At 46.5% G+C, this 121,896-nt stretch overlaps 1 protein-coding gene and 1 long non-coding RNA gene across 2 annotated transcripts; one reads left to right on the top strand and one right to left on the bottom strand.

Moving 5' to 3' along the window:
• Window positions 1-10,193: 10,193 nt before the first annotated feature.
• On the bottom strand, window positions 10,194-15,462 carry LOC147114678 (uncharacterized). The gene is made up of 3 exons (XR_015078915.1): window positions 14,000-15,462; window positions 13,153-13,214; window positions 10,194-11,329 (listed from the first exon to the last, which is right to left on the bottom strand). It is a non-coding gene; the product is annotated as an uncharacterized LOC147114678 (long non-coding RNA).
• A 4,736-nt stretch (window positions 15,463-20,198) lies between these two features.
• Window positions 20,199-96,187, top strand: wnt9a (wingless-type MMTV integration site family, member 9A). The gene is made up of 4 exons (XM_085992100.1): window positions 20,199-20,441; window positions 54,781-55,040; window positions 73,483-73,748; window positions 94,520-96,187. The coding sequence occupies exons 1-4, from the start codon at window positions 20,356-20,358 to the stop codon at window positions 95,000-95,002; spliced, it is 1,095 nt and encodes a 364-aa protein (XP_085848226.1). The 5' UTR covers window positions 20,199-20,355; the 3' UTR covers window positions 95,003-96,187.
• The last annotated feature ends 25,709 nt before the right edge of the window (window positions 96,188-121,896 follow it).

Here is a 121,896-nt window from a genome sequence, read left to right as displayed (position 1 = left end):
GTTCAGTCCTCCGGCTCCTTCTCTTTGTTCTGCTTCTGCTTGCTGACGCAGCTGCACAGCCAGCAATGCTGAGAATGAGGTGCTGCAGCATCAATGAACCTCCCCTTTAAGTAGTGAACAAAGCCTGGAGCAATGATGAGTTGCGATTAGACTCACCCGATATTGGTCCACCCTTTAAGTCTAACGCCAATGAGCTTGGGTTTTAAGACTTAGTTTAGGACTCCAATCATTTCGTTGAGCAGTGAACACAAATTTTTCGTGCAGTCTAAAGCAATTGCGCCTGGCGTTAATTCTCCAACTTTTCTACTGACACCGCCCATTCCTTGGCTATAACGCATTTCTAGCCCATTAAGTTTAGTTTGAAATAGTGTTCCAGATTTACCTTTTCTATATCAATTACAATCTTATATGCCTCTCTACAGGGCCCTCTCTCAGTTACCTCCTTTAAAGGCTAAAAAGTCCAAGTTCCTCCAGTCTTTCCCCATAATTCAGTGCTCTAACCTAGAGATCAGGCATGTGGTCCTTCTCTGAACTGCCTCCAGAACTTGAAAGCCTCCCTTGTAACTCAGTAACCTAAACTGAACAGTACTCAAGGTCTGGTCTGACGAGAGCACTCAACAGTTTGAGCATGACATCTGACCTGTATTCTGCTGTTTTTGTTATTAAGTTCAACATTTGATTTGCCTTAATAAAAACAGAAAATGCTGGAAATACTCAGCAGGTCAGGCAGCGTCTGTCGAGAGAGAAACAGAGTTAACATTTCAGGTTGATGACCTATCGTCAGATTTGCCTTTTTGATTGCGCCTCTACAATGTTGAGTGTCGAATCTACTAAGATCCCTAGATCTCTGAACTTCAACCTTTGTTATTGTGCCACTGTTTTTTCTTGTCATGTTCAGTACTTTACATCTGTTCATACTAAATTTCATCTTCAAATAGTGCGATGGGATCTTTAAAGAGACAAATGGGGCCTCAGTTTCCACTTCAGATGAAGTGTTATATCAAGAACCTTTCCTAATGAGATTAAATGGATACGGTACAGTTCAAAACAGAAGGGATCGTACATGGTCTATGGAAGGCATGGCCTTGATAACCTTTAAGGCTCTTTACATAAGCACATGCATGCCCTACCACCTCAAGGTGTAGTGTGTTGAGTTGGCAACTACGTCCTGGCGCGGCGGTCATGTGGAGAGCGCAGGCCACCACTGGGGCGTTGACGCCATCTACCAACCATCACATCTTTGAACTTGAAGCGGTTGCACCACAAATGGATAAGTTTCTTCATGTCTTCTAGAAACAACTTTGAAGAATTAATCCATACATAGTATTAACAAAAGAAAAACGGATGAGCAATGGGTTCACAGGAATGAGTCCTTGGCCTAGAAATTCAGTATAGCCACTTTTGGGGCAGTAAAGTCGGGCGGCCGCTAAAGTTTGCGTCCGGCGCAAAGTCGTGCCCCCTTCGCCGATATTCAGTCGCATCGCCCCAAGAGGTTGCTGCTGCGCTAAAACAGGCGATACACGACTATCTTTAGGCGCTAAGCCGGCGGTGCTGAGCGATACCCCCGAGGCCGGGCGCAGCGCAGGTGCGGCGAGTTCTTGATTGACGGCAGACACTCTGGCGCCGGTCATCTCTTAAAGGGGGAGGGTGGATTTGTTTGCCTGCCACGCCCTGCACACTGCAGCCCTTAACCTAGGCCTGACCACTTCAGCTTCACCTGTACAACATAGAGATAGGAACAGGAGTAGGCCATTCGGCCCTTCGAGCCTGCTCCGCCATTCAATGAGATCATGGCTGATCTTCGTCTGAGATCTTAGCTGATCTTACCAGTTCAGTACCCCGTCCCCGCCTTTTCTCCGTAACCCTTAATCCCCTTAGCCTTCAGAAATATATCCAATTCTCTCTTGAAAATATTTATTGAATTAGCCTTCACAGCCCTCTGTGGCAGGGAATTCCACAGGCTCACCACTCTTTGAGTGAAGAAATTCTTCCTCATCTCTGTTTTAAATGATTTGCCCGCTATTTTTAGACTGTGGCCCCTGGTTCTGTGCTCCCCTGCCATTGGAAACATTCTCTCTGAATTCAGCCTGTCCAGGCCTGCCATAATTTTATATGTTTCGATGAGATCCCCTCTCAATCTTCTAAACTCCAGTGAGTACAAGCCCAAACTATTCAATCTCTCCTCGTAGGTCATTCCCGCCATTCCAGGTATCAGCCTGGTGAATCGCCGCTGCACTCTTTCCATGGCAAGAACATCCTTCCGCAGATGGGGCGACCAAAACTGTACACAATACTCCAGATGCGGTCTCACCAGCACCTTGTACAGCTGTAGTAAGGTATCCCTATTCCTATACTCGAACCCCCTTGATATGAAGGCCAACATACCATTTGCCTTCTTAATCGCCTGTTGCACCTGCATGCTCTCCTTCAGTGACTGGTGCACAAGAACACCCAGGTCCCTCTGCACTTCCCCATCTCCCAATCTATTGCCATTTAGATAATAATCTACCTTCCTGTTTTTACCCCCAAAGTGGATAACCTCGCATTTATCCACATTATAGTGCATCTGCCACGTATCCGCCCATTCCCCCAACCTGTCCAAATCGCACTGTAGCCTCCTGACATCCTCATCAGAGCCCACCCCTCCTCCTAGTTTAGTGTCGTCAGCGAATTTGGAAATATTGCATCCAATTCCCTGATCCAGATCATTTATATATATTGTGAACAGCTGGGGTCCCAGGACAGATCCTTGCGGCACCCCGCTGGTCACTGCCTGCCACTCCGAAAACGAGCCGTTTATTCCAACTCTCTGTTTTCTATCCGCCAGCCAGTTCTCTATCCACGTTAATACTTTGCCCCCAATCCCATGAGCCTTAATTTTGCATGATAATCTTTTGTGTGGAACCTTATCGAAGGCTTTCTGGAAGTCAAGGTACACCACATCCACTGGCTCTCCCCCATCTATTTTACCAGTTACTTCCTCAAAAAATTCCAGCAGATTAGTCAAACACGATTTACCCTTTGTAAATCCATGTTGACTCTGTCCGATCCTTTCCCCATTTGTCAAGTGCTCCGCTATTTTATCCTTAATAATGGACTCTAGCATTTTGCCCACAACCGATGTAAGGCTTACTGGTCTATAATTCCCTGCTTTCTCTCTACCCCCCTTTTTAAATATTGGGGTAACATTAGCTACCCTCCAATCCACGGGTACTGTTCCCGAGTCAATGGAGTTCCGGAAGATGATCCTTAGAGCATCTGCTATCTCCAGGGCCACCTCCTTAAGTACCCTAGGATGTAGTTTATCAGGCCCCGGGGATTTGTCGGCCTTCAGTCCCCTCAACTTACCCAACACCATATCCCTAGAGATACTAATTTCTGTCAGCTCCTCCCTCTCATTAGTCCCTATGTTTGCCGATATTCCTGGGAGGTTATTTGTGTCCTCCTTTGTGAATACAGAACCAAAGTATGAGTTTAATTGGTCTGCCATTTCCTTATTCTCCATTATATATTCTCCCGAATCGGACTGCAAGGGACCGACTTGGGATTTTACCAGTCTTTTCCTCCTGATATACCGATAAAAGCTTTTGCAGTCTGTCTTTATGTTTGCTGCAAGTTTACTTTCGTATTCTATTTTCCCCTTCCTGATTAATCCCTTTGTCCTCTTTTGCTGTATCCTGTACTGCCCCCAATCTTCCGGTCTGGTGCTTTTTTTTGCCAGTTGATATGCCCTTTTTTTTGATTTTATGCTGTCCCTAATTTCCCTCGTTATCCACGGTTGAGCCACCTTTTTAGGTTTATTTTTATGCCAAACCGGTATAAACATGTTCTGGAATTCTTCCATTCTATCTTTGAATGCTTGCCATTGTCTATCCACTGTCAATCCCCCCAGAAACACCACCCAATCAATCTTACCCAATTCCCGTCTCATACCCTCGTAATTCCCTTTATTTAAGTTCTGGACCTTAGTCTCTGATTCAATTTCCTCACTCTCCATCTCGACTGAGAGCTCGATCATATTATGATCGCTCTGACCCAAGGGGCCTCGTACAAGAAGATTGCTGATAAGTCCCTTCTCATTGCACAATACCCAGTCCAAAATGGCCTGATCTCGAGTCGGCTCCTCGACATATTGGTCCAGATAACCGTCCCGAAAACATTCCAGGAATTCCTCCTCCTCAGAATTTTTACTAATTTGGGTAGTCCAATCAATATGTAAATTAAAGTCACCCATGATGACAGCTGTGCTCTTATCGCACGCTTCTCTAATTTCCCTTTTTATGCCTTCCCTCACCTCCATATTACTATTTGGAGGCCTATATATCACACCCACTAACGTTTTCCTCCCCTTGCTATTTCTCATTTCTACCCATACAGATTCCGTTTCATCCGAGTTAATATCCTTCCTTTCCATTGCATTAATCCCCTCCTTTACCAGCAATGCTACCCCACCTCCCCTACCTTTTTGCCGATCCTTCCTAAATATTGTATATCCCTGGATGTTAAGTTCCCAGCCTTGCCCACCCTGCAGCCACGTTTCTGTAATCCCAATCAAATCATACTTGTTTACCTCTATTTCCACAACTAATTCATCCACCTTGTTCCTAATGCTTCTAGCATTAAGATACAAAGCCTTCAGGCTTGCTTTTTTCACACTCTCATTATGAATTAGTTTGGCCCTTTGTGTTTCTCTCCTTTGCTTATTGCTTCTCACCTTTCTACCATCTATTTCTAACTTCATATGACTTCCCTCTTTTCCACTACCTAGGTTCCCATCCCCCTGCCAAATTAGTTTAAATCCTCCCGAACCGCCCTAGAAAATATTACCCCGAGGACATCGGCTCCCTCACAGTTCAGGTGTAGACCGTCCCCTTGGTACAGGTCACTCCTCCCCAAGAACTGGTTCCAATGCCTCAAGAATTTAAATCCCTCTCCCTTGCACCACTGCTCAAGCCACGTATTTAGCTTATCTATCTTACTCTCTCTAAACTTATTAGCTCGTGGCACTGGTAGCAATCCAGAGATTACTACCTTTGAGGTCCTACTTTTCAATTTAGCTCCTAACTCCCTAAATTCAGCTTGTAGGACCTCCTCCCTCTTTTTACCTACATCGTTGGTACCTACATGTACCACGACAACTGGCTGATCCCCCTCCCCCTTCAGAATGCTCTGCACCCGCCTAGGACTATGGAGAAGGCCAGGGAGAGAGCGCAGCACTTCAGCGACGGAGACCTGAGGGTGCTGGTTGGCGGAGTGGAGTGCAGGCGCCATGTTTTGTTCCCAGAAGGTGGCAAGAGGCCGCTGCCCAGCGCCTACCGGAAAGCCTGGAGGGAGGTGTCCAACAGGGTGTCTTCCAACAGCGTGGTTGCCAGGACTCCTGTGCAATGCCGGAAGAAGTTCAACGACCTCATTCAGGTTGTCAGGGTGAGTACCCTTTCCAGTGTCCTCCTCATCCTTGCATGTGCACCTCAGTTTATGGGCAAAGGGACCTGAAAGCCCTAATGGCCAGCCCTCATCCAGCAGCTATGGGACTGGCATGAAAATCAATTGCACATTCAGCACTTTACACACTGTCCAAGCTATTCAACCATGGGAGGCATTGCAGACAAGATCAGGGCTACACACTGCCCAAGCTATTCGACCATGGGAGGCATTGCAGACAAGATCAGGGCTACACACTGTGCAAGCTATTCGACCATGGGAGGCAGTGCAGACAAGATCAGGGCTACACACTGTCCAAGCTATTCAACCATGGGAGGCAGTGCAGACAAGATCAGGGCTACACACTGTACTTAGAGGCCGTCCTTTCTCTTGCAGACCAAGGTTGCGCACAACCGGCACAACCGAACTGACACCGGCGGAGGCCGTCCTGACCTCAAAGAGCTCTCCGACCTCGACCAGCACGTGGAGCGCATTATGGGAGGCCTGCTGATTGGCCCCGTCGCCAGTGGAGATGCCGACCCTGTTCTGGGCACCAATGGTAAGGGCATCACCTTTTGGACCTCTCTCGTTCCACTTGCGCATCAGATCAGCATCCTTTGCCACTGTCCGACCAATGCGGTGAATGGCACCACTCATGCCTCCCTCGCTACCGCCCTGTCCTCACTCTAAAGCTACTCTTGTGCCTTCCTGCTTTCAGATGGTGAATCGCCAGGTGAGGAGGCGGGCCCTCAAGCTGCCACTGTCAGCCCTTCGGAAGACGAGGAGGAGGAAGAGGAAGCCGGCCCATCAGTGCCACCCTCAGCCGCGCCAGCCCATGGCGATGTAGGGGACACGTCTTCCCTGGAGGGGAGCCGGGGGGAAGGGTCGGAGGAGAGTGAAGCTCCGGGGCCCAGCGGCCTGCAGCAACGCGGGAGGGGTGGGGAAGCTCGGCGGACTTCTCCCCAGAGGGTGAGTGCGGCCTCCAGTCCTGCGACGGTGAGCGCAGAGGAGGTGCGCCTCCTAGAGGAAATGGCCATCCAGGCTGAGCACAGGCACACTGAGCTCATGGCTGCAGTGGCAAGGATGCCTGACTCCATAGAGTCACTGGCAAGCAGTGTGCAGGAATTCGGGGCAGCACAGGCCAGGAGTCTGCAACAATTCAGTGCAGCACAGGCCAGGAGGCTGGAACTATTCAGTGCAGCACAGGCCAGGAGTCTGCAGGACATCGCGGCAGCACAGGCCAGGAGTCTGCAGGACTTCGCAGCAGCACAGTCGGCTTCTAGCCAAGTGCTCAGTCGTGCCGTCCATTCACTGGCTGGTGTCATGCGGACACAGACCAGGGCCACACGGGCACTAACTGCTGCCACCCTCGCTGGATCAGCCAGGCATCGCCAGGGCACTCGCCGTGCAGCAGCAGCCCAGCAGTCTGTCCTTCAGCTGTTTGCTGCGCATGCTGCAGTGCTGGCCCGTGCGAGTGCCAATGTGTCAGGCGACCAGCGAGCACCTGCGATCTGCCAGGTTGCCACCATTCCTGCAGCCGACACTGCCACTCCGCCATTGCAGCTGCCACGAGCTGCTGGACAGACTGCTGCCGCCCAGCCAGAGTTGGAGCAGTCAGCAGCCGGCCACTCCAAGGCCAGAGCTGGTGCAGGCCGGCCCCCAAGGGCATCTGCCGTCTCACCATCTGCCCCTCAGCAGCCTTCCCCCAGCCTTGCTGCAGCCACTGGGCTCCCATTGAGGAGGAGCAGCAGGGCGGGCAGGGGCCAGGCAAGGATGCGCAAGGCATCGCCCTCGCAGGGCAAAAAGTAGAGGCATGCACAAATGCCTGGTGCTTGTTGTAAGGCCGACACTGGTGCAGTTGTTTTTGTGTAAGGCCGAGACTGGTGTCTTTATTTCTTTATGTAAGGCTGAGACTGGTGTCTTTCTTTCTTTTTGTAAGGCCGAGACTGGTAGTTTTGTGTTTTTGGAGGGGACTTCTCCACATGAGCATGTAATGTGGGAAGGGCAGAGGTTTTCAATAAATTATTGTTGTTAAATTGCAGTGTGCATGGTTTTTTGGTTAAGTCCTGGTTGCCCTGCTCGGCTGAGGGCTTGTGGAGCGGCTACATTCATCTGCTGACATTGGCACAAGCCAGTCCCTGAGAGGGGGCCTAGAACCGATGTTCAATAAGCCGGCGACGGGCGGCCCTTGCACTTTGTACCTCCCTCCTGTGCTGGTCCTCCTCCTCCTCCTCCTCCTCCTCAGGTGGTCCTCCAATCTGTGGTGGCAGTGGCTGAGTCCTGCGGATAGCCAGGTTGTGCAGCATGCAGCAAACGACCACGAAATGGGAGACTCGCTCCGGCGAATACTGTAGGGCTCCACCGGAACGATCCAGACAGTGGAACCGTTGCTTCAGGACGCCGATTGTTTGTTCAATGATGTTCCTGGTCGCTTGATGGCTCTCGTTGTATCTCTCTTCAGCAGGGGTGCTGGGCGCATGGAGCGGGGTCATCAGCCAGGTACACAAAGGATAGCCTTTGTCCCCGATAAGCCATCCGCGTGGGTGAGGCTGGGCCTGGAACATGTCTGCCACAGAAGTCTGTCGCAGGATGAAGGCATCGTGGCTGCTGCCTGGAAAGCGGGCATTGACAGCTAGGATGAGCTGCCTGTGGTCACACACCAGCTGGACGTTGAGCGAATGGTAGCCCTTCCGGTTGCGGTAATCCTCGGCATTCTCCAGAGGTGCCCGCAAAGCCACATGCGTGCAGTCAATGGCGCCCTGCACCATGGGGAAGCCCGCGAATGCTGCAAAGCCCATTGCACGCTGTTGCTGCTTGGCAAGGGCCATGGAGAAGGAGATGAACTGACGTCTCCTTTTGAAAAGGGCATTGGTGACCTGGCGGATGCAGCAATGCACGGCGAACTGGGAGATGTTGGCAATGTCCCCAGTAGCAGATTGGAAGGAGCCGGTGGCATAGAAGTTGAGAGCCACCGTCACCTTCACTGCCACCGACAGAGACATCCTGCTCCTCAGCTGTGGCTGCAGATCACCGCCAAGCAGCTGGCAGATCTCTGTGACCACGTCCCTTCTGAATCGCAACCTCCGAACACACTGCTCCTCAGACATGTTGAGATAGGAGAACTGCTGGTGGTATAGCCTGGGTGGGTAAGGCCTCCTTTGCCGACGCCTGTTGCCCCCTCTCCGTCTAGCCAGGGCTGCCACTCTCTCACGGCGTCTGTGAGCCCTTTGGATGTAATTGAGAAAGCCTGCGTTGACACCCATTGCAGCCCCCATAATATGCTGGCAAACAATGAGATGTCAATGAAGGCAAAGACTACTGGAAATCTGTGGCCTGAAGCCAGAAGTACCTGTCCGAGTGTTGGGCCAAAGCAGAAAGCTATCTACCTTGGTCTCTCTCCAAAGATCCGTTTCGCAAGAGGGAGTGCTGCGAAATGGCAGCCTTTTATATTGCAGGAGGAGTGCCCTTTAATTTGCGCCCCCCGCGCCCTGCATCGGCTGAGCACCGTTCCACTTAACAGTCGCTAGGGCCGCCAGGCGCACAATGGGGCATTGCCACTGAAGTTCCGGTTGGGGGCGCACAAAGGGCGTTGCACGAGGAAATGACGTCATGATCTGCGTGCGCAAAGACTTTGCGCCGCCGCTAAATCTCTAGTGAAGTTGGGGCGAGGCGCAGTTCTCGCTGCGCCCGGGCGCTACCCGCCTAGCGCCCGACATCTACTCCTCCTAAGGCGCTAACGGCTGGCGCAACCAACTGAATTTCTAGGCCCTTGTGTCAAGTGACCTCGAGGTAACTCAATAATTTTTTTACATTTTTTTCATAATCTGATGATTTTCACTGCGGACCCTATAATTTTTAAAAATTCATTCTTAGGATGTGGGCATCACTGGCAAAGTTGGCATGTGTTGCCAATCCGAGTTACCCTCGAGAAGGTAATGATTGACCTTCTTAAACTGCTGGTAGTGGTTTGATACATTTAAATGCCTTGCTAGGCCACTTCAGAGGGCAGTTAAGAACCAGCCATGTTGGTGTGGGACCAGAATCTCACATATGAGCCAGACTGGCTAAGGACGGCAGGTTTACAACAATCCGCCAGATTCATGGTCACTTTTACTGATACCAGCTTTTTACTTTCAGATTTTTCAAAACTGAATTCAAATTCTCAAACTGCCACGGTTCTCTGGATTAGCCCAGGCTTCTGGGTTACTAGTCCAGTAACATAACCACTCTACTATTGTACCCTTAATAATTGGTGGTGTATATACTTGCACTTATCAAAGTGAGAGATGTTAAACTCAGGCCTGGAGCATTTCCTACTTTTGGCATCCAATATCAGCATCCAGAACTTCCAGGTAAATGTAGCACTGGTCAGGGAAAGAAAGAACTCGCATTTATAAACGGCTGTTCTTGACCCCAGGACATCCCAAAACACTTTACAGCCAATGAAACGTGGTCACTATTGTAATGTAGGAAACACAGCAGCCAATTTGCACATAGGTTGAGGGATAAATGTTAGTGAGGATACCTCCTCATCTCTGCTTTAAAATAGTGGCATGGGATCTTTTATGTCCCTTTGAGAGAGCAGACTAGGCTTCAGTTTATCGTCTCACCAAAAAGGCAGCACATTTGACAGCGGAGTACTGTACTGCAGTACCAGCTTGGGGTTTTATGCTCAAGTCTCACTTGAACCCACAACCTTCTGACTCAGAGGCGAGAGGGCTACCCCTGAACCACGGGTGACACCTTGGTAGGCTAAATCTCCTTCTACTCGATCCTCAACATCAGAAAGTCACCCTTTACTGTACCAATACAAGATTTCAGTTGCCCAGACTACCCAACCTTATGGGCTGTCACAGTGAGACTGGCAGAGTGAAATGGGGGCAGTTTTGTGATTTAGATTCCAGACTATATGGAATTGGGTTGAAGTATGGTTAAACTCATTCCACATTTTACAAGTGTTAGAGAGAGAGAGAGAGAGAGAGAGTGATTTATTCAATTCCACCCTAGCAGTGAATGGATATGACTCATGACATCACCCAGGCCTGCTGCATGTTTTCCATTTTACGCTAAGTTTGGTTGAGAATACTACTTTTTTAGACGAATGTTGTGTTATTATATAAAATTATAAATAATATTATATGATGACAGGTGCACTCACATAATCGCTGAATAAACGCCACCATCGAGCTAGGGGCTGGCACACAGTGCTGTGTACACAAAAGATGTTGTTCAGGGCATTTGTTGCTTGGCAACCCCATAAAACTATGGATGCGTAAAATGCACATATATATGAAAGACTTGCATTTATATGGCATTTATATGGCATCTAGCATGACCTCAGGGCATTCCAAAGTGCTTTATAGCTAATGAAGTATTTTTGAAGCATAGTCTCTGTTGAAATGTAGGAAACACAGCAATCAAATTGCACACAGCAAGAACCCACAAACAGCAATGAGATAAATGACCAGATAATCTGTTTTAGGTGTTGGTTGAGAGATAAATTTTGGCCAGGACACCAAGAGAACTCCCCTGTGAACAGTGCTATGGGATCTTCTGCATCTACCAGAGGGCAGACGGAGGCTCAGTTCAATGTCTTATCCATAAGATGACACCTCCGACGTACCAACCTGTGCTATATGCCTTGGTATGGGACAATGGAGCAAAGGGTTATGAGTACAATCTGGTGGGGCACAAGAAAGCATTACTTTTAGCTAGCTCCTTTTATCTCTCAGCTTCCTTTATTTTCAGTTTTTGCAATTTCTCATTTCCTTTCCAAGCTTTATTTCCCCTGGGATTTTGGTTCTGCAGTTCCTCTTTTAAGACTTCCTTCCTCGCACTTTAATCCTCTTCAGTCCTCGGGTCATACTTTCCTCCTGGTAGTTTTTTTTTGTTCTTCATCACTCATGACCTGCAAGCAAAATCACATTTTGAGACATGTGATCCAGGAGAATTCAGCATCTAATCGTGATACAGCTTGTGCAATGAAAAGAATACCAATGTCTTGTGCCTCGCTTTCATTGCGAGGCCGCAGGCTGGGATCCGAGTGAAAAAAGTGCAGAAAAGGAGCAGACAGCTAATGAGACACCAAACTATGCAAAGATGTCAAAATGTTAATTAATCCAGCAGCACCGTGCGCAGTTCGGAAGAACGATTCAACAAACTTTGAGGTGAACCTGTTTCATCATCTGGACATACAGGTTGACTATCCCTTATCCGAAAACCTTGGGACCAGCTGTGTTTCGGTAATTTTCAGATTTCAGAAGGTATTATTTCAGGCTGGGAAACTCTGAACATTAAATTAATTTGGTAATTAGTATTTGTATTTAATATACATTTTAAAAGTTCAGGCTACCTCTTGCGACTGTTCCGTGTCTCATTCCCCTTCCTGCTTCTCTGTGCTGCCGCTCCCAGTCTGTTTACAGTTCCCCCTGCTCCGTATCTGAATTCCTTGACCTAGCGGGGGTCTGGGGCTCGACTGCCGCCGCCAGTTGTGGGAAAGCCGGATATCGGCTGACTCCTACACTAAGCTGGCCTGCAAATCAGGTCAGAAAAGCATCGGCCGCGTCGGGTCATGTTTGGTGCCACTCGGGTTATGTCGTGCGCACGACTTACGCTCCACAAAAAAACTTTCGGTTTTCAGAAGTGCGGATAAAGGATAGTCTACCTGTACTAATACTAATGTTATATTGAAATATGGGCAGATGTTTGATCAGGAAGGACAACTCTTGAGTATTAAACAGAGGTAGCGATCATGGCTGTATGCCACGGAAGGAATTTCAATGACTCCGAAGACAATGAAGGCAAACAAACCATGAGTGTTACTCTGCAGTCGCAGCACTGGACATGCGTGGATGAGGGAAAGTGTAATTGTGCCTGTAATGACAACAGTTCTACATATGGATAAATGTGCTTGTTTACTCGTATCGTGCTATCTGTTCTCTTCACAGAGGAAGTAAAACCCAGTCGTACTGTACATGAATCGGAAGAGGAGCACCTAACCATCACTGCCCACACTGGACTCCTCAGCTATGCTATTTACCATCTTGGACACCCCAGCCCTTTAAGTCTGCCTCCTATCTTCATTTTTTTTGTGCTACTAGTGCTGCTCAGATGCCAGCCTGCAAGGCAATCCTACAGTAAGCAAGGAAGTTATGCCAAACCTTTATAAAATCACTCAGCTGGAATAGTGTGTCCAAATCTAGGCACCACATTTTAGGAAGATGTCAAGGCCTTGGAGAGGGTGTAGAGGAGATTTACCAAAAAGATACCAGGTATCAGAGACTTCAGTTATGTGGAAAGAATGGAGAAGCTGAGATTGCTTTCCTTAGAGCAGAGAAGGTTAAGGGGAGATTTAATAGTGGCGTTTAAAATTATGAAGGGTTTTGATAGAGTGAATAAAGAGAAACTGTTTCCACTGACAGGAGGGTCTGTACCCAGAGGACACAGAATTAAGATAGTTGGCAAAAGAACCAGGTGGGGGGAGATCAGGAGAAATTATTTTATGCAGCAAGTTGCTATGGTCTGGAGTGCACTGGTGGTGGAAGCAGATTCAATAGTAACTTTAAAAAGGGAACTGGATATATACTGTACCTGAAAAGGAACATTTTGCAGGGTTATGGGGAAGAGCAGGGGAGTGGGACTAATTGATAGCTCTTTCAGAGAGCCGGCACAGGCAGGATGGGCCAAATGGCCTCTTTCTGTGCTGTAAAATTCTATAATTCTAGTACTTACATCCAAGTTAATTTAGTGCCTTCCTCCCCAGGCTGGGAATCTGGATTTATTCGATGAATCTCCTTTACAGACAAAGAAAGAGACATAAATAGACACACAACGACCCACTCCACAAACACTGAGGCACCATGGGACTCATACACACACACACTGGCTGTGTGGGGAGGTTTTTGCTCTACGGAGCATTCTACTCTTCTGCAGCACATTGCAGGGGCCAACAAAGTCTCCAATCCCTCCATCTCTGTCCCAGCCAGGCAAGGGTGAGTAGTGGGAGAGGAATGCTAACGTACAAGAACATCTGGAGAGATGGGGAAACAGAACAAGATTTTTGAAAATTGAGAAGGGCTCCCATGACAGTTGAGTTTGCTGCTGTACTGAGGCACAGAGCAGACCAATCCCAGGTTTGATTCCCAGTCTACGTTGATCACAGGCAGGATGTTACTGGGACATTATAATTGGCCAAGAGCTTTTGGGAAAGGGAGGAGGAACTAATAGTTGGTGATCCTGACTGCCATCTAGTAAGCCATGCAGGAAGGTGCATGTGCATGGGTATCCAGTGATACGAACATACGAAAGTGACGGGCAGGGAAAGACCAGCTGGTCCATCAAGCCTGCCCCACACTCATGCTGCCTGGGGCATCACGATTAGATACTTCCCCCCTACCATCCTCCCCCATCCGCCCCATGGCCACGTAATCTCCTGGGAGAGGCAAAAAAATTGAAAAGAAAATTCAGTGCCAAAAGAGGAAAAAAAAGTCAGGAAATTCCTCTCCGACTCCCACAGGCAATAGAAACCAGACCAGGAACTCACATTGACCATGCTTATGCTAACTATTAATCCACTTACCTTCTATATGATGCAATCTCTGCCCCAGCCAAGAACAGGTATCGCTTGCTTTAGAAGGCGTGCGGAGAGTCAGAAGAAGCTGCACAAGCTGACAACGCATCCCAGAGGCTCTGGAAAAAGAGCCACCTAACAGCTAGCCAATTCCTACTGTTACGTAGTTTAAATGCATGTCCCCTGGTCCTCCCCAATCCATCAAACTGAAATAATGGTGACAAGATCAGACCTGGTTACCATATCCACCCCCTTGTGGCTCAATATCCTGCCATCACTTAAGGGTACATTATTGATCCTGCATACCAAAGGGTGAAGCCCCTACTCAAAGGGCACATGGATTAGGGATGGGCCTACAACATCTTGACCCACAGTTCCTCTGGCTAAGCACTGAGCTTACCACATACCGACTAGGCTCACACACAATAACCACTTGAACAAGGTACCAAAGTGTGGCTTGTGCCTGTGGAGGTTCACCCAAAAACAAGTCAACACCATATGTGGGGGGGGGGGGGGAGGAAGAGTAACAGTTAATGAGATGAAGTCCAATTGGAAGAGGTCGCTGTGAAAAGTTTAGGAGCAAATCAGTTCATGCTTTTACTCTGGAAATTTTCCTCCCGCCCCCTCGGCAATCTCATTTTCATTCGAAACATAAACTTCAAACAACCTGGCAAAAGTAAAAGCAGGTGTCGATCCAAGTGGCATCCCATGGGAATTCAGCTTTTTACATGTAAAATCAAACGTGTTCCTCACACTTGGAATTTTACTACTCTAGCTTTAAACACATTGGGCTGAATTTCCAGGCCTCCCGTCTGGCGGACACAGGACGGCAGCGCCCCGAAACTGGTGGGCAATGACTGACCTGCCGCCCCGTCCCCACTGCTGTTGTGCGGCAATGTTCAAACCCGAGTCTGCTGCTGGGCGGCCGGGGAGCCACATCCCTCCCCGGAGTCAGGCGCTAGAGGGGCTGAATGTTTTACTCCTGTCCCTAGATTAGGCGGAAATTGGTGTTCGGTGTACAAAGGCCTCTGATTGCCATATTTTGGGCTGAACCAGGCGGAGCGCGCGCCGTTCCCACTCCGACCGCTGCCATAGAATCAATCTGGCTCCTTCCCTCCCCAGAGATTGCGGCCAGCCACCATCCCACAGATCTACTGGCTCGGGGGCCGACTGGGCTGCCCAATATTACCGACCCATCTGCGGCCGCAGTCCGTCGGCCCAATGCGAATAATCGGCCAGCCGCACAAACTCAGCTCGGGGGAACCCACCCCCAGTGAGTGGTAGAAGAGGCCTCTCTAGTATGAGACACCTTAAATACGCACTAACTGATCTCCCATCGAGCCCAGTGGTGACGATTAGCTGCTAAGTATTGAACTCAATGTGTTCTCATTGCTGATCAGGTGTGGGGAGGTGTCTATTTTGGGGAGGTGGTCTAAATAGACACCTCCCCAGATCAATTAGAGGTCAACTGTTGAGGGTAAGTTTCTATAGATTGGCAGCTCCTTGTAAATCTCGGGCTCCTGCAACTGGGGAGAGGCCAGGTTCAGAAGATCAGCAGGAAGATGACTGGCTGTCTTTTTTTTTCTGTTTTGACCTCTGGCGTCCGTCTGAAATGCAAAGGATGCATACTAGATACAATAATAAATAAATATATATTGGTTGCTATCCAGTGTATGCAGACATTTGGTAGAGGAAGCTCACAGGAATAGCAGCAGTGCAGAGCAATTAGCCTGGGGGAGTGGGGCTCACCTTTTACATGGTGGGGTGTAGAGTAAAGCCAGCCAGGATCCAGGGTTGGGTGGGGACAGTGATGCAAGCATTGGACCAGCATAACTTTGAGGTAGAGCCAAGAGACCATGGCTGGGAGCCTTGGAGAACGGGATCAGCATTTTAAATGGAGCCAGTGGTCAGGTGAGACTTTTTATTGAATACTAGTGATACCATCCTGGGTCTGTGGCTGACAGAGCAGCAGATATTGGCCCAGGGCAGCCTCATTGTGGGCCGAAGCTGGGCGCAGGCTACGGGGTCGTGGTCTGGGGTCATAGACAGCGAGGCGCTAATTTTTACACTTTTTAAAAATTACATTAGAGTTTTAAGATTTACATTACAATAATACTCACAACTGTAGTAGGGGGTGGTCTTACAGAGACAACTAAATCAAATTAGCATCGAAAGACCTATTGGAGCGCCATCTACTGGTGTTACGGGTAAATGTAACCGGTAAGTGTAACAGGCAAGTGTGGACATTTTAACATTGGAATTCCTATTGGAAATGTTTATATAGTAGGTTTCAATGGAGTGTGTGATATATGTAAGAATTTTATATATTTTATATAAGCAAATATATATAGAAGGAATACTCAGAAGTTACAACGCAGAATCATAGATAAATACATATATACAGACAGACAGATCTAAATCGATCCATCTGTAACCTTGTGCTATATTGCAAAAGTAGGCTTGCATAAAAAAAGGGTTGAAATGCCAGAGGAAAGCCTTAACTGATGATTAATTAAAGGCCAGGTGTGAAAGGTTTGTGCAGAGTTACACAGGGAGAGCGATAATCGGTAAGAGTGAAGCTGGAGTCAGTGGGGGCGAAATTGGGTGCCTTTGCGCCTCCCATTAGTGCACCCCCAGGGGGTGCACACTGGGTGCAAATGGCTTTGTAACTGGGCGTGGAGCTGACATTGACTCCTGCCATATTCGGCGGGAGTTTTGCAGCGGCGCTACGGCGTTGTGCCCCGATCTCCTTCGCCAGGAGATCGTGACGTCATCGGTGTACGTAGCGCCCTGAATCTGAAATTGACTTCTGCCCCCCTGCAGCAGCACTGGTCGGAAACACCGACAGAGCAGGAGGCGTGCATCGGGCGGGCGGCTGCTTCAGGGACGATGATTAAAGGCCAGGTGGCCAAGGAAAGTAAAAAAATAACTTACCTTCCAGTTTTTTTCGCAGGTTCCTGCCTGTGATCGATCAGCCCGTGCACTCTGCTTGAGTGCCGGGCTGATCGCGTGGGATCGCGGCTGCCTTGGTGGTCCAGGTAGGTACATTTCAAATGGCAGAGCCTGCAGCGATGGCCCTTTAAGGGAGGGAAGGAGCCTTTGAATGCGGCAGCGCTGCATGTCCCAGTGTGCAGTGCTGCTGAAGTCTCTGCCCCGCCTGCTGCCTGTTGCGCTCCAAGAAGGAAGCGGAGCATTTGATTTAGTGCTCCACTTCCTTCCTGGAACGCAAAACCAAATTTTTTAAAAGTTTAGAAACGTTAGCGCCTGGTGCTAATTTTCTCAATTTTTAAAAGTTAGCGCCACAAACGGGGCTATAACGAATTTCTCCCCCAGTGACTTTAAGGCAAGCTAAAATGTCAAAAGTATCAGCAGCCCTGCCTGCCCTCTCAGGTGGATGTAAAAGATCCCTTGGCATTATTTGAAGAAGATTCCTGGTCAACATTGATCCCTCAACCTACATCACAAAAAGCAGATTATCTGGTCATTTACTTCTTGCTGTTTGTGGGACCTTGCTGTTTGCAAATTGGCTGTCATGTTTCCTACATTACAACACTTCAAAAGGACTTCATTGGCTGTAAAGTGCTTTGGGACGTCCTGAAGTTGTGAAAGGGGCTATACAAAGTTCGTTCATTCTTTTATTCACTCTAACAGTAGCTCTCTCCTTCATTCTGTCCAGCGCTCTTTTATTCACTTACAACAACAATAACTTGAATTTATATAGCGCTTTTAATGTAGTAAAACTTCCCAAGGTGCTTCACAGGAGAGTTATCAGACAAAATTTGACACTGAGTCACATAAGAAGATAGGTGACCAAAAGGTAGGTCAACAAGGTAGGTTTTATGGAGCGTCAGAGAGACGGAGAGGTTTGGGGAGGAAATTCCAGAGCTTGGGGCCTAGACAGCTGAAGGCATGGCAGCCATTAGAGGGGCGTAGGAAATTAGGGATGCACAAGAGGCCAGAATTGGAGGAATGCAGAGTTCTCAGAGGATTGTAGGGCTGGAGGAGGTTACAGAGATGGGATGGGAGGAGGTTTCAGATGGGATGGGGCGAGGTCATGGAGGGATTTGAACATAAAGATGAGAATTTTTAAATCGAGGCGTTGCTGGACCAGAAGCCAATGTAGGTCAATGAGCACAGAGGTGATGGGTGAATGGGACTTGGTGCGAGTCAGGATACGGGCAGGTGCGAGTCCGGATACGGGCAGGTGCCAGTCAGGATACGGGCAGGTGCCAGTCAGGATACGGGCCGGTGCCAGTCCGGATACGGGCAGGTGCCAGTCCGGATACGGGCAGGTGCCAGTCCGGATACGGGCAGGTGCCAGTCCGGATACGGGCAGGTGCCAGTCCGGATACGGGCAGGTGCCAGTCAGGATACGGGCAGCAGAGTTTTGGAAGAGCTCAAGTTTCCGGATGGTGGGAGATGGGAGGCCAGCCAGGAGAGTGTTGGAATAGTCGACTCTGGAAGTAACAAAAGTATGGATGGGGATTTCAGCAGCAGATGAGCTGAGATGGGGGCAGAGTCAAGCAATATCACGGAGCTGGAAGTAGGTGGTCCTGGTGATGGCGAGGATATAGGGTTCAGGTCAAATAGGACTCCAACGTTGTGAACAGTCAGGTTCAGCCTGAAACAGTGGCTAGGGAGGAGGATGGAATTGTTGGTTAGGGAACAGAGTTTGTGGCACTCTACCTCATTCCCTATATTCTACACTTTCTCATTCACTTTTTCCCCATGGCCTCACAGTCACTCTATCCTGTGCTCTCTCAATCACTCTGTACCATGCTTTCTCATTCTCTCGACTGACTCTATCCGAAAATGTAATTCATTCTATCGCATGCTTTGACTTATTGTTGTCATTCGCTATATCAAATCACTCTCATTCACTCTATCTCATTCTTTCATTCACACAATGCCATACTCCCTCATTCACTGTCCATTCTCTTTCATTCAGCATATCCCATGATCTTTCATCACTCTATCCAATGTTTTGTAATTCATTCTATTCCATTCTCTCCTTCACTCTATTCCATGCTATCTCATTCACTTTCTCTCACGTTGCCATCAACCTTTGTCTGATTCCAGTGATCGATCTTTGTCTGATTCCAGTGATCGACCTTTGTCTGATTCCAGTGATCGACCTTTGTCTGATTCCAGCAATCAGCGTCTGTCTCTCTGTCTGATTCCATCTAGCTGTCTCTGTCTGTCTTTCTGATTCCTGCTATCTACCTCTGCTTCTCAAATTCTAGCTCTGTCTGATTCCAGCAAGCGTTGTGCATCTCTCATTCCAGCTCCCTCTCTGATTCCAGCTCCCTCTCTGATTCCAGCTCCCTCTCTTATTCCAGCTCCCTCTCTTATTCCAGCTCCCTCTCTGATTCCAGCTCCCTCTCTTATTCCAGCTCCCTCTTATTCCAGCTCCCTCTCTGATTCCAGCTCCCTCTCTTATTCCAGCTCCCTCTCTTATTCCAGCTCCCTCTCTGATTCCAGCTCCCTCTCTGATTCCAGCTCCCTCTCTGATTCCAGCTCTCTCCATTTGATCCAAGGTTCCCCTCCCTGCTCTCCGACTCCAGCTCTCTCCCTCGCAGTCCAACTCCAGCTTGCTCACTCTCTCTGTCTGATACCAGCTCTACCTAATTCCACACTCTGAGTCCAGCTCTCCACCTCCAGTTCTATCTCCCTCTCTGTCTCAATCTAGATCGCTCCCCCTCTGTCTAATTCCAGCACTGTTTAATTCAAGTGCTCTCTCTCTTGTCTGATTCCAGCTTACACTCCCTCTGTGTAACTCCATCTCTTTATATATGCCTAATTCTAATTCTCTCCCTCTATCTGATTCTGTCTCTCTCCCTCTGTTTGTTTCTAGCTATCCCCCTCTGTCTAATTCTAGCTCTCCCTTTCTGTAATTCCTGCTCTCTCTCCTAATTCTAGCTCTCCCTCTCTATGTCTAATCCAGCTCTCCCTCTCCCTAATTCCAGCTCTCCGTCTCTGTCTCTAATTCCAGCTCTCCCACTGTCTCCCCAGCCCCCTTCTCTGTCCCATTCTGATTCCAGCTCACTGCATCTCTCTGTCCAATTTAATCTCTCTCTCTGTGTCGGGTCCCAGCCTGATTGCAGCTCTCTCTCTCTCTCTCTCTGTCAGACGCTATACAACCCCCCACTCCCCCTCCCTCTCTCTGACTCCAGCTCCACCCTGCCCCTGCTCCGCTTGTTGTGGTGCTTGCTAGCTAAGCGGGGAGGCGGACCGGCCAACGCGCCTGCGCCGGGCTCTGGGGCTCAATTCGGCTGCTCTATAAGAAGGCGCCGCGATCGCGAAACTCACCAGAAACTAACCTCAATACGAAACGAGATGGTCAGCTTTCGAGCCGGTACAGCAAAATGCTGGATGGACACTGCTCTCTGGGATGGCAACTCTTCGCTGTTATAGTCCTTCTGACCATCGGCAACACCACTGCCTATTTCGGGTACGTCCTGAAAACTCTCAACTTTGTTTTCAAACTTTCAAAAACATTTTTCTAAACTTTTTTTCAAACTTTCAAAACGTCTTTTCAAACTTTCGCCGAGTATTTTTTTTGAAACTTTCTCAGGAAAAGTTTTTTTTTTCAAAACTTTCCCATAATTTTTAATTTCATTTTTTTGTGTGTTTTTGTTTTCTTGTAACAGAAAAGAGAATGCATATTAGCGAGTTTTTAAATGAGTTGGGTGCGCCTCTCTGTTCTCAAGTCTCTGGGAAATTGAAACAGCCCTGCACAGGTTGCTGTGTGTAACTCCGATTTTAATATTTCTCTTATCCCGAGTGCGGTCTGATCGCTCTTGTACGGATCACTTACAGAATTTGACTTGATTCATTAAAAAGAAAGATTGTCTCATGATCCTATCTGAACGTGTCTCTCCCTGTTTCTCTCTCAGGATTTATTGTGTTATGTCGCGTGTCATCGCTTAATGCAATGATCTACATTCTGTCCTTTTGTAAAGTGCAATGCTGTACTAGTGTAGGGGGAGGAGAGGGATTCCACTTTCCTGTGAATTATACCCCGACCTCTTATTTATGTGTGTATATATACATATATATTATCCAGTGAGCTACCACTTAACACTTGCTGACTTTTATATTTTTTTATTTTCCCCCGCCCACCAAGATTTAAACGCCTGCTCAACCTGCTAAACATGAGAATAGTAAAGCAACAGTTGGGAGGGCAGAATTGTGTATGTGTAAATGAAATATTAGATCGCGGTTTATGTCAAACTGGGTTAGACTCTGAGTCTGGAACTCATCTTTTTACAGCTTCAACTTATGCAGACAGTCTTTTCCCTGAGACCTCCCTCCCCTTTTCGTGGGACCATTTGTATTTTGGAAGCAGCTTTACAGTTACCAGCTATAACAACACCAGCCAGCACATGCTGTTTTACAGAAAAAACTGTGTGGAATCATATTTTTCTTAAAAAGAAAAGATCGTGGATTTAATCTCGGGGAACCCTCCAACTTTCACTGGCCTCATGATTATCAGGGTGTGAAGTGAGACTGGGATCAGTTTATCGGATGAGGGGAAACATAAAAATAAAATGGAAAAGGTGCGGTCCATACTATTCTCAGGAAATAATGAAGATAATGAAATTAAAATAATTAGCGATTTAAAAACACAACACTTTTTAAAAAGGGCAAGGAATGGGTGAAGTTTGTTGAAGTTGGAAATTGACCTTGTTATGACCCAGGGAGTTCTCTCATGTTTTTATTTGTTAGGTAAAATTATCTATGCAATAAATAAATAAAATTGGACAGATCTGATTTTTTTCCCCCCAGACCCCTCGTCCCTGACCCCTCGTCCCTTAATCCAAGTTTAATCCAGGTGCCCTGCCTGTCTGAACTGGGTGCAAAATGAAACGATTTTATAATTAGGAAACGTCTCCAAACTACCGTGAAATATAAAGGCAAAAAAAAATTCCCAATATAATGTTGAACAATTTAAAAAGCAAAATCAAAGGTGCTCATCTATAAAACTGTGCTTCGGAAATAGTGCAGTCAGATAGTTGGTTAACACAGAAACACAGAAACACCACAGTGCAGATAGAGGCCATTTCGGCCCATCGAGCCTGCACCGACACATATCCCACCCGATCCCTGTAACCCCTACACCAACACATATCCCACCCTGTCCCCGTAACCCCACGTATTTTAAGGTGCACCTGTCTTAAAGGGACACTGGCCCCGTTTTGCCGAGCTGACTTTCTGGCTGCGATGTGAAGACACCAGTTAGTTGCCTTACAAAAAGGAGCGGCTGCTTTGCAGAAAGGTCATTGTATTGCCTGTCTTGTGAGGTTAAGATCGAAATTGCCGTGAGGCTCGGAATTTACTGTTGGTGTCGTTAGTGGACGGACACTTTTTCTAATGGCAGTTTAGGGACATTCCCTAATCGTAATGTCTTTTTATTTTTGCACCCCGCCCCTCCCTGACTAAAGGGTCAGGGGCTCAAAGGAAGTTTGTGTTGAAATTCTGCTCTCTGCTATTTTAGCGCAGGTGGGAATCTATAATGGGTTAACACCTTCGTTAAAATGGAAAATATCCCAGGACCATTAACCTTCATCCACTAATATCGCCAACTAAATTAAATTGGAGATAAATAGGCTGTCATCAAACCATCACCATCATCATTATTCATCACCAATCATTGCCTTCATCAATGTCACCAACTCTCATTTCTAGGTGTGTGTTGGTGCCATTGTAACCCCAGTCGAAGCTCAATGACTGTTATTCCTAGTAAAACCACAAAGGCTTTTACAATTTCTCTGGAAATAGGAAACTGAGATCTTCCTGCTGTGGCTACAAATTGACCAGACACACATTCATTCCATTGTTCTTCACTGAGATTTCTGTTCAATTAGAAAAGGACAGTTTCCCTTTAAATCTTCAAGGTTTGCCCCCTTAATGATTAATTAAAGAAATCTTCAGTGTTCTGAATCTTCATCGCAGGCGATGGGTGATTGTTGCCCCTTCCTCCCAGGATGGCCCACGCAACATGAGTATTCACTTTGATGCGAGATGAATCCTTCACTCCCTCTGTAGCTGAGTGTTTGTTTCTTTGGCCCACCAGCAAGCCAAATCCTGAAGCTCAGTTCTAAGGATTGAAAAAAGTCTTTGCCATGTTCTGCAGACCCCACCCCTGAGCCTGCCTACCCCCGCCCCTCAGCAAGACCCTTGAGATCTAACACCATGCTCTGCCAGGAGCTCTTTGTGAATCTGCTCCACACGTGGCAAAAGACCTCCACTCTCTCCCTCGTATCCTAGGGATACTGCAGAATCTTTGCTCTTTCTCTCTCTCTCTCGCTGCAGGCTACAGATCCGTTCAGTTCCTGTGAAAGATGTTGACCTTTCTCCCCATACCATAATCCACTCTCTCACTCTTCCCCTCTGGTTTCTGTAGTGCATGTTGTCAATTTCTCGGTCACCCAAGCCTTCATTTTTCGGGGCGGAGTGAGGCCACTGCTTCTCAGCCTCTGTTGGCTATTCCAGGTTCCGAAGAAGTAAATGGATATTAGTAGCATTAGATTTTGTAGATTGCGAGTTCCAAGCCCTAGAACTGAATACAGTCTTACTCATTTTTGGAGATGTAGTTCTCATCATGTAAATAAATTAGTGCCTTTCATGACCTCAGGTCATCCCAAAGCATTTTACAGCCAATGAAGTACTTTCGAAGTGTAGTCACTGTTGTAATATAGGAAACACGGCAACCAAATTATGCACAACAAGGTCTCTCAAACAGCAATGTGATAATGACCAAATAATCTGTTTTAGTGATGTTGGTTGAAGGATAAATATTGGCCAGGACACCTGGGGAGAACTCCCCTGCTCCTCTTCCAGTAGTGCCATGGGATTGTTTTACATCCACCTGAGGGGGCATCACTCTTGCCTCTGAGTAAGAAGGCTGTGGATTCAAGTCCTAACAGAGACTTGAGCTCAAAATCCAGGCTGACACTCCAGTGCAGTACTGAGGGACTGCTGCACTGTCGGGAGGTGCCATCTTTCAGTTAAACCGAGACCCTGTCTGCCCTCAGGTAGATGTAAAAGATCTCAGACCACTATTTTGAAGAAGAGCAGGGGAGTTCTCCCTGATGTTCTGGCTAATATTTATCCTTCAACCAGCATCTAAAACAGATTATCAGATCATTATCTCTCTCTTGTGGGACCTTGCTGTGTGTAAATTGGCTGCTGTGTTTGCTACATTATAATAGTGACTACAATTCAAAAGTACTTAATTGGCTGTAAAGTGCATTGGGATGTCTCGGGTCATGAAAGGTGCTATATAAATGCAAGTCTTTCTTTTCTTTCACTTTTCTTTGTCATAGTGAAAGAGGAGGTAGTGGAGATACTGGATGAGATAAGAATTGATAAAGAGGAGGTACTGGAAAGGCTGTCTGAACTTAAAGTTAATAAGTCACCAGGACCAGATGGGATGCATCCTAGGCTGCTGAGGGAGGTTAAGGAGGAAATCGCGGAGGTACTCACCATAATCTTCCAATCCTCCTGGGATACAGGGGTGGTGACAGAGGACTGGAGAATTGCACATGTTACACCCTTGTCCAAAAAGGGGTGAAAGCAACTACAGGCCAGTCAGTTTAATCTCGGTAGCGGGGAAGCTTTTAGAAATGAAAATAAAGGACAAAAGTTAACAGTCACTTGGACAAGTGTGAATTAATTAAGGCAAGCCAGCATGGATTTGTTAAAGGCAGATTGTGTTTAACTAACTTCATTGAGTTTTTTGATGAGGTAACAGAGAGGGTTGATGAGGGCAATGCGGTTGATGTGGTGTATATGGACTTCCAAAAGGCATTTGATAAAGTGCCACATAATTAGGCTTGCCAACAAAGTTGAAGCCCATGGAATAAAAGGGACAGTGGCAGCATGGATACGAAATTGGCTAAGTGACAGGAAACAGAGTAGTGGTGAACGGTTGTTTTTCAGACTAGAGGAAGGTCTACAGTGGTGTTCCCCAGGGGTCGGTACTAGGACCACTGATTTTCTTGATATATATTAATGACTTGGACTTGGGAGTACAGAGCACAGTTTCAAAATTTGCAGATGATACAAAATTTGGAAGTATAGTGAGGAGGATAGTAATAGACTCAAGAGGACATAGACAGGCTGGTGAAATGGGCGGACACGTGGCAGATGAAATTTAACGCAGAAAAGTGTGAAGTGATACATTTTGGTAGGAAGAATGAGGAGAGGCAGTATAAACTAAAGGGTACAATTCTAAAGGGGGTGCAAGGACAGAGACACCTGGGGGTATATGTGCACAAATTGTTGATGGTGGCAGGGCAGGTTGAGAAAGCGCTTAAAAAAACATATGGAATACTGGGCTTCATAAATAGAGGTATTGAGTACAAAAGCATGGAAATTATGATGAACCTGTATAAAACACTGGTTCGGCCTCAACTGGAGTATTGTGTCCATTTCTGGGCACCGCACATTAGGAAGGATGTGAAGGCCTTGGAGAGGGTGCAGAAAAGATTTACGAGAATGATTCCATGAATGAGGGACTTCAGTTATGTGGATAGACTGGAGAAGCTGGGATGGTTCTCCTTAGAGCAGAGAAGATTGAGAGGAGATTTGATAGAGGTTTTCAAAATCATGAGGGGGTCTAGACAGAATAGATGGAGAGAAACTCTTCTCATTGGCGGAAGGGTCGAGAACCAGAGGACACAGATTCAAGGTGATTGGCAAAAGAACCAAAGGTGACGTAAGAAAAAACTTTTTTATGCAGCGAGTGGTTAGGATCTGGAATGCACTGCCTGAAAGGGTGGTGGAAGCAGACTCAATCACAGCTTTCAAAAGGGAGTTGGAGGGCTACGGGGAAAGGGTGGGGGAGTGGGACTAGCTGAAGTGCTCTTGCAGAGAGCTGGGACATGCCAAATGGCCTCTTTCTGTGCTGTAACCATTCTATAATTCTATGATTCTAAGGCCAATTGCACCTCCACCCTAGGTGAGATCAGCTACCTCAGCACAGACCATCAGACTGTAAGCTCACTGCCACACCAGACAGTGGGTTTACAGCTGCATGGCTGAGTTCGCCCTTCCTCTCTCAGTAAGCTCGCTGTGTAACGATATTTAACAGAAAGTCTTGCTGTTACGTCTCTCTCCATGTTTTTATCTCAATCTGAGATTGCAACTTGTGTCGGGGCATGACTCCAAAAAACAGTGCTCAGGTACATCTTATCCAACTGGCCATTCTTCACATAGAACCCTTGACAATGGGTCTATTCAACCATGGGGGTCATCACAACTTGCGCTACTCTTATCTTTGCCCTACATTTCAACTTGCTCACGTTTCAACAGGTCTCATTGGGTCAGGAGCAGCTGATTTTATTTTTTCTCTAAGCCCCGTCCCTCAGGGTCTCTTGACACAACTTCGAATCTCCTGCTATCTGTGTTTAAAAAAAAAAATCATTTTTGTTTGAAGAATCGGGCCGTCGTTTTAGGCGCAGTAATGCCTTTAATTGCTGACGTGAGTCTCGGGCCATTTTAACTTCTGGGGCTGTATTTTTCAATATGCCAGGCCCAACTGCCTACCAAATCCAGCGTCAGGAGGCGGCGAGTGTGGCGGGAGGCCGCTGCTGGGGATCCATGGTAGGTGAAAGAGGGGAAGTGGGTGCACTGCCATGCGATCGCGCGTATGCCTGTGCAGGGAAGGCCCAAGGATTCCTTGTGTGGCCTGGAGGAGCACTCCTGCTCCCTCCCCAAGGTAATCTTTTTAACACAAATAAATAAAGGAGGTACCCGCACAGAGAGAGGCAAACAGACACACGCTACAGAGCGACACACATGGACACACATAGGCACATTTACATGCACAGAGACACACATAGACACACTCGCACACTCAAAGCAACACACACAGCCACACTCTCTCAAAGCGACACGCTAGCAGAGAGAGACACGCTAGCAGAGAAACACGCTAACAGAACGACACGCAGAGAGACACAGACACGCTGACACACACACCGGCACGCAGAGAGAGACAGACACGCTCACACACACACCGGCACGCAGAGAGAGACAGACACGCTCACACACACACACCGGCACGCAGAGAGAGACAGACACGCTCACACACACACCGGCACGCAGAGAGAGGCAGACACGCTCACACACACACCGGCACGCAGAGAGAGACAGACACGCTCACACACAGAGCGACACGCAGAGAGAGGCAGACACGCTCACACACACACCGGCACGCAGAGAGAGGCAGACACGCTCACACACACACCGGCACGCAGAGAGAGGCAGACACGCTCACACACACACCGGCACACAGAGAGAGACAGACACGCTCACACACACACACCGGCACGCAGAGAGACCCAGACACGCTCACACACAGAGCGACACGCAGAGAGACCCAGACGCTCACGCAGAGAGACCCAGACACGCTCACAGACACGCTCACACACAGTGGCACGCAGAGCAACACAGACACGCAGAGAGACACAGACATGCTCACACACACACAGTGACACAGACACACACATACAGAGCGGCATGCAGAGAGAGACACAATAGACACAGTCACATACATAGACACGGTCACACATACAGAGCGACACATGCAGACACACATAAACACTCTCACACACAGCAACACGCACAGAGACACACGCAGACACGCGCACACACACTACTTAGGGTGGTGGCTTTGGTTGCCAGCTACAGCAACGTTGATTCTGTGTGAAGGTTCAGGTCAACACTCCCCGCCTACAACAGAATACAAAAATCATTTCCTGCAGGATATTTGAAGTATTGCTTTGCATCCCTCCGTGACTGATTACAGGTCTTTGAGGAGCTGGCATATATTCAGTGCTGCCTCTCACCACTCTCTTTCCACCACCGCCCCCCCACCCCCAACCTTCCCCACTCCCTGTACAACTGTATGGGAAGTGGCTCAGGATTCATATATTATCCTAGGATTCCACAGGAGGATACACCACAGGAAATTGTGAGAAAGGAAGGTTGTAACTATAGTAGTGCAGCAGGGGAGCCGGCAGTAATCTGAAGCGTGTATCCATACCAAGCCCCCCCTCACCTGCTCCTCCTCAGCCTAACATTCCCTGGGACTAGAGTGTGGATGCCAACTTCAGGGACATTGTCATTGTTACCCAGTCCGATGTTTGTTTTTTAAAAAATAAAGCTGGGTGAGGGAGAAGGACAGTGTTTCCAAACGACTGCTGCCAAGATGGGGTGGTGGGTGGGGGGAGGGGGAGCTGGAATAAACTGCATTCGCCGCGAAGGCTCATGAGATACAGTCGCTTGCAGGGAGCATTTACCAAAGTTTGGGGTGGGGCCAGTGAGTAATTGGGGAGGAAATTGGTTTTAACTGCCCTGTATTAGAGTGACATGACGTGATGTGTTGGCGCACTGATGCTGTGACATGGGGTCCTGGGTTGATGAATTTTTTTTGCAGCTCTCTTTCCCTCCCGCCGCCCCCGCCCCCGCCCCCGTCCCCAGCCCCAGCCCCTTGTTAACTCATGTTGGACTACAGGCCCACCAGTGCTCCTGCTCCCACGGTACCTCATCCGAGTGGCCATTCTACGTGTGTGAACCATGGCGGTGAGTAGCGACAGACTAACGGCATTGCCAGCCATGCCCGATCCCGTGCTGGCCCCAACATCCGCACTCGTACACGTGGGTGCACTTTCCAGGAGGGTAGCGACCTGAAGCAGGAATTCCTCCCCTCACCCCTGGCTGTTTCCTTTCCTTAACTCAGTGGTGCTGAGGCCAATTGTAGGGCACATTAATTCGGGGACAACAACAACTTGTATTTATATAGCGCCTTTACTGTAGTAAGAAATCCCAAGGTGCTTCACAGGAGCGTAGTCAGACAAAATTTGACACCAAGCCACATAAGGAGATAATAGGACTGGTAACCTAAAGCTTGGCTAAAGAGGTATGGTTTATGGAATGCCCTAAAGGAGGAGCGAGGCGGAGAGGTTTAGGGAGGAAATTCCATAGCTTAATGCCTAGACAGCTGAAAGCATGGCTGCCAATGGTGGGGTGAAGGAAGTGGGGGATGCATGAGAGGCCAGTCTTGGAGGAATGGAAAGTTCCCAGAGCTGTAGAACTGGAGGAGGTTACAGAGGTAGGGAGGGGAGAGGCCATATAGGTATTTAAACAGGAAACAGACCTGGAATTGAAACTGGGACCTTCATGAGACACAGAGATGGAAAATTTAACTGTGAGGCATTAAGACAATTTCAAAATGTTTCTTTTTCTTTTGCTTTCCGCTTCTTAGCTTGTTGATCTGAGAATACAGGGAGATAATCGCCTACCTGCTCTTCCCGAGGAATGGCACATTCGGCCCAGCTCGCAGAAGTGTGTAAGGCCGATCCATCGAGGAAGGAGAGGTGGGGCGTTTGCAAGTCTCCTTTTCTTCCCCCACCCTATTGGAGAGCACCTGGTGCTCACTTGGCAGGTTCCCTCGCTACTCAGTCATCTCCTTGTTAAGAGTGTGCCCACTTGGGTACACGTCTCCCACACTCCTTTCTCTGTTGCCCCATGTCATCAAACTGCAGCTTGCCATTGTTTTGTCGGGAACGCGTGCCTTTGATAAACGGAACGTTGTACTGAAGCGAGCGACCTGTCAGTCTGGCAATGATCACGAGGGAGAGAATTTTGAACATCTGTCGTCATAGAAAAAAAAGTGACCTTTTCCACAAAACAAATAAGTGCGTTCTTTCTGTCAGGTGGACTCCATTTATTTTGTCCCACTTTTATTCCTGATCAGTAGATAATTATGGATGAGCAAAAGTGTCTGTCCAGCTTGGCTCGTGGTAATGTCATTAATCATATTCCTAGGTCTCTTCCATTATCTTTCTGAAGCGGTTGGCTATCCTACAGGTACACAATACCAATTAAGCCAAGCTGACAAATGCCCTAGCCTGTCCCCACCCAATTCCACACGCGTTTGCTATCCAACAGCCCCTACTAGAAAGTAATCAGGAGCAGGACTCCAAGGCGATTTTCATATACCTAGCTGAGGTGCACTGATGCCAATCCTGAGGCTTAGTTGGTAGTACCCTCTCCTTGGGTCAGAAAACTTGAGTTCAAGGCCCAGTCCAGATGTTGAACACATAATCTAGACCAACTCTTCAGTGCAGTACTGAAGGAGTGCTGCACTGTCGGAGGTGCCATTTCTCAGATGAGAGGTTAAACTGAGGTCCCATCTGCCAATTCAGGTGGATGTTCGAGAAGAGCAGGGAGTTTTCCTGATGTCCCAGGCCAACATGCCTACCTTAACCAACACCACCAAAAACAGATAAACTAGCTATTTAACTCATTGCAGTTTGTGGGATCTTGCCGTGTACAATATGATCACCCTGTTTGCCTCAAAAATAAAACGACGGTATGTGAAGTGTTTTGGGTGGTTTCTGAGAGCTGACCACCCCTGCAGTTGGACCTGGATGGGATATGACACATTTAACACCTGTATTCAATGACTGTGAAGGGTCTGTTCCAGTGGGGTCTTGTAGGGGGCGGGGGGATGGTTTTAATATGGTATTTTTCAAAACAGTACTTGGATAGATAGCTGCACTGTGCGCAGTGCTGGGGCTCAGCAATCACCTGTTAGCGTGCTGTTGGCTCGACCCTGTGCTCTACTAGGATCCCGAGCCAATAAGTTTCTGGCTGCGAGCCTGGCCTGCCTGGGACTGATGTTAGTTCTATCAGCACAGTGCAGATCATTCCAATGTGTTTGACTTGATTCTCAAACCCAGGCCTTGCTGCTTTTGGCTGGTAGCTTCAGTTACTGCAAATTGGATGCATGTGGAAGAAGATTGGGGTGGGGGAGAGAGAATAATGTCTTGACTTTTTTTTCTGTGACTTTAGGAGACCGTTTTTCTTGGCACTAACTCCCAGTGGCTCAATGGGCAAATGCACTGTCTAGGCAATTTAAAGAAATGACTTTGCATTTATATAGTGCCATTTCAAGTCACGCAGAAATTTCTCAAAACACTTCACAATGAATGACTCCTGAGATGCAGCCAACTGTTGTAATGTAGTAAAATACGGCAGCCATTTACCACACCACACCCCTCCCCACCCCCCCGCCAAACAGTATTGAGATGATTGATTAATTAATTTTTGTGTGTGTTGTGTTGACTGAGAGGAATATTGATCAGGACACTGAAACCTTTTTTGCTTTCCTTCATGTGTTGTCCTGTGATTTTTAACAACCATCGGAAAGGGGAAAATGTAGCCGACAATGCAGCATTCCTCTGGAATGTCAGCTCCAATCCTGGAGTGAGGCTTGAACCTCCCAACCTTATGAATAGAAGGAAAGACTGGCATTTATATAGCATCATTCTTAACCTCAGGACATCCCAAAGCGCTTTACAGCCAATGAAGCACTTTTGAAGTGCAGACACTTGTTGTAATGTCGGAAACGCGGCAGCCAATTTGCACACGGAAAATCGCAATGCGATAAATGACTAGATAATCTGTTTTTTTAGTGATGTTGGTTGAGGGATAAATATTGGCCAGAACACCAGGGAGAACTCCCCTGTTCTTCAATTAGTGCAGTGGGATCTTTTACGTCCACCTGAGAGGACAGGCGGGGCCGCGGTTTAATTGGTGAATCAGCAGCCCACCCAATTTTCATTTTATTGCCTGTTTTGCGCTACCCCCCCCCCCCCCAAGGCCTATTTCACCCCCACCATTTTGAGGCCCTGGTAAAGAATTGGCTGCATAGGAAACTGTATGTGGAGCCTGTAGGGAGGATGGCGAGTACGCAGGATGGAGTATTTAAAAGTCTAGATCAATCCCACTAGCATTGAGCTACACATTGGATGTACATCTAATTTGGTTTGTTACATGTAGATTCTGATTGTACTGGGAGTCTTCATTTGCTAATTAAAAAAAAAAATTGCTGATGATGTGGGCGATGCTGGCAAGGCCACATTTAATGCCCATCCCTAGTTGCTCTGAGGGTTTTAAGAGTCAACCATAGGACTGGAGTCCCACGTAGGCCAGACCAGGGAGTGGTGGCACATCCACTTTCCTGAAGGATATTAGTGAACCAGTGAATTTTTAAGGAAATCTAGCATGGTTTATTTTATCTGGTGCCAGCCCATAAACCCCAAATTTATTGAATTGAATTTCCCAACTTGCTATGCTGGGAGTTGAACCCACAACCTCTGAACTGCTAGTCCAATACCAGAACCACTAAGCTACCATATCATAGTTACCGCATAGGATTAATTTTGAGCACGCACTGCCAATGGGTCTCCACCAGTATGTGCTCTGAAAATTGTCCCCCTCATCTCTTTAACCTACGCGATGCAACTGGACGTCTCTTGCCTCCCATGTGGTGAAACACCACAGGAGTTGAGCTGGAGCCTGACAGACAGAGATTAACCCAGAATGCACTGCAGTCTGGCCACATGCAGGATCTTCCAACTCTACTGACCTCAGTCAACAAGATTGGCATCTGTGTGTATTCAGCCCACTTGCCTGTACTGGAAGCTTAGCCGGTGGTGCCAAACCTCAATGTTGACATACAACGGTCGATTCACCAAAAACTACAAGCCTGGTGAGCAGCCCCCCTTGAGAGGAAGTGTAGATTGGAGAATCCAGCAGGAAGGTCAGTGTCTCCCTCTACAAATCGTGGGGAGGGGGGTCTCAATTTTCCAGTAAGGTAAATGGGAAGTGGCACAAACCAAACGAGATGATGTCTTTCCTTGATTTTCCATTCTTCATTTCCCTTCGCACTGGTAAATTAATCTTATAATTTGGAAGTTTTCCTGACTTTCTGTGGCACTTGGAGTACTGAAGACCACACCTAGGGGTAATATTACTGACTTTGCCCTTCCATTAAGGAACCTCATTCATTGGAAGCTCATATCAGAAATTCAGGTGTGCACTGTGTATAATTTTCTGACACAGCACATGCACGGATTTCCAATATTCACTCCCAGTGACTGAGGCTCCTTTCTGGGAGCACAAAATTGGAAAATTTTCCCCTCTGGAATACTGTGTTCTGTTCTGCAAAAAAAAAGAGGTCTAGGTATTGGAATGGATCTAGAGAAGATTGATTGCAGAGGATGGGCTATGAGGGAAGATTGAAAAAACTCAAAGCTCTACAGACTACAGTGAAGGATGTTGCAAAAGAAGACAGCACTGAGGTATATAGAGTAGATAAACCCAGAAGATTACTTCAGAGTGAGCCAGGATAGTAGGAACGAGAAAAGTAAAGCAGATTTGTTTTTTATTCTTGGGATGTGTGGCAAGGCCACATTTATTGCCCATCCCTAGTTGGCCTCCAAAGGTGGTGATGGGCTTTCTTGACATGTTAGCAATGATACTGAATTCAGTTTTACAACCGACCGTGGTGGGATTTGAACTCACGGATGTCAGTCCAGGACCATATTCACTACTCTACTATATTTAAAAGCTGCTTTGCTCAAACAGCAATAGATGTTTAGAATAATCTGGCAGGCAGGACCATGTAGACAATACCATTAGGGACCTTCAGAGGGAGGCTGGATGCAATAATGAAAGACTTGGTGCACCAGAGGCTTCATTAGGCTCTTGTAGACTTTTCTTACTGCTGATTTCTCTTATTTGATGTGAAAGGACTCTGGTTCACCAGGTAGAGGTGCCAGGTGTGGGGAGTTGTGTGATAAAGAAGGTTTTGTGTTTAATCTCAGTTGTGCTGAGTTAGTGGATAGTTAGTTAGTTTGTCCCCTGTGCCTAGTGGCACATGAGGAAATCCACTTCTTCCACTGCAGTCTGTCCAAAGCAAGATATTTGACTCCCTTGGAGTATCACCTTGCCTTACATTCAGCAGATTGCAGTTCGCTATAGTCGATGTTTATATTTGCCAGTCTGTAACAGACTTGTCCTATCTCTGGGTTGTTTCTGTAAAGAAAGGCATTTTTACGTAGATCGGTCATTAGCCTGACTCTCAAGCCCCTACCAGGAGAGCCGGTGGACTGCCTTTAGTCTGGCTCCTAACTTTCGACCTGTCTGGCTTGGGTGGTCCTACCAGGAGTTATACTCCCACCAGCATGGCTCCCATGGTCATGGGAGCATGCAAGCCTTCCCACCATGTCAAGGGGCAGTCTCGAGGGAAGGTGGGTTAGTTGGGGCAGGTATGGATTGGTTGCAAATACTCTTAACACTCCTTGACGAGGGATAGGATTATAACACCGGTTTCCCTCTTCTGATTGTTGACATTGACCTCAGCTAGAAGAAGACATCTCAAAGGATTTATTTTCCTAATGACTCCGTATGGAAGCTGGAGTTTATTCCTGACTGTTACGTAGTGCACTTGAATCAGCTCAACATACAATTCTCAGAACTTTCACTTCAGATTTACATTTGGTTTCACATAATAAATTACAGCCATTTAAATGTCTTGGTGTCTGAGCAATCGTAACGCGTTTATCTCAAGATGAGGCTGTAATATAAATAGCTGCAGTATTGCAAATGAGGGGATCGCAAGGGAACTTTATACTCGCAGTGGTAAGAGTTACAGCTGGGGACAGGAAGAATCATTTGCTATTCCTACTGTCTGCAAGGTGTACTTAATGGTCAGTGTGGAGGGAGCTTTACGGCATCTAACCCATGCTGTACCTGACCTGGGAGTGTTTGAAGGGACATTGTAGAGGGCGACATTCTGTATCTAACCCGTGCTGTAACTGATCTGGGACTTTGATGGGACAGTGTAGGAACTTTACTTTGTATCTGACTCATGCTGTATTTGACTGGCAGTGTTTAATGAGACAGTGTAATGGGAGTTTCATTCTGTACCTAACCTAGGCTGTACCTGCCCAGGGAATGTTTGATGGGACAGTGTAGAGGGAGTGTTATTCTGTATGTAACTGCGGTACCTGCCCTGGGAGTGTTTGATGCGACAGTGTAGAGGGAACTTTACTCTGTATCTTAGCCATATTGGGGTTGGTAAACTGCTTGACACTAAAAATAGAATCAGGTTTCTCTTCACTCTTTTTCCATGATGCTTTTTTCTCATTTGATTTATCTTCTAGTATTGTGAAGGTGATGACTGTTGCTGGGGTGCGGGTTGAACGGGCACTGTCAGCCCCATGATACCTCACCTACGAGGTCCCAGGCTAACTATGTACTTCTGCAGCTCAGTGACACTGAGGAAAATTGTAGCATTCCAACCGGTGTGCCTGTCTGAGATCAGGTAGCCCAGCAATCTAACCTTCCTGGTCTGTATAGCTCCGTACCACAAAATGTAGATCATTCACCGAATGAGCCACTAGGCAGTCTGTATTTTTTTTAAACTGTTCATAAGAAATTTTTTATCATTGAATACTGAGCAAAGGGCGTGACAAAAATGTGCAGGAAAACCATAAGAAGCACAGCCTGAGACAGACTAGTACATACTTATAAAAAATAGTAAACTACACAAGGTGAAGCTGGAGGAAGACATTTAGTTGCTTTTTGACCTATTGACCCAGGAACCAGTAGGGGGAGCAAGAGAGTTTATATAATGTCAGCTGTCACCTACACCAGCAAAAACTTATTTCTCCTTTCCTTGAATGTACTGATTCAGTTCCATGGGAATCGGGTATCCCAAACACTGGGGGGCACAGTCGATTCCGATCCGGTCTTCACCAGACGCCCACACACTTGCGCTACCTGGGGGTGGGGGGGTCACTGGATAGAGATCGGGAGTGGGAACGGCTGGAGCCCACTGCTAGGCCCCACCTCTGCCCATACTGAGACTAGCTCAGTCAACACCTGCCAGGGGCCATCTCTGGTCTGTATGGATAAGGTAGTTTCAAAGACGTCCCTTATCATGCCATCATCTCTTTACACCGTGCACCTTTGCTGGCAGCAAGTGTGGGCAGAAAACCCGCTGGTAGGCCTCGGCCAATACCACGAGGTACCCAGCTGCCAGAAGGAGCATGGGAGTGGCTGTGTTTTCTCTTTACTAGTACATCTCCTATGGCATTGCTCACTAAGTCGGGGTAGAGAGAATCTCCCGCAGATTGCATTAGTGATGCTGTAGGTATAGGTATGGGGATATGACACTACACTTAAGAGGTGTGCAGTTACAGGTGTGACTGTGTGTCAAAGAATGGTGATCTTGAAATAAAGGGTGTTTAATATAAATAGTAAATCTAATTTATTTTTTCGCCAGTTTGCTCCACTTTCTCACCTCCTCTTGCGATGGCTGTGGCAGGCATGCAATTCACATTCCCTTTGATACCTCAGCCAAGTGGCCAAGCTTCATCCTGTGGCCTAGTTAGTGTTGGCAGGGCATTCAAATGTGGGGGCGTGGAGATTAGAGCTGAGCCCAATCCTGTCCACAAACATACTCCTCTCCAGCAGGGCTCACTAGTTAGTGATTAGAAGTGAAAACCCTGACTTATTTTCCTTGTTGTAGTCCAAGGGAAGCTGGCACTAACTAACTACACCCAATTGTCAACCCAGGCAAGACCTTCTGTATGGCTTGACATCAGCCCAGGCTGTGCATTTACCCATGAAGCTATCAGGAGGACTCTGTTGCCTCCATTTAGATCTACTTCTGGAGAGAAGGGACTGAGCACTCAGATGAGAAGGTGGCTAGGTGGCCTTGAGTTCAAAGGGATAGGCTTGTTGGGTCTAAAGGCCTTTTCCTGTTCTTACCTGTAGTGGGAGCATTTGTCGCCCGTCCATTGCTTCCTCACGATGGCATAGTTTGAGTGGGCGGAACAATTGGCACAAAGCCCTATCCTTGCTGTTCTAAGAGTAGTAAAGACATTTTCAGCTTTTTGATAAACTAGCAACATTGAGTCTTTCAAAATGTCAGCAATTAGCTCAGTGGTAGCACTCTGCGTCAGAAGGATGTGGTTTCAAGCACCACTCCAGCGACTTGAGCAAATAATCCAGGCTGACACGTCAGTGCAGTACTGAGGGAGTGCTGCACTGTCGGAGATGCCATCTTTCGAATGAAATATTAAACCTGCTCACTCAGGTGGACGTAAAGCATCCCATGTATTCGAAGACGAGCAGGGGAGTTATCCCCGGTGCCCTGGCCAATATTTATCCCTCAACCAACATCACTAAAACAGATTTATCAGGTCATCATCTCACTGCTGTTTGTGAGAGCTTGCTGTGTGCAAATTGGCTGCCACGTTTCCTACATTACATCAGTGACTACACTTCAAAAGTACTTCATTGGTTATAAAGTGCTTTGGGGCGTCCTGTGGCCATGAAAGGCACTAAATAAATGCAAGTTCTTTCTGTTTCAGGCTCGCCCCAGGCAGAGGTGCCAGCCTTTACTCTCCACCCTGCCCCTTGCCCCATTACTGTTGTATATTCAAGATGTGTTAGTACTTGTGCACTCCCACTTTGTTTGGTGAGATATGTACAAACCCTTTTCGAGGTGTGTTTGCTCATAGCTGTGGAGAGTTCTCCCCTCCAGTTCAGCCTAAAGCCGCAGCAATGTATATTTTTATGTGGGGGACAGTCTAGTGTAGTGGTTGTTACTGGACTAGTAATCTAGAGCACTGAACTAATAATACAGGGAACACAACTTCAATTCCAACCAAATTAAGAATTTGAATTCGGTGTTAAAAAAAAAAATAAAGCTGGTATCAGTAAAAGTGACTAAAGATGTTGGATTGTCATAAAAAGAAAAACAACTGGTTCACTAATGTCCTTTTTAGGGAAAGAAACCTGCCATCATTATCCAGTCTGGCCTGTATGTAACTCCAGACCCACAACAATGTGGTTCAAGAAGGCCCACCACCATCTCTCCGGACAAGTAGGGATGGGCAATAAACGCAGGCTTTTAGAATTAATTAAAGGAAGTTTAGGATCCAAAATAATGATCCTGGAGGAATCAGCCTGAGGAAGTTTAGGATGCTGCCTTTATCTGGAAATAAAGACATTTTAGAATGTATTTTGTTTTTATTCTTCCCTTCGCTAGTGATTGTTGTGTTTGGACCCTCAGTGTCAGCTCCTTTACATGTACAAAGCACCTGTGATATTATCTGTTGAGAAGGTGTATATTGGCCAGATGGCCAAGCCCATTTTTTTTTAAAATATGTATGTTTGTGTGTGTGTAGTTTACAGCGTTGCTTTTTAAACTGTGTGATGCAGTACTCGGGCTGATCACAAGAGGGTGCTGTACTGCTCGTGCCGTTCAAAGTAAACTTGACGCTTGGCCAGGATGGTGCCAGTTACTTATCACATTTCCTGACCGTGTACAAACTGCTCCAGTTTTCTCAATAATTGTTGTGTAAAGCGTGTTTTTGTAAGACACAATTATTGTAATTAGGAATGCAGTCCAGGTGACTGCAGGATGTTTTATTCCTCCTAGACAGGAGGGAGTGGAGCTTCGTCTGTCTCTCTGTCACTCTCTCTGTCCCAATGTCCATCTGTCTCCCTCCCTCAATGTGTCTTTTTATCTGTGTCTGTGTGTTACTCTCAGTATGTTTGTCTCATTCTGGCTCTATATATGTTTACTATTCTTTCTACGTCAGCGTCTCTCGGTCTCAACATATTTCTCTCTGTCTCAATGTGTCTCTGTCTGTAGGTTTGTCTGTCATTCCTTTTGTGTCTCAGTGGTTGGGAATTTCCTTGGATCTGCTCCCACTCCGCTAACATAATGTCACTGGAAGTGCGGCAGAAATCCCGGCTTAACCTCTCACTACCAGCAAAGTTACAGCGGCAACAAAGCAGCAGCCTGGAGGGAATTGCCGGCCAATGTCTCTCTCTTTCTTTCTATGTGTGTGTGTGTGTCTTTCTCTCTCTGTCTGACTCTGTGTGTCTGTGAGGGCTAGGGTTACGGGGGGGTCACCACTCTGGGCACAAGCAGCCAGTTACAGGTTACTAGTTGAGCATCTGCATTGTTTTCCAGTGGAAGCATGGGAGGGACTGGAGGAAGGGTCCAGCAGGGAGAAGTATAATTATTTATAACAGGATCTCCCCTCCAGCTCCTTTAAGAAAAAGGGCAGGGTGACTGGATTGTTGCTCAGGTGCCCCACTTGTATTATTACAAGCTGGCCCCCTCCAATTTAAACGCTTTTCATAGAATCATAGAAATTTACAGCACAGAAGGAGGCCATTCAACCCATCTTGCCCGTGCCGGCCAACAAAGAGCTATCCACCCTAATCCCACTTTCCAGCACTTGGTCCGTAGCCTTGTAGGTTACGGCACTTCAAGTGCATATCCAGGTACTTTTTAAATGTGATGAGGGTCTCTGCCTCTACCACCCTTTCAGGCAGTGAGATCCAGACACCCATCACCCTCTGGGTGAAAATATTTCTCCTCAAATCTCCTCTAAACCTCCGACCAATTACTTTAAATCTATGTCCCCTAGTTATTGACCCTTCTGCTAAGAGAAATAGGACCTTCCTATCCACTCTATCTAGGCCCCTCATAACTTTATATACATCAATTAGTTCTCCCCTCAGCCTCCTCTGTTCCAAAGAAAACAACCCCAGCCTATCCAATCTTTCCTCATAGCTAAAATTCCCCAGCCCAGGCAACATCCTCGTAAATCTCCTCTGCACCCTCTCGAGTGCAATCACATCCTTCCTGTAATGTGGTGACCAGAACTGCACGCAGTATTCTAGCTGCGGCCTAACTAGTGTTTTATACAGTTCAAGCATAACCTCCCTGCTCTTATATTCGATGCCTCGGCTAATAAAGGCATGTATCCCATATGCCTTCTTAACCACCTTACCTACCTGTCCTGCTACCTTCAGGGGTCTGTGGACATGTACTCCAAAGTCCCTCTATCTTCTGCACTTTTCAGTGTCCTACCATTTATAGTGTATTCCCTTGCCTTGTTAGCTCTCCCCAAATGCATTACCTCACACTTCTCCAGATTGAATTCCATTTGCCACTGTTCTGCCCACCTGACCAGTCCATTGATATCTTCCTGCAGTTTGCAGCTTTCTTCTTCATTATCAACCACACAGCCAATTTTTGTATCATCTGCAAACTTCTTAATCATACTTCCTACATTCAAGTCCAAATCATTGATATATACCACAAAAAGCAAAGGACCCAGTACTGAGCCCTGCGGAACCCCACTGGAAACAGCCTTCCAGTCACAAAAACACCCTTCGACCATTACACTTTGTTTCCTACCTCTGAGCCAATTTTGGATCCAACTTGCCACTTTGCCTTGGATCCCATGGGCTTTTACATTCGTGACCAGTCTGCCATATGGGACCTTATCAAAAGCCTTGTTAAAATCCATATAGACTGCATCAAACGCGCTACCCTCATCGACCCTCCTTGTTACCTCCTCACAAAATTCAATCAAGATAGTCAGACACGACCTTCCCTTAACAAATCTATGCTGGCTGTCCCTGATTAATCCGTGTCTTTCTGCTTTTAGGACAGAGGAACCAAAGGCAACATGAGGAAAAACTTTTTTATGCAGCGAGTGGTTAGGATCTGGACTGCACTGCCTGAGAGGGTGGTGGAGGCAGATTCAATCAGGGCTTTCCAAAGAGAATTGGATAAGTCCCTGAAGAAAAAAAAACACAGGGCTATGGGGAAAGGGCGGAGGAGTGGGACTAGCTGAAATGCTCTTGCAGAGAGCCAGCATGGGCTTGTTGGGCCGAATGGCCTCCTTCTGTGCTGTAACCATTCACCTTGATTCTCCCATTAATGAGCCTGGAGCAGGATTTGTACCCAGGCTCTCGGTGCCCTTTGTGCATCAGGCACCCACCATCACACAGTCAACCCCTCAGTCTGTCTCTTTCTCCTCATGTCTCAATATGTTTCTATTTTCTCTCTTTCTCTGCCTGTCCCCCTCTGTTGCTATGTCTTGGTGTGTGTCTCTGTCAGTCTTTGTCTATCTTTGCTGTCTCTGTGTGTGCCTCGCGCCGACTCCATCCCAAATTCCCCACTCTGACTCAACCCTATCTCCCCACCTTCTCACCATATCCCTCAACCCCATCTCCGCACCTTCTCACTATATCCCTCAACCCCACCTACCCGTCTTCACAGCGTATCGTGCAGTCTTTTCCCTCTCCAGACCCACAACTAATTGTCTCTTGAACCCATTTGTACTCTCGCTGCTTCAGTGGTCTTCCATGTAACATATTCCACAACTCCATTTTCCTTTTGCTCACCCTAACTTTACTTCTTACTCCTCGCTTCCTCATTTTTAACTCGTGCCCTATGGGATTTGAAAACTTCACACAATTTACTTGGGCCAATTTTGTCAGTTTCCTTAATAATAAAAAAAATCAATTCAGTCACCTCAAAGTCAAGCAAAGCCAATTTCCTCAACATTCCCTCACAACTGATACCTGGAATCATCTGGTTGCTCCCTTCAAGGTCAATAGTATTCCTGCCCATGATCGGGTAACTGCGACTGCTGGAGTGCTCCAAATGAAGTCTGCCTAACGCCTTCTACAGCAACAATATAGCCTCTTTTAATTTCTTGGCCCTGGCTGGATGGGTTCTGGGCATTGACCGGGTCAAGTGCCTGAATGTGCCTTTATTGGGCGTATGATGCCATGGAGTACTCTAGATCATGCCATGCGTGGGATAATTTCTCCATCGAGAGAGCATCAATAGTTAAGTGAAACCAGGGACTGGAAAAATGCTTCAGCAAAGCAGCTGTAGCTATAATGCTTCCTTATAAAAATAAAATGAGATGGGCCGGTGCCAACCTGCAACGAGGAGGGCTGTCAAAAATGGTCTATTGCCTGCGACTAAGCCAATAATGTCATAAGGTAATGATGTCATCAAGGCTCATTCTGAAGGGAAATGGGCTAGGTTAGAGTATCTCTGGGACTCCTCTCTGATGAAGACTGGAAGGCAATATAGGTTAGAATGCTGCCCTTTCACCTCCTTGATCTGTGTCCAAATCCAGCCCAGACTGATGGGATGGAAAATCAACGTGGGTTAAAACAGTGTTCAATCCTCTCCTTGACCTGGGTTCAAATTAATATGATACAGATGGGATGAAGGGATCTCTCTCTCTCTCTGCCTCTGTCCCTCTCACTCCTTTCTCTCACTCCCTCTTGCTCTGTATTTATCTCTGTGTGTCTCTCCATCTCCCTGTGTTTTTGGAACTTTATCTTCCTTGCCCTGTATGTCTATTGCTATGTTTCTCTTTTTCTCTTCTCTTTCTCTCTTTCTATCTCTGTCTTTCCATCTCCCTGTGTCTCTTGAACTATATATCGCCCTTGCTCTGTGTGTCTCTTGTTGTGTTTCTTTCCCTCTTTTGGCTTTCTCTCTCTCGCTCTCTCCACTTTTTCTCTCTCCACTTTCCTTCTCTTTTTTTGCTCTCTTTCTCTGTATCTATAGCAGTCTAACTCTAAGAAAGGCTGTAAGAATAGCTAGTGCAGGAAGTGGAGATACATGTTCGTGTATAGGGTTGGCACACAGGGCTCCCATGGTTGGTGGGGTCAAGGTGCATTGTTGGGGCAGAGTAGACAAAACTAAACTGATTTGATGTGTTTATGATATATAATTTTCCCCAGAGCTCATCATTTAATGTTTTAAGGAGTACTCTTGAAACAATAAATAAAACTCAAAAGGTCACACATCCTTAAATTAAATACATATTTTAAAAAAATGAGAGAATACCACAATTTGGAAATGCAGGTTTTACCAGAGATATTCAGTTATTCATTTTTATAGGAGGATCAAGTGTCCCAAAAAGTGGGCTGTTTCTATCAACTGAGTATGTGAGATTTATGCCATTGTTACGGCTGCCAAACCTACGAGAGATTTGGAGTACACTTGTGCTGATGCTTTTGTGTTGATGCAAAGTAGTTTTGGGCGTAAACTGACCCAAAAGTGGCAGCATTAATACGGGGGCTGATTCCCATTTGACTTCCAGGTGTGTGTGATTGATCGAGTCTCCGCCCGAGAGGCTGTCTCGTGGCGATTCAAATTTGCATCCACTGCGGTATAGCTTCAGGCCCAGTACAAAGCCACACGCAATCTGTCCCAGCCCCTGTCTGAGTTCCTGATGTTAGCCACCCATGGGTGCAATTCTGTGTATAACCTTGAGAAGAAAAGAGAGTGACTAGAATTTTCATGGTGGTGGATGGGAGGTGTAATGATCAGTAACCTGTCATTCTGGAATGGTACACTAGGTGGTGCTGTATGTATATAAGAGTGGGCTACCCACGATGCACTAGGCTACCCACAAGGCAGCAGTCAAGATGGAGGCCTCTACAGATACTGTACCTAGTCCACGTGCTCAATAAAGTGTCTAGCAAAAGCTAGCTGTTCTTAATAAAAATAACTAGTTATTAATGAACATAACATGGTACCAGGGTTGGTAAGATCTGCTGAATATTGTGCAATGCGACATGGAGAATTTGAAGCCACCAGAGCGTTTGAAACTCACAGGAAATGTCGACTACAATTGGCAGACTTTTAAACAACAATTCGAACTCTACATTGCTGCCATCGGGTACGGTACGAAGCCAGGCGCAAGGAAAGTAGCGTTGCTGCTCATGGTTGCAGGCCCACAGGCGATAGAGGTATTTAATACATTTGTATTTAATCCAGAAGAGAACAGAGAAAAATTAGACGATGTGCTAAAGAAGTTTGATACACATTGTTCTCCCAAAAAGAATGAAACCTATGAGAGGTACATCTTCTGTTCTCGGACACAGCAGCAAAATGAGACTTTTGATAGCTTTTTGACTGATCTGAAACTGAAAGCACAGACATGTAATTTCTCTGAGCTGAGAGCATCCATGATTCGTGACCAGATTGTGTTTGGTATTCATGATAAAAAAGTCAGGGAATGTCTGTTGAGAGAAACCGAACTAACATTGGAAATTGCTGTGAAAATATGCCAAGCTAGCGAGCTAGCTCAAAAGCATGCCAAGACTTTCAGTGAAATCAATGATGATGCGATTGCAGTAAGTACTGCTATCGGTGCTGTGTCCTACAAGGGGAAGAAACATGGGCAGAACAGAAGTGAAAAGCAATCGGAGGAAGGAATTTTTAATTGTAAGTGCTGTGGCTACAAACACCAGTTAAAACAATGTCCAGCGTTTGGAAAAATGTGCACAAAATGTCATGGAAAGAATCACTTTGCCAAACAATGCTTTTCAAAAGTAAAAACTAAGAAAGGGCAACGAGTTAATGTAATTGAGGACACTGATTTAAGTGAGACATGTTTTGTAGGAATGGTGTCATGTGACAATATCAAAAAGGATACAGAAAATGTGCAGCCCTCCGGAATTAACGATGCTGAACATAAAGTTAATGCAGTAAAAGAGGACAAATGGATGATGCCACTGCAGGTAAATGGAGCATTAGTTACATTGAAACTAGACACTGGGGCAAAAGCAAACTTAATCAGTATGAGTGACATTAACAATATGAAAGAAAAGCCCAAAATACAGAAAAAGTCAGTACTACTGAAGGACTATAATGGACAGAAAATAGATAGCTTAGGTGTATGCAGACTTAAAGTGACAGTCAAAGACAAAGTGCATCATCTCCTGTTTTCTGTTGTGGCTGAAGGACTTGATTCACTACTGGGTGACAAAGCTTGTGAGGACTTAGAACTGGTCAAGAGAGTCTACCGTATAAACTGCCATAAGCAGACCAGATGACTCGGTGGATTCTGTAGTGAATAATTTCCAGGATGTGTTCAAAGGATTTGGAGTTCTACCATTCACTTACAAGATCCAGCTAAAGGAGGATGCTCAGCCAGTGGTACATGCTCCACGAAGAGTTCCAGCACCCTTGCGTGACCGGCTCAAGAATGAACTGGACAGAATGACCACACTAGGAGTCATCAGGAAAGTCGAAGAGCCAACAGACTGGGTTAACTCCATGGTATGTGTAAAGAAAAAGAACAATGATCTAAGAATATGCATGGATCCAAAGGACTTAAATGCAAACATAAAACGTGAACACTACCAGATTACCAAGCGAGAAGAAATCACCAGTGAATTGTCAGGTGCCAGATACTTTACAAAGCTCGATGCCTCACAAGGATTTTGGCAACTAAAACTGGATGAAGAGAGCACCAAATACTGTACCTTCAACACACCATTTGGCAGGTATTGTTTCCTCAGAATGCCTTTCGGGATAATATCTGCATCTGAAATCTTTCATAGAGCGATGGAATACATAATTGAAGGTCTGGAAGGAGTTCGGGTCTATGTTGATGACCTCATCATCTGGGGCTCCACACTGAAAGAACACAATGAGAGACTGACTAAAGTGCTACAGAGCATACGCCGGAATGGACTGAAGCTCAACAAAGCCAAGTGTCAGTTTGGCGTCCAGGAAGTCACTTTCCTAGGAGATAATCTATCTGGTAAAGGAATAGAGCCAGATATGGAAAAAGTAAACGCCATACTCAAAATGCCCCGACCCACTGACAAAAAAGGAGTGCTACGCATCATGGGGATGATAAACTTCATTGGAAAGTTCATTCCTAACTTGTCAGCCAAGACAGCCTGTCTGCGAGACCTGCTACGTAAAACAAATGAGTTCGCATGGACAGAAAGACATGAACAAGAGTGGATAAACCTCAAAACAGTGCTGACAGCCACACCTGTACTCACCTTCTTTGACCCAACAAAGAGAATCAAAGTGTCAACAGATGCATCAAAAGATGGCCTAGGCGCGGTCTTGCTACAAGCAGAGGGTGAAGATTGGAAGCCTGTTGCCTATGCCTCCAGTTCTATGACTGACTCTGAGTGTCGATACGCCCAGATTGAAAAGGAATGTCTAGGCTTGGTAGTTGGACTAGAAAAGTTTCATGGCTTCATATATGGACTTCCCACCTTCACAGTTGAGACAGACCACAGCCCACTGGTTGCCATCGTAAAAAAGAACCTGAATGAGATGTCTCCAAAGATTCAACGACTCATGATGAAGCTGCAAAGATATGACTTTGAACTGATCTACACACCAGGCAAACACATAGTGTTAGCAGATGCACTATCCCGAGCACCCACAATGAGTCATGTGAGCTCTACTGAAGAAGACGTGGATGTTCATGTGAGTATGGTCACTGCTGTGCTGCCCGTGTCAGACACAAAATCAAAGCAAATAGCAGAAGAAACAGTAAAAGATACAGTATTACAAACCGTAATAGAGAACATTCATCATGGTTGGCCAAAAGGTTCCTGTCCAAAATATTTTCACATAAGGTCAGAATTGAGTGTCACAAGTAGACTATTACTAAAACAGAACAGAATAGTCATTCCACAGGCTCTACATCAAGACATGCTCAAAAGGATTCATGAGGGACACCTCGGAATTGAAAAATGCAAAAGGAGAGCAAGAGACACTGTTTATTGGCCTGGCATAAATAAGGACATTGAGAACATGATAGGCAAATGTGAGACATGTCAGAAACACCAAAACAAGCAAGCAAAGGAACCAATGATAGTAGCTGACATACCAACAGCACCATGGCAAAAGGTTGGTATGGACCTTTTTCATTTAAATGCTAAAGACTATCTAATAGTGATTGACTGACTACTATTCTAACTATCCTGAGATGGCGCTGCTCTCAAGCACCACAGCAAGCAGTGTCATAATGCATGTGAAATCCATCTTCGCCAGACATGGAATTCCCAGGATTGCCGTTAGCGACAATGGTCTGTGCTTCAACTGTAAGGAGTGGCAACAGTTTGCAGCACATTATGACTTTCAACACATCACATCCAGTCCATTGTATGCTCAGTCGAATGGTAAGGCAGAGAAAGGTGTTCAAGTTCTCAAGCAACTACTGAAGAAAGCGACAGAAAGCAAGTCTGATCCTTATCTCGCCCTGCTGAGCTACCGAGCCTCACCTTTAGACTCTGGTTCTTCACCTGCTGAACTCCTAATGGGTCGCAAGTTGCGTACCACGCTACCCTGCTGTGCAAAAGAAAAGCAGAGTAAGGAACTGAGACAGAGACTTCAACTGTTAAAGCTGAAACAGTAATCATACTATGACAAGTCATCCAAAACTCTGAAACCATTGAGAAGGGATGATGTAGTGGATGTAGTGTATTTAGACTTCCAAAAGGCATTTGACAAGGTGCCACACAAAAGATTATTGCTTAAGATAAAAAATCACAGGATTGGGGATAATATTCTGGCATGGATAGAGGATTGGCTATCTAACAGAAGGCAGAGAGTTGGGATAAATGGTTCATTCTCAGGCTGGCAATCAGTAACTAGTGGTGTTCCGCAGGGGTCAGTGCTGGGTCCCCAACTCTGTACAATCTATATTAACGATTTGGAGGAGGGGACCGAGTGTAACATATCAAAGTTTGCAGATGATACTAAGATGGGAGGGAAAGTAGTGAGTGAGGAGGACATAAAAAACCTGCAAGGGGACATCGACAGGCTAAGTAAGTGGGCAGAGATTTGGCAGATGGAATACAATACTGGAAAGTGTGAGGTTATGCACTTTGGCAGGAAAAATCGTAGAGCAAGTTATTATCTTAATGGCAAGAAACTTGAAAGTACTGAAGTACAAAGGGATCTGGGGATCCTGGTGCACGAAACTCAAAAGGTTAGTATGCTGGTGCAGCAAGTGATTAAGAAGGCCAATGGAATGTTGGCTTTCATTGCTAGGGGGATAGAATATAAAAATAGGGAGGTATTGCTTCAGTTGTCCAAGGTATTGGTGAGACCGCACCTGGAATACTGCGTACAGTTTTGGTGTCCATACTTAAGAAAGGACATACTTGCTCTCGAGTCAGTACAAAGAAGGTTCACTCGGTTAATCCTGGGGAGGAGGGGATGGACATATGAGGAGAGGTTGAGTAGATTGGGACTCTACTCATTGGAGTTCAGAAGAATGAGAGGCGATCTTATTGAAACATATAAGATTGTGAAGGGGTTGGATCGGGTGGATGCGGGGAAGATGTTCCCGATGATGGGCGAAACTAGAACTAGGGGGCATAGTCTTAGAATAAGGGGCTGCTCTTTCAAAACTGAGATGAGGAGGAACTACTTCACTCAGAAGGTGTTAGGTCCATGGAATATGCTGCCCCAAAAAGCTGTAGAAGCTACATCATTACATAAATTTAAAACAGAAATAGACAGTTTCCCAGAAGTGAAGGGAATTAAGGGTTACGGGGAGCGGGCAGGAATTTGGACATGAGTCTAGGTTCGGATCGGTCATGGCCCTGTGAGTAGCGGAGCGGGCCCAGGGGCTGTGTAGCCTGATCCTGCTCCTATTTCGTGTGTCTAATTCTGTTAGATTCAGGAGATGGTTCTGTGATAGTGGATTGGCGGTTAGGATCAGATCAGCCATGATCTTATTGAATGGCGGAGCAGGCTCGAGGGGCCGATTGGCCTACTCCTGCTCCTAATTCTTATGTTCTTATGTTGTCAGGATTGCGGATCCAGATGCATGGAACAGGAAAGCTACAGTTCTTTAGGAAGTAGGACCAAGATCATACACTGTTAGAACTGAGGAAGGACAGATTCTCAGGAGGAACCGCCGTTCCCTCCTAAAAACACACGAGATTATCGAAGAGCAAATCGATGACAATGCCGCAACTGAATCTTGTCACTCACCACCAGAACAATCTAACACAAATACACATACAGGCTCTCATGAAAACACATCAGACTTACCTGTGCTGAGAAGATCCACACGTGAATTAAAAGAGCCTGATAGACTTAATCTTTGAGTACAAAGAAAACTACATTGAAAATGTATTGACTGTTGAAGATGTTTATGTTGTTATTGATTGATATTGATTGATACTGATTTTGTTTAACCTCAAAGAAAGGGGGATGTAATGATCAGTAACCTGTCATTCTGGAATGGTACACTAGGTGGTGCTGCATGTATATAAGAGTGGGCTACCCACGATGCACTAGGTTACCCACAAGGCAGCAGTCAAGATGGAGGCCTCTACAGATACTGTACCTAGTGCACATGTGCTCAATAAAGTGTCTAGCAAAAGCTAGCTGTTCTTAATAAAAACGACTAGTTATTAATGAACATAACAGGAGGGGGTGGGATTCTCACGATCGTCCATCGTAACTTTTCCCTCTGGGGTTTCTGCCAATCTTTCACTGAAGTTATGAGGGATAATTGGAATTCTCACAGAAATTCCAGATGGATATGTTGCTTATTGCGCCTTGTCACGCCCCTTGGAGAGCATCTCAAAGGGAAGAATTGCCTTTGAAGGGCACTGACTGTCGTTGCATAGAAAAACCTGGCAGCCATTTTGTGCACAGTAAGATCCTTCAAACAGTAATGAGATGACCAGTTAGTTAATCTGTTTTTAGTGCTGTTAGTTGATGGAGGAATGTTGGCCAGGACACCAGGGAGAACTCCCTTGCTCTTCTTCAAATAGTGTCATGGGATCTTTAACATCTACCTGAACAGGCAGTTTAACAACTCATCAAAGGATGACCCCACTGATAGTGCAGCACTCCCTCAGTACTGCACTCAAGAGCCAGCCTGGATTATGTGATCAAGTCTCTCAAAGGACAAGCTTCTGGCTCCGAGATCAGAGTGCTACCGATGATGATTCGCAGTGGGCAATATGATTTTGGTTTGAGTGCATCACACTCCACACCTGTCTGAGATTACATAGTGTGACAGCAGTGAATGGGTGATTGAGAGGACAAAGGCTTGCTGTGGTAATCACTCAGAGAAAGGAAAGGATAAAAAGGGAAAAAGAAAATCTGTGAAACGGGTGATGACACATCGGCAACACATTTTGCACCCTGCCCGATTTTCTTTTTCATGACTTCAGTGAGCTGCCCACGTGCTATCGCCAGTTCTGTACTAGTGCCCAAGGTGAGTTTCACCCAGTATGAGGAGGAAGGGCTATCCCAGCTTCCATGCAGCAAGTGTAAAAGCTCTATTAAAACTGAATTGCTTCACTGAAGATTTTTTTCAGTTCATGGCTGCCAGTGCCTGGTCTTCCCATTAATGACCATTCTTGTAGCCACTAAGCAAAAGCCCTCTTCAACTCCCTCCTAAATCTTTCTGTCTTGCACCTCCCTCCTGCCTTTGGAAAAGCTATATAAAAACCCTTTTCTGATAGGAACAGGAAAAGGCTATTCAGCCTCTTGAGCCTGTTCCGCCATTCAATGAGATCATGGCTAATCTGTATATTAGCTCCATCTACCTGCCTTGGCTCCATATCCCTTGATACCCTTGCCTAATAAAAATCTGTCAATCGCAGTTTTGAAATTTTCAATTGACTTAGTCTCAACAACTTTTGGGGGAACAGTGTTCCAAATTTTCACTACCTTTTGTGTGAAGAAGTGCTTAAACTGGCTCTGCCCCTTTAAATCATTTCTTGGTCTTCTTTTCTGTCCGTGCTTGGTGTCCACTTTTAGTCCTCCGCTCTGTAGACTTTGAGACATCCTTCGGCAAGTGAGGCCATGCTGTAGGAACCTAAGCTGTTGTTGTGGATTCCACTTGGCAACTGCTCACAGCAGCATGTTTCAAATCAGGGGCTCATCATGTTCAAAATCAGAGGCACAGACCAGCGTCCTGTCCCTCTGTGATGCAGCAACCCTCAGTTATCCTCAAGCAAGATATTTGTTAGGATATTTGATTAAAGAGTTTGTAATTTAAACCTTTGTTTTAACCACAGTCTTTTCCAAAAGCAACAAGGGAGGCAACAGGAAGTGTAACATTAAGTCTGTCTAGGACTAGAGGAACTGGGTGATGAGATTGGTTAGATAATCATCTTCTCCTTTTGGAACTTGGGTTCTAATCCAGCCCACACTAATTGGACAAAAGTCTCCTGCTGCTGCCCGTACAGATGCTAGTTGAACTGGACATAGGACCACTGCACTTTATTACCTGTAACTGGTAATCTCACTCAGGGAAGTTGCAGAATGGCTGGGAAATGGGGCTGAAAAATGTTACATTGTTGTATTAGAGTGCTTTTCTGAAGTTGGGTATGGGGCATGCTGTTGGGGTAGAATAGATGAGGGCGTTATTTGCATTTAATCGTGCAATACCTGACCTGAGAGAGCTTTGTGCCAGCACTTGGTATCCGAAATGAAAAGTGATCCATTCCCTAACACTAACCTCTCTCACCTTTTAATGAGGAAAACCTTTGCGTAGCCTACCTCATTGGTTGCACTGTTGATATTTACATATGAGCAATGAATGAGATTCCAATCTCGCCCTGATTGTTTCATTCAAGGATTCTCATGACCTTTTGGAAAGGTTGAACCTCGGGACATCCCAAAGAGCTTTATAGCCAATTAAGTACTTTTAAAGTATAGTTACTGTTGTTATGTATGAAACACAGCAGCCAATTTGTGCACAGCAAGATCCCACAAACAGCAATGAGATAATGACCAGGTAACCTGTTTCTCAGTGATGTTGGTTGAGGGATAAATATTGGCCAGGACACGAGGGAGAACTCCCCTGCTCTTCTTTGGAATAGTGCCACGGGCTCTTTTATGCCCACCTGCGCGGGCAGACGGGACTTAAGTTTAACATCTCATCCTAAACATGGCAGCTCTGACAGCACAGGACTCCCTCAGTACTGCACCGGAGTATCAGCCTGGATTATGTGCTCCAGTCTCTGGAGTGGGACTCGGTCTTGGGAATTTTGACCCTGTTGCTTATTGAAAGGCTTAATTTGGTGCTGATTTTGTTTGTAGGCTGCACACTGACTCCGCAAAGCACTTCTCGGCAAAGTACTGTACTGAGTAGACCAGCTGTTCCTCCATTACTCTTGTCAGCCTGTTTCAATTGTTTTCAGTGGGGACTTCAGTCCAATTTTTCTAATCTCACAAAGGCATTGTTTCCATTACTGAGGTACAGTTTGCATGCTGGTAACTCACCCATTATTCATGTGTGCTTGACAGTCAATGTCAGCTGACTATTCAGCTATGAAGGAAGCCACAGCCAAGACCGATCATGCCCACACCTGGCATCTACACACATAGCAGTGGTCATTGGATAGTGATCAGCAGCAGAAACTCTGGGCAATTCTCCTCTCCCCACCGCCCCCCCCCCCCCCATCCCATCCAATAGACACAGAGGACAATGCTCCAGCTGAGACCAGCAAATGAAGCACGAACTGGGGATACAGCCTGGGTCTTTCCTGGTCTGTTTGTCTCAAATGGAGACATGGCTCTGAACCCTTGGGGCAGGTAATGATTTGAGGTTTACCACCTTCTGTTTTCTTTATCCCGCTTTTCAAATCATTCAACCCAAGACTTGTATTTCTGCTATAATAAGCTTAACCATGCGCCATTAATTTCTATGGGGACACTCCCAGTCGACCAACATAACTTAATTGAAAGTTTAATGGAAACCTTAGAGAAATGGTGTTTATGCCGCTTCTCTGGGATTTCTGCAGATTATCCACTGAAATGCCCTGTGGAAGTTCAACCCTCGGCGTGGACAGAAAGGTCGCAACACCAATTGTTTGAGTTTTAGGGACTGCTCCAACTTTAGTCCGCTCCCATTCTGCAGCCCACAAGGTAGTATTGTATGAATGTTTTAGTCAACATGATGACCCCTCTCCCGTGTAAAATGGTTAGCCTACACTGCCTCCTCTCCCTTTCCAACCAGCGCAACATTGGCACTCAACTGGATCACAGTGATCTGTTTTCCATGTGATGAGCTATGGCCCATAATATTCAAAAAAGGAGGACTGGCATTCATATAGGCCTAGAAATTCGGTGGGCTGCGCCACCAGTTAGCGCCTAAAGAGGGCACTCAGTGGCTTTAGCGCCTCTGGCCACGCCTCCCGCGATATTTAGCGGGGCGCTAATGGCGGCGTTAGCCTGTTGCACTGCCCCGCCACTGATGACGTCATCGGTGCGCGCAGCGCCCCGCTACCGCCCCGATCGCGATATTTGGTAGCGCCCGCCTCTGTAGCGCCGTTCGCAAATCGCGCCCGGTTCATGGGGCCTACCTGTGGCGGCAGTGGCGCAAATTAAGGTGGAGGCGCGGGGCGGCCATTTTTTCCGGTGGCCGCCTGCCAGCACCTCCGTCCCCGGCCTCCTGATTTCCCCCCACCCCCCACCCCAGGCAGTGCCGGCTGTGTCCCGAGAGCCCGGCACTTCTCTTCGGTGCCGGGCTCTTTTGCCGGCACTCGCGATCGCTCATCGCGCTGCTGCAGGCCCCTCCCCCTTAAGCGGAGGAAGGCCTGCAGTACCGCAGCGCGCTGCGGCACTTTGCGCTGTGATATTCAGTTTCAGCGCCCCAAGAGGGACGCGGGGTGCCTTGAGCAGCGCCCCGAGTCCCTCTTGGGGCGTTCAAGATGAATTTCCGGTGGTCGCAACTGCTCCGATCGCAGTGGTAATTCCGGCGCCCAGGCGAGCTGGGCGCCCCGTTTGCGGCTCCCCCGAATTTCTCCCCCATAGTGTCTTATTACACCTTTCACAAACATCTCCAAAGCACTTCACAGATTACTTTTTTGAAGTGCAGTCACTGTTAACATATAGGCAAAATTGGCATCTATTTTGGTACAGCAAAGTCCCACTAACAATCGTCAAGGGAGTTGGTTTTCAGGATAACTAACTGCAAATTATTTCTCAATGTGCTGGCCACAGAACTCTTGTGCTTTGATCTTATAATTCTGTTCAGATCGGGTTCATTTTTCACTTGTAGAAAGTTGATGTTACTGCCAGCTTCTTGGTACCAAGCTCACAAGAGTTGGCTGGAGCCAACTGGTTCTGCTGCTGAATCTTTTGGCTAATATTGAGGAACTGTAGAGAGTCGATAGATAACAAAACAGTAAGAAAGAGCTTGCAATTTCCATGGTACCTTATTGGATATCCCAGAGCACTTCACAACCAATGAAATGCATTTGAAGTGCAGTCACTGTTGTGTAGGCAAAAGCAGCAACCATTTAACACATGGCAAGATCCCAGAAACTGCAATGAGATGAATGACCATTTCTGTCTGGTGGCATCAGTTGAGAGGTTGGCCAGGGCAACTCTCTGTTCTTTTTCAGATAGCGTGGCATCTGTAATGTTAACATAAATCAGCAGGCAGATGGATAGGGCCTCACTTTAATGTTTTACCCAAAAGACAGCATTTCCGACAATGTAACACTCCACCAGTACTACACCAGAGTGCCAGCATAGATTGTGGTACTAGAGTGCAGCTCGAACCTCCTACCAATTGTCTGTGAGGCAAGAGCACTACCTACTGAGCCAAACTATCACTACCAAAGATGGGTAAATAGAGTTGAGGTACAGATCAGCCATGATCTAATTGAATGACGGAGCAGGCTCGTGGGGCTGAATGGCCTGCACCTGTTACTTATGATCCTACTTGCCCTGGGAATGTTTGATACAATGTAGACGGAGCTTTACTCTGTATCTTACCTGTGCTGTACCTGCCCTGGGGGTGTTAATGGGACAGTGTAGAGGGAGCTTTACTCTGTATCTAACCCGTGCTGTACCTGCCCTGGGAGTGTTTGATGGGACAGTGTAGAGGGAGCTTTATTCTGTATCTAACCCGTGCTGTACCTGCCCTGGGAGTGTTTGATGGGACAGTGTAGAGGGAGCTTTACTCTGTATCTAACCCGTGCTGTACCTGCCCTGGGAGTGTTTGATGGGACAGTGTAGAGGGAGCTTTACTCTGTATCTAACCCGTGCTGTACCTGCCCTGAGGGTGTTTGATGGGACAGTGTAGAGGGAGCTTTACTCTGTATCTAGCCCATGTTGTACCTGCCCTGGGAGTGTTTGATGGGACAGTGTAGAGGGAGCTTTACTCTGTATCTAACCCGTGCTGTGCCTGCCCTGCAGTACTCTCTAAGTTGTGTGTGGTGGGGGGAGGACTAGAATATGCACAAATTCTTTTCTCAAAGGGAAACTTTTCTTTCCTCCAAAGCTTCAACACTCACGTTTTTTTTTCTCTCTCTCCTCTCCTTCACAGTTTAACTGGTAATGAACCACTCACCATTTTGCCTCTGACCCAAGAAACAGAACAGACTCACGGGAAGGCCCACTTCAAGGTCTGCGATCGTCTGAAGCTGGAACGGAAACAGCGGCGGATGTGCCGGCGGGACCCCGGAGTGGCAGAGACCCTAATGGAAGCGATCAGTATGAGCGCCCTCGAGTGTCAGTACCAGTTCAGATTTGAGAGGTGGAACTGCACCCTGGAGGGGCGGTACAGGACGAGCCTTTTGAGGAGAGGTCAGTTGTGGCTCTTTCTGCATTGTGAGTTTATCTATGTCCTGTGCCTCTTCTGTGTAATTGCTGTACATTGGGTATGTGTTTGAGGGGGGAGTGTGGGAGAAAGGATGGTGTGAAAGGTCACCTTAATGTCAGCTCAAGCTACCACCTACTCTCCAATGGACAGTTGGCTTTCTGGTTGAACAGTACAGAATAAAAATGGCAAAATGTTGGAAAATATATAATGGGTTAGTCTGAAAGAGAAAGGCAGGTTCATGTTTTGGGTAAGACATTTCAAATGGAATGGCAGATGCAATTTAATGAGGATAAGTGTAAGATAATATATTTTCAGTATTTTCTGCTTTTATTTAACATTTATATTCGCCGCCTTCTCTCTGATCTCTTTCCCCTTTACACACTCCTTTCAGTTTTCCCCCTTTGTCTTTACACAGGCCGGCTGGCTGGGATTTCTGAATATTTCCTCCTATCTTCTCTTGCTAAAAATGAAAAAAAAGCGAGAGTACACAATGGGGGTCAGGCTACCCTGCACCTATAGTATTACTTGAATGCCCTTTATTAAGATGACAGGCTGTATAGTTCTAATATATATGAATGTAGTTTAGGTGTCAGCCTTGGCTCAGTGGTAGCACTCTCACCATCTAAAAAGAAAATTTTTTTTGGATAGAGAGCCTTTGGCAGAAAGTCAGGGTTCTGATGAACATAGAAATTGTTAGACGAAAAAGACTATCTAGTTCCCCTTCTACCATCCTGGTAGTTGCATTAGTTGTAACAGTAATGGAGTTGTTGACTAATCATGGCAATCGATCTCTAGCAATTAGTCTGCAACAGACCCAGACATGAGGCGAGGAAAACCTCAGCGGTGGAGAGCTTTGGGAATCATAGGTCCAAAGTCATCTGCTCCTCCCAAGCTCACTACACTTGCCACATGTCATGTCTGAAATGATTCATATACTGTATCCCAAAATGTTATTTTCTGAAAGAAACCTATCTAATTTTCATTTGAATGAAACAATACTAACTGTGTTGACTGTCTTCCTAGGGAGCCTGCTCCATAGATTGGTCACTCGCTCACATTTTTTCCACAGATTAGAAGGGTCTCTATACAAAAAGTTAACATTTCTTTGTCACTTAGCCCCCGCCGCCCCTTCAGCCCATGTGACTGATGCAACCCATCATTCGTTTCAGCAAGGTTTTCGTCAAGGGCAACACCTGAACTACACGGCTTGCCCCTGGAAACAAAATCTCCCTCTTGGGAGATTGATGGCCCTGGTCAGTGTTGTGGGCGAGCTGGAGAGCTGATCTCCGTTCATGGTTCTTGTTAAGTCTGTGTGTTCCAGTTGTATTAAGATTAATTACTGATACAGACTACAAGAATAAAGTTCAACAGGTCTTTACTAGTTGGAGGTCAGGACTATACTAAATACAATATCACTACACAGTACTTATATACCGGTGGTCACCACCGGTATTACGTATACAGCAGCCAGAGAAAGTAGTACATCTCTTAAGGTGGAACAGGCTTAAGTTCTCTTAAGGTGGAACAGATTACATACACCACAATCCTCCCTTTTTAGCTTAACAGTCATATCCCCATTTAACATAACATCATAACATATATACATATATAACTTCAGGTATAACAGTTCAAAGGCCTTCTGATTCAGTTTGGATAACGCCTTTCAGTGGTCTCTGATTCTTGTTGCTGAGGTGACTCTTCTTGTTGGTTTCCTATGTATTGGACGTCATCATCAGGTACAGTCCCTGCCGAGGTAGATGCTTCAGGTTCATTAACGTCTTCCACAGTTGTCTCTGTCGCAACCATGGGTTCGACCCTTGCTCTTGATTCTACCAGTTGATCCGCATGACGCCTTATCACATTGTTACCAATATCTACTGTGTACATCAGAGGTCCTTGTCTGGCCCGAATTGTTCCGGACTGCCATTTTTCGTTTCCATAGCCCTTTGCCAACACTGGTTGTCCTACGTCGAAACTTCGAGTGGACTTGTTATTAATATGCCGGAACTGTTTGTTTTCCACTTCTCTCCGCACATTTGGTTTTAACAAGTCCAACCTGGACCGCAACCTCCTGTTATAAAACATCATGGCAGGACTTTGGTTAGTCACTGCATGAGCGGCGTTTCGATATGCCATTAGGAAATTGTCCACCTTGTGTTGTAACGGAATCTGATCATCGTTCATGGCCTTTATTGCCTTTTTGAATGTTTGGACAAATCTCTCGGCCAACCCGTTTGTCGCCGGATGATATGGGGCAGAGGTATAATGTTTCACCCCATTCTTCTTTAAGAATTTTTGGAATTCTTCCGACACGAACTGTGGCCCGTTGTCCGAACATATCTGTTCTGGCAATCCGTTCCTTGCGAATATTGTTCTTAACACCGCAATTGTCTTTTCTGAAGTAGTGGTATTCATCTTGATCACTTCTGGCCATTTGGAATGTGCGTCCACCTCAATTAGGAACATGGAGTCCATGAATGGACCAGCAAAGTCAATATGTACGCGTTGCCATGGGGCTGAAGGCCATTCCCATGGGTGTAGCGGTGCGATCGGAGGTGCATTTTGCACTTTTTGGCACCCAGCGCAGCTTTTTGTCAACTCCTCTATCTGTTGGTCAATGCCCGGCCACCATACATAAGCCCTAGCAAGACTTTTCATCTTAACTGCCCCCAGATGACCTTCATGCAGTTCCTTTAGAACTCTTTCCCGTAACTTGGGAGGAATAATCACTCTTGTCCCGTACATCAAAGTACCATGGCAGACGGACAGCTGGTCTCGCCTTGCCGAGAATGCCGGTAACAGAGGATCACCATGTGTTGGCCATCCCTTCACTGTCACCTTGTAAACTCGGGACAGTGTCGGGTCGTTCCTGGTTTCTCTTTCAATACTTGCATTGGTGACTGGTAAACACTCGATGATGGTCAAATTACATAACTCAACAGGGTCAACTTTCGTCGTCTCTTCTGCTTCAGGTAGTGGCAGGCGCGACAGCCCATCAGCATTGCCATGCTGCTTTGTACCTTTGAATTCTATTTGATATTGATGTGCCCCTAGGAAAAGGGACCATCTCTGGAGTCGCTGTGCTGTCATCACCAAAACACCCTTCTTAGTGTTAAAAATGGATACCAACGGCTGATGGTCTGTCAGAAGTGTGAATTTTTGGCCCTGCAGGTAATGATTAAACTTCTTCACTCCCCATACAAGGCTGAGAGCCTCCCTATCGATCTGCGCATAGTTGCGCTCAGCGGAGGTCAATGATCTGGATGCAAACGCGACTGGCCTTTCCGTGCCATTTGGCAACTTGTGTGAGAGTACTGCCCCAATACCATATGGAGAAGCATCACAAGCCAACCGAATAGGCAGTGTCGGGTTGAAGTGAGCCAACACTTCCTCTGAGGTGATCAATTCTTTGCTTTTGTGAAATGCCTTCTTACAGTTTTCGCTCCATTCCCATGGTACCCCCTTCTGTAAAAGAGCGTTCAGCGGGTGCAGTACCGTGGATAGATTCGGTAGAAACTTATGGTAATAGTTAATCAATCCCAGAAACGACCTCAACTGAGAGACATTATCCGGAGCGGGAGCCTTTACAACTGCCTCTATCTTGTCAGGAGACTTATGAAGCCCCTCCCGGTCAATTACATGACCACAGTACGAGATCCGCTTCTGAAAGAACTCACATTTCTGCCAATTAACTCTAAGTCCATACTCTTTCAGTCTGTTGAGCACCAGTTCCAAGTTTGCGAGGTGTTCTTCATCACCATCACCTGTAATCAGAATATCGTCCAGGTAACATTGTGTGCCTGGAATTTCCTGTAATACCTGCTCCATGGCCCTCTGCCAAATTGCCGGAGCCGATGCCACTCCAAAAACCAGCCTATTATACCGGTACAAACCTCTATGCGTGTTGATCGTGAGGTACTGGCGTGACTCTTCATCAACCTCCATCTGCAAGTACGCCTGCGCCAGGTCTATCTTGGTGAAGTGTTTCCCGCCAGACAACGAAGCAAAAATATCCTCAATCCGCGGAAGCGGATACTGCACCGTGTGAAGCACCGGATTAACGGTGATCTTGAAATCTCCACAGATGCGAACCTTCCCTGGTTCTCCTGGCTTGTTGCTCGAAGGACGTTTCATAACGGGAACAATGGGCGTAGCCCACTCACTCCAATCTACCTTAGACAGTACACCTGAACGTTCTAGCGCTTCCAGTTCCGCTTCTACTGTAGGTCGTATTGCGTAGGGTACCGGTCTGGCTTTGAAAAATTTTGGTTGTGTATGTTCATCAATCTTGATGTTTGCCGTAATTCCTTTCAGTGTTCCCAGTCCTTGCTGGAACACCTCTTTAGCATCATCCAATATTTTGGACAATCGTTTAGGTTTGACATCTGTTTCCCCGGAATCTACCGTTAGTGCTTTTAAGGAGTGCCAGTCCATATTCATTTTCCTAATCCACTCCCGTCCCAGTAGTGGTGGACCTCCTTCAGGTAGCACATATAAGTCCATTACTTGGCTTTCTTCGCCCTTGTGGACCACTTTTACCTCTATCTTTCCGATGGGGTACACTCTTTGCCCCGTGTATATTTTCAATATAATCTCCGTATCCCATAGGGGAATATGTTGGAATAACCTTTTGTAATCTTTCTTATTCATGACCGTCAATGCCGATCCAGTGTCCAATTCCATCTTTACTTGGACTCCTGCTATCTGAAGAGTGACCCAAATTGTCTGGAGATCTGCATCCTTACCAACGTTGTGTACTCTTAAGCTACCCAGTTCATTACTGCTAGCGTCTGAATCTGACTTCTGTTCGTTCGAACTGGTCTTTGTCACCTTGTGCACCTTTATGTATTTTCCTTGCGGTGACTTTTTGTTGCTGGTCTTCTTTCCTGACCGGCATACTTTAGCTATGTGGCCAAGCCTGCCACACGTTCTGCATTCTTGGTTTTTAAACCAACACTGGTTCTGATCGTGTGTTGTCTTTCCACAACGATAACATTTTACAGTACTCAAACCCAATTTATTTGTACTGTGTTCCGGTGACCGTAGCTGCATTACTGCCGTGCCTCTCGCTGCGGCTTCGTGTGCTGCTGCCATAGTGACCGCTTTCTCAAGCGTCAGCTCATTCTCCTCGAGCAGTCGCTTTTGTGTATCTTCTTTTAATAATCCACACACAAATTTATCTCTTAGCGCGTCTGATCGTCCCGTTCCAAACTGACAGTACTTTGCTAGCTTACGCAATTCCATTAAATATTCAGCATTGCTTTCATCTTTCAGCTGCTTTCTGCTGTAAAATTTAAATCGTTCCGCTAGCATCAGCGGCGTGGGGTTTAGATGATTTTTCAGGACAGTAACAATCTCCTCGAACGTCTTATCCGCCGGTTCATCTGGTGATAAACGGTGTTTCAATTGCCCGTATGTCTTCGCACCCATTAAGTTCAATAACGTTAGTGCTTTCTCTGCATCTGGGATTTTATTTGCTTTACAATCATTTTGTATGCGTTCTACATACATGGCCCAACCTTCGATGTCGCCATCAAAGGTATCAATGTTCCCATGTTTAGGCATCGTTGCAATTTTTTTTATCCCAAGATGGCGGCTTCCCGCTCTTGTCTTCGTCCTCCGCCTACAAAATGGTGGTTTTCCCGCGCTTGGCGGTCTTCACCCACTGGCTGCAATGGCGTTTGGCGTGCCGCTGCTGCTCCCCTTTCCCAGCGGTTAGTAACTCCCCCGACGCTGTCTCCGCTTCACCGCGGCTCCCTCGGGCATTCGCGCTTCCCCGATGTCGCACCTCGCAGCCCGGTTATTAGCACCGGCTGCGTTCGCCTTCACCGCGGCTCTCGCGCCTTCAGTCGCCCCAGACGCTGCGCCTTTTTGGCCCGAAAGCGGCCCGGCCCTTATCACCAGCCGCGATCGATGTCCCCGCGCTGCGCCTTTCGGCCCGAATGCGGCCCGGCCCTTATCTCCGGTCGCGATCGATCTCACCGCCCTTATTCTTCCGTCTTCCTCCCCCCGTCTGTACAGCCAACGCGGCCGACTTTCTGCTCGCGTCGCTGACTGGCTTACCCACCACCGAGGTAGAAAGAAGATAGCTGACTGCCGCTGATGGAGGCTTCGAGTTCAGGATGTCTTCTGCACTCCGGGTTCTCGATGCCTGCCACGCGACGTGTCTTCCAGCAGGGTGATGAGGGTGGATGCCTCTCTTTGACGCCCGTTCTGTGGACGAAGCCGCCGTGGATATAAACTGCCGCAGGGTAAGAATCGGACTCGTCGCCACTGTTAAGTCTGTGTGTTCCAGTTGTATTAAGATTAATTACTGACACAGACTACAAGAATAAAGTTCAACAGGTCTTTACTAGTTGGAGGTCAGGACTATACTAAATACAATATCGCTACACAGTACTTATATACTGGTGGTCACCACCGGTATTACGTATACAGCAGCCAGAGAAAGTAGTACATCTCTTAAGGTGGAACAGGCTTAAGTTCTCTTAAGGTGGAACAGGTTACATACACCACAGTTCTAAATGTAGTGACTTCAATCCAGTGTACAGTAGACATGAGTCTGTGGCACCAAGCTGCATTCTAATCCAGTCAAAATTGGGCAGTCTTACTCAGGAAAAACTCCAGGGTAGATGATGTAGGAAATTAAATCTCACACTGGTGGAGTAATGGATATTTTTCTTGGAGTTGTTGTTAAGTCACATTTCTGGAACCGGGGAAGATTTTTGTGGCATTTCAAGTAAGTTGTGCTGTATATGAGCTGGTATAGGGGTAGGGAGCTGCCTGTTTAATGCACTGTGTTATCAGCTGACAGAAGGAGGAAAAGTTGTCATTATCCAGAGACGCACACCTCAAATTTAGAAGAGCAGAGGAATTGAATGGGAAAGACATGTACAGAGAAAGAAAAGGATGTGCAGAGAGGAAAGATCATCTTGAGGAAGAGAAAAGGACAGACATTGAGCGAAAGAAAAGGACGAAGGGAGAGGGAAACAACTGGCAAAAAGAGAAAGGGAGAGAGAGGCAAATGGACGTACAGAGAAAAGATCATCTGGACAGAAAGGGGCAGACGGAGCTAGAGGGAGATGAGGATAGATGGAGAAAGAGAGGGAAAAGGACAGACAGAAGGGTGTAAAAAGAGAGAGAAAAGGAGAGGCAGAGAAAGAGGCATGATGACCGTCAAAACAGACTGCAAGGAAAACGTTCCACAGACATAAGAGATAAGAGTGTGTGTTCCTCACTGGAACTAGAGTTTGGAAGTGCATCTCATTGAGTCATAACGGCACAGAAGGAGGCCATTCAGCCCATCGAGTCCATGCCGGCTCTCTGCGGAGCTATTTAGTCAGTCCCATTCCCCCACTCTATCCCCGTAGCCCTGCAAATTTATTTCCCTCAAGTGCCTATCCAGTCCCCCCTTGAAAACATTGAGTGTCTCTGCTTCCACCACTTCCGTCGGCAGCGAGCTCCAGGTCATCACCTCTCGCTGCGTAAAAAGGTTTTTCCTCACATCCCCCCTGTGTCTCTTGCCCAAAACCTTAAATCTGTGTCCCCTAGTTCTTGTACCATCAACCAGTGGGAACAGCCTTTCCCCGTCTAACCTATCAAAACCCGTGATAATCTTGTACACCTCTATCAAATCACCCCTCAACCACCTTTACTCTAAAGAAAACAAATCCAACTTCTCCAACCTGTTCTTGTAGCTAAGATCCCCCATCCCCGGAACCATTCTGGTAAATCTCCTCTGCACCCTCTCAAGGGCCTTCACATCCTTCCTAAAGTGTGATGACCAGAACTGGACGCAATACTCCAGTTGTGGCCTAACCAGCGCTTTATAAAGGTTCAGCATAACTTCTCTACTTTTGTACTCACTAGTGCCCAACCGAGCTGACCTCACACGATAACGTGAGATCAGCTCATTCAAATATCCATCGGGATTTGAGGCCAGAACGTCAGCCAGTGACGGCAGCCTGTAAGGTGCCGCCTTTGTTATATCTGTGTATCTTAATGTTGTGTCCTTCAATAATCAGACAACAGACTGCAGGGAACGATCAACAGGTGTTCACTGAATAAGGGTTACTCTAGAACTAACTATGCAGATCACTACTCAGGGTTTATATACAGGTGTGGTCACTGCCGGTACTACAGTATACAGGAGCTGTAAAACGTAGTTCTCTCCCTTAAGGTATATATACATTACATACATTACAATTCCTCCCCTTTTAGATTAACAGTACCATAATACTCATTTAACAATTAACATTTTTAATATACAATGTTATATGAAAATAGTCCATTCATATATTCAGTCTCTGGGGAGGCTTCCTGATTCTTTATGGATAACGCCTTTCCCGAGTGTCTCGCTCTGGGTGCGGGGGCGATTCTAGCACCCTGTCGTCAGTTGATTCATCAGCTTCCAATGCTATTGTTTCTGAGGTAGATGCGACCTGTACATCGGGTTCCTCACCAGGTATGTATGGCCGAGACATGGGGTTGACTCGTTCCTGTGACTCTAGGATCTGGTCAGCATGGCATCTCACAATGTTCTCCCCAACATCCACTGTGTACATTAGTGGCCCCTGCCGTGTGCATATCGTTCCTGGTTGCCATTTCTCTGTTCGGTAGTCGCGGGCCAAGTCTGGTTGCCCTACATTGAAGCTCCCTGTCGGCTTCTCATTGATGTGCTGGACTTGCTTACTCTCAACATCTCTTCGTACATTTGGTCTGAGCAAATCCAGACGAGATCTCAACCTTCGGTTAAAGAACATCATGGCCGGGGCCTGGTTGGTGACTGCATGTGTCGCATTTCTGTAGGCTAACAGAAAATTGTCCACCTTATGCTGCAGTGGAATGTCGTCATCGCACATGCTTTTTTAAAGGTTTGTATGAACCTCTCAGCCAATCCACTTGTGGCTGGATGATACGGGGCGGATGTTTAATGCTTTACCCCATTCCTTTTCATAAATCTTCGAAACTCTTCGGACACAAACTGTGGTCCGTTATCAGAGCAAATCTGCTCTGGCAAGCCGTTCCTGGCAAAAATGGTCCGTAGGACTGCAATAGTTTTCTCCGTGGTGGTGGAGGACATTTTGATCACCTCAGGCCATTTCGAGTGCGCAGCCACGGCTATTAAAAACATTGGGTCCATGAATGGACCAGCAAAATCAATATGCACCCGTTGCCATGGAGATGAGGACCACTCCCATGGGTGTAGAGGGGCATGTGGTGGTGCATTTTGGACCTTCTGGCATCCTGAGCAGCTCTTTGTCAGGTCCTCGATTTGCTGATCGATCCCCGGCCACCACACATAAGCCCTAGCAAGGCTTTTCATTTTCACCCCTCCCAGATGACCTTCGTGAAGCACATTGAGCACTCTCTCCCTTAACTTGGGTGGAATTACCACTCGGGATCCACACATCAAGGTCCCCTGGCATACTGACAGCTGTTCTCTTCTGGATGAGAATGCTGGCAACAGGTGAGTCGCCATGTGCTGGCCATCCCTTCACCGTCAAATCATATACCCGAGACAGTGTCGGGTCATTTCGGGTCTCCTTCTCTATACCAGCGTTAGTTACTGGCAAGCATTCAATTATAGTCGAATGAAATATTTCGACAGGATCCACTGCTGGTGCTTCCTCCGCAGTAGGCAGTGGTAGGCGTGATAGCCCATCAGCGTTTCCATGCTGTTTCGTGCCCTTATACTCGATTTCATATTGGTGCGCCCCTAGAAAAAGGGACCATCTTTGTAGTCGTTGCGCAGTCATCACCGGAACGCCCTTCTTTGGATTAAAGATGGAGACAAGTGGTTGGTGGTCAGTCAGCAAGGTGAACTTCTGCCCGTGCAGATAGTGATTGAACTTCTTCACTCCCCACACTAGGCTGAGGGCCTCCCTGTCAATCTGGGCGTAGTTACGCTCGGCTGAGGTTAGTGACCGAGACGCAAAGGCTACTGGCCTCTCCGAGCCGTCCGGGAATTTGTGCGACAGCACCGCTCCAATGCCATAGGGTGATGCATCACACGCCAACCGAATTGGTAGTGCTGGGTTGAAATGAGCCAACACCTCTTTTGATGTGATCAATGCTTTGCTCTTCTGGAAAGCTCGTTTACATTCGTCACTCCACTTCCATGGTACCCCCGTTTGCAGTAGGGTGTTCAGTGGGTGTAGTACGGCAGACAAATTCGGCAAGAACTTATGGTAGTAGTTCACCAGCCCGAGGAACGACCTCGGTTGTGACACATTTTCCGGTGCTGGAGCCTTGACTACTGCCTCAATCTTTTCAGGGGACTTATGTAACCCCTCTTTATCAATAACGTGGCCACAATACGAGATCTGCTTCTAGAAAAACTCACATTTGTGGCGATTAGCTCGGAGCCCATATTCCTTCAATCTAGTGAGCACCTGCTCCAGGTTGGCAAGGTGATCACTGTCATTTTCGCCCATGACCAGGATGTCATCCAAATAACACTGGGTCCCTGGAATCCCTTGCAGGACTTGTTCCATTGCCCTTTGCCAAATAGCTGGAGCTGATGCTACCCCGAACACCAGCCGGTTGTATTGGTAGAAACCTTTGAGTGTTGATCGTGAGGTACTGTTTCGAGGCTTCTTCTACCTCCATTTGCAGGTACACCTGGGCCAGATCAATCTTAGTGAAGCGTTTCCCTCCAGATAGCGAGGCGAAAATATCTTCAATCCGCAGAAGCGGATATTGTACAGTGTGAAGGACTGGGTTCACTGTCACCTTAAAGTCCCCACAGATGCGAACCTTCTTTGGTTCCCCAGGCGTATTACTCAACGACATCTTCATTACAGGAACGATGGGTGTAGCCCACTCGCTCCAGTCCACTTTGGACAGTACTCCTGAACGTTCCAATCCTTCCAGCTCTGCTTCGACGGCTGGGTGGATCGCATAAGTCTGGCCTTAAAAAAACTTTGGGCTTGCATTTTCCTCTATTTTGATCGTCGCTGTTATGCCTTTTAGTGTTCCGAGTCCCTGCTGGAACACTTCTTGTGTGTCAGTTAGCATTTTTGACAGTCGTCCAGGTGTGACGTCATCATTTTTTTGGCATCTACAGTCAGTGCTTGTATGGAATGCCAATCTAGCTCTATCTTCTGGATCCATTCACGTCCTAGTAGTGGTGGTCCTCCATCTGGCAATACATATAGGTCCATTTTTGGTGTTTCCTTGCCGTTATATATAACGTTCACCCTTATTTTTCCTTTGGGGTAGACTTTTTGCCCCGTGTACGTCTTCAAGACAATCTTTGTATCTCTCAAGGGTATATGTGAGAATAGCCGCTTGTAGTCCCTTCGGTTTATGACTGTTAGGGCTGATCCTGTGTCCAATTCCATTTTCACTTGGACTCCTGCTATCTTGAGCGTGACCCAGATAGTTTGGTGATCCTCCGTTTTGATCACATTATGTAGTTTCAGACAACCCAGCTCCTTGCTTCCGGAGTCTGTATCACTTTTCTGTTCATCTGAACTACTCTCCGTCACCTTATGTACCTTCTTGTACTTCTCCTGTGGAGATTTCTTGCTGCTGGTTTTCTTTCCCGACCTGCAGACTCTTGCTATGTGTCCTACTTTTCCACACTGTCTGCACACTTTGTCCTTGCACCAGCAATCATTATGGTCGTGTGTTGTTCTGCCACAGCGATAGCACTTCACTGTTCCGTATGACATTTCATTTGTGCCATATTCTTGCGGTCTCCGTTGTATTTCTGCAGCGCCCCGTACTGCTGCTTCATGTGATACTGCAATGCTGAAAGCCTTGTCCAGCGTAAGATCCTTTTCTGATAGAAGCCGTTTCTGGGTTCCTTCACTTTGAAGGCCACACACAAACTGGTCCCTTAAAGTATCTGCTAGTCCCGTTCCAAACTGGCAGTGTTTCAATAGCTTGTGCAGTTCCGTTAAATACTCAGCATTACTTTCATCTTTATGCTGGTTCCTTTTGTGAAACTTAAATCTTTCTGCTACCAGCAGTGGTGTGGGGTTTAAGTGGTCCTGTAGGATTGACACTATGTTTTCAAAATCCTTTTCTACTGGCTTCTCTGGGGTTACTAGGTTTCGTAGTAAGCCATACGTTTTTGCACCCATTGAATTCAACAATACCAGCGCTTTCTTGTCATCTGGCACTTCATTCGCCTTGCAGTATACTTCTATGTGTTCGACATATGTCGTCCAATCTTCGACTTCATTGTCGAACGCTGTGATACCGCCACTCTTCGGCATTTTTGGGTGTGGTTAGACTGGCTTAAAATGGCGTCTCCCGCGCTTTCCTTTCTTCCCCGCTGCGGCTTAAAATGGCGTCTCCCGCGCTGCTGCCAACTCTGCTCTCGGCGGTCCTCGTGGCAAATGGCGACGCCCTGTGGGTTTCGTGCGCTGCTCCAGCGCTGCTGCCAATGCCGCTCTCTGCGGTCCTCATGGCAATGGCAGCGCCTTGCGTTTTCCTGCGCGCCCCTCTCCCCCGTTGACTCTGCTCGGCCCTTGAACACCGGCTGCGCTCTGCTCTCTCTCATCTCTCTGCCCGTTGACGCCGCTCGGTCCTGAACACCGGCTGCGCCCTGTGCGCTCTGCCCTCTCTCTCTCCCCCGTCGACGCTGCTCGGCCTTTTTCTGTGCCGCTCGGTCGGCTCTAGCCGCCGCTGTCCGGGAAGGGTCTGCGCAGTACCTGTTGCCAGCCCGTTTCGCTGGATCACCATGACTGGAAAGCCAAGCCTGGCTCTTGACAGCCTCCCCTGCGATGCTCAAATCTCCGCTGGATGACTGGGCGGTTGCCCGTGGTCGACGCCCGTGCTTCTGGACTTGACCTCCTTCCACTGTTCTCCAGGAGCGAATCCCTGGGAGGTGATGCAGAGTTGCAGGTAGGTTCGAATCTGCGTCGTCGCCAATGTTATATCCGTGTATCTTAATGTTGTGCCCTTCAGTAATCAGACAACAGACTGCAGGGAACGATCAACAGGTGTTCACTGAATAAGGGTTACTCTGGAGCTAACTGTACAGATCACTACTCGGGGTTTATATACAGGTGTGGTCACTGTCGGCACTACAGTATACAGGAGCTGTAAAAAGTAGTTCTCTCCCTTAAGGTATATATACATTACATTACAGCCTTTACTTTTGTTTACATTTCAATGCCATAGGGCACAAAGACCCAATGCAAAAATTGGCCATATAACAGGGCAACAGAGCCAGTAACGAAGGGTGATCCTGTTAACAAGGAGAGAGTCACCCAGGAGTTAAATAATGTGGGCCTCCACTGAACTGGGGCTCATTGTCTGCAGCACTGCTCAGGGTGTCCAGTCACATTGCAGAAGGCCTCGAATTTGCATGAAATGTGATGTCTTGATGAGCACAGTTGGGTATGCAGGGTACTACATGCTGTCTGCATTTCCCTGCACACATCACATGGAGAGTGCAGTAAGCCTCAGGCCTCCACGTCTGATTATCCCTGTGCCCAAAGCATTGAGGCATTTTCTATGCATCCAACTGCATTAGCAGCCCTGAAGAGAGAGAAACAAAGAGAAACCGAGCGAGTCAGAAAGGAAGTACTGACAGACTAAAGTGAGAATGAACAAGGACACCCCCAAAGGAGAGAGAGAAAAGGACTGGGAGGGGAATGGGAGGGGAATGAGCGTGGCAGATAGAAAGACTTAACATGTTGTAATCCAGAGAACATAGTTCAAATACCACCATGGCAGTTTGAGAATTTGAATTTAGTTTTAAAATTCTGGAAATAAAAAGCTGGTATCAATAAAAGTGACCATGTAGTGTCGATTGTTGTAAAAACCCAACGGCTTCACTCATTTCCTTTAGGGAAGAAACTTGCTGTCCTTTACCCGGTCTGGTCTATGACTCCAGTCCCATACCAACGTAGTTGACTTTTAACTGTCCTCTGAAGTGGCCTAGCAAGCCATTGAGTTGTATCAAACCACTACACTGAGGTGGTTCAAGAAAGCACCCCACGACCGCCTTCTCAGTACAACTAGTGAAGGCCAATAAATGCCGGCCTTGCCAATGACACACACCCACATCCTGGGATTAAATAAACATAATCCGAATAGATCAGAGCGAGATGGTGAAATTCTCCATGTTGACAATTGTAGTGTAAAGCTCATCGTGACCAGAAGTTCCGGTTTAATACTCGAGCTAACTTTCAGCAAGATCCGTTCTACTCCGAGAGAGAAAGTGAGGCGCACACACACACAGGGTGATACAGACACTAGGAGAAAGACAGACAGATACAGAGATATAGATACAGAGAAATGAGACGGAGGAAAAAGTCAGACGAAGACTTTCAGACATGAATTGAATGGCAGATTAGTACATTAGGCAGCCTTGATACTTGAACCCATAATCAGGAGGCTGAGGAGCAGACCTCAACTGTTTCGTCTACTGAGTCGACGATTAAACTTGACTTTTCATATTTTTTTTTAATATGAGAAATTAAAATAGCATTTAGTCCAAGAGGACAAGTACATTTGACTGTAATTATTTTTTCCATTTTCAATTGCCTTGCCAGCGAAAAGGTTATGAGTTTATTGCAGCACATCTGGCGTGCAGCGTGCTGATTTATGATCCCGGTATGACTTCTGCAAGCTGTACACTTTAGATAAACCCCACATATGCAATATCACCTAATTAAAAATTAAATTGCACACTGTTTGCTTTCTCTTTTATAAAACATATGCAAAGAAAAAAAAAAATCTCTCACCAGAACTTGTGGCTTGTCCAATAGCTAAGGATAAAACTGACCAATAGTCACGATGTTGTCCACTCGTTGAACAGGCTCGTGAAAAGTACTTGGCTTCAGCCTTTTAGCAGATGCGTTAACCTGTGTATTTTAAATGGATCAGTACCTCCAGTAAAACAGTGGGGAGCACATTAATTGTTCAGGCAGTAAGATGGCTGACTGTAATTGTTATCCCATCTTTTCTGTTTGCGGGTGGAGGGGGTTTTCCTTCCTGTGAATAAAAAATTTCAGTACTGAGGGAATGGGACAGTGTCCTGCTCCAATATCATTTAGTATGAGAATTGAGGACTCAGGCAGGTACAGCACGGGTTAGATACAGAGTAAAGCTCCCTCTACACTGTTGCATCAAAAACTCTCTCCTTTAAGGCTTGTTTACAAGGATATGGTGCTGTTGATAAAACAGTTGGTTTTGTCATATAAAACTGGGGCGATCTGGAAACTCTGCGTTATTGGGCTCCCCATTTTCTGTTGGTTCTATGTTCCGTCAGTCAGTTATCCCTTAATATTATGATCTTTTTGGGAAGCTGCAGCAACCAACATATACAGAAGAGACCAATCGATGGAGGTCACGGGTCTCCCTTTAAGCACCACTTTCCCAGGACTGGGTTATATTAAAAGCAGAGCCAAGCTGGTTCTACAGTGCCCCCATCAACGTGCCTCTTCTCAAACCTCAGGGGAGCAATGCTTGCTGCACCGTTGTGACATTTCAATTTCCTGCACCAGCCATCTCTTGGGGCCTCACTCAGCGAGGCTGCCAACTTAGTGGCATTTTTGCAATGTTTGATGAATAATTTTATGCTGTGGACTCGTGCCCACTAGCAACTGGGATGGAGACTGCCCAAGATCACTTACAAACCAGCAAAAAAGAAGAGAGAGAGAAAGAGGGAAAGAGAGAAAGAGGAGACTTTCAACCCATCAGTTCAGGCTGGATTCAAACCCAGATCCCAGAGGTGAAAAGAAAGTGCTGTAACCAATTACGCCATTCACTTAACCACCTGTATCAATATCTCCCTCCACTCAATGAGTTACCATGGTTACAGGGCAGCTGTTTGCTTTGCCCCTACCCATGCATAGATTTGTAATTTTTTAAACCAGATTGAATTCTCCCTTCAAGCTTGCACAAAGCCCCCTCCAACGCTGAGGGAGACTTAACCTGGGCTGCAAAGCTGATACAGGCACGACTGCCCCCTCACTCTGGGGACCTACCTGTGAAGGACAGGTCTCGAGAGTCAGGACACACGTAATTTAGAAAAGTTGAACTTAATCACTGTCTCAAACTCGAACAACAATCAATGGTACTAACTGATTCCTGCAGGTGTCCCTTAACTCTGATCTTTGACCTCATCTCTTTGTTGCTGTTTCTGGCTATCACCTGTGTCTTTGATCAGACTGTATTAGTCTTCAACTTGTCAAAAGTCTGTCACTTGTCTCCCATCTTGCACCAAATCCAGGATTCCATCACCCCCATTCCTCATAGGCTCCCTGCCCCACAGCTTTTAAAATCCTTAGCCTCACTTTCAGTTCTTCCGTGACCTTGCCATGTCCTATGATCGGGGTTTTCCACAAGGACAGAATCCCACTTTATAGTTGGTGGGGTAGGCTTGTGCCCACTCTACTGTTGGGCTCCTGATCCTGACTGATTCCTCTTTTCCCCAGGGTCAGACTAATTTAAATATTGTCAGGGTGGGGCTGTTGGTGAGATTCCTGCCGCTGTCGGAGACCTTATTTTGGGTGAGGGGGGCAGTGGGAGGAGGAAAATTGCAACTGCAGATCTTGGATGCCCACCCCAGTGTAGCATGGCCAGTGGTCCCCAGGGAAGCTTCCCAAATGTCCGTGTCTCAATCAATTGCGTAGGCCAAGACTTTAAAAGATACCCCCAGCCCACGGACCAAGCAACCCTAAATCCCAGGGCTACTGCAGCATTCCGAGGAGTCAGCTGTGGCTCAGTGGGAGCACTCTCGCCTCTTGAGTCAGAAGGTTGTGGGTTCAAGCCCCACTCCAAGATCCTGAGGATGTGAATGTAAGTTCTTTCTTTCCGTAATGCAATGCAGGAGCTGGCACTGAGACACACAGGCTGTACAGTATCATCATAGAATTATGTTTTTCCTTGCGTACTGTACAGGACCTGCCGCTGAGACCAAAGTTGTACATTGCCAGATGGAAGTGAATTATTCCCTTTTACTCAATGTGTACTCTATCTGTACAGGAGCTGCAACAGACATACACAAAACTGTACAGATGGATTGGAATTGTTCCCTTTTACCTGGTGTGTTCTGTAGGAAAATAGGAATTACCAGATTAAAAATGACCAAGGTCCATCGAGTTCATTTTCTATCATCCTGGTAGTCGCATGATATAACAATAATGGAGTTGTTGGCTAATCCTAGCAATCAATCTCTATCAATTGGTCCACAACAGACCCAGACACAGCACGAGGAAAACCTCAGTGGTGAACTTTGGGAACCATAGATCCAAAGTCACCTGTTCCTTACACGCATGCTACACCTACCACATGTCGTGTCTCAAATTACTCATATACTGTATCCCAAAATGATGTTTTCTGAAAGAATTCTATCTCATCACTTGCTCACTGAAATAATGTTCATGCCCAGGAGCTGATACTGAGACACACACACGAGCTATACAGTACCAGATGGGAGTGAATCGTTCCCTTTTAAGCAGTGTCTACATGAACAGGAGTGATGTGTTGCTGGTCCCACTGTGAAACCGGCTGCCAGGTGATGGTCAACTGCATTCTGCAGTGAGTTCACCACAGGCATTTTTCACTGTTTGGGCAGAGGCTGTGTCTGGGTTCTCCTTGGCACCTTCCCTGGGAGCTGAGACCTGTAACCTTGCATGTGGAGGAATCCATCATTTGGCAACTCCACTGTAACGTGGTGGCCCGCATAGTCATCCAGGCTCCCAGCTACAATGAAGTTATGTGCCCTTCTTTGTCGTGGGAGCCAGTATTACACTGAGATATATTGCTTAGTCTGTGCCTCAGCATATGATACTGCTTTCTCTGAATTTTCCTCTTTTTTAAAGAAAGAAAGCACCTTTCACGACCTCAGAACGTTCCAGAGTGCTTCACAGCCAATGAAGTACTTTTGAAGTGTAGTCACTGTTATAATGTAGGATACGTGGCAGCCAATTTGCACCCAGCAAGGACCCACAAACAGCAATCAGATAATCTGATTTAGTGACGTTGGTTGATGGATAAATGTTGGCCAGGACACCAGATCTCCCCTGCTCTTCTTCAAAATAGTGTCATGGGATCTTTTACGTCAAACTGAGAGGGCTTCAATTTAATATCTCATCCGAAAGACGTCACCTCTGACCGTGCACCACTTGTTCAGTAATGTACTGGGATGTCAGCCTAGTTCCTCCTATGCTCCAGATACACCCTACTACATAGTCTTCCTCATCAGTGTTTTGAAATCAAGACTCATGGCATCATTTCCAACTCAAGCTTATTCTTTCCCAGAACTCTTCACCTCCCTCATTCTTCCTTTGTGCCTACAACCTTCAGGCTTTTAAACCCCAAACCTGATGGTAACCAACCAATAATTTTTGATTTCCTTTGTCTTCTATCCTCATGTTTTAAACCTTCAGTCCTGCACTTTAGGCCATTTTGCTCCCTCAACAAAAAAAAAAACTCTTTAATTCTTTTCCCCCTCAGGTTTTAAAGAGACTGCCTTCCTATATGCCATCTCTTCCGCTGGACTAACTCACGCCCTGGCCAAGGCTTGCAGTGCTGGCCGGATGGAGCGCTGTACCTGCGACGAAGCTCCTGATTTGGAAAACCGGGAGGCTTGGCAGTGGGGAGGCTGTGGGGACAACCTCAAGTACAGCAACAAGTTTGTCAAAGAGTTTATGGGACAGAAGAAATCCAACAAAGATTTACGAGCACGCGTTGATCTGCACAATACCAACGTTGGTGTCAAGGTGAGTGGTCACCAGTGATGGCAATGTTAAGTTGTTTTTTTGAAGGGTCATTGGATCAGCGCAGTGTTGAAATCAACTTCACTATCATTCAACTTGGTCAGTTGGTAGCACGCTCACCTCTGAGTCACACCTAACTCCAGGACTTGAGCACGTCAACTAGGCTGACTTCAGGCTCGAGGGGCTAAACGGCTTACTCCTGTTCCTATGTTCCTTGCCACACATCTTCCCGAGGATACTTTTCTGCTTGTAAATGGCACGTAATTCTAGGGCACAATCCAGAGCTGGAGATGGACTTCCCTAGTGAAGTGAAGGCACGTCTTCCCGGACTTGCTGCAGTATCTCTGGCGAGGTCTGTGGAACCACACACTTGGTGAACGGTGGTTCTGTATAGGCTTCTGATCATTCCTCTGCAATTTCCTCATCATCCTCAGAGCCAAGAGAAATTCCCAGAGGAATGCCCATCCTAACATTTCAGGGTGTTTCAAAATGAATGATAATCTCCCAGAAATGTCATGAAAACACAAACCCCCAAAATACAAAAAGTAAATAAATAACAAAAGGATAAATGAATGGATTCAGGCAAGTGGAGAATATTCCTAGCAAGCCACTCAGTAGCATCAAAAACCACTAAGATTAGAGCAGTTCAAGAAGAAGACCCACCACCAGCTTCTCAGGCCATCTTGGGATGGGCAATAAATGCCAGCCTTGCCAGCGATGCCCACATCCCGAGGATTAACAATAAAAAGAATTCTCGCAATGAGTTACTTTTGAAAGGCATGTAGGTAAACAGATGAGCTATACTGTACCAGCAACATCCCACAAACTGCAATCAGACACATGATGAGGGAATCTGTTTGTGTTTTGTTAGAGGGAGGAACATTGTCCGATACAATGGGAGAACTCTCTGTTCTTCTTTGAATGGTGTTATGGGATTTTTAAGATCTATCTAATGCCTCGTCCAACACCTCTGACAATGTTGAACTCCCTCACTACTGCACTGAAGTGCCGGCCTAGATTGTGCGCTCTAGAATGGGGCTTAAACCCACAAATTTCTGACTCAGAGGCACGACTGCTACAAACTGAGCCCCTTCCTGCTTGCGCCTGATTTGATCGTCATGACCCAGTATTCAGGTCAGTTAAAGGGCACAATCACCAGAGCAGGAATTTTTTTATTTATTTAGGAGACATTTCTGTGTCGTGCTTCTTTTTTGCCAGAAGAATTAAAGGGTCTTGTTAACAATCACCCGGAAGGCCGGTGAGCCACACACCAACTGCATTTGCAGTGACCTCGTGCGCAAGCAGTGGGCCTCTATGTCCAGGAGTTGTGAGTTGCGCCATCACATCAAACAAGAAACAAGCTACCAAACGCTTTCCAGGAAGATTTTCCGGAATGCACAACTCCATCTTTAAACATGGGGATACATGGCCACTCCTGGATTTCCACAGCACTGCGGGACTCTGCAATGTGCAGCTGACTTCAATAAAACCCAAGAGTTGCCAAGCCATTTGCTTTTGTAGTAGAGAGAACCTAATACGGCTTTTAAGATTTTTTTGATGCTAATGTGGGACTTGTAAAGAGACCATTCTAAAGTAGAAATGCATTAAGCTAGGCAGGGGAAAAAAAGCAAAGGGAATGGTTCCAGCTCCCACTTTGGTCTAAATTCTTTTGAGCAGTTTGTTCCCAATGTTGTAGGTTCTTCCATTACAGCCATAGCCCTCAGACATACACTTTCCATTCAGTTCCTGTGCAGTATGTAGGTCACCTGTCTAATTTCCTGCTGCTCCTTGTGTGGGAATTCTTCCAGCTCAATATCACCTCCTCCCTCTCCTTTTTACCCAACACCAGGCCACACACACACAGACAGCAACAGAGAGACCAGATACAGTGATACAGAGCACATAGAGGGTGAAAATCTGGAGGTGTGGGGGGTGGGGGGGCAGGGGGGGAGTTCCTCTCGCCAAAGCTATGGTGGACAAGCTGAAGAGCTGCAGAAACCCCGGAAGTACACAGAAAAAACACCCTGGCTTAGAAATTGGATCATGCTGTGCGCGTTTTACAAGCGGAAAATGGGTGCAAAAATCTAATTTATGGGCCAACCTCTCATGCTTGAATAGCAGGGAAATATGGCCGATGCCATATTGGTTCGGGTGCTGTAGAGCCCTTCCTGGCAGCCATTAATATGCTAATAAGGGGCCTAACTCCTGTTTGAGGACCCAAACTGGTAATTGCTTTACACTGAACACAGCAGGCTTCGGGTCTGCTGCATTCAGGAATACCAGGTCTACATTAAATATAACTAGCAGTCCATACAGGTAAGCTTTAGAAAAAATTATTTACTATCCTGACTTGGACGTATATCGCCATTCATTCATCGTCGCTGGGTCAAAATCCTGGAACTCCCTCCCTAACGGCACTGTGGGAGAACCTTCACCACACGGACTGCAGCGGTTCAGCTCACCACCACCTTCTCAAAGGCAATTGGGGATGGGCAATAGATGCCGGACTTGCCGGTGATGCCCACATCCTAAGAATGAATTAAAAGAAAGAATGTGGAGCTGAGAGGAGCAGAAGTGCTCCTCCCAACCTCACTGCTTGCCCCTATCCTTCCCCACCACCCCCGGACTCGCCTTAGTTTCTCTGCCGCATCTGAGCCAGCCGATCTTGTTGCCCCTCCTCCCCATCCCCCTGGTGATAGGCGAGCTGCGTCTGAAGCCATAACTGGCGCCCGCAGTTCACCGGTAGCAAACAAAGATTCCGGAGCAGTAGTTTTCTGTGGTCCTGTCACCAGCCTCATCATGTGCGTACAATGCGTGCTGCAACCGGATACTGTCCTGATTTGGGCGCGATCCGCGATCCAGTTTTTAGGTACCGGATCCTCCACTCCTTGCAAGACTGATGAACCTAGTTGAAGGACAATGCCCATAGTACAGAATACCACCAACTCGCTAGGCATTAATAGCTTGTGGGTCTGTTGTAGACTAATTGATTGCTATGATTAGTCAATAACTCCTTTATTGTTGTATCATGTGACTACCAGGGTGGTAGAAGGTGAATTGGATTTTGGTCTTTCAATGTTCCTATCTATATATGTCACACCAGAGATAGCACACTTCAATGTGTCAAGGGTATATAAAGAAAAATGAATAAGAATGTCAGCTATTTCATGCTGGGTTTTCCTGACCGGGAGCTGGGAATTTACAAGCATCTGCCAATTTTCAAATTTCCCTCGCAACAGCAATTAACTGACCTCAGGATGCGCCTGTTGAAATCAATTAGACTTTGTGGTTTTAACAGGGGCAGGCCTGGTTAACCACAGTTCCGCCTTGGCAGCAGAATAACACAGGGCATGTTAAATGGCGTAACACTCCTGCCCTTATAAAGCAGCGCATCATCTGGATTACCCTGAGCAATGCCACGGGAGGTCCAATAATGAGAAGCAGCACAGGCCATTCAGCCCATCGAGCCTGTGTGCTGCTTTCCCCTCATAAGGCTGAATGGCCTTTTTTCTGTGCTGGAACGTTCTTTGATCTCTCTGATGTATGGCTTTTTTTTAAACTGGCAAAAGATCTGAAACTTCTCTTTGACCATTTTCAGGAAGGCTGGTTCTGATCTGTGGCCTTCAGTTATTCCAGAAATTTGTCTTGTGATGTTTACATTTTTTTTTAAAAAAATTCTAAAATTCCTTTATATTAAAGAGCACATCTGATTCCAATAAAACTCGAGACATGTAATTGTTTTTATTCAATTATGTACTGATAAATGGTAATATATTCCAGAAATCTTAACCGTGGACCACAGGAAGGGAGATGGCGAGGGCGGGACGGGTAGTGTCATTAGGAACAGGAGTCGGCCCTTCGAGCCTGTTTCACCATTTAGTTAGCCGTGGCAGTTCTACCTTTCTGATCCTAATGATTCCCAAATATCTTAGTGGGTTCAAGTCCCACTTCAGGACTTCAGCACATAATCTAAGCCTCCACCTCAGTGCAGTAGTGAAGGAGTGCAGCATTGTCAGAGGTGCCGTCTTTAGGATGTGTGTACGCCAGTGTCCTTGGGTGGGGAACGGGGTTGATTTTATACCCTACCTGCTTGGAATTCAACTTTTTCCCACCATCTCTGATTTTAACCTGCAAGATCTTGTGAATTTATGCAAATTTCCCACCAGAAACCTGCTCCTGTTAAAATCCACCCCCTTGTCTGCCCGCACTGCTGAGGTGGTTATAAAAGATCCAATGGTAGACTGAAAGCTGAGTAAGAAGATTGCTTGGTACACTGGCCAAAAACAGCCCAGCGAGTTACTCCTTGTCTTCTGTCTACGGGACCTTGCTGTGTGAAAATTGTCTGCTTCCTTTACCTATGTAGGCTGGGAATTTCCTTGGAGCTGCTGCCGTTCTGCTGCTGTACCTGCGCTGGAAGTGCAGCAGAATTATAAATGGTGGAGCGCTATCCGCTCAGAGGAATTTTCCAGCCTAGTAACTGCATCTTCTTGGTTGTGAAGCTTTTTGAGGTATGATGATAAATCCAAATTTTGTCTTTGTGTATAGATTTTTCCTGGAGTAATTTTTAATCAGCTTCGGTTTAACTCTCAAATTATGAATTGATAAATTCAAGAGGGAACTGGATAGATATTTAGCGTGAAAAATAGGGGAGTAGGTTTCAACTTGTTGTCTGGGCATAAAGCTGACGTTCTAGATCGTCCGCCCATTCTGTAACTGGTGCTTGATCCACAACGCCAGTTTTATGCCAAGTTGAAAATCTACCCCATAAAGTCCGGATTGAGCAAAGGCTGTTCACCTCACTGAACCTGGGTCCGAGTATAACCTATTCCATCGTAGATTTTCCTCCCACGCCACCTTGCTTTAAGGAATACTAAACTTTTTCCCCACCTTGTCTGAAAAAAAAATCGAGCATTTCTATTAATACACAGATATGAATCCAATGATTTGAGCAATTTTGGAGACAGAGTAGTTTTTGATCTTTTGGGATGCGTCAGCAATGGTTTCTTCCAGACCTGTACATTCCTTTGTTTGTATTCTGTGTTTGGGTTGGATTTGACCCCAGGACCTAGATCTGAAAGGACAATGGGGTAAATTTTAGTTTCTGCACTGCTGGTGTAGAGCTTTGAGTGTACATTGGGAACTCAGACACATATCCCCAAATTACTAACATGCGCTCCCAGTACGTAAAGCTCTCCAGCAGGAGTGGAGGAAATGAAAATGTAGTCCACTGTTCCATCATGCGATAGGTTACAAACCCTTCCATCTCTGGGGCCTGGATCTTAATGCAGCCCAGTCTAATGTGGGTCACATCGCAATTCTGTTTCCAGTCAGTAGAGGACCCTAGGACAAAACTACCTGTAGGGTGGAAACAAATTGGCAATCTGACTTGGGCTGCAAGGATGGCTGGTTTGGGACAGGAGATTGCCATTCTGGGCAGGTAAGGTTGGGGTTGAGATGTATTTTTTGGTACAAGCTAGGAGATTTACATCTGCCTGCTGTTTAATCAACCTAGGAGTGTGCGATGCTAATACTGGATCCACAACTGAACAAGGGTTTCATTTCCCTCAGACTGGCAGCCCCCCCCTTAATGAACACATATTCCCCTCTGCCTCTTTTAAAGTTTGCCATGTCAGGCTCCGTAGAAAGAAAGAACTTGCATTTATATAGCACCTTTTCAAGTCCTCAGGACGACCCAAAACTCTTCACAGCCAATGAAATACTTTTGAAGTGTAGTCACTGTTGTAATGTGTTGGAAACGCAGCAGCCAATTTGCACACAGCAAGGTCTCAAACAGCAATGAGAGAAATGACCAGATCATCTGTTTTTGTGGTGTTCTTGAGGGATAGATGTTGGACGGGACATGAGGGTGATTCCACGACCCAGAGCTCCCAGCAGGCCCAGGCTAGAGGAACAGGGCCACAGTGGGAGTTCAGGATCACCGAGTTACCCCTCATACTTCAACTGAGAGGCTGTGCAAGCAAACAAATCCCAGGCCTCTGCCAGACATGCATAGGAGCTACTGGAAGGTCTTCATAACCTGGATAGTGTTGGAGGCCAGAGGTTTGGATGCAGGGCTGGTAGGAAAGGAGTTGCATCCACTAAGCCTGTGGTGCGGATGCATGCCAAGGGTACATCTACTCTCTCCTGTTTGGAGAACAGTTAGGGAATGAAATTCATCTTTCAATGAAATAATACCCATTTTTCTTCATCATTAAAGATCTGCTAACTAACTGGTGGAATTTCAATGCTTTTAAACGTGATTGTTAACAATCAGACATTTTCCTGTTTTTCATTAAAAGAAGTATTTCGCACCCCTCCCCTTCCCATCAGTGACGTGCTTGCATTCAGCAACTCAGTGTGGGGTATTTCACGGACCTGTGTTCTGGGAATTTTGGACATAGGCCCGTGTCCCACCTTACTGTATGTCAGCCAAGCCAGTTTTCTTCCTTCCTCTCCTAAGGCACTGGCTCATGCTGTCACCATTAGCTCATTCAGTAGCCTTTCTTCATGTGGGAGCCCAGACAGTGAGGGTCAATAGGCTATTTGCTAATGGAAGGCATCACAGCCAACCCAACCCTGCCCTCATTAGATGTCCACACCTACTAGCAGGGGATGCTGGATAGTAATCAGAAACTGGAAGCCAGGCTGATTTTTTCCCCCCCTTCTCTAGCCTGGGATACTGTGGCCATTTATAGAAGTCTGCCTGCTGCTCCTCAGTCAAATTAGCATAGGCTGGGAATTGAACCTGTCATCTTCTTGGCTTATACCCTCCTCCATGCTTTTGTTACCTCCAGACTCGACTATTCTAGTCTGGCCTCCCATCTTCCACACTCCATAAACCTGAGCACATACAAACCGCGGCTGGCCATATCCTAACTCGCACCAAGTCCCGATCACCCATCACCCCTGTGCTTGCCGATCTAAATTGCCTCCCGGCCCACCAACACCTCCATTCTAAAATGTTCATACTTGTGTTCAAATCCCTCCATGGTCTCTGTAACCTCCTCTAGCCCGAAACCCTCTAAGAACTCTATGTTCCTCCAGTTCTGGCCTCTTGTTCATCCCCCACTTCCTTTATCCCATCATTGGCTGCCATGCCTTCAGCCATCGAGGCCCTAAGCTCTGGAGTTCCTTCCCCAAACCTCTTCTCCATTTCACCTTTTTCTCCTCTTAAACCTAACTCTTTCACCAAGTGTTTCCTTCTTTGGCTTGGTGTCAATTTTTGTCTGATAATGTTCCTGTGAAGCCCCTTGGGACGGTTTACTACATTAAAGGTGCGATATATATTCAAGTTGTTGTTGTTGTTGCTGTATTGGTCAATATCACATTTGGAGTCGTCAGATGGCCCACCATTCTTTCACTTCAAGTAAGTCTCGTTTGGCATTTAGGAATAGTGTCCTCACCTGCGCAGTCAGTGCATTGGTAGATGCTGTTCTTAAATGCAGCAAGGTATCCTTTGCCTTGAAATAGTGACGGATGATATTAATAAATGCATTCAATGCCTCTCCATGAGATCCCTTTGTCCACTATTCAAATCAAGGCGTCAGTCTCTCTCTTTTGAATGACCTCCTTTTAAAATAATGGACAGAGACATTTCATTAACATGTTTGTTACTAATACTACACAACCCTCTGGAACTCATTTGTGTCATCTAATCCCATTGGCAGAGTAGGGCCACTGCATTGGGCCGTTTGACCCGTTGCTTGGCTTTAGTGAGCACCTTTGTTCTGAGTGTCAGTTTGGCTCACTGGAAGCACTCTCATTAGTGACTCAAAGTCATGGCTTCAAGCCCCACTCCAGTAGCTTGTGACCATAATCTCAGCTGGCACTTCAGTGGACTGCTGAAGGAGTGCTGCACTGTTGGAGGTGCTGTTGTTAACCAACATGTTAAATGGAAGAGGCCTTGCCTGCCTGTTTAGATGGGTGTAAAAGTCCCCGTTGCATTATTTGAAGAGCATGGATGTTCTCCTGTTGTCTTGGCCAAGTTCTATCCCTCAAGGTCGGTGCTGCAAAGTGCTATGGGATGTCCTTCGGTCGTGAAAGGTACTATATAAAAGCACATTCTTTTTTTCTTTCAACCAACATCACTAAAACATTATCTAGTCATTCATCTCATTGCCATTTGTGGGACCTTGCTGCGGTTGCTGCCTTTCCTTACATTACAGCAGGGGCTGCACTTCAAAGTTACTTCATGGGCTGTGAAGTGCTTTGGGACGTCCTGAGGTTGTGAAAGGTGCTTTATAAGTGCAAGTTATTTATTTCAGAAAGAGACAAAGAGGAGACCTTTATCTGTTGTATTGATGCTCGTCCTGACAAACTACACCATCCAGTTCACCCAGTGGTTTAATTCACTGTATAATCCAGGGAAGGAAAGCCGGCACTGAACAGTTTGAAGCAGAATTCCACATGCTGCATTTGGGCTTGAGACCATTAATTATTCAGACGTTCAACATCTGTTAAGAGGAAAACATTCCAGACCTGTGTTACTCGTAGTAAAGTCACGATCTAAACATGCCAACATGCAAATCGCCATTGTATACACCCATCATCCAGACCTATGCAATCTCGCTCAAGACTTGGTAAACAGCCTAATAAATTGTGGTGTCATCCATTCGTTGCATCCACCCAGCTCAAATAACCCTTTGTGTGCTCATTTTATTCCCTTCAAAATTACACACAAAAAAAAGAAAGAACTTGTATTTATACAGAGCCTTTCATGATGTCCGGATGCTCCAAAATGCTCCACAACTAAAAAAAAGTCCTTTTTTTTTTGAAGTATAGTCACTGTTGCAATGTAGGAAACGCGGCAGCCAATTTACACACAGCAAGCTCCCAGAAACAGCAGTGAAATAAATGAGCAGGTAATCTGTTTTAGTGATAGTTGAGGGATAAACTTTGGCTAGGGCAGAAGATGGTGGGTATTGTCCTCTCCATTAATGACCACTTGCTGCATGAATTGACGGGCCGGGTGACTAATTGAGGTGGGAGATCATGTGATTAAACCTCCCAGTTGTGCATCCTCACCCATTTCCAGTTTGACCCCTATTATTTCCCAGTTCTTCTGATGGCTCAGTTGGTACTCGGCCACATTGACCAGGAATGTCTCGGGTTCGAGCCTCAGCCTATGGTGAGTTAGCTAATCTCAGTAGATGAAGAACTATAGTTGGCCTCAGAGCCATTGGGCAGCAGAACAATTTTCCAGGTTGACCATTCCCATTCTCTATCCAGTAACTCCTCCTGAAAAGTGCACGCAGGTGAGGTCAGAATCTGGCTCAGCTGTAATACCTCCTACAGTCGAATAGCCTGCTGCCTGAGCTATCCAGACTCTCTCTCGAAGAATGTTGTTAGAGAAATAAACCCGACACCAGTGTGAGAAATATTTGCTTTTGCATTAAATAATCAGTTCAACTTTGCATTGAGTTCAATTAGCCTTGTTACAAGCTCAGGGAATGCCTTAATATTTCCCATGCTGACACTGATGGTGCCACTAACCTCTCTCAAAACCTGTCTTGAACACACCTTGGGCTGCGATTGAGTGTTACATCCATATAGCTGGCTAGTTCTTAAGTTTTACTTATTCCACTGTTGAGTCACTGAGCTACATCTGAATATTTGGTTTCAGAACGTTAACATTAAAAAAAAAATGTCTTGTTAACTTCAGCCTAGGCAGTGTGGCTGGTTGGAACACTGGCCTATCATCTCTGGGAGCTGTGTTGAAATCCAGCCCAGAAAGGAGGGGATGAAAGTCATCCGTTCTCACCCTGTAAGTGTCCTATGTGGAAAAATTGGTTAGGGCAGCTTGAACTCAGTTATTAAATAGACCTGGGTCCACATTACAAAACTGCCCAGAGCTGACGCTATTTGACACCAAATGGTAAATTTTACAAATTCATACTCCTGTTACGGAGTTTTGCCATTAGAAGGAATAGACAGAAAATTCTGCAGGACCTACTGACCTCCGGACCCAAATTCCCAATATATACTCCCAGTGGGCGGCACTCCATACCAAGTGTGTTTTTTTTACATTTGTCCTGTAAATTGCTGGGGCAAAAAGCAACAGGTTAAACGCACAGCTCTATCTTAGAAGCTAAACATCACAACCCCGACTGCGCGTGAGCACTTTTCACACCTTCTGTTGTTAACGGCACTTACTGTACCTCTCAAAGTAAACACACTATTCTTCTGCGGTTAGCTGCACTTAGAAATATAAATGAGCTGGTTCTGGGGACAGGAGTGACCCATGTTCTTGTTCTGCTGGAGCTACTAAGGGTTGGGGTAGTGTAGTGGTTATGTTACTGGACTAGTAATCCAGCGGTCAGGATTAATAATCTAGAGAACAAAATTCAACTCTCACCATGGCAGTTTGAGAATTTGAATTCAGTTTAAAAACAAATGGAGTTTCAAAAAATCTGGTATCAGAAACAGTGACCATGAAGCTGTTGGATTGTGGTTAAAAACCCAACTGGCTCACTAATGCACATTTGGGAAGGAATAACAAGACCTTCACCACAGGGACTGCAGTGGTTCAAGAAGAAGGCCCACCACCACTTTCTCAGGGCAACAAAGGAATGGGCAGTGCATGCTGGCCTTATCAGTGATACACCCTTCTGAGATTACATTAAAAGAAAGATCTCCTGTGTTAGCATACCTGCATCATATTGCAAAGCACTGTCAGGAAACCAGCTCAGTGTCAGGTTCCCTGGCCTATTTTGCACTTGGAACCAGAGTGAATCTGCCCAAACCCATCTTTAACGCAGCGCTAATCTCGCTGAGAGAGAGCGAGAGCGAGATGATGGGTGTGAGAAATGGTGCAGTAGGGGGCTCTCTTCTGAGGTTGGGGCTGATGTATGTTCTTGGAGCATAGTAGAGCAAGCTTTGCTCTGCATGTGGTCGTGATATGCGCCGACCTGGGAGTGCTTGATACTGACTGAAATGGGAAGAGTTTCATTGCCCACCACTAACACTACTAAAGCATAAATCTTTGTAAAAGAAAGGAAAAGGAGGTGTGATATCAGAGAGTGCCAGGGAAGGGGCATGTGTTGCAGAGGCTACAGTACATGGTACTGTACTTGGTATCTCTTATTAGTGAATGAGCCTGACTTGCAACAAGGGGAGTTCTCCTGGTGTCCTGGCCAATATTTATCCTTCAACATTCATCACTAAAACCGATTATCTGGTCATTATCTCATTGCTGTTTTTGGAACCTTGCTTTGCGCTGTCGCGTTTCCTACATTACAACAGTGACTACACCTCAAATGTACTTCATAGCAAGGGGTACCTTGTATTGTTGCTAGGACTTGTAACAATGGGGGAATTTAATATATTTTCATTCATTTATTCCTAATTTTCATTATTTTTTTCTTTTACGTTGATTTGTAATTAGTTCTCTTCAATATGAAGAGTTACTAGTGCAGGGAGATGGAGGATGACGTAATAAAACTCACTATGCACTTGGTTTGAGTATAAAGCAAGGCTTTAATCAACTTGTTTCAGAACATGGAGGTCTAGTTGTACTTCACTAGTTCCTGTCTTACAAAATGTCCCTGGGCAAGCTGGGCCCACGCCCCAGTATTTATACTCCTTGGACGGCACCACCAGCTGGCCGTCCAGTGTTATTTCATGAGTAGTTTCTTTATGATGATGAGATTTATAACAGAGGATATAAAGCAGGCTATATTGATTCAGTCACCTGTTATAGATCGCTTCCGATTTTCATTTCCATTGACATCTACAAGGCCACATCTGCCCTCACAGGTGGACCTAATAGATCCCATGGCCCTATTCAAAGAAGAACAGGAAAGTTCTCCTGGTGTCCTGATCAGTATTTATCCTTCAACCATCATCACGAAAACAGATTATCTGGACATGATCTCATTGCTGTTTTTGGGACCTTGCTGTGCGCTGCCGCATTTCCTACATTACAACAGTGACTACACCTCAAATGTACTTCATTGACTGTAAAGCACTTAGGATATCCCAAAGGTTATGAAAGGCGCTATATAAATGCAAGTTATTTCTTTTCTCTTAGATACAAACCCAAATTCCAGAGAAAGAAAGTCTTGCATTCATATAGCGCCTTTTATGACCTCAGAACATCCCAAAGCGGTTTACAGCCAATGAAGTACTTTGAAGTGTAGTCACAGTTGTAATGTAGGAAATGTGGAAGCCAATCTGCGCACAGCAAAGTCCTATAAACATCAATGAGAAATATGTCCAGATAATCTGTTTTTTAAGTGATGATGGTCGAGGGATAAATATTGGCGAGGATACTGGGGAGAAATCCCCTGCTCTTTGAAATAGTACCATGGGATCTTTTACGTCCACCTGAGAGAGCAGACGGGACCCCAGTTTAACGTCTCATCTGAAAGACGGCACCTTAGACAGTGCTGCACTGAGGTGTCCGCCTGAATTATGTGCTCAAAACTCTGGAGTGGGACTTGAACCCTTGACCGTCTGACTTAGAGGCAAGTGTCTGACCCAGTCTAAGGCGATGAAAGCTTGGAACAGTCCCATTTTTTCGAATCCCACCTCAGGTATCTCAATTTTCCATCACCTCAGAAAATGACGAGCCAGCTCACAGGGCCCATCTATCCTCGCAGACTGGCCGAGCTGGGTTCTGCCAGTCTCCTCTACTCACTGCTTTAAGAGAAAATGATCATTTTTCAAACAAACTGGGCAGGTGTATATAATCAGGAAGTGAAATTCAATATTGGAACGGCCAGCTGGAATTCTCTCTGCTGCCTCGCTTCCAATTTCTTACTCCACTTTTTCTGATTTTTTTTTTCTTCCCCTTAATTTTTCAGTTTATCCATTCCCTTGCTTTTCTTGTTCTATATGTCTCTCTTCCTCATTCTAACTGCATGCCTCTTTCGGTTTCTCTCTTTCTCTTTGTATGCCTCTCCTTTCTGTATCCTCTGTGTCTATATTCTCTCTATCTCTAAATATACTCTCTTCATCTTTCCTTTGTCTCCAGTTCTTCATCTGTTTCTTTTCATTGCTGTATCTCTCTCTACCTCTCTGTTTCTCCATCTGTTTCTCTCTACCTTTCTCTTTCCCTCCATTTCTGTATTTCTCCATCCCTCTTTCCATCTTTCTGCAGTTCTTTCTGTCTCCCTATTTCTCCATTCCTCTCCATCTCTATCTCTTTCTCCATCTCTGTATTTCGCTCTGTCTCTGTATTTCTTATCAATCTGAGTGATTTCTTTTGTCCTCGCTCTGTTTTGTTTTCTCCTCACACTTATTTAGTCTTAAGTGCACAAGGAAAGGCATAAACCAATAGTATGCAGCACAGATGCTCTGGTTTGAATGCCTATAAGTACTTTCAATGAGCTCTAACTCATTGTGAAAGAGGGGCTTGTCTGGAGTGAGGATGAGGTAATTAAGGGGAACCTCTTCAGTTTTTTGTGCCAAGGTTGAGCTCCAGCTCTCAATGAGTCGTTTATAAAAAAACGAATTCCTTTTCTCCTCCCAAGTACACTCTCTCACTCTGCTCTTTCCCTGAGAAAAAGACAGCTGCAAAGAAGCACTAATCCCAATGCAACTGAAAGTCATTTCTAATTCGGGACTTAAGTCTGAGGTGTAAATGCTTTCAAAGTTCAGGCTATGACTTCTCCAGCCTCAGACACCCAGAGATAGCTTAACTCAATGGTCATTTATTCTCCTTTCCCGTTGATTTATTTTTGGCACCTCCAATTTTCTCCCTTCCTCTCTAAACCATACGGTATAGTTTCATAGCTATTGTGTATCCTGCATCTCCTCTCCCAAGTACCTATGCTTCATGTGTGATCCTGGAGAGCAAGTGTTCACAGCCTATTCATTTGTAGGAGCTTCATTGATCAGTGCAATATTGTCCTCAACCAGTAGCCACACACATACACTCAATGTCTGCATTAAGCTCTGCAGGTCAGGTATAGTACAACTAGATGCAGAGTTAAGTTTCATCTTCTCTGCTCTAACAATGTGCCTCAGCATCAACCTCAGAAGAGCGCCCTCTACTGCACCATATTGTGATATTTTGTCTCTTCCTACCCATGCCATCCTGTGGCCTCTCTGAAAGACTGCCAATCGCTGCCATATTAGCAACGGTTTTATGCTGTGGACGCATGCCTGCTAGGAACTAGATTGAGACTGTTCAACTCATTTCACATGGGATCCTTATAGCCAGAAGACTGAGCAGACTTTTATCCCATCAGTCTGGGCTGGGTTTGAACCCAGATCCTAGAGGTGAAACGCAAGTGCACCGCCCACCCTAAGTTACCTTCTGTGACTTTTGAATGTTGTGGAATATAAGTATTCAACAGAAACACTGTGGGTAATTTAGTAAAGGATTCTGCATTGGTTTCTCAATGCATGACGTAAAAGTGATGAATTCACAAGGTTTTTTCTGAAGCTGATAAACATATGTGACAATATGTGGCCTGCCGTTCACATTGGTCTAATTATAAGCTCAATATCTCCTCCAAGCGGCATCGATCGTCCTTTAAAGGATAATGTACTTGTATATTTTTTTTAAATAGGATACGGTAGTGTAGCAGTTACGTTACTGGGCTAGTAATCCAGAGGCCTGGACTAATAATCCAGAGAATGTAAATTCACAATCCCACCTAGGCAGTTTGAGAATTGAATTCAGTTTTTTTTTAAATCTGGAAATAAAAAGCTGGTCTCAGTAATAGTGACCATGAAGCTGTCGGGTTGTCATAAAAGCCCGACTGGTTCATTAATATCCTTTAGGGAAGGAAACCTGCTGATCTTACCCAGTCTGGCCTACATGTGACTCCAGTCCCACACCAATGTGGTTGACTCTAAACTGCCCTCTGAAGTGGCCTAGCAAGCCACTCAGTCAAGGCGACTGGGGTTGGCCAATAAATGCTGGCCTTGCCAGCGATGCCCATATCCCCAGAATGAATTAAAAAAAAACAAATGAGTTCCCGTGCGTTATTTCCCTTTGATGCTCTTGTCAAAGTCAGTCCCTGATTGATGGCTGATCAATCGCTCATTAAAACCTTAGTGTTTCAGCAGCACGGTGCCATTCATTGGAGTAGCAGGGGACAGCACGCTGGCAGCAGTCAGCTCCTCGCACAATCAGATTCCCATCTGACCTGTCAGTGAGGCAATGCTAAATGAAGGCCCAGTGCAGCCAGAGAGGGAGAGGAGGAGTGACAACTGAAAGGAGTTCCATTCATCTCCGCCAACTTCTATTGACTAGTTTACAGTGGTATTGGTAAAGGCCTTGAAGCAGGTTTGGTACAGCTGGTACATATGTGTCATCTTGGCCTATTTGGAACCATTCTAATCTCGGGTCCAGAAGGTCATAGATTCAATCCCCGTACTAAGAGTTTGAGTTCACAATCTAAGCTGACATTGCTGTACAGTACTGAGGGAGCACAGCAATACTGGAGGCTCGATGCTTTAGATGAGATGTTAAACCAAGTTCTGTGAACCCAGTCCAGTGAACCAGGTGGATGTTAAAGATCCTATGACACTGTTGAAAGAAGAACAGGGAGTACGCTTGCTGCCCTGAGCATCATTCCTCCTTCAACCACCAAAACCAGGTTAACTGGCTGTTCATCCCACTGTTGTTTGTGGGGTTTTGCTGCATGCAAAATATCTGCCATTTTTGCCTGACCTATGTAACAATGGTCACTGTACTGCTATGTGGCTCGTTGTACATGATGTGTGAAGAGATGTGATATACAACACCATGTTAGCAAAAAGAAAGACTTGCATTTATAAAGCGCTTTTCACAACCTCCGGATGTCCCAAAGTGCTTTACAACCAATGAAGCACTTTTGAATTGTTGTCACTGTTATAATGTAGGAAACACGGCAGTCAATTTGCGCACAGCAAGCTCCCACAAACAGCAATGAAATAAATGAGTGGATCATCTGTTTATTTTAGTGATGTTGGTTGAGGGAAAAATATTGGCCAGGATGCCAGGGAGAACTCCGCTGCTCTTTTTCAAAATAGTGCCATGGGATCTTTTACGTCCACCTGAGAGAGCAGACAGGGCCTCGGTTTAACGTCTCATCCAAAAGACAGCATCTCCGGCAGTGCAGCACTCCCTCAGCACTGCGTTGGAGTGTCAGCCTAGATTTTTTGCTTGACTTGAACCCACAACCTCCTGACTCAAGAGGCGAGAGTGCTACCCACTGACCCACAGCTGACACGGGAGGCGCAGCAAGTTGTAAAGATGGGAGCAAGAAGTTACATCTGACCCCTGGTATACCTGATCTTAGATGTAGTTTAAAGCTTTCTCTACACTACTAACTGTGCTGTACCTAATCAGGGAGTGCTGGATGAGACAGTGTAGAGGACCATTGTGATTATGGTACTGGACTAGCAACTCGGACGTTCTGAGTTCAAATTGAATCATTAGGCACAGTAAGTTCTGTATATGAGAGCAGGGAGGTACAAAGGAACATAGACATACTAAGTGAGCGGGCAACACTCTGGCAGATGGAGTTCAATGTGGGGAAGTGTGAGCTCATGCACTTTGGATCTGAGCAAAACAAATTGGAATATTTTATTAATAGTGAAAGACGAGGAGTTGTAGAGGAGCAATGGGATTTAGATGTCCATGCACACACATCACTAAAAGCTAATGCACAGATACAAAAAGTAATTAAAAAGACAAAGGGAATGTTGGTCTTTATCTCAAGGGGGTTTGAATTCAAAAGTAAGGAAGTGATGTTTCAGTTGTACAGAGCCTTGGTCACACATTATCTGGAGTACTACATTCAGTTTTGTACACTAAACTGCAGGAAAGATATATTGGCCTTGCAGGGGAATACAGAGCAATTCACCAGAATTATACCAGAGCTTAAATGGTTAAGTTATGCTGACAAATTGGATAAACATGGCTTGTATTCCCTTGAGTTTAGAAGGTTGAGGGGTGAACTGATCAAGGTGTTTAAAATGATAGAGATTCAATAGGGTAGATACCGAGAAACAATTTCCTCTGGTGAGGGAATCCAAAACAAGAGTGTGCAGTCTTAGGGCTGAATGCTTTACTCCTGTTCCTGTGTTTCTGATGGCCCAAGGAGAAAACGATTGACAAAATTAGAGGGATTATACCCTTTATTTAATGAAGTCTTCTAAATCTCAGATCAATACTTTAAATCATAGTGCCAAATGCTATTCCCCTGTTTTTCAGACAGACTTTTCCACTGGATGATGTCATGGGGTTAACAGATAATGCACAGAGCATGGCAGAGAGTCAACTCATGACATCATCAGTGGAGTAGTCCATTGGGAGCATGGGGGTAGGGGGAAGTAATGTAAATTTGACAGCAAGTAAAACTTTGAATGTTCAAACACCACATTAACCCATTCAGCATCACAAACCTATGCAGATTATAAAGGGGTTACAGGTGGAATTGATACCGATTTGTGCCAGCAATGCCAGCTTTTATTTTCTGCTCACATAGTTAGCTTTCCCAAAAACAAATTTGATTACATTTAATAAAACATATCTCTGCATTGAAATGGCCCAATTCTGCACACAAAAGCCACACGCACTAGTGTCAAATTTCTCCATTTGTAGTTCTGACAGACGCATCGACCCCACTTACTTCAACAAATTTTTTTAATCTGTTCTCAGGATGTGGGTGATGCTTGCAAGGCCACATTTATTGCCCCTTCCCTATTTATCCCGAGAAAGGAGATAGTGAGCCACCACCTTGAAACTGGGTGACTGGAGTCACGTGTAGGCTTAAATATCCACTCTCTCCACCACCGGCGCAATGAGTCTGCAGTGTATAGTATCTACAAGATGCACTGCAGCAACTCACCAAGGCTTCTTCAGCAGCAGCTCCCAAACTCACGACCTCTACCACCTAGAAGGACAAAGGCAGCAGGTGCATGGGAACACCATCACCAAGTTCTCCTCCAAGTCATACACCATCCTGACTTGGACATATATCGCTGTTCCTTCAACATCACTGAGTCAAAATCCTGGAACTCCCTACCTAACAGCACTGTGGATTGCAGCTGTTTAAGATGAAGGCCCACCACCACCTTCTCAAGGGCAACTAGATATGGGCAAGAAATGCTGGCCTTGCTAGCAACCCCCATATCCCAAGAATGAATAAAAAGACCAGGTAGAGGGGGCAGGTTCCCTTCCCTGAAGGGACATTAGTGAACCAAGTTGTTTTTTTACAACAATCTGGCAACTTTTCTGGTTATTTCTGGTGCCAGCCCACAAGTTACCATATAAATGAAATTGAATTTCACAACTTGCCCTGGTGGGATTATGAACTCATGATCTTTGGGTTACCATTTCCGCTACGTTACTGCACCCAACAATACCTGTACTCACTGGTGGACAGAGGAATACCATAGGAACCCAAAACGCTTCCATACATCAGTATTGCACAATGTCTTTTCAAGGTCATCACTTATTTGCTATCGACTGAAGAGTAAAAGTTACATTTCTGTGCTCCCGACACAGAACCTTCCCCATCGGGAGCGCATATCAGAAAATCACAGGAGAATTTACTCTGAAATGTTCGAAATGTATGGTACCACCTGTTTCATTTTATTTTTTTAAACTTAAATATTAATTTACTTGTACTAGACACTACGGTTCAAATCCCAAGGGACCCAAATTAAAAATGAAGACTTTTGGAGTAATATCAGAAGTCAGGTAGAGCTTTTCCCATATTGTGGAATAAATTACCGGGATAAGCTACTGAAGAGGACAATAGAGTGACACTTAGATGTGCTACTGGAGAGAGAAGGGCTTGAGGTATGCGGTGAGAAGGTGGAATTGTGGGACTGAGATCAGTGCAAGAAGGTTGGCCTCTTTGGACCAAATGGCCTTGTCATGTTTCCTGAAGCCCGAAGCAGGAAGATCCTAGAATCTGTGTCTTGCTATTGGTCAAAATGAGTGGGTTATGTAGTGGGTTTGACATTGGTTTTCCATAACTGCGACCTGGATTCCAGTCTGGAATGACAGGATAAAGAACCAAAACTCATTTCGCATAGACCCTTGTAGGCAGTGGGCAGACAAGACTCTCATGTGGACATAAGAGGTCATGTAGCACTAGTCATAAGAGCAGGGAGTTCTGCTGGTGTCTTGACCAACATTAATCTCTCAACCACCATCACCGAATAGCTGTCATTTATCTCACTGCTGTTTGTGGGACATTGCTGTGTGTAAATTGGCTGCTGCCTTTCCTACATCATAACAGTGACTACATTTCAAAAAGTACTGAATTGGATGTGAAGTGCTTTGGGACATTCTGAGGTCGCGAAAGGTACTATATAAATGCAACTCTTTCTTGTTGGGGCAGAGTAGAGGGAGTTTTACTCTTCCTCTAATCGTCCTATACCTGACCTAGGAAACACTTGAGGCCGACAAAGTTTCATTCCCCGATGCTAAAATCGCTCACCACTGAGCACGAAATGATGAGGTAGAATCTTCCCGAAAATTAGTGGAAATCCCGGATAAATTGTAGTAACTGGCCATTTACACTGTTTCTCCATTGGTTTCCGCCATTTGTCCGCGGAAGTAACGGTAGACGATGGGGAGAATATCCGCAGAAATTACTGCCATAGGGGTGTTAAAATGAAATAGGCCTTTTAGATGAACCTTTATAAATCACTGGTTAGGCCTCAGATGGAGTATTGTGTCCAATGCTGGGCATCACACTTTTGGAAGGATGTCAAGGCCTTGGAGAGGGTGCAGAGGATTTTTACTAGAATGCTACCAGGGATGAGAGGTTTCAGTTATGTGGAGAGACTGGAGAAGCTGGGATTGTTCTCCTTAGAGCAGAGAAGTTTAAGGGGAGATTTAATGGAGATGTTCAAAATTATGAAGGGCCTTGATAGAGTAGATAGGGAGAAACTGGCAGGAGGGTCGCAGAGGACACAGGTTTAATGTAATTGGCAAAAGGACCAAGTGGGAGATTAGGAGAAATTTCTTTATGTAGCGAGTTGTTATGAGCTGGAATGCACTGTCTGAGAGGGTGGTGGAAGCAGATTCAATAGTAACTTTCAAAAGTGAATTGGATATATACTTGAAAATGAAAATTTTCCCAGGCTATGGGGAAAGAGCAGAAAGAGTGGGACCAATTGGATAGCTCCTTTAAAGAGCCGGCTCAATTACAATGAGCCAAATGGTGTATGATTCTATGATTCTAAGTTTGTTTAATTTTCGTTCCAGGGATGTGGGCGTCACTGGCAAGGCCAGCATTTATTGCCCATCCCTAATTGCCCTTGAGAAGGTAGTGGTGAGCCACTTTCTTGAACCGCTGCAGTCCGTGTGGTGAAAGTGCTCCCACAGTGCTGTTAGGGAGGGAGTTCCAGGATTTTGACCCAGCGACGATGAAGGAACAGCGATATACTTCCAAGTCAGGATGGTGTGCAACTTGGAGGGGAACTTGCAGGTCATGGTATTCCCATGCGCCTGCTGCCCTTGTCCTTCTAGGTCGTGGGTTTGGGAGGTGCTGCCGAAGAAGCCTTGGCGAGTTGCTGCAGTGCATCTTGTAGATGGTACACGCTACAACCACGGTGCGCTGGTGGTGCAGGGAGTGAATGTTTAAGGTGGTGGATGGGGTGCCAATCAAGTGGGCTACTTTGTCCTGGATGGTGTCGAGCTTCTTGAGTGTTGTTGGAGCTGCACTATTCCAGGCAAGGGGCGAGTATTCCATCACACTCCTGGCTTGTGCCTTGTAGATGGTGGAAAGGCTTCTTCTCCAGGCGGTCCTTACTGTTGAGTCGCCCCAAATAGTTTTCTATGTTGACTGATGTCTGTGTGCCTGTCTCGTCTACAGGTTATCAAATCCGGTGTGGAGACCACCTGCAAATGCCATGGTGTTTCTGGCTCTTGCACCGTTCGGACTTGCTGGAGGCAGCTGTCCCCTTTCCATGAGATCGGCAAGTTACTCAAACTGAAGTACGAGACCTCGCTCAAGGTCGGCAGCACGACCAATGAAGCAACGGGCGAAGGGGAGATTACACCGCCCAAAAAGGCCATTACAGCTACTCACCACCAGCAAAACCAGATCCCAAGGACTACTGACTTGGTCTATATTGATGACTCGCCCAGCTTCTGTCGGCCGAGCAAGTACTCGCCGGGCACTGCAACGCGGAAGTGCTATAAGGACAAGAACTGCGAGAGCATCTGCTGTGGTCGAGGGCACAATACTCAGAGCCGGGTAGTGACGCGACCCTGTCAGTGCCAAGTGCGCTGGTGCTGTTATGTGGAGTGTAAGCAATGTACTCAAAGAGAAGAGATTTACACCTGCAAAGACTAAATATTCCACTTTCCAGTGGAAAAGGCTCTGGAGAACCCTAGTGAGGAGCAGGAAGGATCTGCCTGAGGAAACACTGCAACAAATCCCAACAGTCCCAAAAAAATACATGGAGAGAATTCTGACTTCAATGTACATCAAAAACGTATAAACTGCATCACAGATCTCTTGGATTCAAAGAGCTAAAGTCTGAAGTCAAACGACACAGAGAAGGTAGATAGATATTGGATGGTGCAATGCCTGCTTCTGAACAAACCACTTACCCTGGAAACGATGGATCTTCTTAAGGATATCGCAGGTCAACAGCAACTGAACATGCCAACAAGGGTTTCAGTAGGTCTTCCACTGATGAGCTGGTTAAAAATTTGAGAAATTCAATTTTAATGGATTACAACTGGGCCTGTTCAGGCCTTTAATTTCAAGGTCCATTGCGTGACACTCAGTGCTGAAATAGTTAATTACTGAAGTTTCACAGGACATGGACAGAACAGATCGAGGTGGAAGAATTACAAAGTTCCATTTGGGCTGAAGAGTGAAGAAGCAGTTTGAAAGGCAATTGTGCAACAAGTGGTCCAAAGCTGATTGGATGAAGGGTTACCAGCAAGGTAGCCACAACCCAAAGATTGAACATATTTGGTGGGAATTCAGACCATGCTCACAGCATCATTGACTAACACCTGCTTTATGCAAGCTGCTCCCCTCATGTCTTCATAGAATGGTAGAATGGTAGGGAGTAAATGTACTCTTTGGTATAGTGGTAAGCCATACAGACCAGAGAAGACTCAGGTTTGATTCTCTGCTTGTACTGAATTAGCTGACCTCCACTGGGTTGGAGATTGAGGTCGTGCAATTGGCCTTAGTGGTCCAGGACTAGGGAAAGGGAAAAAGACCCTTGTGCCCATTTCTGATTGCTATCCAGTAACCCCTGCTAGAAGTGCATGTGAGGGTAGGCCTGGGCTTAACTGGGACAACTCCCATAAATGCACTGCCTATACATTATGTAGGCTCAGACATGAAAAGTGATCACTGGTATGAGGTACCGGAGAGGGCCAGCCACCTGGGACTGATGCCCCAGCAAGAGCCAGTGCCTCAAGGATATGAGGAGAGAAACGTGGTGAGAACAGAGACACAAATGAGTGGCTGAACAGACTTGCCCTTTGAGTAGCTCAGGCATACTGACTAGGAAGGCCGCAGGCTCGATTCCCAGTACTGAGCTGAGCAAAGGGGAGCGGTGCTCCAGGGTTAGAGAGAGGGCAATCGGCTAGTGCCCCTCTTTCCTAATTACTACACTGTGACACCTGCTGGAAGTGCACGAGTGTGGAAATCAGGTGAGGGCAAGTTTGGGTTTAAGCTGTGATGCCACTCACGCCCCCACCCACCCCCCCCCATGATCGAATAGCCTCGCAGCCTGATGCTTTTGCGGCTTTATGTGAATAATAGTAAGGTGATGGGATGATGGGTGACCGGTTCCCAGGGTACTGCACTCCAGTGAGGAATCGATGCCTTTCAGTGAGAGGGATGGGTGGGGCCTGGGGAGACTGATGAGAAACAAAATGCGTGAGACATTTCATGGTTTTATTTAGAAGCTCGGCAAGTTCCCGGCAAAACTTTCCTTAACCTTAACGTGCCTTTTCCGAAGGGTCACTTGGTTTTCCTGTTTGTTCTGCAGGGTTCAGGTTGGGTTGTTAAAAAAAAAAATGGGTCTCAATAGTGCAATTAGAACAAGGAGCCAGACAAAGCAGTTTTTGTACACGTAAAGGGTTTAGAGAAGAGTGGTAATACGTTCTGGTCCTTTCATTCCTGGGACCTGCGTTTGAATCCAGCTGAGACATCAGGTAGATGAAAGTTTCCTCACTCCAGTGGCTGTTAAGTATCAGGTTCCCAGAAGATGCAGGCCTACAGTGTAGTAGTATCCATGCCAATAGACATTAATGATCTGTTTATACTGGGTCTGGGACCATCCCAGATTAACCCTAATTGGCGTGAAACAGCTCGTATAAAATGGCCATAAATTGTGAATCCTGGACAGTTATGTGCCCCCAGAGCATGGCTGTGAGTTCCCACGCTTCAATGACGTAATGATCTCATTACGTTGTGGTATTCATAATAAATAAGGCCTGTAAGCTAAATATTCGCGAACAGACTGTGTTCCTCTACTGCACAGGCAGTTTGAGGTACGAGGAAAGCAGGAATTACACATGGGAAAGATTTGGTATGCAAACCAGACTAGAGACGTGGCTCATAGTTTTGCTTCAACCACTTACTTTAAATAAAGCCAACCAGAATACAGGCCAATAGACCACTGGCCATTCCAGTGCGTCCTTCAGCGGAAGACAAATTGGAAATGAAAATTGCAGTTGAAGGTTCCGAATGCTCCAATTACCAGCTGTCGGTATAGTCAGAGCGTTATCTGTCGTTCTCACTCTACGACTGTTGTAGGTCAATTATACATGATGGAGAAAGCACTAGCCAATAAAGTTAGAGAGCTCTTACGAGGTTATGTGCAAACCAGACCATGGAGGGCTGGATAGTTTCACTGGTTGCAAAGAAGACGAGATTTTGAGACTGTGGTTCTTCAGACTGAAGACTGGCAGACTTTTAAGTAGACATGGTGGAACATGTCGATGGAAAGGCTGATCTCTGATACTAATCTACTGTGTTTAAGTGGATTTAACTGCCTGGAGATCTAAAGGACTGGCAGTAATTGCATATTCCTCACTCTATCATAACAATTTGACGTATCACCATGCATGTTCACAAACTGCTATTTAACCCTGACACCCCTAATTTCTACAAGATGGATTCAGATACTAGTAGCTCCATTAGGGAAGCATTCACAGCTGAAATCGGCAGATTGCAGAACAGGAACAAGAATCAGCAGGAAGCTCAAATACCATCATGCTCAGCTTCTTAAACTGAAGTTCCTATGCAGCCAAATAGGTGCATTGATGGTTTCCTGCCCCTATGTCACTAGCATGCCTTGTAAATAGTATTCACTAAAAATGCTGGTGACATCTAGTGGTAGAATATCAGCATTGCATCAACTTTTAAAACAATTACATGGGCCAGTTTCGGCGGCTTGGGTTAATTGGATCTAATTAGAATGTCAATCTAATCTTGAATGATCAGATGCGTGGTTAGATCTAATTCTAATAAAAAATGACTAACTCTTATTCGGAAATCAGTAATTAATGGACTGATGAGATGTTGAAGCTCACTTGGCTACTAGACTGATCCCTTCAGCCTAAAGCCCCGTTACACACTGACTGCACATTGCGCATCGTTTTGGTGTCATTAATTCACACATAATATCCCAAAAAATGTCAAGGAACACCAAATCATTTTGACCAGAACATGGATCCATACCTTCTGTTTGCTGGGCTGTGATGAGCTTTCTAGTGCCTTGGGTTTCAGGACATACTCCAGATGGTTTCTTGTGTCCAACAAATACTTTGGATGACGTCATGGAAACCGCTTGGGCCAAATTCATTCAGCAAGATAAGTCTGGACAACACTAGGACTAGGTTGAACTCCTAGTGCAACATAAGAACCAGCCATAGGAGCTACGGTCATCTAGGGTGGAAATGGGGGTGGCGGGTTCAGTGCATGCAGATGTGGTGAATAGCCTCATATTAGTTGTATAGAATTATCAAAAATGTTGACTTTTGTTAAGTGACTGTTATTAATGTGCTATATGCTCTACTTATAACACACCCTAGTATTATTCCCTGTAGATCACAGTGTGTCGGGGGAAGTGAAAATTCTTTCAATGGCTTAGTGGGTATATGCACTTTCGAGTGCGGAACTGAGGCATACAAGCCAGAGAGGTCCCAGGTTTCATACACTGAGTAAGCTGATCTCAGCCAGGAAACCATTAGAGGTGCTATGATTGGGCTCAGTACCTCTGGACTAAAGGATGGGGTGTTGCGAGGGGAGGGTGGGAAAGATCAGAAAGCATTCCTGCTCTTGATTGCTATCCAGTGACTCCAACTGGCAGGCACATGTGTGTGTGGATGTTGGTTAGGGACAGGTTCGGGCTCAGCCACAATGTCTCCTGAGTTCGATTGCCAAAACTCCGCCTTGCGTGAGGAACCTATGGGCAGATGATGCCCATGGAACCATATTCCCCCAGACAGTGCCTTCAAGAGAGAGGAGGGCAGTAATTTGGAGCTGGGGAAAGAACATCCAAGGAAAGATCAAATTGTGTCATCATGTTTGTAACGAGTGTTGACACCAAGACGTGGATTATAAAATCCAAAATTTTTTTTGAGGCAAAAATAAAGATGAACGCAAACCGACACTATTACAGGGTGTGTTATAATTGATTAGCGCAGTGCAGAGTATATTGACCCTGGTAGCAGTATTGGAAAGACTTTAGTTTAACTTTCTACCACAGTGCACCACTGGCTGATAAAAGTGTGCCCATTGCTGTAACCTATAGTATAACGGTCACAGAACCGGTCAGTTCTAATCATAAATATATATATATATATATATTATAAAATATGTAAAGGTTAGTGGGAGGGAAGGGGTGCAATGGTTGCGTGTGCAAGTGTGTGCGTGTGCATGGGTGGAAAATTGGGTCAAATGACCCCAGAAAGCACATAAGGCAAAGGTTGTCTCTGGTCACCGTGTGTTAGTGACATCGTAAACTTAACAGGAAGATTTCAAGACGTCTGCCATTTCTGGAGAAGTCACAAACTTGGGGATCACGGAAAATCTCCCCGATAGGTTTACAACATCACTAACACACAGCGAGCCGAGGAAATCTTCCTTCAACTCAGCTGAATAGATAACTGTTAATAAAAAAAAGGTTAAAAAGAGCGCGAGAACATGAATTTAAAACACATAGAAGAAGTTTTGATTAAGCACCATTAAATAGCATCTGCAACACTTTAATAAATAAGTCCCTTTACTGAAGTGGTAACATTGAATTCAGGCACTAATGCTGTCACTTCTGAAGGACGTTACATGGTAGTATGCACCAAACAGAAGCATCTGTTCAATGTAAGTTATAGCTATTTGGGTGAGGTGTAAGCTAGTATGTGGTGGGGGTGTGAGGGGGGAGCAGGGATGGTCATGTATGTTTAAAAACCACAAACCAAATTGCCTCTTTTGTGCTCGTACATCAAATAACTGCATGGGTAGAGTGCGTAGGGGAAAATCTGGCGGCAGGGGTTCTGGAGAGTTGTGCATTTCTGAATGACTGGATGGAAAATCAGACAGGTTGTGTGGACAGCATTGTCTATGCAACTGTGGTGGCTGCAGTTCACTTTTGATCTATATCTGGGGCTGCAGCAGCGTCTGTAGTTCAGCTTCGCTCCTTCTGCAGATACTTAGCCCATGATACAGTGTTGCATCTATTACCCTGTGGGGATTGGGGTAATGCACAACTCACTTCATAGTATTGCCAATGGTAATATCAAGAGGCTCAATCCCCACCTCGTGGGAGTGCTCAGATTACTGGAATTGTATCGCCCGTGAGGTTGGGACCATTTAGTTAGGGGAGCAACATTGTCCACAAACTGTCTGAAGTTGTGTTTAGCTCCCCATGGAGCCCGTCCATAGAATAACATTACTTATCGGAGTGTGAGGAAGTTTGCAGTTTTACCCAGCTCTATCCCATGTACCCAATGGACTAGAGTTCCCTTCAGAAATATGTCTGCAGCCCTGCCCAGCTCTATACCCATTTTGCCCTGTAATGGCCCTGCTCACTGTGGGATGTTATCCTCAGAATAACTCCCTACCAACTGAAAGCTATCTCCTTACCAATTGAGGCAGGTAAACACTTTGAGATTGAAGTGATCCATACTTGTATAATTGGAGTCAGCAAGCAAATCCTGAGTCCTCCAGCTTGGAGTATGAGAGAACTTGGGACAAGAATAGGGAAAGAATTCTATTCAGAGTCACACACAAAGGCGCCTTTTATTCTTGTGGCAATCAACAAATGTGGATCGAGAATTCTAGGAGCATTTGTTTAGTCTTCCTACTGTCACATGGAATAACGCTGTGGGGTGTTTGCTGAAAGGCTTTGAGTGCATTGAGGAATTCTTTTAAGGAGGGACTTAAAGGAGAGGCGAAGAGCTTTAGGGAGGGAATTCCAGAGCTTGGGGACTAGACTGCTGAAGGCACGGCTGCCAATGGTGGGGCAATGGAAGTGGGGGATGCACAAGAGGCCAGAATTGGAAGAACGCAGAGTTCTCAAAGGTTGTAGGGCTGGAGGAGGATACAGAGATGGTGAGGGGCAAGGCCATGGAGAGATTTGAACATAAAAATGAGAATTTTAAAATCGACGCATTGGTGGACCAGGAGCCAGTGTAGGTGAGCGCGCACAGGGGTGGTGGATGAACAGGACTTGGTGTGAGTTAGGATACGGGCAGCAGAGTTTTGGATGAGCTCAAGTTTGTGGAAGATGGAAGGCCGGACAGGAGAGCATTTGAATAGTCAAGTCTGGAGGTAACAGAAGCATGGATGCAGGGCAATGCATTTACCCACTGAGCCAACAGGGTGTATGATTTTATTTGTATATTAGGCTAATTTGTGATGAATGACAGGCAAAAATGTTTTAGAAGACATGATGAGAAAAGGATAAAATTATTAAATGTATAGCTATAAAATTTTACACAAGATTGTTTTAATCAAATTTGCATCACAGTTGGGTCAAATATTCATGTAAATATTAAAACTCAGACTTTCATTACAGTTTAGATGTTTTCCTTTGACATAACTGAGGTGAAACCTCACTGTGCAAGAGTCAACGTGTTTGTATCAAAATCCTTTGTCCTGCATTTCCAGCACCTCGTCCTCTCCAAGCTCCACTGGCTCCTCATGCACAAGTAAGCGGGCTTCAAAATTCTTGGCCTCGCTCCCCCTACCCTAGTGATTTCCTCCTGCCACACATTCCAACACTCAGCTGGCGCTCATCTCCTTGACCCCCCACTGACTCCCCTCCACCATTCCCCAGCCCAGTTCCATTAGGCTTGCCACCCAAATCCCTGATTTTAAAAAGCTCCTTGTAATCCTTCTATGATTTCTCTCCGCCCACTCACCCTTCCCCCCGCCTCAAGCCCTCTTCACTACCCTCCTCCCCCCCCAATCCTCAGCGCCCATTGTTTTTTGACTTCCTAACGTTAAGTGCGTGAGATGTTTTCTGTACGTAGGGTGCACTCTAGAAATGCAAGTTGTGGGCTACTATATTAATAATTGTGTCATTCGCCTGCAGAGGAAACAAAATGGATTAACCCCTTCATTAAAAGAGTGGAGAGAGGAACCTCATGGGGGTAATACATTCTGCTAACACCACACAGTGTGGTTTCACCCCAATAGAGAGCCAGGAAGAAACAGATGCCTATGTGCATTGTGTGGGCAGGGGTGTATATGTGTGGGTGAGGGTGTGTATGTGTGGGTGGAGATGTATATGTGTGGGACTGGGGGTGTATATGTGTGGGTGCGGGGTGTCTATGAGGGAGAATGAGGGTTGCTGTGTGACTTTAAAGCAAATTCTCGCACTGAACCTGGATGCTTTCTGTAATTATTTAAATATATACTATTTAATGTGGATATATTTTGCTCTTGTAAATTGTAAATACTGAGTTTTCTCCTGTTCTCCTGTGGTATTAATACGTCTCAGTTAGTGCGGCACATATACTTTATATTGACATTAATTAGGAGTGCAATGGTTGCAGTCTTTCTCTTTCCAAGTCAGTTACATGTCCTTTTCCCAACATGTCATTAATTCCTTGACCTGACTCTTCCCCGAATCTCCACAACCTTAAGCACCTTAACCCAGAGTGACCGGTAGGCGAGAACCCCTCAAGGCTGTGGTCAGGCAGTGGAGACAAAATGAAAAAAACAAACATTGAACATCTGTAATAACCAAAACTGCTGGAAATACACAGCAAGGATTGGCCAGCATCTGAGAAAAAGAAAGATTAATATTTAGGGAAGGATTCTAGGTCAGTATTGCAACAATTCTGATGGAAGGGCCTGCATCTAAAGCAGTACGCGCCCTTTTTAGATGCTGCTCCTGCTGATTTGGCTTTAATTTGTTAGTCGTCAGAGCTTCAGAATATTTCTGGTTTGTATGGCCCTAAAAGTTCGGAACACTTTAGATTTCTGGTGATGGAGGAAAGGTCCAGGACTGGGCACCATTTTAATTCCATTCCAGAAGATATTCCTGCGTTAATCCTATCTTCAATCATCGCTATCTCGTTATTAAGCAGGTATCCCTGACCCGCAGTGAAGTTGAAATTTCCCCTTTGCCGGGAGTGGGTGAATGGGAGGGGGGTGGAGCCGTGGGACGCTTGTCTCAAAGTCCCTTGCAGGTTCTCGGCCTACTCTTGAAGTGCCTGCTCCTGAGCAAAGAGCCAAACGCCCACCCTGCAGTGTACCTCCTCCCTTGCGGCTTTAATGCACTCACAAGTGTTAATCTGCGGAAAGCAATCGTGTGGTGAGTGATATCATCACTCAATGGATGCAGCCCACATGTCTTTATAGTTAGCGGCAGTCTGGGCCCTTTGACACAGGGAGGCTACCTAGCCTCACTCAAGACTTTATTCTGATTTTTGAATGCTTGAAATAAAGAGGGTTAAAATGTCATCAAAGCATGAATGTGAAATATGGCCACTGCCACATTTAATGGGAAAAAAATATTAATATTGGATAGAGATCAAATCTGTCTTTCTGCTGTGTACTGATGGAGTTATTCTGATGCAACCCCTGATACTATGTAGTGCCACTAACCGCAGTACAAAGCAGTGCTATAGGGAGGCATCTTTTAAATCGGCTGCTGAACATGCCTCACTCTAAGGATTGCCGTATGGGCTTTGTTCTAGGAAGTTGCGCAGTGAACGTTTTGCTCTAATGGGTTGTGCCAATGAGTGTCAGAAAGCCAGTCTCTGCCTATCACTGCCCCCTACATGGAGAGTGCCCAATCTCAGTGCCCTGACAGCAAAGAAGAAATCAGAAAATCACTATATCCTTGAGAAACATTTCAAAGCATTTCACATTAAAAAAAAATCATTCTTGGGCTTGTGGGCATTGCTGGCAAGGCCAGCTTTTATTGCCCATCCCTAGTTGCCCTTGAGAAGGTGGTGGTGAGCCTTCTACTTGAACCACTGCAGTCCGTGCGGTGAAGGTGCTCCTATAATGTTGTTAGGTAGGGAGTTCTAGGATTTTGACCCAGCGACGATGAAGGAATGGTGATATATTTTTGACTTGGAGGGGTACTTTGAGGTGATGGTGTTCCCATGCACCTGCTGCCCTTGTCCTTTCAGATTGTGGAGGACGCAGGTTTGGGAGATGCGGTTGAAGAAGCCTTAGCAAGTTACTTTTAGTTGTAATGAATTACTTTGAACTACAGTCACTGTTGTTACGTAGTCAAGCACGACAGTCATTTTGCACACAACAAGATTGCACAAACGGTAATGAGTTGAATAACGAATTGACACTTGGAGAACTCCCTAACCTCCTTCCAATAGTGCAATGGGATCTTTTTAATGCCCAACTGACCAGACAGATGGGACCTAGATCCAATATTTCATCCAAATGACGACAACTCGGACAATGTAGTATTTCCTTAGTACTATATTGCAGTGTTAATCAAGATATATAACCCAGTCAGACAAGGTGCGGAGACCTGGAATATCGGGGTGGGATAGCGGGAGAACTTTGCTACACACAGAGTACAAATTTAACTGAATGAAAAGTGGAAAAAGAAAAACAAACTTGTGGTCATTGCACTCCTGATACTAACATACCCAGGTTACGTGTGTTTTTTCTCAGAGTCTAATGGAGCCTAAATTATTTGTTTCTACCTCATGTGCATAGCTTGTAGGTAATGTACTGATTCTTCAGAGTGACTGTGGAGGATGTATTTAAGTTATTTAACACCTTGGTATAACAAAAGCAAGAGAATTTTGGAAATAAATGAATTGTGAATTATTTTTCAAATGTGTTTTGTCTTCATCCTTCTCGCTTCTCAAATTCGGAAGTCATAGAACGGTGGAAGGGTTTGTAGAAAGGGGGACTTCTCCGATTTGGAAGTTAAAGGATGGGGAAGGGGGCCATGGATTGTATGGAGAGATGGGGACTTCTGTTAAATTCGGATGTTCTTGGGTGGGGGAAGGGGCCGTGGACTGTGTGATGCCACCTGGTAGAACTCTGTCTTTATCACTTTTTCATACCTGGGCTAAAGTCATGTGCATGACCCATGGGATGAGTATTCCCCTTTCTTCTGGCTGTTTAAGGTCATAAACAAATTGGGTCTGAGCTCGGGTCACACCAGCTCCAAGTCCCACAGCACAGAGCTCCACAAGATAAGTAAACTTGCTCTCTCAGCCAGAAAGGTTACAAGGATGGCTAGTTAGAGATATTGAAATGTCACACTGGTGCAGTAGAGCAGACTGCTCTTCTGCAGTGGGGGATAAAGCATGTTGTTGGGGCACAACAGAGGGAGGTATACTCTGCATCTGATGATGCTGCAGCTGACCTGGAGGATACAAGGTGGTGGGAGTGACTGGGGGGGGAAATGTTTGGTCCAGTTGGGTAGTAAATTGATCTTTCACAACTGGGATGTGGGTCTAAGTGCAGCTCCGACTGATAGGTTGGAAGTTGCCTCTGTCTGTTGGCTATTGGGTTTGGGGCTCACGGCAATGATGAGGCTCAATATCTCTGCCTGTGCTCTGCTATACCATCTCTCATTTATATCTCATTTTTATATAAAAATGAGAACCATCCACACATCACACATCCCACGCCACATGTCAGACTTCACATGTCACACACCACACATTACACTCCACATATCACATGCCAAATGTCACATTTCACACATCACGCACCACACGTCATGTCACACGCCACACATCACACTCCACATATCACATGCTACACATCGCACTTCACACTCCACACATCACACTTTGTATAAAGCACCAACAAATTGCAACTAAACAATCTTCAAAATAAAGTATACACAAAGAGAAAGAGAGCCAATTATTTTCTGATGGATTTTCTAACTTTGAGATAACCCCCAGAGGAGTGAAGTCAAGCAGCTGCCTGTCTTAACAAACATCCAACAGCGACAACAATTAGCCTCTAATTGTTCTTAGATGTGCCTATTTAGACCACCACAAGAATTGCTTCAGCTACAGTTTAAATGGACATGATCAGTTAACAGCTAAACATGATAAGCACACTGCAGACCCCAGACTACCTGTAAACACGTACATGAGAAGTCAGCCAGTATATATGGAAAAAAACGACTCCACCATTATCCCATGTTTGGTACTGATTCATTCTTACCATTTCAACTATGTGGGGAGATCAACTTGGAGGGACCTGAGGTGATGACATCACACTGCTAGACGTGATCAGAGAAAGCACCTTAGCACTGAAGCTCAAAGACTGTGCTCCAGGTGCAAGTCACATTCAATGAGAGCACCAATCCAAGAATCGGGAGTAAAGGTCAGTACACTCAATTCACTGCATTCCTGATTTTGGAATCAAATAACCGTGAGGTAACAGCTTGATAAAATATTGAGATGACGTTGAAATGTAATGGCAGCAATGCTACAAATATTTGTGAGTCCTGCAATTTGTCGATTTACTTAATACTCAATACATGTGTGCAATTTAAATGTACCTGCCTACATGTTTCAAAATTTCATTTGAACTGGAAGCATTTTAAAAAAGTCCAAAATTCGTGAATTGCGACAAACCATCAATAGTAGGCAGCCATGTTTTTTTGTGGGCATGGTGGCTGTACTTTTGTGAGTAGAATGGCCATGTTTTTTGTAGGAAGGGTAACCGTGATTTTTGTAGGGAGGGTAGCCATGTTTTTTGTAGGAAGGGTAATCATGTTTTTTGCAGGGAGGGTGGCCATGTTTTTTGAAGGAAGGGTGGCCATGTTTTTTGTAGGGAGAGTGGCCATATTTTTTGTAGGGAGGGTGGCCATGTTTTTTGTAGGCAGGGTGGCCATGTTTTTTGAAGGGAGGGTGGCCATGTTTTTTGAAGGAAGGGTGGCCATGTTTTTTGTAGGGAGGGTGGCCATGTTTTTTGAAGGAAGGGTGGCCATGTTTTTTGTAGGAAGGGTGGCCATATTTTTTGTGGGAAGGGTGGCCATGTTTTTTGTAGGCAGGGTGGCCATATTTTTTGTAGGGAGGGTGGCCATGTTTTTTGTGGGGAGGGTGGCCATGTTTTTTGTAGGAAGGGTGGTCACATTTGCCTCAGTAACAATTTGACAAGCTCAAGAAGTAGAAAGAAATGTGGAGAAAAGAAACTTATATTATGACCTATCAAGTCATTCAAGTGTCTCAAAGCACTACACACAATGAATTACTTCGAAGTGTAGTGCCTTTTATTGTGTAGGCAAACATGGCAGCTATTCACACCAGCAATATCTGACAAACTGCAAGCAGATGAATAATTAATTAATTTGCCGCTGCTTGTATTAGGCCTTTTGTCACCAGCTAATGAAGTAACGCTGCTGGCGACAGAGTTAGCAGCCTTCAATCATCCGATGATGACCTCACAATGCTAGCAATAGAGATAGGAGCCTTCTTAGTGATTAGAAAAAAGCCTCTCACCCCCTACAAGATAGTGGACTAGTGGAGCAGACTCCCAGAGGACCTCGTGGTCAATATAACAGGGAACTGGATTAATATTTGTTGTGAAGGGGGATTGTGGGTTAGAGAGCTATTCATAGCACTGCTTGATATTTTTTGCTGGGGAGGTGGGGGAGGGAAGAAGGGTTGATAACCCACTGTCACACTCCCAGAGCGGAGTAACGATAACAGGGAGTGGATTGTGGAAAATCTTGGGTGGGCAGTTCCATCGAACAAACAGGAAATTATGGTCTGTGTGCCTGCAGTATCCCATGATACTCTCCCTCTGAGAATCAGCTGTTTAGTTCTCCTTAAAATAAGGGATGAGCAGTTTGTGGGGCGGGGGGGGGGGGTCGGGTGGGGGTACAAGAAGTCCACCACAGAATACTCCGACGGACTCTGGTTAGAGAAGGATTGAAGGGCTGAAATACGTTTTCTTGCTCCAGACTTCCATATTCTCTTCCATCGCCTCGTAATGATGTCACAGTTCTATCTGAAATGCAGCAGAAAATATTACTATACCCTTCTATTTATTGATAGGATGAGATGAAGTAAAGTGAGAGGAGGCTCGTGTGGAGCATAAACACCAGCATAGACTAGTTGGACCGAACGGCCTGTCTCTGTGCTGTAAAATTCGATGTAACTTCGATGGTGCTTCATTGTTTGTAAAGCTCCTTGGGGCGTCCTGAGGTTGTGAAAGGGGTTATATAAGTGCAAGTTCTTTCTTTTTAACACTTCAAGGAATGACCACCGTGCCGGTGATGGAACAAACCTCAAAATTATCACAAAGAGGATGCAAGGAGCAGGAACAATTCCCAGAGTTTGTATAATTTGTTTTGGTCGACTAAAAATGAAATGCCATGACAGGGAGAAGAAGTGAAATCAAAAGACAAAAATCTGGAAATACTCTGCGGGTCAGTCAGCATCAAGAAGAGTATTTCGGATTTCCAGCATCCGCAATATTTTGCTATCGTATTGTAAGGGGTTTTTTGATCGCAGAGGTTTCTCTCTCTAGAGGCCTCGCTCTCTTGCACAGTAAAACCTTGAGCGGTTCGACCCACTCGCCCCTTAGGTTCTATACACTGGACTTTGAGGCAGGAACTACAATGCAGAGAATACTCTATAGACCAAGTTTTAATGAAAACGAAATGAAATTTTATTGCATAAAGGAACAAAATTGAATGTAAGCCAATCAGGTACATGGGTGGGAAAAACAAATCATAATACAGGACTAACCAACATATATACAGGCATGTTATACTTTACAAAAGTCATCTCGAAATGGGGAAACACACGGAACATCGAGGGACAACAACTCATAATTAATTATACCCAAAATGCCCACCCCCTAAGCCTAGCTAGATCAGATTATGAGGGGCCAGAAACATGCTCACCAATCCAATGAGAAAATATAAAATTTTGAAAGGTCTGCGTTTTGATCCTCTCAGGCGTCCTGTCTCCAAGTGGTCAACGCTACGGGCTGCAACACTCTCTCTTCCTCGAGGTGAAGGCCACGGACAGGCTGGATGCTGGTGGGCCTGGATGACGGCGTGGATGGAGACCACCTATTTGATCATGGTCAAATAGGTTTCTTCGCAGAGCCCAGCTGGTTTACCATTTTCAGATAGGTTTCTTCTGAAGGGCTGCTGTCCTTCATCTCGTCAATGGCCCGGGGTTTGTCGATGATCTCCCGGTGGTTACCCCGGGGCGGGGCGCAGACTCGAATCACCTTCTTGGCTGGTCTCTGGATCGACGTTCCTCCACGGCTCTCGAAAAAGCAAGCTAGCTCAAAAAGCTACCGCTCAAGCTCCAAGAAGCTACCAGCTACAAGCTACAAGCTCCAGGCCCCCGATGGCTACCCCGGGACTCCAGTTATACTTTTCCGTGGAGGCCCTTATCTCCCGTCAAATCAAGGTTAGTCTTTGTTTAACTTTTGGCGGGCTTGTAGCACAGCGGGGTAGTCTTTGTTTTTAAAGTATCTTCGAATGGCCGGTAACTGCTATCTCTGGTCTGGAACGACCCTGTGTTGTCTTTAATGTCCTTCTGATGTCTTAAATGGTGCTTGATGTTCCCCCTATGAATATGAAACTGTTTCCCTTTGTCTGGGTAAACATTTTGATGGCCTTTATCTACAGGCCGATCTGATCGGATCTGCATCCAATCTATATGTATGGGGCTCTGTCTGGTTTCGTTTTCCCTGAAACTGCCTTCCAGAACCTACTGTGGGCTGAATCCACAAAAGCTGTCTGGGGACTGCAGGAACCATTTTAAAGTGTCCCAAAAGCTGGTCACGGGGTCTGGAGGCCATTTTGTGTGTCCCTTTTTCTGGTTTTTTTTTAAAACAGTCTTTAAAAATTAAGGCCTTTTCTGCCAATAGACCCTTATAGGACAATGTTCAATTTTGCGAATTCTACAGTCCCCCCTGATGATACTATAACTTGAAGTATCATAATTTTGGGTGAGCAAAATTTTCTGACTCTCCATAATCAAACCATCCCCTGTATTTACCTATCTATGACCCCACGACACATGCATTTCCCATTTCAGAGAAAACCCACAGTGTACATTAAGCATCTATAGATGGCAATACATTGGAATTAAAATCTGATACACACACATTTCCAGGCGTGGAGGGGGGGCCTAATACCCCTACACCACCTGGTTCATACATATTATTTTTTATTAACAACACACATAATAAACTTCAATAAAAATAATAAAGAATGAAAATACACACAAAAATCACACATGAATACTATCAAAAATAGAGGAGGGAGGGAAACTTTAACTCTATACATAGCAGCAAAATCTAAATGGGTGTTTCTTCATCTACCCGCACATAATGCTCCCTCCATTCTCCCCTGTTCTCATACTTCTGTAAACGTTTGTCCTTTTTACAGTGTACAAAGAGTAAATAAATCACAATAACAATCTGGCATACTACGAGGATGTGAGAGGCTATCCTAATCCAAGAAGGGACTTCTATATTAGTGAACAGGCCCCACCACTGTGGGATCACTATATCTAATATGTCTGCCCCTATGTCTAATGACTTCTGCTCCAGCGTGTAAAAATGTTTCTGTGAAACGGCAACGGCTTTTAGTATCTTGGTGAGGTGTTCAGGGAGAGGGGGAATGATATAGCCAAAATGTGCAACGAATCATTGCAGATCGGTGAAATTTTCCTTGACAGTGAGGTGAACAGTGGACGGTTCAGGAATGGGGACAATTCGCTCTTGGGCCACTTGAACTTCTGCCTTGGGTTTGAAGCAGAAACTGCTGTCACTGACCGGACACCAGCCGTGCTGTCCATGCTGGTAGTGGGGCGCTGCAGTGGTGACACAGTATGTCCCACCTCCTATATATGCCACCTGCGGGGGCACATGGCCTTGTGCCATTGCCTCCATGGTGCAATTTATAGGCTTCGCGCCAGCAGTTCTGAACCAGCACTGTGGTTTCGAATAGGCATTCAAGTGCTGGGGACACAGGATGATGTGTGCTCCCCGGCTCCGGCACCCCGAGAGGTCGGTACCCATCATTGCATGCTCCCATCGAATGACGTACGGTGGGACCGCTGTGTAGCGAATGTGTGCACCCCCTTGAATGACTCCAATGTTCTCCACCCTGTATACCGGGGCGGGTTTAGCTGTCTTTCCCATAACCGGCATTCTTACCACTATACCCATAATGGTGTGATTAGACCGCCCACAGTCCACTGGGACTGGGTAGGCCTCTGAAGCTAGTCTGAGCTGGCACAGACTTAATGCATTCTCAAAAGGGTGGAGGGCTGCGAGGTGCTTATTGCCGATCCAGGAGGGGACCAAACCTTGTTTTAAATCCTCCAGATTACTGCGGCCCTCGCCCAGTAACCACACCCCATACAGCACGCACGCTTCGTTCTGCGCAGCCTGATCTGACGCATTCCGATCCTCTCTGATGAGAGCATTTACCGTTTTAGCGTGTTTCTCCAGCTCAGCTATTATTTCCTTTAAGTGTAGTGTCATGGCCTGGTCCTCATTTAACTCAGAACCCAGTACCTTATTCTCATCCGTCAGTATCTTTCTTAACCGCCCTTTTAAATCATTGATCTGAGTCTGCAGCTCCACGTCATCCAGAGTGTTGATGACGGAAGTCCCTGTGTTAAAGGCTGTAAAAATATCATTGACTGTACCCCTTCTTTGTCTCCCTACCCTGTCCAAGACCTCATGTGGTGTGGTGTATAATCCAGCTCTGTTGACATCGGCAAAGTCGAACTCATAAAATTGACTGAACATGTTTGTTAACAGGACCTGGTACAATTGCTCCGTTTCCTTGGGGCACCATTCTGGCAATCGCACCTCGGTGAGGTTTAAAATCACTGAGGCCACCGCGTAGTGCACCCCTTGGTACAGCACCTGACCTGTGGGCACTAATACCAATCCATTCCCGGGTCCCTTGGTAGTGGTGGGGCACCCTTCCTTGCGGGCTTTGGCTACCGGAATCGTGGGCGGGGCTTGCGGGGGCGGGTGATGAGCTCAGTGGCATTCACCGGGATCTGAGAATATGGGACTCCGCACGCCCGTGTGCTGACGTCCCACCTCATCCCTTTCCCAGCATCCTGCCACTGTCTTTGGAAAAAGATGGAGACGCCTGTGGGGCAGACGCGTTCTGAACCCCACATGCAGATGTAAATTCCCTCATCTGGTTCCTACCATTTGTCCCAACAGACACTCAATCCCCCATGGGTCCCCATAATAGTCCAATGGGTATTGTTATCCAGTCGCTCCCACTCGACCGTGGAGTTCTTCATGGTCTTGCTCAGCTTCCTGAGCCACCACCATCTGTCCAAAGGAACATGTCCGTTGCACACCAAGCAAATCTTTCTTCCGACGGTGACGCTGACTCTGGGCATGATGATCCTCACCCTGGGACACATTAGAGAAGTCTCTCCGTACGCAAACCCGGACTGGCTGGAGTATTCCGTAGAATTCGACCCCAGCCATCCTGGCCACCTCCCCTCATGGAAATAGGTAGCTGTTTCTTCAATGTCCCGTTTGCCTGTCCCATCGGTCGCGATGGGGGCCGTGTCCCCGGAACATCCATATACTATGGAGTCCTTGGTGTAGCCCCGATAGGCCAAGCTCCACCTGATCACCGCGAACGTGATGAGAATCCTTTCCATAGTGCCTTGGGTTCCTGCAACAGATTAAGCGATACAGCCAGGCTCCCGAGAGATTCTGGCCTAGGTGAAGGCATGATCGGGTCTTTCGACCTCGACCCAAACAAACACACATGCTGGGCAGATTCTAAAACTACTCCTTATAACACCCATCACCTTAAAATTTACACACCTTGAACTTAACCAAACTTAAACTTAACTAAACTTATGTACAGCGCCGCCCGTCCCCGGGTGGCCTACCTAATCCCTGTTCGGGCTGCAGCTCACCGCTCCTTGTGGCGGGGCCGCACTGACCTGTAGCTTGAGTCCCCTGCAGCCTTTTGCTGCCAACTGGGGACTGCATCTTTCTAGGGATTTCCCCAGTCGGTGTCTGCTGAAGTAGGGGGAATCGGGCCAGGGCTTTACTGGCTGAGGCGTTCGAGACGACCTGCGAGGGGATGCCTTGGGTGAGGCTCCCTTAGCGAGTGGACCTGTGGTTGGGACTTTAGCCCTCACAGCCCGTGGCTCCACCATGACTGCCGGCTTCGGCTCCCTTCCCTCAGGCTCCGCCCCTTTGGGATTTGGGTCTGTGGCGGACGACTCCTCCCCACCTGTCCCTACAGGTGGAGAATCTCCACCCCCACGTTCTACCTCCCCTAAGCTTGAGTTGAGGGCAGGACCTCCGGCCTCCGACTCCACCTCCTCCAGGATCGTGTCAAGGGCGGGGTCTAGCTGTTCGGGCCCCCCCCTAACTGTGCTCGGGTGAGACAACCTGCGAGGGGGTACTTCGGGCGAGGCTCCCTTTGCGAGTGGACCTTTGGTTGGGCCTTTAGCCCTCACAGCTCGTGGCCTCTCCACGACTGTCGGCTTCGGCTCCCTTCCCTCAGGCTCCGCCCCTTCGGGATTTGGGTCTGTGGCAGACGACTCCTCCCTACCTATCCCTACAGGTGGAGAATCTCCGCCCCCAAGTTCTACCTCCCCTAAGCTTGAGTCGAGGGTGGGACCTCCGTCCTCCGACTCCACCTCCTCCAGGATCGTGTCAAGGGTGGGGCCTAGCTGTTCGGGCTCTTCCCCGTCCGAGTCCCAGGCCAATGGGGAAACCTCCCAGGTGGGCAGGATAGCTCCTCCCCTCAAGCAGGCTGCGGTGCCAGCCTGTGTGGTCTGTGACTTATTGCACGCCTCAGGCTGAGGATTTTTACCCTCAGACCTGGCTTTGGTTGTTGTTTCTTTTGCACTCGGCTTAAATAGTTTGCACTGATTTACGTGAAACCATTTGGTGCGCCGGGGCAACTTCACTGCGTAAACCATGGGGCTGGCCTTGTCTACAATACTGTAGGGCCCCATGTACAGTGGCTCTAAACTCCCCACTCGGCATAGTTTCTCACCATGACCTGATCTCCTACTTCCCACTCCTGTGTCTTACGGGGCTCGAGCAGCAACCAGTTGCCCTGATGCTGCTTTCCCATGTTCCCAGCCGCTTGCCCATAAACCTGTTTCAGGCGCTCAAAAAGGGTCTGGGCAAACTTGTCCCGATTTACCTCTCGGAGCTGACCTTCAGTGAGCACCGGGGCTAGTACATGGGTAGGGGTTCGCATGACTCTCCCAGTCATTAATTCGTGCGGGGATACCCCATACATTTAGACTGGCCAGCCCGGATCCCCATGAGGACTAGAGGCAGGACCTCCGCCCATTTCTGGGACGAGTCCATCGTCTCTTTCCTCAGTTTTTCTTTGAGTGTGCGGTTCATGTGCTCCACAATCCCGGATGACTGAGGATTTTGGGCCACGGGCCACTTCCCTTCGATACCTAAGAGCATGAGGGTGTTCTGCATCACTTGGCCAGTGAAACATAGAAACATAGAAGATAGGAGCAGGAGTAGGCCATTCGGCGCTTCGAGCCTGCTACGCCATTCAATGAGATCATGGCTGATCATCCAAATTCAGTACCCGGTCCCTGCCTTCTCCCCATATCCCTTGATCCCTTTAGCCTTAAGAAATATATCCAACTCTTTCTTGAATATACTTAATGAACTGGCCTCCACCGCCCTCTGTGGCAGAGAATTCCACAGGTTCACCACTCTCTGGGTGAAGAAATTCCTCCTCATTTCAGTCCTAAATGGCTTACCCCTTATCCTTAGACTATGACCCCTGGTTCTGGACTCCCCGGCCATCAGAAACATCCTTCCTGCATCTAGTCTGTCCAGGCCTGACAGAATTTTACAGGTTTCGATGAGATCCCCTCTCAATCTTCTAAACTCCAGTGAGTATAAGCCCAATCGACACAATCTCTCCTCATACGTCATTCCTGCCATCCCAGGTATCAGCCTGGTGAATCTTCGCTGCACTCCTTCCATGGCAAGAACGTCCTTCCTCAGGTAAGGCGACCAAAACTGCACACAATACTCAAGGTGTGGTCTCACCAAGGCCCTGTACAACTGCAGCAAGACATCCTTATTCTTGTACTCGAACTCTCTTGCTACGAAGGCCAACATACCATTTGCCTTCTTAACCGCCTGCTGCACCTGCATGCTTACCTTCAGCGACTGGTGTACAAGAACACCCAGGTCTCTTTGCACTTCCCCTTCTCCCAATCTATTACCATTCAAATAATAATCTGCCTTCCTGTTTTTGCCACCAAAGTGGATAACCTCACATTTATCCACATTATAGTGCATTTGCCATGTTTCTGCCCAATCACCCAACCTGTCCAAATCGTGCTGGAGTTTCACGACATCCTCCTCACAGCATACCCTCCCACCCAGCTTTGTGTCGTCTGCAAATTTGGAGATATTACATCCAATTCCCTCGTCCAGATCATTAATACATATTGTGAACAGCTGGGGTCCTAGGACCGATCCTTGCGGTACCCCACTAGTCACTGCCTACCACTCGGAAAACGACCCGTTTATTCCAACTCTTTGCTTTCTGTCCGCCAACCAGTTCTCTATCCAAGTCAATACCTTGCCCCCAATCCCATGTGCCTTAATTTTGCACGCTAATCTCTTATGCGGGACCTTATCGAAAGCCTTCTGAAAGTCCAAATACACCACATCCACTGGTCCTCCCTTATCTATTTTACCAGTTACATCCTCAAAAAATTCCAGTAGATTAGTCAAGCATGATTTACCTTTTGTAAATCCATGTTGACTTTGTCCGATCCAGTCAGTGCTTTCCAAGTGCTCTGCTATTACATCTTTTATAATGGACTCTAGCATTTTCCCCACTACCGATGTCAAGCTTACCGGTCTATAATTCCCCGCCTTTTCTCTACCACCTTTTTTGAATAGTGGGGTAACATTAGCTACCCGCCAATCCATGGGTACCGTTCCAGAGTCTATCGAGGTCTGGAAGATGACCAGCAATGCATCTACTATTTCTAGGGCCACTTCCTTAAGTACCCTGGGATGTAGATTATCAGGCCCTGGGGATTTATTGGCCTTCAGTCCCATCAATTTTCCTAACACCATTTCCCTACAGATACTGATTTCTTTCAGTTCCACCCTTTCATCAGACCCTATGTTCCCCGGCATCTCTGGGAGGTTATTTGTGTCCTCCTTTGTGAAGACAGAACCAAAATATTATATGCCCTCTCCTTGGACCTTATGCTATCCCTAATTTCCCTTGTTAGCCACGGTTGGGTCACCTTTTTTGTTTTATTTTTATGCCAAACTGGGATGAACAAATTCTGTAGTTCATCCATTCGGTCTTTGAATGTTTGCCATTGCCTATCCACCGTCAACCCTTTGAGTGCCATTCCCCAATCAATCCTACCCAACTCGCTCCTCAGACCATCATAGTTTCCTTTATTTAAATTGAGGACCCTAGTCTCCGAGTCAACTACTTCGTTCTCCATCTTAATGAAGATTTCGATCATATTATGATCGCTCCGACCCAAGGGGCCTCATACAACAAGATTGCTAATTAATCCTTTCTCGTTACATAATACCCAGTCTAAGATGGCCTGATCTCTGGTTGATTCCTCGACATATTGGTCCAGGAAACCATCCCGTAAACACTCGAGGAATTCCTCCTCCACAGTATTGTTACTCATTTGGTTGGTCCAATCTATATGTAGATTAAAGTCACCCATGATGACTGCTGTGCCCTTTTTGCACGCTTCTTTAATTTCTCTTTTAATGCCATCCCCAACCTCCGCCTTACTGTTTGGAGGTCTATAAACCACTCCTACTAACGTTTTTTTCCCATTAGTATTTCTCAATTCTACCCATACAGATTCCACCTCATCAGAGCTAATATCCTTCATTACAATTGTGTTAATCCCTTCTTTAACCAGTAATGCTACCCCACCTCCCTTTCCTTTTTGCCTATCTTTCCTGAATATCGAATACCCCTGGATGTTGAGTTCCCAGTCCTGGCCTTCCTTGAGCCACGTTTCCGTAATCCCAACCAAATTGTATTTGTTTACTTCTATTTGCACAGCCAATTCATCCACCTTATTACAAATGCTCCTCGCATTAAGACACAAAGCCTTCAGGCTTGTTTTTTTAACGCTCTTAGACCTATTAGAATTATTATTTACTGTGGCCACGTTTGATTTAAACCGTTGATTTCTCTGACTGCCACTTCTGTTTTTCTCCTTCCTATCTTTTGCTTTTATCCTTGTTTCCCTTTCCTCTGTCTCCCTGCTCAGGTTCCCAACCCCCTGCCATTTTAGTTTAAACCCTCCCCCACAGCTCTAGCAAACACTCCCCCTAGGACATTGGTTCCAGCCCTGCCCAGGTGCAAACCGTCCGGTTTGAACTGGTCCCACCTCCCCCAGAACCGGTTCCACTGTCCCAGGAACTTGAATCCCTCCCCCTGGCACCATTCCTCCAGCCACGTATTCATCTGAAGTATCCTTCTATTTCTACTCTGACTAGCACGTGGCACTGGTCGCAATCCTGAGATTACTACCTTTGAGGTCCTGTTTTTTAATTTATCTCCTAACTCCCTATACTCCGCTTTTAGGACCTCATCCCGCTTTTTACCTATATCGTTGGTGCCTATATGCACCACGACAACTGGCTGTTCACCCTCCCCTTCCAAGATGTTCTGGAGTCGCTCGGAGACATCCTTGACCCTTGCACCAGGGAGGCAACACACCATCCTGGAGTCTCATTTGCGGCCGCAGAAACGCCTATCTATTCCCCTTACAATTGAATCCCCTATTACTATAGCTCTACCCCTCTTTTTCCTCCCATTCTGTGCAGCAGAGCCACCCCTGGTGCCAGGAATTTGGCTGCTGCTGCCTTCCTCTGATAAGCCATCCCCCCCAACAGTACCCAAAGTGGTTGTGGTGAAATATGCCATTCATATGCCACTGTATTCCCTGTGTTTAGTTTAGTTTCAGTTTCATTTCCTTACCTGTATTGTATTGTGTGTAGGGCTCCGCCCATACCTGGCCCCTACTTAAGCAAGCCCCAGCGTGTCTCACAGCAGTACAGCAGATCTCTGGATGAGAGCCACTTCTCCAATGTGTATTACTTTCTGAGTTAATAAAAGCCTTGCTTTGCTCCGTTAACGTCGAGTCTCGGATTCATTGAGGCACATCAATTTTATTAACTCAATTTTCAACGCAATGGACCAACTCTTGAAACCCGAACGTTTGGATTTGGACCCGCATGCTTCGGACGCATCGGCACGATTCGGACACTGGTTTAAGTGTATGGAATTCTTCCTGGACAATTCCGCAGCCATCACAGGCGCTACGGACACTGAGAGTATGAAACTCGGAATCCTGCGGAATTGGGTAAGCCACCGGGTTTACCCCCTCATCCAAGACGCCGACACGTACCCGGCCGCCTGCGACATCCTAAAGGCGCATTACCAGCAGCCTACGAACGAGGTGTACGCTAGGCATCTGCTCGCTACTCGCACACAGCAACCTGGGGAATCGCTGGATGAGTTCCTAGTCACCCTGAAAACGCTTGGCAAAGACTGCAAGTGCCAAGATGTAAAAGCCGCAGTGTACACTGACGAGCTTGTTCGTGATGCCTTTATCGCAGGCCTCAGCTCCACTTACATCCGGCAGAGACTACCGGAAAAAACGGGATTGGACCTGAAACAGGCTGTGGACACAGCGCGATCCCTGGATGTGGCCCAGAGAAACTCGGACGCCTACTCTTCGGCCCGCGCCGCCCACGCCGCCACGTGTGCACCAAGGGCGCCGCCGTCTTGGAAGGCATCTTCCCTGCCCGGCAGCCCGACACCGTCGGGGCCCCGCTCTCCCCCCAGAAGCCCTACGACAGCCGCGACGCGTCGGGGCCCCAACTGCTACTTCTGCGGGCAGCCGAAGCACATCAGAAACCTGTGCCCGGCAAAAGGCACCACCTGCTTTAAGTGCGGTAAGAAGGGGCACTTCGGGAAGGTGTGCAGAGGGAACCCCGCTGGAAAACCCGCCACCGCCGCGTGTGCGTCGTGGGAGCGGCCATCTTGGACGCCATCTTGCCCGACCTCGTGGGGTCCGCCATCTTGTGAGCAGACAGCGTGGACGCCATCTTGTATCGATCAGGGCCCTACAGTGGCATCGGTCACCCGCTATCCAAATCAATGGTTGACATCGAGGTAAACGGGTGCGGGGTTAAATGTTTAATTGACAGTGGAAGCACGGAGAGTTTTATCCACCCTGAACTAGCACAACAACTCTCTCTAACGGTGGTCCCTGCTCGGGGCACCATCTCTATGGCTGATAAAATCCAGACATTGATCATTATGGGTTACTGCGCGGTACAATTGTCCGTTAACGGAACTGTATACGATAATTTTAAATTACTAATCATGAAGAATCTATGTGCGAGCGTGATCTTGGGCCTGGATTTCCAGTGCCACCACCAAAGCATCACGCTCAATTACGGTGGGTCCCAGCCGCCCCTCACAGTGTGCGGTCTGGCTACCCTGAAGGTAAAGCCGCCTTCGCTATTCGCGAACCTTACTCCCAACTGCCGGCCAATAGCGACCAAAAGCAGGAGGTACAGCTGGGAGGACAGGCAGTTTATCGCAACGGAGGTAGACAGGCTCCTGAAGGAGCGCATTATCGAACGCAGCAACAGCCCGTGGCGTGCCCAAGTGGTGGTGGTGAGGGGTAGCGAGAAGAAACGGATGGTGATAGATTATAGCCAGACGGTTAATCTATACACCCAGCTAGACGCCTACCCGCTACCCCGCATATCCGAGATGGTGAACCAAATCGCCCAATACCGGGTGTTCTCCACCATCGACCTCAAGTCAGCGTACCACCAGCTCCCTATCAGACCAGAGGACCGCCCGTACACCGCCTTCGAGGCGAACGGACGCCTCTACCAATTCCTCAGAGTCCCCTTTGGGGTGACGAATGGGGTCTCGGTCTTCCAGAGGGAGATGGACTGCATGGTCGATGACCACCACTTGCAGGCAACCTTCCCCTACCTCGACAACGTCACCATCTGCGGTCACAACCAGCAGGATCATGACTCGAACCTCGAGAGGTTCCTGAAAACCGCACAAAAACTCAACCTCACTTACAACGAGGACAAGTGCGTTTTCAACACCACGCGCCTCTGCATACTAGGCAGCGTGGTGGAGAATGGGGAAATCAGACCAGACCCCGACTGATTGCGCCCCCTACGGGAGCTCCCCCTGCCCAACACTCCCAAAGCCCTGAAAAGGTGCCTCGGGTTATTTTCTTATTATGCCCAATGGGTCCTCAACTACTCCAACAAAGCCCACCCCCTCTTGAAAGCATCCTCTTTTCCGCTCTCTGCTGAGGCCCACGCCGCCTTCAAAAGCATTAAGCGGGATATTGAGCGGGCCATGCTACAGGCAGTGGACGAGAACACTCCCTTTCAAGTGGAAAGTGATGCGTCTGACTTTGCCTTGGCGGCCACCCTCAACCAGGCGGGGCAGCCCGTAGCTTTCTTCTCGAGGACCCTCCAAGGGCCCGAGATCAGACACTCCTCCGTGGAAAAGGAGGCCCAAGCCATCGTGGAGGCAGTGCGCCACTGGCGGCACTACCTAGCCGGCAAACGCTTCACCCTACTTACCGACCAGTGGTCGGTAGCGTTTATGTTCAATAATAAACAGAGGGGGAAGATTAAAAATGATAAGATTCTTAGGTGGCGGATCGAGCTCTCCACCTTCGAGTATGACATCATTTACCGGCCAGGGGCCCTTAACGAATCCCCCGACGCCCTCTCACGAGGGATGTGTGCCAGCGCCACCGGGGATTGGCTACAGACCCTCCACAACGACCTCTGCCACCCAGGGGTCACACGGCTGTTCCACTTCATAAAGTCCCACAACTTACCCTACTCGATTGAGGAAGTTCGGTCTCTGACCAGGAACTGCCGCACTTGCGCTGAGTGCAAGCCTCGGTTCTACCGCCCAGATAGAGCCCACTTAATCAAAGCTACACAGCCCTTTGAGCGGCTCAGCTTAGATTTCAAGGGCCCCCTCCCGTCCGTCGACCGCAATGTTTACTTCCTGAACATTGTGGACGAATACTCCCGTTTCCCATTCGCCTTCCCCTGCCCAGACATGACCAGCGCCACGGTCATTAAATGCCTCAACAGCCTGTTCTGCCTGTTCGGTATGCCGAGCTACATCCATATGGATAGGGGGCGTCCTTCATGAGTGAAGAGCTACGCCAGTACATGCTGTCCAGGGGGATCGCCACGAGCCGTACCACCAGCTACAACCCCCAGGGTAACGGCCAGGTGGAGCGAGAGAACGGGACAGTATGGAAAGCAGTCACTGTAGCTCTAAGGACCAAGGGCCTCCCTATCTCCCGCTGGCAGGAAGTCCTCCCAGATGTGCTCCATTCGATACGGTCGCTATTGTGTACTGCCACTAATGCCACGCCTCATGAACAAATGTTTGTCTTTCCCCGGAAATCCACCTCAGGTGTATCCATGCCGTCATGGCTGTCCACCCCAGGTCCGGTATTTGTACGAAGGCATGTGAGGGGCCACAAGACGGACCCCCTCGTGGAGTCAGTGCACCTACTCCACGCCAACCCCCAATACGCGTATGTCCGGCACGCCGACGGAAGGGAGGACACCGTGTCCATAAAAGACGTCGCCCCAGCCGATAACGACAACAACCACGACAACAACAGCAACAACGATCACAGCAATTCTTACCCACCCACTATCCTTTCACCACCCCCGGAAGAACATCGACC

Source organism: Somniosus microcephalus, chromosome 7 (genome assembly GCF_052327205.1).
Source record: "Somniosus microcephalus isolate GS21.2 chromosome 7, FLI_Smic_1.0, whole genome shotgun sequence".
In the NCBI taxonomy this organism is placed as follows: domain Eukaryota; kingdom Metazoa; phylum Chordata; class Chondrichthyes; order Squaliformes; family Somniosidae; genus Somniosus; species Somniosus microcephalus.
Note: the sequence above shows the minus strand (reverse complement) of the source record. Positions and strands in the feature narration are given on the sequence as shown.

Bases quoted from the DNA above. Each gene is read 5' to 3' on its own strand.
- wnt9a (XM_085992100.1), top strand. From the start codon at position 20,356: ATGCTGGATGGACACTGCTCTCTGGGATGGCAACTCTTCGCTGTTATA. The intron at 55,041-73,482 runs GTCAGTTGTGGC...TTTCCCCCTCAG, and splicing joins GACGAGCCTTTTGAGGAGAG to GTTTTAAAGAGACTGCCTTC. The intron at 73,749-94,519 runs GTGAGTGGTCAC...TCTCGTCTACAG, and splicing joins ATACCAACGTTGGTGTCAAG to GTTATCAAATCCGGTGTGGA.